Source organism: Diadema setosum, chromosome 15, assembly GCF_964275005.1.
Source record: "Diadema setosum chromosome 15, eeDiaSeto1, whole genome shotgun sequence".
Lineage (NCBI taxonomy): Eukaryota > Metazoa > Echinodermata > Echinoidea > Diadematoida > Diadematidae > Diadema > Diadema setosum.
Window position 1 is genome coordinate 17,091,304 of NC_092699.1, and position 144,179 is coordinate 17,235,482.

At 38.9% G+C, this 144,179-nt stretch overlaps 2 protein-coding genes across 2 annotated transcripts; one reads left to right on the forward strand and one right to left on the reverse strand.

Annotated features, from left to right (window-relative positions):
* Positions 1 to 8,922: 8,922 nt before the first annotated feature.
* Positions 8,923 to 64,367, forward strand: LOC140238481 (protein ELYS-like). Its single transcript, XM_072318385.1, has 38 exons — positions 8,923 to 8,966; positions 18,084 to 18,237; positions 19,537 to 19,790; positions 20,577 to 20,850; positions 24,245 to 24,425; positions 25,056 to 25,184; positions 26,037 to 26,127; positions 28,580 to 28,742; positions 30,319 to 30,460; positions 31,293 to 31,380; positions 32,570 to 32,725; positions 34,404 to 34,535; positions 36,183 to 36,273; positions 36,950 to 37,036; positions 38,999 to 39,139; positions 40,158 to 40,262; positions 41,564 to 41,663; positions 42,239 to 42,365; positions 43,259 to 43,372; positions 43,769 to 43,870; positions 44,817 to 45,007; positions 45,703 to 45,797; positions 46,276 to 46,460; positions 48,776 to 48,923; positions 49,547 to 49,694; positions 50,434 to 50,514; positions 51,161 to 51,319; positions 52,448 to 52,511; positions 53,077 to 53,209; positions 54,531 to 54,587; positions 55,802 to 55,904; positions 56,423 to 56,805; positions 57,361 to 57,633; positions 58,061 to 58,422; positions 58,949 to 59,234; positions 59,756 to 59,926; positions 60,442 to 60,787; positions 61,810 to 64,367. Exons 2-38 carry the CDS (start codon positions 18,117 to 18,119, stop codon positions 62,006 to 62,008), a joined length of 5,982 nt encoding a protein of 1,993 aa, XP_072174486.1. The 5' UTR covers positions 8,923 to 8,966; positions 18,084 to 18,116; the 3' UTR covers positions 62,009 to 64,367.
* An 11,112-nt stretch (positions 64,368 to 75,479) lies between these two features.
* LOC140238865 (NAD kinase-like) lies at positions 75,480 to 133,720 on the reverse strand. Its single transcript, XM_072318761.1, has 10 exons — positions 133,536 to 133,720; positions 93,650 to 93,736; positions 92,232 to 92,361; positions 90,515 to 90,626; positions 87,813 to 88,001; positions 87,181 to 87,329; positions 85,329 to 85,428; positions 84,041 to 84,198; positions 83,333 to 83,415; positions 75,480 to 75,696 (listed from the first exon to the last, which is right to left on the reverse strand). The coding sequence occupies exons 1-10, from the start codon at positions 133,718 to 133,720 to the stop codon at positions 75,492 to 75,494; spliced, it is 1,398 nt and encodes a 465-aa protein (XP_072174862.1). The 3' UTR covers positions 75,480 to 75,491.
* Between the last annotated feature and the right edge of the window lie 10,459 nt (positions 133,721 to 144,179).

The window sequence follows — 144,179 nt, forward strand, 5'->3', positions numbered from 1 at the left end:
CCAAATAAAAGTGTTCTTATAAAGGAAAAGTCAAAGGCAAACAGACCAGACTCTCGCCTATAATTCCGTTCGGTTGGGTAAATAAAGTTTTTTGAAGCCCTGTGCCAGCCTGTGGCGCGCAGTGAATTGCTTGAGGTCTAGTCTACCACCAGTGCAGGATTAGAGCGCCCGTACCCGCCCACCCCACTACCACCGGCCGGGCGCAGTCTCCCGACAGGTCTACGGGTACTGGCGGTAGATCGGCAGACTTGAAATGGTTGAAGTTTGCCACTTTACACTACAGGACTTACCCTCAATCTTGTCCATGTTCCTCGCTCTGAACTATTTGATCCGTAATATATAAAGTCCAAATGTGTCGCAGATCGGAGCTGTCACCGGTCGTCCACATAGAAAACAGACAGAAACATAACTTAGAACATCAGCTCGACCAGCTTGGCATGTCAACACAGACCATTACTACCACAGTCTGTGTGTATTCATTTCGAACAGGTGGTGGTGGTGATGCGCTGGATTGATAAGCGCCGATTGTACGTTAGTGCGGTACAGAGGGCGCGTCACTGTGTACAACCACAGATGAACCCACCCGTCTTTTCGAGTTCTGTGTGTACAACTTGTATTTTTGTGAAACTGTATCCGGGTTTTAATCCGCGGTGTCAAATCTGCTATTTCGCTAGTCAATGAATGAAATGACTAGAGTTGGCTCTCTAGAGAGACGCAGCGTCGGAATTGAAGCCCCTTGAAAAGCTCTAGGCCTATCCAAACAGCAGACGTATTCAGTGGGAGAGAAAAAAGGAGGAGGGGAAGAAGAGGGGAAAAAAGACAATAAGAAGGTTTGAAGAAGTGTGGGGGAAAAGGGACTCCCCCACATGCGCATTCAACTTCTCCGTAAAGGAATTCTTAGATCGATTTGAACAATACAATGATATTTATCGTCAGGTTTGGGTATCGCGCTCTTCTGTTCGCAACTTTTTTTTTTTTCACGTCTCACTTCAGTCGCTTTACACATGATGCTGAGTATAATGGTTGAAATTTTGGCAAACAGTTTGAATAGGAAAATTACAATGCAAGATTCTGAAAACATCCCAACTTCGTGGTTCTCTTTTGGGTATATGAGCAATTTGCAATTACTTCTCCTCATTTGCAGTTTCAGTGAATCTTATGTTATATTCCGAGTCTGAAACAATTTGCATTCGCCAGTTCTTGTTAAGGAAAGAAAAGGGTCTCACAAGCTTTCGGATCCGTTGCTGAGGGAAACCTAAACTAATGTTCTCAGGCTCTGTATATAACACTACGAAATTCCTATGGAGAGGTGAAACTGCCGCTTCTCCTTTTTCTGATTTCTGTAAATAGTGAAGTGACATGGTTCACGAATAGCGGAAAAGGGACACAAAACAAAGGGACATTCGAGCCTGTCATCTTGAAATCTGTGAAAATCAGAGTATATCGTATTTTTCAAAACAAGCTCTCGATTTTTCAATTTGAAATTTGACCACAGTGCAAATAAAACTCCCCATGCATAGAGTATTGATTTGCATCTTGGGATATCATAATACATAAGACACACACACACACACACACACACACACACACACACACACACACACACACACACACACACACACACACACACACACACACACACACACACATATATATATATATATATATATATATATATATATATATATATATATATATATTATATATGTAATCGTAGATTTATTTTGTCATATATCAATAACATATCATGAACATAGCTCATCTCCTTCACAACACACTGTGATTTCAAACTTATATACAAAATTATTTTACGACATAATATTTCGGACCAATGCTCACATCCCCTGGAAACAGAAAGGAACAAGCTGTCGTGGAAAACCTCGTTAGTGTTGTCTTTTCTTGATATTTATCCACCACGTTAACAATGACAGTCAGTGAACTTTATAGTTATCTTTAAAGTTTGTTGGTGCTTTTTCAACAAACATTGTACAATAATACCATTAAAGACTCTTTTGAGTGCCTGTATTTTCGTGTGAAAGTTTGTATGTTTGTAATCATGACTTTTATGTCCATCTCTAGTTTACAGTGCCTTTATATTGGTGCCTTCTCTTTTGTTATACATGGATACTTTGTGTGTCAATTATCACTGTGATTTTTTTTTATTTCTTCCTCTTGTTGCTTTTATGTGTACTTTGACAATAATAAAGCAGCAAAAATGGAATAATATTTTTTTCACACAGTGCATACGGTGCTAATTGACAATTATTTCACTTTCACTATACTTCAGCAACCATTGTAATGTATCCCTACTGTAAATTTTAAATTATTGTTTCCTTTGTACAAATTTATATGCCCTATTTTTGCCACTGAAGAAAGTGAGATTTGTGTTTATATAGTATTATTTTATCGTGAAAAAAAAAAAACCCGAAATAGATTTGAACTGAACTGAACTCAAGATTGGAAACACCCGTCTTCTTTGATCGAAGGTATGTTGTCAACGCTATCATGGTCTACCTTTGTCTTTAATGATCAGTCGTACACATTCTGAGTAGGCCTGGGTATAAAACTAGATGTTGAAACTGGTCTAATAGATACAGGAGATATAATATTGAGGAAAACTGATCCTCTTTGGCTTCCGTTCAAGGTGTTTTCGTGCTGGTATAGCTCTGACATCCGGCTGTAAAACTACTCCTAATAAAGTCCTTATAGTTTTTGTACAAGTAGCTATATTTTCGTTATGATAATTTTATCATCGGATGCGCGGGATTTGTAATCCAAGAACAGTGACCATTCAATGAGGTTTTTAGTCAAAACACTTGACATGCACACCATAAGCAGCATTTCCTGTTATCCTCCTGTAGTCGTTGTAGTCACTGTTGTTTGATTCAAAGAATAATTGATTCAAAATAAAATTAGATTAACTATTTTAATCTCGTCAGCAATATCATCATATTCACACATGTTGTTCATGTCATTTCAGGATCGCTATATTATGTTCATACTAGTTCAGCGAGAGTTGAATACATATACAGAGACTGGAAGAATGATTCTTATTACAATTCCCGACGTTTAACAGTGCACCACCGTGTTATCTTGTTCACTTGATTTGTAACAATAGCAGTAAGTTGAGTTTAGCAAAACCGTCAAAATTTCACACAGTCATATAGCTGCCCAGGTCTGTCATTAGCGAACTTTATAACATAAAAAAAAAAAACAAACAAACAAAAACCGAGAGGCAACACAGAAAGAGTTGATAGTAGTTTTGATATGCAGAGAGTAAAATCAGATAAACAGAATGATACAGCTTTCATCAAATTCGGACGTATTCTTTATAGGAAGAAAGTTGTGGTTTTACAAACTTCCAAGCGTTTTTACTAAACAGTAACATAAGGAACAACCACAGCATTTAATACTTTAATGTATAATAAGAGGTGCACATTATCACGTACCGAGCCTCCTATATACCGACTTGTCCATAGTGCATATTCATTTTCATAACCTTTGTACTTTTTAAGATGTGCAATTATGGTAGTTTAATTATGACCTTCTATGGGAAAGAGGTTTCGGTATCCCCAGCATCATGCTGCATTTTTACATAAAGGCCTAGTCTTTAATGTTTTTAAATTCCTTATGAATTGCATCCTGTAGGCATACAAAGTGTTAGTAAAAGGTACTTATATTCAGTAAAGTTTAAAGGGATTGTACAGTTTTGGTTGAGACCTAATTTCAAGTTTCTAACATTTTTTTGTGAGATAATGAGAAACCTCTTATGAAATATGAAAGAGCATGTAATTCTATGAGAAATTCAACGTTTATTTGATGAAAACTGGTTTTTGAAATGGCTGAGTTATCCAAAAAAGAGCGATTCTAATAAAGTGTGGGACCCACACTTTATTACGATCGCTTTGTTTTACTTTGTTTATGGATGTTTCAGTCATTCCAATCCCGATTTTCATCAAATGAATTTTGAATTTCTCTTAAAATGGTATACTCTGTACTTTATCATAACTGTTTTCTTGGTATCTCGCAAAAAGTTAAAAGCCCATTTCTCATCTCCACCAATTTTGTACTATCCCTTTAATATTTCTATGTTCTGTTCAGTTCGATTTATTTCTGCATATTCTCTCAATTTAATATATAACACAATTTAACAAAATGTCATTGTTTCGGGACCCAATAACAAGCTCTGAGTCTTAGTTGCTTGAAAGGGGTTCTGGCATTGATTTATTAAACATGTGCATGCGATACGCATTGCTTTTGTTTTTGTTGTGTACATGATATACTTTTTTTTTGCGCCAAATGAATTGAACTGAATTAAATTAGATTGAATTGAATCTAATATTTCCATGTTTCTGTTAGAGATTAAAAAAGAATGATTGAATGAATATAGTAGCTACATTATCGACCTAATTCATGGTTTTCATAATAGTTTTATGTATAGAAACAATCATTGGAAAAATCTATTGTTGGCTCGATAACATCTTTGCCTTTTCTATTATACTATGGGTGCTACTAATTTCGTTTTTCCATATAGAAAGCTCGTGAAAGATGATTTGATAAGCCACGACATTCTAATCTCATGTTTTATTCTAATTTCTGCCATTGCACTATGATGTTCGTATTAAATATACTCTATATACTACGATCAAGTTGAACATGATGCGGAATTGCACTTTCTCAAGAGTAAGATCATTTACTTTATGCACTTTTCAATATTTATTACAGTCTCTGGATGTCCTCAGAAATTTTGCTTGACAAAATTCTGAAATTCTAGTACATAATTATTAAAGATTATTTATGAGACGCATCAGTGTGAATTTGACCAAAAATGGACAATCCATTCAAAATTTTGGAAGTGTGAATAACATTATTTCCATATTCATGCTTTCTCTATAATAATAATGGGGACAATCAACAACTACAATTTTGCGACGTCACAATCATCGTATACCATAACGACATACAATTCAGAATTGACAGACACGTGAAATAATAGTAAAAATGCTTTCTAGCTTTCTAGGAAACCTTATCCTGGTTCCTTCTGGACAAGGGAAGAATGATTTTTACTTTCAAAACATGTAACATATATATATCATAGTCACAAAAATTTGAAATGTCATTATGTGAGATTCTTGATTACTTTCTTTGGGGCATCACAAAATGTTACATAGTTCCTATCCGGAGAGGGCGACACATTGTTCGTTTTCCACACACTTTGCAAATGAAAAACTTGTTACGGATTAGCCGAATTCCCACGAACTTTCTGTGAGTGTTAGCCTCCGTATGATGTCTGCATTTCCTCAGCCCAGGAGGTACTTGGCGAGCGTCTCACCTATATACCTCCTTGCTCAATCCACAAAAATGTAGGTACATGTATACACACTTCCGCGATCATTATCTAGTGAGGTAAGCCAATAATAAGGTATAGATGGTTTACATACACACAGTTCCAAACTCTTCACCAGCTTCTGGGTACGAAGTATCATTTCAGAACTGGACATTAATTTCTGACTTTATTTATATTATCTTTTACCGAATTCCTTTCAAAATAATAACACTTATATGACCCGTTTGTGTGTCCCTTTTGCAACACTGAAACTGAGATTTCATCCATAAGTAAATTGTAGAAGTAGGTAATCCAGACAATGTCATTTCCTCAGAATGATAAACTGAAAACTTCTTTATAATGGAGAGGGAAAAAATATTATAGATTTCATGTAAAATTATTAGGACCCCACAAAAAAAAATCCAACCATGATATTCTCGGTAAAAAAAGGGGAGAGTATTCTTGAGTGACATGGGGGTCGTTTTTTTTTTTAATATTATTATTTCTTATCTAAACACTCTGACGTATATTACTACAATATTTCATGTACGATGTTGTGAGACATTCTTCTTTAAAGGGGAAGGCTAGTAACTGATCGGTGGGAATCAGTGGAAATGCTGGGAGATGATTGTTCCAATCCTTATGGGATTCATTCTAGAGTTCATTGTATATCTATTGTTGTGTGAAAATGATTTGCTTCAGAACGGTCTCATATTCAAGTAATGTGCAGATTAATGCTCCGTCACTGACCAGGGACGCTAACCTGGAAGCATTAAACTGCGCATTACTTGAATATGAGACCATTCTGAAGCAAATCATTTTCACACAACAATAGATATACAATGAACTCTTGAATGAATCCCATAAGGATTTGAACAATCATCTCCCAGCATTTCCACTGATTCCCACTGATCAGTTACTAGCCTTCCCCTTTAACCATGCAATATCTTGTGACATTTGAAAAAGGATATACAGCCTTTAGATACTTAGTTGATAGATCAAGTAGGATTAATATCTGTTATACCATGACTAAATATGACTGAAATATTTCTCTGGTTATCTATCTCTCAGATATTTCTCTGGTTAGTTTCAACTGACTGATCTACACTAAATAATCCAAATAATAATCCAAATATCTTATCCCTAAGATAAATCCAACTGAATCTAATCAAAGGGTTTCTCGAAATTGCTGCCGACAATATGACACTATTCTGGCCTTTGACAATGATTTATGAGGAATCAGTGAAATCTGGCAAAAAGGTAATTGTAAGTCTCTCATCACGGTGTATTTGTTTCGACGACCAATTCAAGAAGGAATGAATCTTTATTACCTTGTAAACTGTGAATCAATATCAGAACATGCTAGACTTGGTTATGTGAACGCCGGCTGTATAGATTTTATTGCGATGAATTGGATATCGTTTTTCAGGGAGATGCAGTCTTCTCAAGAAATGCGTATAAGAACGGCACTAGGAAAGAATAAATTTAAAGTCGGCTGATGGCCAGGTGATCTGAAACCAAAAGAAACATCGCTTTTGCAACAGGCTTGGCACAGGTAAATTTGGAAAACGGTAATGCTTTGGAACATCGGTGGGAAATCAAAAGGGGGAAACCTCCATCCCGTGTTTAAGTCACGTCAATAAAACAAAATGATGAGACGGCCACTAAAATCTTATGTAAATTAAGTCAATTATGGAGTAACAATTCATAATAATTACCATGTCCGTCATCCGTGTACTATGTGATAAGAACACATCACTTGCGGTATTGTATAAAGTTTCATATGTCCATTTGGACGTCATCATAAAAATAATGGAGTTGCAATTATGCCGCAACTCTCCAATTGGTTTGGATATTAATATCATATAATCATTATTGCAATGATGTGTCAATTATAATTTCCCTATGTATTGGTCAGCCTTGCAAAATCCTATAATACTGAAGAAACTAGAAGAAATACCTGACAGAAACATTTTAGATTGCTTTCCCAAAACGTCATGTATAGAGATGTGTGGTCTCAAGCCAGTTTGAATGGTGTTTCGATCTAAATTTGAAGTTGCAAAATGAACGATTACTTTTTAAGCCTTTTGAGCAGTATATCAATAGAGAGCTTCCACTTCTGTTTTTTTTTTTCTTTATTACAAATCGCAAATCTCCCAATGTTCAAACTCACATTAAATGGTTATATACATAGTTTTGGTTGAGACGGGGCTTCAGGTTCCTATTGTGAGAAAATGAGAAACCTCTTATGAAATATGAAAGAGATTAATTCCAAGAGGAATCTTACTTGATGAAAATTGATTTTGAAATGGCTGAGATATCCAAAAACAAAGGGATTTTAATAGAAGGTGGAACCCACCTTTTATTTGGACCACTTTGTTTCGATATCTCAGCCATTTCAATGCCGATTTCCATCAAATACTTTGAACTCCTTTTAGAATTGTATGCTCTTTGATATTTTATACTGAAGTTTCTAATAATCTCGCAAAAAAGGGTTATAATCTGAATCCCCACCTCATCCAAACTATACAATTCCTTTAATCAATGGATGAAATAATAATGTGTTAATAAAAATACATGATTATATTACTGTTTCATGAAATTTGGGAATAGCTTCCTTTTCGTGTGTGTTTTCATTTTCCGTCTGTTCAAGACGGCTGGATAGCTAGAGCTGGTCCTTAAGCTCACCTGAGCCAAAGGCTCAATGAGTGAGCTGTGATATTATAATTGACATCACTGATCGTCCGGCGCCCGTCATGCGTCGTGCGTCGTGCGTCCGATGCCTAAACTTCTTGAAAACCCCTTGACGTATTTTCACCAAACTTGGCAGGTTAAGCATCCCTAGGGGGATAGGATCTCAATTTCTTCAAATGGGCACCATTCTTCCATTAGGGATTCCCAGGGGGCCCCAACTCAACCCTCTCCCATCCACAAAGGATGCAAAATCTTCTTTTGAACCAGAAGTGATAATGCTGTTACTGGCATTAAAGGTGGGACCCACCTTTTATCAGGACCCCTTTGTTTTGCTTTGTTTTTCGATATCTCAGTCATTCAAAACTGATTTTCATCTAATAAACTTATAATTCCTCTTAGAATTGTATGCTCTTTAATATTTCATCAATGTAAGTGGTTTCTACAATTATCTCGCAAAAGGCTAAAACCTGAATCCCCATCTCAACCCTCATTTTGAGTGGAGCGCGGATTTTGTGGATTTTGTCCACATCATCAAATATTTAGCGTTTTACAAATGGGAGAAGTGGGAAAGTAAATTGTCTCGTATAAGGGTAAGATGAGCTAGTAGGGGTTATGACGACGTCATGAAATATTTTAGGATAAGGATTCTTCGCACATGTATAACAATAACATTAGTTCTTCATGGATAGTTCTGTGTAAATTCTCAGGATGTGATACCCTCCTCATCATGTAAATCAGTATTTGTGATTGATCTCTGAGATTGGGATACTAGTAGGGCCTATTTATGTATTTTGGATTTGTAGGTTTCGTCTCAGCTAGTTTTGCGTACAGCGCGCTTCCTCTCTATATACCACGCGCATGCTCAGATTAGTTAATTTTATTTCCACTCGACCACACGGCGATCAATGCGTGCCGCGAAATTTGCGAGACACGGAGTTCTTTCCACGTAAGTAACATTATCACGCCATATTGATGAAGTTCAAACCCAATTTCCCCAACTAAAATTCTGTACTTGTTTAATTTACCTCTGATATGACTGTACATTAAATGAAACAGTTTTTCGGCGTACCTAAATAAGCTTCATGGGGAATCCCACTTGGAGAGATAAAGCTGTGGTCCCATACCTTCGTACATATGTTGGATAGACGAACTGCATAATACTCGGTAGACCTATCCGGCTTTTGTATGTAGGCTCCTACAATATGGTTAGAATTCTAAGTTGTGGAAAAGACCTTGTTATCCATGTTGTAAATTTACGTAAAACTAGTACTGATCCTCTAAACGTATGATCCCAAGTAAGTAAATTACATGCATGCACTTCGTGCACATGACAGTTTTTCAGGGAGATATCACATGCCTATTAAACCTTTAGAATGACTGTCGGCTAGCGCCAGCCGTGTTGCCATCCGTTCATTGGTCCGTTAAGGACGTGCGCAGCACGTGTGCGCGGTAGACTGAACGGAGATCATCAGCGTAGAGCCGTAGCAATCACTTCGTCTATCTAACGCAACGTCATTGGGGTCAACTTGATATGAAAACGATTATAATCATTGTATCATATCATATTAATCATTGTATCATATTAATTATATCACTGTATCATACCCAAGGAATCGATTTTCATCAATCTCTTCTTTCAACCACGGTCGCAATCACATGCTAACAGAATGTTAAAAGATAATTCGCAGCATGAAACCATCAGTCAGTCTCCGTACTTCGCCACACACACACCGCACCCGCACGCACACACGTACATAACACACACGAAGCTTAGATCTGTGAACCAGTCGTTTTCTTTAAATACTCACAGTGCATTTTTCTTTTTTCATGTCAGGCATACTGGGGTGGCAACGCGGCGGTCTCGTTATGTTCTATCTGTCAACGAGATGGCAACTCGGCTGTCTCTTAATCTTACGATCAGTAGAGTGCATTTCTGTCTGTCATTGTATAGTACGTTTTGATATGTCATTTTAGTACATTTTCATGGCTGTCTCTTATGAAGTACATTTCTATCTGACATTGTAGATGGCAACACGGCAGTCTCTTGAAGTAAAGTGTATTTCTATCTGACATTGTAGATGGCAACACGGCTGTCTCTTATGAAGTAAAGTGCATTTCTACCTGACATGTAGATGGCAACACGGCTGTCTCTTATGAAGTAAAGTAAATTTCTATCTGTCATATTGTAGATGGCAACACGGCTGTCTCTTATTGAGAACATTTCTATCTGACATTGTAGATGGCAACATGGCTGTCTCTTATGAAGTACATTTCTATCTGACATTGTAGATGGCAACACGGCTGTCTCTTGAAGTAAAGTGTATTTCTATCTGACATTGTAGATGGCAACACGGCTGTCTCTTATGAAGTAAAGTGCATTTCTATCTGACATGTAAGATGGCAACACGGCTGTCTCTTGTGACGTAAAGTAAATTTCTATCTGTCATTGTAGATGGCAACACGGCTGTCTCTTATGAAGTAAAGTGCATTTCTATCTGACATTGCAGATGGCAACACGGCTGTCTCTTATTGAGAACATTTCTATCTGACATTGTAGATGGCAACACGGCTGTCTCTTATGGAATAAAGTGCATTTCTATCTGACATTGAGATGGCAACACGGTTGTCTCTTATGGAATAAAGTGCATTTCTATAATTGTCATTGAGATGGCAACACGGCTGTACTTCGCCACACACACACCGCACCCGCACGCACACACGTACATAACACACACGAAGCTTAGATCTGTGAACCAGTCGTTTTCTTTAAATACTCACAGTGCATTTTTCTTTTTTCATGTCAGGCATACTGAGGTGGCAACGCGGCGGTCTCGTTATGTTCTATCTGTCAACGAGATGGCAACTCGGCTGTCTCTTAATCTTACGATCAGTAGAGTGCATTTCTGTCTGTCATTGTATAGTACGTTTTGATATGTCATTTTAGTACATTTTCATGGCTGTCTCTTATGAAGTACATTTCTATCTGACATTGTAGATGGCAACACGGCTGTCTCTTGAAGTAAAGTGTATTTCTATCTGACATTGTAGATGGCAACACGGCTGTCTCTTATGAAGTAAAGTGCATTTCTATCTGACATGTAGATGGCAACACGGCTGTCTCTTATGAAGTAAAGTGCATTTCTATCTGACATGTAGATGGCAACACGGCTGTCTCTTATGAAGTAAAGTAAATTTCTATCTGTCAGTGTAGATGGCAACACGGCTGTCTCTTATGAAGTAAAGTGCATTTCTATCTGACATTGTAGATGGCAACACGGCTGTCTCTTATTGAGAACATTTCTATCTGACATTGTAGATGGCAACACGGCTGTCTCTTATGAAGTAAAGTGCATTTCTATCTGACATTGTAGATGGCAACACGGCTGTCTCTTATGAAGTAAAGTAAATTTCTATCTGTCAGTGTAGATGGCAACACGGCTGTCTCTTATGAAGTAAAGTGCATTTCTATCTGACATTGTAGATGGCAACACGGCTGTCTCTTATTGAGAACATTTCTATCTGACATTGTAGATGGCAACACGGCTGTCTCTTATGAAGTAAAGTAAATTTCTATCTGTCAGTGTAGATGGCAACACGGCTGTCTCTTATGAAGTAAAGTGCATTTCTATCTGACATTGTAGATGGCAACACGGCTGTCTCTTATGAAGTAAAGTAAATTTCTGTCTGTCAGTGTAGATGGCAACACGGCTGTCTCTTATGAAGTAAAGTGCATTTCTATCTGACATTGTACTGTAGATGGCAACACGGCTGTCTCTTATGAAGTAAAGTGCATTTCTATCTGACATGTAGATGGCAACACGGGTGTCTCTTATGAAAAAAAGTAAATTTCTATCTGTCATTGAGATGGCAACGGCCGTCTCTTATGAGGCAAAGTGCATATGTGTCATTGAGATGGCAACACAGCCACATAGTTATGAAACAAAGGATGCCCCCGTTCTTTTGAGTTTGTGGGAGGAGGTAATCCCAGTGAGGCAGAAGAGGGATCCTTTAATGACTTGGACAATAGACATAGTACTTGTGGTAAGAAGAATAGGATCCTTATCATGAAGCCTCTCTAAATACTTTATAGAACCAAATCTAATAGTCTGTGAACAGATTGAACTGGGTTCCCCTAAAAATGTTGCACTTGGACACTCTAGAAAAGTGCACACCGTGAAAGGAGAAAAGAGGCTCTGAAGTTACAGGGTCTATTAAAGAACTTAATCTTTACCAAGCAGAGCTAGCTGTGCCATGAAAGGGACAACACACAGGATGTAAAACCACCAGACCAACTTAATAAAGGGATTATCAGATTAAAGGTGCAATTGAGCATGTTTCTTTAACACATTTTGCCCATGAATAATGCTAATTTTCAAAGCAGTAGCCTCATCCTTTCAATACTTATTAGACCCGAGTCCTCACATAAAATCAAGAGGTGCAGCTATTGTTTGTTTTACAATGCACGGTCAGATTTTGGTCGATTACATTCAAAAACTCATTGCGTTCAATATGCATTGCCTATAGTATATACTCGCATTTGCCAGTATAGACCTGTTGGTCTCTGGTGGTGATTTGCTCATGCTGTCAATGCTCCCAGGGCAATGGGAGATCGAACACACTTCCTGATGCAATCTCCTTGTTCAATAGCTGTAAGCTATGTTGAACCAGGAAAAGGCTGGTCAAAAAATACTTTCCCCAATCTCAAAAGAGCTAACAAAATGCAAAATCTATCAGATACAGTATCTTTTTTGTCATGGTGCTATCCCAATGCATTCAATGTATTTTCCATATGCATTCAAATACAAGATTATTCAACCCATTTGTAGTTTAGCAGGATTCGCAGTTTCATTTAGAAACTAACAGGGACCGCGACGAGAACGCTCCTGCTGTGGCCCCAGAAAAAAAAACTTGTTTCATTACAACAATGCTACATTAACTGTTGTATCTCCTTGCCTATATGAGGTTGTCTGCTATCAATACACCTGACCTCAATATAGGGAAGAAAGACAGAGAAACTCCATACCATTCTTGCCATGCATGCCTTGCACAGCAGAGTTGTTTCATTTCGACAATTGCTACACCAACTGTCACAGCTCCTTGCTATTCGAGGCTGTCTGCAATCACCTGGCCTCAAAAATAAGGAACACAGAGAAACCTTAACTATTCTTGGCTTGCTTAGCAGAGCAAGGCAAGAGAGCCTTCGGTCTAAGAGAGACAATAATGAAACGAATCAGCATGTAACAATAAATAATAAAAAAAGAATTAATAAAAAGCTGCATAACACAGCTGAAGGTTGGGGGTTAACATAATTAAGAAAGTAAGAAAACAAACAAAAGTTAGTGATGACAAAAGAATAATATCAAGAAACAATAAAAGTAAGAGCGGTAAAAACCTGCCTCTTACCCGGTTGGGGAACAACCAGCTCTAATCAGTCCCAAAATCGGGATGAGGCTACCAGCAATCGCAACTCCTTGCTTCTGAGAATTGGGAGGGAGGACTTTTCAAGACTTATGGTGTTCCGCACCAACCTAGTGTCAACATCGGTGTGAATAATAACAACTGTTGAGACTAAGTACCATAGCAAAACTGATTTAAGATAAACATTGGCCATGAGACAAAGTATATAACGCTGTATGGTTTCAAGTTCACATGCAGGATATTGAAATTACAATGAAAACATAATCGCAAGTCTTTCCCTTATCAAATAAACAGTGGAAAATAAATGACACTTGCATTCAAGTTTAAGATCTGATTAGATTTGATTCACAAGCCACAAGCACATTATGCAAATCAGAGTGATTTCATATAGCTGGATGTAACCACAAGCCATTTGTACGGAACATAGCCACTAACTTTAATAATTATAAAAGAAACATTCAAGTTAAAGATCTTTTGAATTTCATGGAGATATCTGCCACATGCCACAAGCATAATCATTCAAATCAGAGTTATTTGACATTGCTGAATGTAGCCACAAGCATACAAGCTCTTAGTATGAAACATAGCCATTAATGAAATATATAAACATATCCATTTGGAATAAATAGCATTTAAGATAAAAACTTGGAATAACATTAGTTGTTTTACAGGCTGCAAGCACATCAAGAAATTCAGTGCTTTCATATAGCTGAATGTAGCCACAAGCCTACAAGCTACTTATCAAGCATAGCCATTAACGAAGAATAGCAAAAAGCAACACATCTTAAAGCAAAATTATGTTTATAAATGTTTATAAATAAACGGATAAAATATGATGCTCTCAAATGTAAAATAAACGGAGGTACATGTATTATGTAAAGTCATCAATGTGCATATCATTTTTCAATTCATTGTCTAAATTGGCTTTGCTACAGCATAAGGTGGGGTCGTCCTGGGGTACTCCTTGCTCCATCAAGTCACCTGGCCTCGAAGTATGGGAGGGTTAAGGACTGATGAAGGCTTACAGTTTCCACTCTACCACCAAGCTGCTAACTACTCTATTCTACTCTACAACTATTCTACATCAAGCTACACATCTAAAAAAAAAAATGGGAAAATGCACTTCACTTTATAAGAGACATCCGTGTTGCCATCTCAATGACACACATGGAAATGCACTTTATTCCACAAGAGACAGCCCTGTTGCCATCTGAATGACACATACTAGTATAGAAATGCACTTTATTCCATAAGAGACAGCCGTGTTGCCATCTGAATGACACATACTAGTATAGAAATGCACTTTATTCCATAAGAGACAGCCGTGTTGCCATCTCAATGACAATTATAGAAATGCACTTTATTCCATAAGAGACAGCCGTGTTGCCATCTCAATGACAATTATAGAAATGCACTTTATTCCATAAGAGACAGCCGTGTTGCCATCTCAATGTCAGATAGAAATGCACTTTATTCCATAAGAGACAGCCGTGTTGCCATCTACAATGTCAGATAGAAATGTTCTCAATAAGAGACAGCCGTGTTGCCATCTGCAATGTCAGATAGAAATGCACTTTACTTCATAAGAGACAGCCGTGTTGCCATCTACAATGACAGATAGAAATTTACTTTACCTCATAAGAGACAGCCGTGTTGCCATCTTACATGTCAGATAGAAATGCACTTTACTTCATAAGAGACAGCCGTGTTGCCATCTACAATGTCAGATAGAAATACACTTTACTTCAAGAGACAGCCGTGTTGCCATCTACAATGTCAGATAGAAATGTACTTCATAAGGGACAGCCATGTTGCCATCTACAACTGTACAATGTCAGATAGAAATGTTCTCAATAAGAGACAGCCGTGTTGCCATCTACAATATGACAGATAGAAATTTACTTTACTTCATAAGAGACAGCCGTGTTGCCATCTACATGTCAGGTAGAAATGCACTTTACTTCATAAGAGACAGCCGTGTTGCCATCTACAATGTCAGATAGAAATACACTTTACTTCAAGAGACAGCCGTGTTGCCATCTACAATGTCAGATAGAAATGTACTTCATAAGAGACAGCCATGAAAATGTACTAAAATGACATATCAAAACGTACTATACAATGACAGACAGAAATGCACTCTACTGATCGTAAGATTAAGAGACAGCCGAGTTGCCATCTCGTTGACAGATAGAACATAACGAGACCGCCGCGTTGCCACCCCAGTATGCCTGACATGAAAAAAGAAAAATGCACTGTGAGTATTTAAAGAAAACGACTGGTTCACAGATCTAAGCTTCGTGTGTGTTATGTACGTGTGTGCGTGCGGGTGCGGTGTGTGTGTGGCGAAGTACGGAGACTGACTGATGGTTTCATGCTGCGAATTATCTTTTAACATTCTGTTAGCATGTGATTGCGACCGTGGTTGAAAGAAGAGATTGATGAAAATCGATTCCTTGGGTATGATACAGTGATATTTAGAATTTTATAATCGTTTTCATATCAAGTTGACCCCAATGACGTTGCGTTAGATAGACGAAGTGATTGCTACGGCTCTACGCTGATGATCTCCGTTCAGTCTACCGCGCACACGTGCTGCGCACGTCCTTAACGGACCAATGAACGGATGGCAACACGGCTGGCGCTAGCCGACAGTTTATTATGAGGTAGAATACTACAAAAGAGCTTCACTCTCATTTAATAAAGTCCGGTAAGTTTCGTATTAATGTCTAACAGGTTAACAGTTAGGTCTAGATAACAGAAATAAAATGATTATTATTGGCGAAGGAGTGAAGTAGAACTCTCTACAATCATGATAATTATCTAAAATAGATATACATGTACATGTATGGTTGAGGGGTCTAGACCCTAGATATCGCGCACGAAAATTTGTGATGCTCTTATAATAGAAATTATTCCCCAATCGTACCTGAATTTCTCAATAAATATCACGAAAATGCAGAAAAATCACCTCCCAGAATCTGATGATACGATGACGGAGTAGTGCGCTGTCGCCGTTTGTATGTCGGACTTAATTTTATGCGTTCAATTTCTCGGGGTATGTAAAGGTCACGCAGCTGCCCTGTGTAGTTTCATGCGTGAAAGTGTCTGCCCCTCTGCGGCTGTAACGTGCTTCGGCTTTCGTAGAATATCATAAACGATCGATCGAACAAATTACGAAATTCTATCGGCTACGAACGAGACAAGCGAGACAACACGTCTAGGCTACATGTACAACATCCTTAAAACAGATTTTAAGCTAAGGTAGGTAAATTACAAGGTAAAAAATTGGAAATTTAGTGAAAAATTTGTTCAAAATCAAAATTTCTTACCTGCTTCCTTCTCATGTTAGCGGTTGTCAGGTATGTTTATTCCATGGGCGTATCGGCAAATTCTGCACTTAGTTCCACGCGTAATATTGCTTGCCTGTATACGCAGTTTCGCTATGCGCCACCATTAAGTCCCTGCGCGAGATCTACTACCCTTACTATATATTGCACTAGCGGTTCTAAATCCACTCTGCAGAGCAGAGTGCTCAAATAAAGCGCATACCATAGTTATGGGTAAACTCGGTCTAGTGGGTAAAACTCGGCCCCCAGCGCGCACATTACAAGTGGCCAAGTTTACCAGCTAGGCCGAGTTAACCCATATCTGCGGTTCATACCAATTACCTGGACATTGTCTGGATACATTATAAATTCCTGCCAACACTGACAGTACTCACTCTCCACTCCCTGGAGAGCTGGAGCATTCCAGCCAGTTGCCAATTTACAGGTGCACACATGCTGATAAACCAACATTAACATTCTCATCCTAACGGGTACCCATTTAGCTTAGAGTACTCCTGACTGGAGAGCAGCAATGTGGACAGAGTGCCTTGCTAAAGGGAAAACGTGTCTGGCTTCATTGGGCTTGAAGCCACGAACCGAACCTAAATCACGCTCATGTGATTCAGAGACGTGTGCTCTTATCCATTCGGTCACGACACCTCCACAAATGACTCGGTGGGGCAGTTCATACGACTTGAAATGCAGATCGTAGGATCTGATGCATGGATTCTAGATAAGATAAATTTTAGTGTTGACAAACCTTAGCATCATAGGTTCGTATTGTCACATACTATAGCCAATATAGAAATTGTCTAGGGATAAAGTGTCATGCACAGATCTTGATTTACCAAAAGAAAGAAAAAAATTGAATGCAATAAATTGATGGAAAGACTAGCAATACAAACTTTCTTAGGCAAACTTACCCTCGTCTGAAAATGAAATTACTGGAGGAAAAACTTCTTCATCTACATTTAATTATAAGAGGGGGTTTAAATGCTAAGTACCAGTGATCAGAGTGATAAAAGTAAGAGAAGCTAATCTTCAACAAAAATAAAAAGGGATAAGCATGTGCAGCCTTAGAAAGAGAAATGAAAAAATGTTATCATTCATGCATACGGTACATACAAAAGGTGTTGTGTAAACAAGGTGTTTACAATAGAACACACAGCACATCTAGTTCTATTACATGTACCCCATGGTAGTTCTATAGTAGAAAGGTGTGATAGTTCATAATACAGACAGTAGAACAGTTTTACATGCCACTTGTAATATGTTTTATATGTTTTACCTGTGTTGTTGGTGCAATCCCACTGTAGATCGAATGTCCGTGTGAGCAGGTAGGACGGGCAATGGAGACCTGTATCATTGAACCCCACTCCTTGTCGGGACCACTGGGGATCGTCTCTTCCGAGCTGGGGACACTCTCGAACAAGGCTGGAGATGTCAGTATACTTGGCGGCTTCAACAAAGGTACAACTTCAATCCAGAACAATATATTGTATATATACCCTAAATTTGGCAAGGTTTTATTTTTGTGAATTTTCCAAGTGAATGCCTTTCGCAAATGTTACAACACGGGAAAGTTTTCACTCTGATCTTGACATGCACACTTCATGTCTCCCTTGAACATCACTAACAAATTTAACCACTTGTGAAATTGTTTGAAAGTCCCGACATGCAAAAGATTAAACTCACTGAATTTATGGTGTATACAACTACTGCTAAATCGTGAAGTACACATTTGAGGGAATGTGTGTGGAAAGAATGCGTGGTATGATGAATATTACCCAAGTGACATGAACATGGGGATATTGTAAAATGACTCCAGTTGTGCAACATCATTTGCTGAATCATGCGCGCAAAGTGCTTTACAATTTAAAGAAGGTTTTGATTCTTTGCGAAGCCAAGTATCTGTGCATCTTTTGTATATTATCTCTCTTGATAGGAGAGAGCAAATTAAAGTGCTGATTGAGAAATCCCTCTCTTGCAGAGATTCGGGGATGGGTACCTCATCATTGGTGATTAGGTCTTGGTGAAGTCAAGGTGTTTCACCTTCAATTCTGAAATGGGGTGAATGTATCTGACAAACATGTATCACAGCAGTTTTGTAGCGGCGCTCATAGGCATCAACTGTTAAACATGAAAGACATTAAGTACGGTTGTACGTTGTAGGTAAGATGGTTGAAGTGTCTGAATATTTGTTTAATTAGAGAACTGACTGCTTCAGAAGAAGCAAGAGCTTTCTTGATAAGATTTCAAGAAAGATACCCCCATGCTTAAAAAAACTAAACCAGCCAATTTCATTTTGAGCAGAATTGAAGTGGTGCACAGGCCTCGTACACATGTGTATGTCAGAAAAAGTACACAAACAAGTATCATGGTACAAATGAATGAGATACGGATTGCAGACCATCTACATTTGTCCCTTGAGTAAAAGAAAATTACAATGTATTTAGTACATGGCATATAGGTGTCAATTGCATGAGCAGAGCAATGTATAATTTGTCATGATTGCACGTGAATTGGCAGCATTATGTAAAGTCTTCTTTTTGACATGGTATTAGTATAAGGTGTGTGACTGTATTTGCATACTTTGTTTTTGTATGTTAAGCAAGGTGTAAACATGTGCAATTTGAGTATCATCTGTTCTCTTGTAACCTGACAGAGTACAGGAATTTCATGTACTGTATACATGTATGCACACTTATAGCACGATATATTTTGCTTCTTTGTATGTGTGTGTGTGTGTTTTACGTTGTCCCATGTCAGATGGCAGCTATGGATGGGTTGCAACGGACAGCGCCCTCGACATTGTCTGCACCAAGACGGGAAACCGTCTCTCGTCGTTCAACTTCAGCCAGGTCGGGGGCTCTTCATCCATCATCATGTGTGTCAAAGATTACGCATGCAAGGGCTCGTTTCAGCTGCTTGTCGGACTTCAGACGGCGTCAGACAAGGGCATGGTTTGCCGATTCCACCCCCACTCCTCCAAGCTCCTCACTGTAGCAACATTTCCACAAGCGGTAGGTACCCAAACTTCCTTGCAGATGACACCTATGATGTAATAAGTTTTGTACCAATCGTAGACTTTTTAGTGAATATATTATGAAGTTAAAGCATATTTTTTAAAGCATTGCTTTGTCGAATCTGGCAGTGTGAACTTGGCAGGTTTATTTGGCTTATGAGGTACAGCATCGGTAGAGTTGAATTGCACCGTTGCCTTCTCTACTCGTGATTAGAATATCATGGTTCAGTGCTTTGGCACTTCACCACTGATGAATTCTTTATTGAGGCATGTAGCTGCAATCCTTGAGGAAGCAGGTTTAGATCATACAGGGTGATGCTTTTATTTGTCAAGTGATGCTTACGTTGTAGGTATATCTCACAGTGAATGAGGCTGGTACGCAAAATGGAATGCTGAGAAACATATAATAGAGAAAGAATTTGTCATCTGTCACATCTGTAATATATGTGACACTTTCAAAAACTGTTACGTAAACTTAATGGGTAATTTTAATGTAATCATGAACCTTGAGGTTGATGGATAGAGTAGACACACACACACGCAAAATTGCTTTTTTATGTCCTGGGATGAAATCTGCAGGGATAGAACTACAATGTATATTGGTTAGTAATCTTATGCCACCTTTTAAAAAAGCTTTATGGAAAATTGCCCTTGGAAGCGATGGATCACATAATTTAATGTACTAAAATCAGTATAGATTATTGCAAAATTAAACTAAGAAGAAAGAAAAATATCAGATCCAGTTACATCTGATGTTTGGCAACCATTCTTCCTTCCACCCAAGGTAACCTCCATCGAGCCTGTCACCTCTGCGGGGGGCACGGAATCGCCCAATTTCGCCCTGAGTGAGGAGCTGCGAAAGTTCTTTGGCATCGTCGCCGTGGGAACCAGAGGGGGCCACATCTACCTCCTGGACATGAAGCTGGATGAGGGGGCGGAGTTTCTGGAACCTCCCCAGGCCCGCCACATTCAGACGGTGACAAGGGGCGAGCCTAACATGCGTCAGAGGCGTCTGAAAGCTGCAGCAAGGGGAGAACACCTCTGTCTGGACCTGAATGGTAATGCACCCAAATTTGTTAACTCTTTCTCTGCCATGGAATTTTGGACAGTCTCTACAATGCTATGGGCTTTTCGGAGCCAATCGGCACTCAAGACACATAAAGGGCTAAAGGGGAATCCCACCCCGTGTTCAACCTGATTTTGATTAAAAAAAAAAAATAAATAAAAAAAAAGAGTATAGTCAGTCAAACAGAATGGTGGAAGTTTCCGTAAACTTGGACAAAAGATGAGGAAGTTATGGAATATCAAAAAGTTTCACAAAACAGTCACAAATCTGTCACAGACATATATGCAAAGTAGATTTTTACCCAGTTGAATTGAAACAGTCTAACAGTTTAACTCCATTGACAACTCCACTTCAAGTTGGTTTAAGCAATCATGTGGTGTTTGAGTGATATACTTTGCTGATTAGTCATTTCAGCATAAGAACAAATATAAAAGTAGCCAAAAAAAAACAAACAACCAACAACCCCCCCCCACAATTCTTGATTTGCTAGTACCATAGACATTTATATAATTATGTATATCACAAAACACTTGGCAAATGAATATTCATTCTTTCTTAGCAGCACAATACAATTTCATTATGTATCATTCATGCATATACTGGGTGCTGACAATGTGTTTGTGGGCATTTCACTTCACACATGAATTTGCCTTTGTGTGGATCAGACGTGCGTTGCCAGTGCAGAAATTAATGATGATTAAGCCAGAGATTCATTGAGAAGTCGTTTATGTAAGAAGCAGAGTGCTGAAAATTGTGATGGTTTCTGAAATAATGGCTTGACTGTTATATTTTAGCACTTTTTGACCCGAGAACGATGTTTTGTTATCATGTGCATGTGTGCATGCTCCACAGAGGTCCCCCTGCCTGTGTATTCTGGTGAGTCAAGTCTTCCTGGTTGCTGTGGGTACTCTTTCTTTCTGTTGTGTTGTTGTTTTGTTTTGTTTTGTTTTTTCCTCATGTCTCTTTAATGCCTCTTTCCTGAAGGGTGCTAGAGGCATTATACATTTTGGTTGTCTGTCTATCTGTTTGTTCATCCCAGATGACATTCATATGGTTCAAAGAAGAAAAAAAAAATGGTGGATTTTTCATGATTGCTTGACTTCTAGAGTTTGGACGAAAACCCTTGGGGCGGAGCCCAACAAAAACTTTTTTCTCTGATTGCCCATTTTGGCCACTAAAAGCTTTGAATTTGACATTTTGGGGGCCCAATATAAAAGGAAACATAACAATCCACTTTGAATCTTAGTTGCCTGATCAGGGCCACCAAGAGGATCTATATCCTGTTGAGAAACTTGGTGGCCCGACATAAATTTTTAGCGGCCTCGGGCCACCAGGCCACTGGGCCACCGCTGATGTCGAGCCCTGTCTAAGGTCATTGAGCTTTGGCTAAAAGATGTCATTATTGAGCTCCATTGTATAACTACAGCTAGGAATGTCCAATGGAAGTGTTACTTTTAGTGTGAAGGCTACAAATGAGTATGAGAAAAAAAAGATTAATGGGTAAGAAGTGGAAGATTAAAGTTCACTGTATTCAGGTGTTAATTTTGTTTTCCAGCCTGAATATGCTTCCACCTGGAAAGACAATTTATAGTATCATTTGTGGTGATGCATTGAAATTGAAAATTATTCCTTCTTGCTAGGCGGGTTACAAGGTCATTCGTAAATATTAATGATCAAAGTCACTGATATTTAGTGAAAGACCATACATCATACCATGCCAAGTTGGCAGAATATAGAGATTACATGCAAAGACAGAGGTATCCTAGATGAGTGCATATTGCTGTTAAATTGCCCCTTTCTTCTTCTTTTTTTTTCTGTTAGTTTGTTTCTTTGAGTTTTCATTCCCTTGAATGGTTTGACCCATGAAGAGTTTTGTGTTTGTTCATTTTTTTTTCTATCTAACATTTGCAGTGTTGCGGTTGTTATCCTGCTGACTTTTTTTATTTTTTTTTCTGTGAAGAGAGTACACTAACTACAATGTATGTGTAACTCTCTGTGTTTATTACTTAATTTGTATTGCATTGTAGAATAGTTCCCCTCCCTCAGTTTCCCCTATTAATGTGTAATACTTTAAAGTTATACAGGTAAACTTACAGAATAGGAATTTCACAGTAGAGCTTCCATGACAAGTATGGTAAAAAGTAATGAACTGAAAGTCAGTATCAAGGAAAAACACGTTACTCCATTGTTTTCACTTGGCACATTGTCAGGGAAATACAGTGTAACCAGAGAAAACAAATGGTAGGGAAGAGGAAGCTGAAACATTTTTTTTCTTTCTTTTTTTTTTAAGTTCACTGACTACCATAATATTCACTTTGGCAATTACCTGCCTCCAATCACCTCACTGAGTCTCTCTGTCAGTTATTTCTTTAGAGAAAAATGCTTTAAAGTGTTCCTGCCAAGATAAAGTGCACTCTGTTCTGGGGAACGGAGCTCCTTGGTTTGGGTGAATTCAACCACAAGAAACTTTTATGGAATGATGGAAAGGAGAGAAGAATGAAAATCTGAATTTGATACCTCAGGGTTGTGAATATAAGCAGGTGTGTTCCCAATTTCTCTAAACTTCAATCAGAGCAGAGACCCATTAGAACCGAATTTTAAATTTCATCTTAGTACAGTTAGTGTGAGATGTGAGATTACTCAATGAAAACTTGTAACAGCAAAGCATTAAAGGGATTTGTCATGCTTTCAGGCTACTGCAAGATGAAAAACAAAACTTGTCAATCTTAATCATCACGTGATTTCCAGAATGGCATACTTCAATTTTTCATCTGCAGAATGAGCAATCTAATGAAATTTGAAATTCACACTAACCTGAGGCTGCACATACTCTATATGTTTGATCTTCTTGGCAGGGCATTAAAAAAAAATATTTCTCTCATTTGCACAAGTGGGCATTCCAGCAAGGGTCCCATACTTTAAATGGGCAAGTACCCTTTCCTTTTTCACTGGCCCACCAGTAAGTTTTAGTTGCGGTGAGCAAGTGAGTAAATGGACTTGTATGACCCTTCCTTTCCCCAACTGGATGAGAATAGTGTACTTTCCAACTTGGTCCTGGCAGTGAGTTTCATAAGGCCCTGGGGTAAATGGTGTGCTATGAATTGAGCACACACTAGCTTTGGGCGGAAGCTCCTCTGGGTGCTTGTATGAGAAAGAGAAAAAACATTTCTTTTTTGAAAAATAACAGGATTTTCATAAAAATCAGTTACTCCTGCAGTCAGGGAGTCTGAAGGTAAAAAAAAAAAAAAAAAAAAAATCCAGGAAAAGATTCAAGGAGAATCAGAAACACTGCAAGACAAGTTGAAAGAATGGGTCTTGATACAGTACGGAAATGCAGAGATTTTGACTTGCGTTGATGATTCTTCATGTCATCGCTACATTCACAGGTGACACATTCAGTTACTACTACTTCAACTACTGCAAGCCGGATGGCTCCGTCTTCAAATCGTTCCCCATTGGTGACGTCTCTGTGACCTCGCTGGCTTACATCCCCCAGATCGGCTCGTTGGCTGTCGGCTTCAGCTTTGGCTGTTTCCAGCTCTGGCGGCTGTGGGACGCCTCACTAGAGTAAGCCCCATTTACCTCACTCAGTGTTAGAACACGGCACTATAAACAGCATGCACACCACTGTACAATTATAACTGGATTGCTAGGAAAACCTAGGCAACACTGTTGTATAGTTGGAATGCTTTTAACCTGTGTATTAAAACAGAAAAAAAAAGAAGATATGGGGTTCGATTTCTGTCAGCGATAGAGTCTCATGCAAGGCAATTTACCCACATATGCCTTATGACTGAGGTGCATACAGCTTGTATATGGTTAAAAGTATATATATTTTTCATTTTATTTTATTTATTTATTTATTTATTTATTTATTTATTTATTTATTTATTATTATTATTATTTTTTTTTTTGGGGGGGGGGAATGGCAGAACCCTAGGGGTCAATGGTAAGCTTATCTGTAATTACAATGCTCAGTGTGTGGTTTTATGATCACATGGCTATAGTATCCATGACTTCAAGAAATGGTGTGGCTAGGAGCGTCAATTATGATTTGTGAAGTCATCTAACCTAGATAATGTTCAGACAGTCCCTATCTTGTGGTTCAAGTCCCCTTGGGACTCCAAGATTATCAAACTTAGCAAACTTGAAGTTGTGCCAGCTCAATGTGAACCCAACTTTCTGTCCCCTCCCCAGATTCAGCGGGCCCCTGAGCCGTGAGCCGTCCCCCATTGTCACCCACTTTGCTTACCAGGAGCCAGAGGATGACCCACAGAACTTCTGCTACCTTTGGGTGGCCCGATGCCCCCAGCCTGATGATGCTAGGTAAGAAAGAGAAGAGAGTTTTGACTTCTGTCAGATTAGTTTGTTTGTTTGTTTTGTTTGTTTGTTTGTTTTTTTTTTTTGGGGGGGGGGGGTTGTAAAGATTATCGGTATCACTGTAAATGAAAGAAACATGATGTTCACATTTTTGTTTTTATATGTGAAATTAGAATGTGCTATGTGCCTATGGATATATTTTGAATAATGTTTAGTTAGCATTCTGAGTCATAAGTAAATATTAGAAATGTAATAATAATGATGGTGTCAGTCAGTGATGGAGGTGAAGATCATCATTTTGATTGTAATTATTATTACTGCTGCTGCTACTATTACACTTGTTATTGTGCATTTTCTGTTAATGGGTTTCATATGCATGTACATGTATGTTGTGATATCACCTTGTGCCATCACTGCCATGACTACAGTATGGACTGAATACAAGCTATCTGTTCTCTGATTTATGAATTATTGTAAGAATAGTATCAAAATTATGTTCTTTTTATAATCTTGCTACAAGCATCATGGACTTCTCATAGTTCATCACCAGTAAATGCTGGTGACACCACAGTGTCATTGACAAGATTACATGTTATCTACTAATTACCATGTATGAAGTAGCGTCTGCTTGACTTGCATTTGGTTTCACAGGATTCTTTTCTGGAGAATGATTGTAAACAGATGTAGAACAGGTTCTGAGTTGAGCTCTGCGTTTCATTTCGTAAATGCTGTCCAAATTGTTATTGGCTTTGCCTTCACAGGTTCAAAGATCTTTTAAAAGACATTTGTCCTGTATGTGGTAAATGCTGGTATTGTCACATTTCTATTTTTCTGTGTATGCATTCTTGCCTTTTACAGGGGGGTAGAAGAAATCCTGACAGACATTCATCTCTTTCAGTTGGCCTACGATAGCAAGAAGCATCATCCAGGACACGGACATGTCTTCAGGGTAAGGCGTGATTGAGATGAAGCTCCATTGGCATCAAACTTAGGCCCATGTTACAACAATAAAGTTGCAGTGCTGAGGCTGGCCTCGATTTTTGTTGTTGTTGTTGTAAACTTGCGGGCCCAGTTGCGATACCAAATTTGGTCACCTTTTGAGGTAGTCTTGAACTGGCCTACCTTTTAATGTAAATGCATGTGAGCCCAGAAGTGGTACCAAATTCATCACAAGATGGCAGCGAGAGATGACACGTTATTATCACTTCGGTGCACGTTCCCACATCAGGCACAGCAAGCCAATTTTGCCCACCACATCCACAAAATTATTTTCGTACACAGAGAGCATCATTACGACAAAATATTGAAATGTTTTCATTGAAGCCAGCCCAAAATTGTTGGTGTAGATGCACCAATTGCTGTCCTGAGAACCGCAATGTGGACCAGGCTGGCAGTGTAAACAAGATCTTAGACTGTATGTGATGCTCAATTAACTGCATACTCAACATCCCTGCCAAATTAGATAATGGACTGACTGTATAAACTTGAATTGTCATGTCTTGTAAATTAACACTGTTTGCAGAGGTCTTTATGATGTTATTGTCATTAAACATGTTTTTTTTTTTCCCTGCTAAAATGAGAAGATATGTTTCAAGTGGTAAATATATCCTCCCCCCCCCAAAAAAAAAAAAAAATGTAACATGCTTTGTTGTGCAATTTGCCCATTTGTTCAACTGATATTTTGTTTTTATGCCTCCACCACGAAGTGGTGCTGGAGGCATTATGTTTTCGGGTTGTCCGTCCGTCCATCCGTCCATCCATCCTTCCGTCCGTAATGAATTTTGTGGACAGCATAACTAAAAAACCTTTTGAGGTATCGTGATGGAACTTGGCATGTATGTGTATTAGGGGAAGAAGTTGTGCCTATCAACTTTTGGGTGCACATGCTCAAGGTCAAAGGTCAAAAGTCAAGGTCAAATGCCAAAAATTTCACTGTTTTCCCATATCTATGCAATGCCCGGAGATATTTTCTTGAAACTTAGTGTATACATGTATTACTCAATTAAGATTCTCTGGTGAAAGTTTGGGGTCATGAGGTCAAAGGTCAAAAGGTCGAGTAAAATGTTAAAATTTCACTTTTTTCTCCATATCTTGGAAATGGTTCAAGGTATCTTCATGGAACATAGTATATGTATATGCATGTACTGACTGGCAGTGATCATCTAGGGAATTTGGGGTTCATGGGGTCAAATGTTGGGTCAAAGGTCAAGGGCAGCACTTCAAAATTTTACTATTTCCCTCATTTTTATGCAATGCCTGCATTATTATTATTTTTTTTTAACTTGGTGTATGCATGTATAAACCTATAGAGATTCTCTGGGAAGTTTTCTTTTTTTTTTTGCCAAAAAGGTCAAAGGTCAAAGATCAAGTGAAAGTGCTGAACTTTACTACTTCCTCCATATCTCGCAAGTGGCTCAAGTTATCTTGAAACTTAGTACATATTTATGCATGTTCTGCCTGACAGTGAGTCTCTTATGAATTTTAGGGTCAAAGGTCAAGGGTCAAAGGCCAGATGAAAATGGTAACAATATTCTATTCAATACAGAAATTGCACTTTTTCTCCATACCTTGAAAATTACTCGGTGCATAAACTTACAAAAGGGTCAAAGTCAAGTAAAAGTCCTTAAATCCCCAAATACATGCTCTCTCATTCATCCAATTAAACCTAGGTCAAGGAAGGTGAACATTGAACACATTTGTGACAAACATGTCATTTTAATATTTTGCCAATTTTATGAAAATGTAATCACACATTGTCCACATGTACTATAGACCTATTAGGAGAATCATGCATTATGGCAGAGGCATACCAGTCGCCATAGCGACATTTCTAGTTTGATTTTAATTTTTTGTGTGTGTATCAGAATGTTTTTTAGCTGCAAAGTTTGGCAGTCCTACATCTGCATATGTTGTGGTTAGATTTAATTTCCTGGATCATTTTTTTTTTTTTGGAAAATTTATTTCTCATTTTTCAATTATTATCATGTGGTGCCATTCAAGAAGAAGAAGTCTGTTGATATTCATCCGTTTTCTGCAGGATTTCTTACTACGTGATTCGGTAGTGGGAGAAATTGGACTCACATGCTATCAGATACCATCATCAGCTTCAGCAATGGTGGAATATTTTATTTCTACATCTTGCTGGTCCCAAGTCCATCGATACCCGTACTGTATTCACCTTCTGATTTGTAGTCCTTGTACTTCTTTTATCCAGAGGTTGATTTGTGTGAGTGCTTTTTGAAAGGCTCTCGCAAGCTCTTGAAATTGGATGAATCAATCATTGTAGTTTTGTGTGTGCATAAAATTTATGAGTGTATGAAACACTGAAGTGGTGTTCATAACATCTTGTTGACCTTTGAGTCTAGTCTGTTGCACTGCCCTCAATGTCCAATGTCACACAGGACCTTCTTGACTGCAGCTGTCGCTTTGAGCACTGCTTGACCTTTGACCCCCTGGATGGCAGCGACGAGAATTCGTGGGGTAGCCGGCTGCTGGCTTGCTACACACTGGAGAGGGCGCTTCTGGCTAGTAACAAGCTTTCAGACGACTCCACAGAAGAGGAAGGTGGGGCAGAATTCAAGTGAAGCAATACACAAATAATGCTTATTACACAGGGCTTTGGTAAGAATTGTCCACCAGATACTGTATAAGTTGTTATTTTCGCGAGGGTTTAATTTTTTGTGAATTTTGTGAATCACAGTTGGACCGCAAATTAAACAACACGCAAAAATGCCACTATGTGCTATTAGGTAATAGTGCGCTTATGAAGGCTTTGGTGTCAATTCGCGAAAACAACATCTCGCGAAAATGTCTGTGACTTTCTCATTCGCGAAAATATCTTTACGCGAGAATAACAGCGTATACAGTAGTAACTTTGGACTTGTTGGAAACACATGAGGCAAAGTCAAATGTGTTTTGGGCTGTACAAAAGTAATGTGCAGAATTCACAACTCATAAAAATGGATTCATTACAGATCATAAAGGTAAGTTACAATAATCCTATCATTCCTGCCAACAAGTCAATTGCATTTTATGGTGTGGGTCCTGAGAGGGTTACTGTGAATACTGTCACTTTTCAGTGTGTCAGATATTTCATTAAAAAGTGAAGTGTGTGACATATGAAAGGGGATGGCTAGTAGCTGATCAGTGGGAATCAGTGGGAATGCTGGGGGATGATTGTTCCAATCCTTGTGGGATTCATTTAAGAGTACATTATGTATCTACAGTTTGACCTCGATTATCCGGCCATGTCAGGACTGACGCTCTTCTGGATAAGCGAATTAGCTGGATATGGGAGACACAATATTAATGTACAAATGTATATAGCTGCCGTCCAAGCTGCCGTCCCAGTGCACTGGCAGCTAGGCAGGTAGCGTACCCCGCAACAGTGGTGTAATCTATGCTAGCCTGCGCAAAATTGTAGTCCCTTCTTCACAAAAATAAACTATATCTTTATGTGAAAATCATACATGTTTAACCTCATTAGATATTGAGAAACCTATCATGCACATCTTATGAAATTAGTGAAATAGATCCATGAAAAGATGTTAAAGTCACTGTTTTTCTCAGTTTTTGGATGGGAAAAAAAAAAGTCCTTCACTGCGTGAATGTGTCCAGATAATAAGAGATTTCCAGATAAAAGGAGGCCGGATAATCGAGGTCCAACTGTATTGTTGTGTGAAAATTATTTGCTTCAGAGTGGTCTCATATTCAAGTAATGTGCAGTTTAATGTTTCCAGGTTAGCATGCCTGTACAGTGATGGGGTGATTAAACTGCACATTACCTGAATATGAGACCATTCTGAAGCAAATGATTTTCAAACAACAATAGATATATAATGTACTCTTAAGTGAATCCCACAAGGATTGGAACAATCATCCCCCAAGGATTGGAACAATCATCCCCCAGCATTCCCACTGATTCCCACTGATCAGTTACTAGCCATCCCCTTTCAAGCAAGCATCCAAAGATTAGCATTGTTACAGGTAAGATCAACTGTAAATTTCACATATGACTATCATACTATTGGAGTAAATGATCTTTAGCAGAGCTTTTAATTCTAAATCAGAGAAAAAAAATACAATAAGATATATTGTTTCTCACGTTCTTATACTTATGATTTGATTTGCTGTTTGATAGACAAGCCGATGGATCTGAGTCTGGCAGTGTTCGTGTGGGAGGGGTGTCCGTCTGGTGCCGAGTCGCACACGTCTTCGTGCCACTATGTCGCCCTCTTTGATCTGGATCGGTATTACCAAGCACAGATGCCCCAATTCATCACGTAAGTTGATGAAGGGGTCAAGCCTTTGATTAAAAGTTAATGCTGAAAAATCTTAAACGGGCACCTCAAGGAACTTTCGCAAATTGGTGCCGATGGCCTTTTTTGCAGCATGAAACTCCATGAATTGCCAACCGTGAAAAAAATTACAAGTGTGCTACCTGTGTAGAAAAAAACCAACTTTCTCATGCATTTTATTTTCACAAATTTTAGCTCCTTACAAAATTCCTGAAAGTTTCATACATACAAACATTTCTGGATTTACGGTACATCTTTGATCACATGAGTAGTGGATTTGGATATAACTAATGCACTTTTTCTCATCATCCTGAATATAAACATTTTGTTATAAATATATCTTTTTATTTTTGTTTATTTCTAAAACTTTTCAAACCATGCTTGGTATGTGCAACTTTGTAATTCTTGAACCAAACAAATTTTTATGGGGGTTGGGATGGGGATGCAAAATATCTTTTTCTTTTTCTTTGTCTTTTTTGGCTGCATGTGTACATTTTTCATTCTGCATAGGTTAGCATCTGATCTGAATATATCAAACCCAAATCTGAAATAGGCCACTTGCCTTGTCTTTCTTGTATTTTGTGGAACAAGGAGAGTTACTGCTGATGAGATTTGCAATTGAATAAATCTCCCACAGAGTAACAAGCACACAGAGTTTGTATGGATTTGTAAGTTTTACAGTGAGCAAGTTCCTTGGTTTTTCTTTTTTAAACTCTTAGTCACAATGTGAGACTACCTCTCACAGTGTGAAGTGCGTTCCATGTGACCACTGTTCTTATGGTAAACCCGAGATGTGATGTTTCTCTGCATGTTCCAGGCCAGACGACATGCGAGAACAGACGCCGTACTTCTCCTTCTACAATCTGGAATCTGTGGTGGAGGCAGCCTCGCCGGACTTTGCACTGGTAGGTTGGGCAGAGAATTAAAGGACAAGTCTACCTTCATATACATGTGGATTGAGTGAATACAACAATATAAGTAGAACACATCAGTGAAAGTTTGAGAAAAATCTGACAATCCATTCAAAATTTATGAATTTTTAAAGTGTCTGCGCAGTCACTGCTGGATGAGAAGACTACTACAGTGTATGCTGTCATATGCGTACAACGATATAAAAAAAAAGATATAATAAGAGACTTTTATTACGAAACTTCACTATTTGAATAAAGTGTACATTTCTTTGACTTGTTACTGACACAAGGGGTAATATTATTCCCCCTGCCTTCTGAAAGAAAGAAATCAAGTGTTCTTTTGTTATGCCAGAATAGTGAAAATATGTTGAATCTTCTTTATTCTGTCTTTATATTGTTGTACTCATGTGAGAACACAAACTATAGTAGTCTTCTCATCCAGCCTTGAGTGAGCAGAAACTTCAAAAATTCATAACTTTTGAACGGATTGTCTGATTTTCCTCAAACTCTCACTAATGTGTTCTTCTAATATTGCTGCATTCACTCAACCCACATGTCTGTGAAGGTGAACTTGTCCTTTAAAGAGGAAGTCTGCCCTGAAAATTAGTTTCTGTGAATAGAAAGCAGAAAAATTAGAGGGAGGAGACAGTAAGAAGTTTGAGCAAATTCTGGTTAAAACTAAGAGAGTCATGATTTTTCTAAAGTTGTGATCAATCAAATACAAATTGGCCATTCCCTGATGTCACATGTGGGCTATGAGTCATGAGTAGAATGTTTAAACCTGTTGAGGACGAGTCCCGAGTATACTCAGGCAGGCGTCCTTGGGAAATGCGTGTTATAGCAAAATCAGTCCGTCCTCATCGGGTTAATAGAGTACATTGTATGCTCAATTTCAGCTTTATCTGATAATTCCTTCATTGTTGTTGCGAACGAGTTTTACATCCTGTTTTTGTCCTATTCATTGCAAAGAGCATAGCTTACCCCGTTGAGGACAAGTCCCGAGTATACTCTGGCAAGTCTATGTGGGAAATGCGTGTTGTAGCAAAATCAAACCGTCCTCAATGGGTTAATAAGATTGAGTGCTTAAATTTGAATAAGTAGATATCACACAAATATTAAAATTCATAAAGATTGTGTGTGTGTTATATCCCTTTAATTCATTTGTGTGTTTGTATTGATGTAGAATGTGTTCTTGGATAAGAGCAGCATCACCAAGTACCAGTCCACCTACCAGCCAGTGCCGGAGTACCACCTCCACCCGTCTGCCCTCAGCTTCCGTCTGGCGTGCCTGGCGGAGTCCAGTCTGGTCCATGCAGAGTTTCTCGGCATCCAGAGAAAGGTGGCAATATGTTTCAAACCGGATGCACATAATCTTTTCTGATACAGGAACCTTTATTGGTTGGGGGTGATAATATAACAGGAGGTTACAGCTTCTACCAACCTTCAACAGTTTTGTGGGTTAGCTTTCATCCACTCCTGTGGACTTTCTCGAGCCAAATGATTACACCATTTCTCTTTTCTGTCTGCTTGTCTTCCGATCGTTGAACAAAAGATTTGGAGACAAAGTGTTGCCAGAATCCCCAGTGAGCTTGCCCACAAAATTTGCTCAAAGTTGATGGAAGTTGTAACCTCCAGTTCTATGATCTACTCTGTTTTGCTTTACAGGTTTTTCCTTAGAGACAAAATTGGTGAAAACTGATAGGGTTCATGGTGGCATTGAATTACTGTATATTACTGTGTATGGAACATTATGTCCATATATCCACCTAGATCATATGGATATGTTCATACATCCAATATACAGTATATACAGTTCAGCCAGCGATCAAGTTCCCCCTAGATCGCGATCACGGGCGATCAGTGATCGCATACGCGATATGTCGCAAAATCAATTGATTGTATGCAATTCGGCATACAATCAATTGATTGCGACATATTGCGTATGCGATCACTGATCGCCCGTGATGGCGATCTAGGGGGAACTTGATCGCTAGCTGAACTGTAGTTTGCAAATTGGGGCTTGTAAGACAATATGGGAGGTAGTATGTTTGCAAATTTTGCAAATATCGGTGGACTCACAAAATCGGCAAATAGGAAGCTGTAGATTTTTGGGACGTGGACGTTCAGAGGAAAAAAAACTGTTCTGAGCATGTGCAAAATTGTGTATCAAAGTGATCTATTTATAGCTCGCGTTGTCTGAGTTTTTACTACATGTTCTGGGCTATTTTTACGTCCGCTCAATTCATGACGCAGAGAGCTACCTGATGCACTGATCATATGGGGCGCTGTTTTGTTTTTTAAAGGTTGCGTCTCGGCGTAATCTAAAGCTACTTTTTAAAATGATGCAGGGAGAGAGGGGAACGTCCAACGCAGTCATCGTCTCAAACGTCTGCATCGTAAATCGAAAGATTCCTATTATTAAAACGCTACAAAATACTCTGTTTATGCAGTAGCAGGATTTGTTCATTCTTGAAGGTTATTGTCAGTGAAATTCACTTACTTGAACATGAAAGCCCCCTCTTGTGTTGCAAAATAAAGTAGGAGCTTAAAAAGAGTGAGACATTCTTCTCGATTGTTCACTGCAGTCAGCTTGGTTCTGCTTAAGTTGACTCATGAGCTTCAAGGATGAAATATGACTCATTTCTGGAGGAATGAAAGCAATGGCTGTATATTTGCAGCTTTAAGATGAGCAGGGCCACAGTAACAACACAAAATATCATTAAAAAGCCTGTTGTGGTAAGACTACAAGGAGACTAACATGAATAAACACACAGATATAAATGTTATGGTGTATTTCATTTTTATGTATTTTGTGTGACAAAGTAGACTTGAAGGGTATTCATAGGAAAGATAGTAGTAGCAGGAATAATAACAATATGAATGATTTGTGAAAATATCTTCATCCATTTAAAAAAAAAAAACCAGCAACAAACATTAAAAAAAAATTTTTAGCAACACATTTTTTGGAAATGCATTGAATATTGTGAAAATATGTGTCATTCTGTTCACATGGACAGATTCTAGCTGACCTGTGTAGCCAGGGTCCAGTCGTCCTCAGAGAGCCCAGGGGTTTCTACCTGAGATGCTGGAATGCACACCTCATCCAGAGACGGAACTACATAGACCAGACACCAGCAAATCTCAACCAGGTCAGCAATTTTGCCACACTCCCCTTTTTCTCTCTCTTTATCTCCCTGTCCCTGTCTCTGTCTCTCTGTCTGTCTCTCTATTTCTATCTGCCCTTCTCTCTGTCTTTATCTCTTTATCTCTTCCTCTTTCTGTCTGTCTCTCTGTTTCTGTTTCTCTTTATTTCTGGCTCTGTCGAAATGCAAACCGCGTTATCAAGTCGAAGCAAATTTCCCCAAATGTGTGTATGGATGCAGCAAATGGGCAAAGTTAAGTGAAAACACTCGAGAAATTTTGAGCGAAATCAGGCTGTCCATTCAAAATATTCATCAAAATATGACACCATATGAATTTATATGTTTGTAAGGCTACTACCTTATTGTACATGCATAAAGCATAGCTCGACAACTTAACCCTAACTAACGTTTCGCGCAATGTATCGCTATCGTGAAAAGCTATCGCCGCGACGTTTCATGACTTTTTTCTTTCGAGTCTCCCGCATCTTTTGACACCAAATTTGTGACGCCCGGGCGCGCGGTTCCGAAGTTGCGCATAAATATGCACGTGCATGTCAGACCAAAAATTGCTCAAAAACGTGAATTCGTGTACAATTTCAATGCAAACTGTGTTTACAGGCAAATTTCATAAAAGCATGATTATTTTGGGGTTTTAGCGATTAAAATCAATCAATAACATATTTTCTTGTTCGGAACAATGTCGCGGACAAATTTCATCGAAAAAACAATGAAAAAGATAAAGTCGAAAAAACAAAGAAATACATAAGAAATTCAAAAAACAATAAAATACTTAGGAAATTTTTTCTGATTACGCAATTTTTTTCTCTTGCATTTGCTAAGGACACTAAAAAGAATATTTACACAAAAGATGTGCCTGTTTTGAGCTTTATTTAGTGATTTATACCAAATTGTCTGATTTCTTGCATCATTATGCATAAATTAGCATAATTTAGTGTAAATGATAATTTTTGAAAAAATGAACTTCATGGTACTTTAGATTACATCATAGGCAATGTGTGTGCCAATTTTCGTCGCGATCGCGCGGTCGACGGCCGAGATCTGGAGGGGGGGGGGCCTGGGAGGCCCCCCCCCCCCGGCTCTATCATTTACCTAAATAGCCCGGCCTAGTTAGGGTTAACTTGCTCTGTACTTTGATGTTTATTTCTGATGATCTGCTGAGTATGCATAGCCAAATACTAGTACTACTTCTACTACTACTACTACTACTACTACTACTACTACTACTACTACTACCACTACTACCACTACTACTACTACTACTACTACTACTACTACTACTACTACTACTACTACTACTACTACTACTACTACTTCTACTACTACTTTTACTACTACTTTTACTACTATTACTACTACTACTACTACTACTACTACTACTACTACTACTACTTCTACTACTTGTACTACTACAACTAATTCTACTACTCCCACCACCACCACCACCACTACTACTACCATTAATCATATTATCCCAAAAGATAAAGTCTGCATGCACATAAACTTTCACACATATTTGTGCATACGCAGACACACAGACACACACAAGTGCACACACACACACATGTAAACATGTTCAAAAGTTTCTGTACCAGTATATGAGTAGCCCCCGTGTGTTTTTTGTGGTTGCTGCAGGCCAGTCAGCGGGAGGCAATACTGTCTGTAGCACTGGAGCATAACCTACTGGGGTTCCTGGTGGCCTGCATCAGCAGCTGGAGCCAAGGAGGTGAGCTGTTCTTGCATCCCTCTGTTACCATGGTGATATCAGTGATGATGATGATGGTAGATGAAGTGATGTAGATGATTTTGGTGTTTATGAGTATAAGGGTGGCAATGAATGTGGTAGTAATTATTATGATGATAATAATGACTACTAAGACAGTGATTGTGGCAGTGGAATAGGAGGAAAATATTAGTAAGAGTGTTGTGAAGATTGGTAATGATTATGTTGCTACACACAGGGTTTGTGTGTGTGAATATTAAGGCAACAATATAGAAAATAGTGGTGGTATAGAAGATAGGATGGCTAGACAAGGTAAGTAGTGATGTTTATGATATTGATGTTTGTAAGATTGATAGTGATAGTTGTTACAGGGTTGATGGTGGTGTTGTAATAAGGGTGAAATAAGGGACTGTTGTTTGAACAAACTGATGGTGAAGAAAATTGGGACAGCAAAATTATCAGTGATCTACGAGGTAAAGTTGATCTAGATTGTTGTTGCTGTGATGAGGGAAATGATAATGGAAGAACTTATGCTTTGGATGATTCAAATGCCTCATATATTAGACATTACCCAAAGTCTGTAGAGAAAGTATTGCAAAGGGATGCGTCATGAGATAATCCTGAAGTGATGTTGTCCCTAGGTCCATATTAAAGTTTTATGCCTTGTACTACCATGCAGATTTCACTTCTGGCATGAATCTTCGATCCATCTTGGAGTGGGCCTGGGGCAAAGTGGCAAGCATCAAGCAGTCGGTGGATGACATGTGTAAGCTTTCTTCTCCTCGTATGCCTTGCAAGGGAGCCAAATATAGCAGCTTTGTACAGATTTTTATTTTGCAACTGGTTTTCATTCACATTTTCACATATTGTAGAAGTAATGTGCTGTAACTCTGTACACAATTTCACTTTGCAGAACAGTTTCTACAACCCTTTCATTCCCAGCTCTTTTGTAAACCCTTTCATTTGGCAGTACACTGTAGATAACCATTTAATTCTCAAATAATATGTGTACCCTTTCATATTGAAAAACAGTTTCTATAACCCTTTTGTTCCCAGCTCTTTTGTACACCCTTTCATTTGGCAGTACGCTGTAGATAACCATTTAATTCTCAAATACTCTGTGCACCCTTTCATTTTGCAGAACAGTTTCTATATCCCTTTCATTCCCATCTCTTTTGTATTCCCTTTCTTTTGGCAGTACACTGTAGATAACCCTTTTATTCTCAAATACTCTGTGCACCCTCTCATTTTGAAGAACGATTTCTATAATCCTTTCATTCCCAGCTTTTTTGTAGACCCTTTCTTTATGCAATATTCTTTAGATATGCCTTTCATTCTCTGTGCCTCAGTAGTGCCATTTGGATAAGTGTTTTTTGTCCCCGCCGAACGAGTTCGAGCAGGGGACTATGAAACGGGCTCCGTACCTGTGTGTGTCCGTGTGTCCGTCCGTCCGTGTGTCCGTCCGTGTGTGCGTCCGTCCGTGTGTGCGTCCGTGTGTGATCAAAATGTTCAAAATGCTACTCCTTCGCCATTTCTAACCCGATTTTGATTCTGTTTGCTTTATATGATAGCACTACATGGGAGCTTTGAAACTTCTATACAGAATTTCAGTTGTGACCTTTGACCTTGACCTTTGACCTATATTGTACATTTTGCTTCAAAATGCTACTCCTTCGCCATTTCTAACCCCATTTTGATTCCGTTTGCTTTATATGATGGCACTAGGTGAGGGCTTCAAAACTTCAACCCAGAATTTTGACCTTTGACTTCTTTGACCTTTGACCTTGATTTTTGACCTATATTGTACATTGCCTACAAAATGCTACTCCTTCGCCATTTCTAACCCGATTTTGATTCCGTTTGCTTTATGTGATGGCACTAGGTGAGGGCTTCAAAACTTCTACACAGAATTTTGACCTTTGACTTCTTTGACCTTTGACCTTGATTTTTTTACCTACATGTATATTGTACATTGGCTACAAAATGCTACTCCTTCGCCATTTCTAACCCGATTTCGATTCCGTTTGCTTTATGTGATGGCACTAGGTGAGGGCTTCAAAACTTCTACATAGAATTGTGACCTTTGACTTCTTTGACCTTTGACCTTCATCTTTTTACCTATATTGTACATTTTGCTACTAAATGCTACTTCCGGCGGGGACATATATTACGCACCGCGTAATTTCTACTTTTCCTTGTTTATGTCAGTACCTCTACCTGTACGCCTTTTCATTTTGTAGCAAGTTCTGATGACCCTTTCAATTTTAGTTCCTTTGTAGATCCTGTTATTTGCCAGAATTCTTTCCTTTTCAATACTCTGTACATCCATGTATTTTGTAGAACAGTCTCTTGTGTAAATAGACTTAGCAGATATTATTACTAGGGGTAACATGACATATATTTATATAAATGGGCACCATGCCCCACCCCTTCCCCTTAGACCTCTAGGAAATCCCAGAATCCCCAAATTATAAAATCTTAATACTTGGCAAGTATTTATGCAAATGGACACCGTACCTCCTGGAGACCCTCAAAACTGCCCCCCTCCAACCACGTTTTCTATGTTCTGAGTTACTGATCTGCAAGAATGCGTGGAAGGCGAACTTGCAATACTTGGATGAGCGTGAGACCCCAGGGTCTCTTGTTTCTGGAGTTTTGTTCCATTACTTTCGTCCCTTCCTCAGCTCGATCTGAATGTGGATTTTCTATCATTGCTTGTATCCTTTAGGCACGTCCTTCTATGATGGCTATGGGATGTCCATTGACTCACAGACATACAAGACCCTGGAGTCTTACTCCACCCAGCTGTGTCACATGGTCACTCTCTTCCAGGCCTTGCTCGACCAATCAGGAACGACGACAGAGCAAGGTAGGCGTGTCCTTTACTGAGCCACTGAAGGCCAGGAAGAATTCCTTGCATGTGAACTGTATTTCAGGTGTGCCTGCCCTAATCTTGTACATGTAGGTAATCAGAGGAATGTGCATTCACATATTACTGTAAAACGAGGAATGTGCACGTGCATTTTAATTTCGCGAATTTCGCGAGCGCGAAGATTCGCGAAATTAAGATGCACGCAAAAGTTCTTGTCTACACTATATGCATTGAATACCAGTGGCAGTTCACGAAAATTTCATGCCGCAAAAAAGGCCGTTGGCTCCAATTCCCGAAAAATTCATGCCGCGAATATATCATGTTTTACAGTAGTTCATTCCCAGCAAGGCTCTGAAATTCCCACAGATTTTTACACAGGACTCACCTGGGTTGGTAGGTATTGGGTTAAATAAAGTAAATCCTGGTAAGGAGCATTCTCTGTTCGTTTATTGACTCAACTCATTGTTATGAACACTATGAATACACGTTTCCTGAGACTGCTACGCAGAAAATGTGCGTGTCTGAGAACAACCCTGCTATTTTATTTATGCATACAAGTTAAGGTACAATATGTAATTACTATTTTGTAGCTAAAGCTAAGCTTTTCCATGAAGTACTGGTAAGTCAGTGTCTTGGTGTCTGACATAAAAGACCTACATTTGGTGGTGGTGTTGAAATTTGTTCCTGCTTGTATTTTATCATTACATGTATGTGTTATATTAAATGCTGAAATAAACACATAACTGTATATAAGGGGCATTATCAGACATATGGATTGAGACTAGGCTTGCTTTACTACTCAACTCTCCCCTAAGCATTGTTTGAAAGTTTCCATGGTGGTGGAATGTTTGGTAGTTGGTGGTTTTGCGGTACACCATGTCATCTTTGTCGGATATGATTGTGGCCCTTAAAATGACCTGCTCAATCCTGAAGTTTGTTGATGGCCATGGTATTGTTTGTTTGACTGTTTGACTGTTTTTTTTTTTTTTTTTTGTGTGTGTTTCTTTTCACATAGGGGTGAAGGATTTGGAGACAAAGTTGTGTGTGGTCACCCTCCTCTCCCAACACCTCAAGATGGTCCTCTGGTTTGCCCACAGCGGCCTTCTACCAGAAAGTGCAGGTGAATTTATTTCTGTGCTTGAGAGATTAGGTGTTAATCACCAAGCTGACATCTAGATTTCCCTTCTGACCCCCTGTAAATGCTGAGAAGCTGTCACTTGAATTAGAAAAGAGGTAGCAGAAGATAGAGGAACGAGAAAAAGAAGGGAGATGATTGAAGGTGGTGAAGAAATAGAAGCAGAAGGAATAGGAGAAGAAAAAATAAAGATTGATTAAACCTTGTTTGTGATAACTTGTGAAGAGGATCATAATGTTATATGAAGGCATGTCAGCTAGAATCATTTCTTTTTAAATTTTAAATCTTTTTAAATCACCAGGTGCTGTACTGATATGGATTTTGTGTGTGTTTTTTTTTTAATGAATTTTCATACCAATGCATGTTTAATGGTACTGTGGTTCATATGAAATGTAATTGTGACCGTGCACCTCAAAACGAACATAAAGTCGCACACACTGATTTTGCATGAGGACTGAAAATAAGTGAAATGGGTCAACTTAGCCGAACTTGACTTTTTCATATTTTCTGAAAGAGCGGGTCTTCTTTTAGATAATGCTGAAGTTTGGTATCATAAAACGGGCAGGAAAGTGTGTTGTTTTAGCAGTTTATCTGGAACATTTTTGGTAGAATAGTGTGATTAGGTGTGTCTTTAGAATCCCTTTTTCACTTCTGAAAAACCCTGTCCACACTCTTCACTTTCAACTCTAATAATTTTTGAAGGGATAGTGCTACTGATTTGAAAGTTGGCATTAATTATGGACAGAATGTGTTAATGAGGCATGCTTAATTTCAGTTTAATCTGATAATCCCTTCATTGTTGTTACTCTGGTGGTTCACTTCCTGTTTTTTGTCCCTTTCATCGCACAGCCAGCACGGTTTGGTAAAGATTAAGCGCTTGAATAGACGCTGTACTTCAGAGCCTCTTTTCTCAGTTCGCACTTTTCCTGAGTTTGTGCTTTCTTTCCAATATTTAGAAAGGTTGGGAGAGTCCATTTGATTTGAGTTATACATCATTTTAAAGCTTAAAGTCTGCCCTTTCAGAATATGGTCTTAACTAAAAATTCATGTCTGGCGACTTTTTGTTTGTTTTGAGGTGCAGTGTCACAATTGGAGCAGGATTGATCATAAGTATATCAGTAATGACCTATTCTCATGAGGGCTGAATGAGTTTGGACCACTTTAATTTGTAATAAAGGAAAGGCGTGCGGAAGTTCACAAATTTTACTGAACTGAAGCCAAATCGCAAGAATCTGTTTGAAAGACTCCTTGTCCTTCAACCACCCCTCTTTCTCTTTGTGTCGTAGACAACATGGGCTTTCCGCGGGACGGTCAGTTCTGCTACCCATCGTCCCTCCTGCGCATGACGTACGCACAGAGGCGGGCCGAGCTGACCAAGATGTGCAGGTAAGGGTCATTTCTCTGTTGCATCGTTGATACTCGCCCATCTGTTCGAGAGTAAAATGTGCTGCCAAATATTAAAGGATTTATTTACAGCATGATCTCACTGAATTCTTGCACCAGCACAATATGTGAATTGAATGAAGAAGTTGGTTAGTGGCTTTGGCTTGTCTGTCAATGTCGGTGAATTCATAAGAATGGCAGATCCCCTGAACCAGAAGATCAGATTTTGCTTACTTTATAATTTGTATGTGATTATTTTGTATTATAAAAATAAAAAAAAAAATGAACAAAATAGACAGATTTTGCTTATTATGAATGTAATCCAGTCCACTGTCTGTGAAATAGTACAAATAGAAGATATTAATTATCATCGAGTTTACTTAAAATATCAAAAATATCAATTCATTAGAAAATGCGTCAAGTGTGGAAGAAATTCTTATTTCACATTTAGCTGTGGCATGTGGCTATTGGGTATGCATGCATTGTCTACCTAATACTGCATGAATGCAGTTTTGCCACCAAAGATCTTTCCTGAAAGGGAGTGTCTCTTTCTTTGTCACCTTAATGGATATTGACAGGAATGACAAGATGGGTGACATCATGCTGATTGACGGACTGGTGGGAGAGGCGGGCGTGGCACTCACGTCCCTCTGGGACCGGAAGGAAGAAGGAGGAACCGGTACCTACCCTCCGCCCAGTCTCCATGTGAGTGAGGCATCCGAGCTTTGAGAGCTTTGGTTCTTTTGTGGCTTTGATGTAGTTTGTTTTGAATTGCCAAATGAGTACTCTGCGTAGTATCATCAAACAGGATGCACATTGTACATCCATGCATTTATGCACAGTTTTTACAAAGCTAAAACTGTAATTGATTTGGCTCTAATGCTGAATGTCAAGGTAGAGGTATTAAGCCTTCTACCCACATATATTTGTTTGTTTGTTTGTTTTTTAAAGGGGGAGGTGCTATAATATGAATTATTGACTTTGTTTTGATATTTGCTTCATACTAAATCATATTTGGAGGTTCAGCGACGTCGTTCTGTGACATAAAAAAAATGTGTTGCCTGGTAGGCAAAAGCAAATCATGTGTACATTTGAATAAGTGCATAGCTCTTGCGAGTGGTATGTGTATTGCATATGGACCTGCTTGGCTGGCCTGATAGAATGATAGGACGTGGGATGTAATGCTTCTGCACTTGCCTCCCATAAGCAGTTTTTTTCCCTCAGCAAATTGAGCCATGGCTTGATGACGTCATTGGAATCTCGACTTTTACCGATAGGCACAGAGCAATGCCTACTCTGAAGTTAGTTTGTATCTTGCAATTTTGTGAAAGTTGAAATTTTTGCTGTGTTGAAATTTTTGCGCATATCCCACAACCAGAAACTAGGGCAAAAATAAAAGCATGCAAATATTTTTGCTTGCCATATGTTCCAGTAGTTGAGGACTTGATTCCGTGGAATTAAAAACACGCGAAAATCTTCTTACCCGGTTAAGCGGGAAAAAAATTAGTCGCACAAAAATATCCACTTTTACAGTATATTTCTTCATGTGCCATTGCTATGCCTACAAAAATCATGACTCTATTCTTTGATTTACCCAGGCTCTACTAGACATGTATCTCCTGGAGCATGTTCCCTTGGCAACCAAACATTGCATCGTGGGATACCTCCTGCTGGATATCATTTCGGTCAGCAATGATGCCAAACATATGCGGGTACGTACATGAAAAAGATCAATCACAAGATTGCACTGCATATGTTCTTCGTTCGTACAATTTCGGTACGATTGTGGAATTTTCTTCTGTGAGTTTATCTTCAGTGCTTGTGTCCAGTGAAAGAAGTGAATGGTCAGATCACAGTTCAGGTCTAGAGCTGCAAGTAAAATGTAAGCAGCGAATATGATGAATGGTCTGTGTCATAGTTTTTCTAGGTGAAAAAAAAAAAATCATTTGAGAAAAATTTATGTACAGTTAATGCATCACTTAATGCCATAGTAAATGCTTATAAATCATTGCACGGATTTTGTCGTTTTTAACACTATCTGCAATATTTTCATGTGTGATATGCTATCTGATTTAATACTGCTTTTTGCGTTTGTTATCTTCCTTCAGATGATAAGCAAGCTTCAGCAATTCTATCAAGCGTTCAACCTCCCCTTGGGATTGACTAAGCTACTACAGGCATTTTGGCTTCTGGATCACAGGGACTATGAGGTATGGTTGTAGAAATGTATGTGTGTGTTTGTGTTTTTGCATTAGTCAGTATAGAAGGTTTTGTAATTTACTAGAAAATCTCTGTCTCCAAACTGACAATAGCATAGACCCTCCTGTTGTTAAATGTATTGTTAACCATTGGGAGCAGTGATTTAAAAAATGTTCTGAGTTACATATATCATATTCGATGCATATGTGTAGGTCAGTTGACTCACAAAACATCCTACCATATAAAAGTTTCGCAATAAAGCCTAAAATATATATAAGGAGATATCACTGTTTTTCCCATTAAACCATAAGTGTAGATAGTTTATTCTAGAAATAATATCATTATAGATGTTCACATTTTGTATATTAAACAATACTAATATGAAACATTGATTATACTGATTAACATTTTCACACTGGTTGTTTCTACCCCATCTCACATTTTAGAACTATTTTGAAGCACTAAAGCTGCATTTTTGTTTCATCTGCAAATGGTAAATAATGCCTTGAATAATGCTGATATTGATTGCTATTGCGATAATGCTGCAGATGAGGAACGTCTGTTTCGTGTATGCCTTATTACCTCTTTACATGTGTTGATGAACCAACTGACATCACGTCTGCACTGAAAATTACATGCATTTGGTATAGATTTCACAGAAATTTTTTACAGAATTTGTATGTTTTCGAAACCTTGAAATAAAAGGAGGTTGTTTTATTTTCTTGTCATAAGAAAGAAACATGTCTCTTAGCTGTGATTCAAGTGCTGTGATCAAACCATTGTAGTTTGTAATAGAGGAAATAACAGGATCCCAGAAATCCAGCACTTGCATGTGATTGTGAAGGCTACTGTAATTGTTGATGTTTGTAGTGTGGTACCTGTGTTGTAAGGAGATATTATATATGTTTTGATGCAGATTGTATCTTTGTTGATTCACATGATACCTTTCTGGAACAGGAGGCGTTGGCGATGCTGCTGGACCCCAACACGAACAATGACCTGTTGTCATGGCAACACACCCGCATCATCAAGCTCTTCCTCTACCACGGCCAGGCAAAGAGGGCGCTGCAGTATGTACGCTGTGTGAAGCCAGCGCTGGAAACCCCGGACGACGTCAGACTGCATCTCACCGTGCTGCTAGCCAATGGGTAAGAAATCAGAACTATAGCTGGTGACTGAATCTTAATCGTCCTACCCAGTGATGGATGAAGGGGACTTTCCTCATCTGTGGCATACTGTCAGTATCCCAGCTTACAACCGTAGATTATGCTATTAAAGACTGTAAATTCTGATAGCCACAAAGACCAACTTCTTTTCTTGGCTGAGATGAAGGCAATTCTTAATTGTATCTCAACATGGCAATATTGGCCCTCAGGTCTTTCCAGTGCGTAGACGCCAGCCATAGATATCACAAGGGTTCCATGACATTTGCTCCTGCGACAAATGCTCCCGTGAAATATCTGCACGCTGAGCCAAACATAGATTATACCCACAAGCGTAACCATAACCCTAATCGTAATCCTCACTTTAGAATAGACCTGAAACCCTATTACAACCCAAACCCTAACCCTAAGTCCTTGGAGAAAATAAGACTGGAGCGATTGTTGCAGGAGCAAATGTTGTGCCATCTTCACGAGGTGCCTTTGAATGTTCTTTACAGACAAATGGCACTGTATAAGTGCTGTTAATTATTATTATTATCATCAAGCTTTACAAGTGTTGTGATCTGATAGCATTATAAAAATTTCACGACTGCTGGGCCCAGCATCGATAACTCCTGTTTACTATCATCTTTTCATAATCTTGATGCTGTGACGTCAATCCATTCTCCTTAACGATGCAGACTGACTGCGGAAGCATTCCAATTCCAGCGAGAGTATAGGGACCCCTCCACCATGGACGACCTCCTCTACCACATCTTCCTCGGTTCTCAGCAAAGTGAGTGCTACCTCCCCAGCATCCTTGATGATGCCATCTTTTTCTTTTCTTTCTTATCTATTAAAAAGACATTTAGAGCATAAAATTTTGTCATTCCAGAAAGGAATTCTTGATGTGCAGATATCTTGTTTGCATTGATTTTAAAACAAGACATTATCTTAGAAAAAAATACATTCTCAACATGCATGCAGTCATCTTTCAAATGCATGTATTCACAACATCCCATCTTCTTTCCAAACTTCAACACCACATGCCATAAATATTCAAAATTAACATTACAGTGTGTTGACTGTTTCTTGTGTCTGTGCAAATGTTTTGCAAACATTATTATAGTGACTTTATGTTGTTAATCTAAAAAATATGTAGTGTAAAATAATTTGCAGTCTTCGAGATAATCCAACTGTGAAACTTTGCTTTCATCATGTAAAATCATGCCAAACTCATTGTGAAGCTTCTGTTGCACACTCTGCCATCTCAGCCAAGACGATGGACCAACTGCTGCGGCTGCCGTTCGACGACGTCGAGGAGTCGCTGCTGGAGCGCTACCTCCAAGAGACCACGGAGCCCAACTCTAAGGAGCTGCTGGTCATGCACTACCTCCAGCGCACCAGGTTTGTGGACGCCATCAGGCTCAACCAGACCCTCAGGCAGCAGGCAATGATGGTGAGTGGGGCTCCTGTTAGGGGCAGAGGTGCATGTTTGTGTTCTCCTTGTTCAGTAGCTTTTCACAGCCTGGATCAAAGAGTGAAGCAGTTCATACTTTCCAATGTTCACTGCTAAACTCAGTGTGTCAAACCACCTTGTTTGTTTGCTTGTTTGTTTATGGGGGATAGCTTTGTAAGAAAGGTTTGTCTCCTCTTGTCTTGAAATATTCAGTCTCTTACAGTATAAAACAGATATGCTCGCAGTAATGGATCAAGGTGTTATTGTTATAGAAAACTATCTCTTGGAATCGGGTAGAGCCAAACAACAGATTGCAACTGACTGACAAATTGCCCTGCATCGACGCAAATAAGTACTGAATTGATCAGTGTTTAAGTAGTAGCCATGATAAGTATGTACGCCCATGATTTTTTTATCATGGCTACTACTTAAACACTGATCAATTCAGTGCTTATTTGCGTCGATGCGGGGCAATTTGTCAGTCAGTTGCAATGAAAGCATCTCGACGGAAGAATGTCATGAATTTGAACAAACAACAGATGTTGCTGTATAATTATGTGTAGATGAAGGGAACCCAACAAGCAGATATGACATTCCTTCCTTTGCTGCCCTCTGTGGTACATTCTAAAACCACAACTAGCGCAACTGAATTATGGTGTGAGTCCTACGCATAGATTAGAAGGTTGGCCGAAAGAAGCCTGCAACTGCTTGATGATATTCTTCTCCATATGGCGCTGCTTGCAAGAGCCTTTTATGTTAGTATTTTCCAAAGCATTACAGGGATTCCCAAATATATTTTGAGTCAGGCCAAGTTTTGCAGTACAGTTGAATCTCTCGTATCCGGACAAGTCGGGACCGGGGCTCATCCGGATAAGGGATTTGGCCGGATACGGGAGACTCAATGCTTTATACATGTACATATACATACACATGTACTGATGTAGCTCATTGTAGTACCACATGTAGTAATGTGTATACTGCAACCTTTTCATTGTTACATTTGGGGATGTTTCGGGATGTTGAAATGTCTGAAGGTAAGCAATTTGGAAGGAAATTTGATGCAATGTATGTTAATCATATTGGAAGTAATATGTAATTCATGTGTGTTTGGGTAGGAGTTCTCAAGGAGTTGGGAATTCCCCTTTCTTCCCGTAATTATTTAAAAAAATCACGGCGAGATTGCGTCCGGATAATAGAGAGATCCGGATAAAGGGAGGCCGAATAATAGAGGTTCAACTGTACATACAGAGATGCCAACCAATAATTTTTGCAGTACTGTGTGCTGTTATTCCCAAAAAGTACTGCAGGTGTCATTGAAAATACTGTGTGTTTTGCAAAAGTCATAATAATGTGTAATGTATCATTACACATGTCTATTGCTGGAAAAGCAAAATTACGCCTTTTTAGCTCTCAGAAGACTGCAGTGCTGTTTACAAGGTTGCCATCCCTGTACACATAGACTTGTTATGATATAATTCCTTTAACCCTAATCAGGCTGGGCTTTTTTGGCTATGCTATATATGGGGGGGGGGGGGGGGGGGGGCGGATTCCGCCCCCCCCCTTCAGATCTCGCCTATGGAACGCACGATTGTGCCGAAAATCGGCACACGCGACGCCCGCGACGTATTCTATCAAAATGTATAGTTGCTTTCTCCGAAAAATTTTTCTTATATTTTATATTAATTAATTATTGTAATCTATGCGTGCAATCAGTTTTGGGCTCTAAATCACTTATTAATGCTCCAATTAAGCTAATTTCTTTTTAAAAATGTTTCTTGTATCATTCTTCTGAGACATAGGATAAAAAAAAATCTGTTACGAAATTAATTTCTTATGTATTTTATTGTTTTTTTGAATTTCTTATGTATTTCTTTGTTTTTTGACCTTTTGTTTTTGTTTGTTTTTTGGCCAAAATTTGTCACAGACATTTTTCGAAGCATTATTATGCTAAAATAAATTAATTTCGGCCATTCTAAGTGAAGATATGAATTTTTATGTGAATTAATTGAAAAAACACAATTTGCATTGGATTTGTACACAAAATCACGTTTTGGAGCAATTTTGGGGTTGACAAATTTTTTTCGAACGGGCGTTGCGTCAAAACAGCACGCGCGGGCGCAACAATTTGGGTCTCAAAAGTTGCGCGATACTTGAAAGAAAAAAGTCATGAAACATCGCGGCGGGAGCTTATCGCATTGCGAAGATATTGCGCGAAACGTCGGGGGGGGGGGGGGGCGGATTCCGCCCCCCCCCCAGCCTGATTAGGGTTAAAAGGCTTTTATTGTGAACGATGGTGGTTTGAATGATTGTTACAGGCGGACAATGATCCGCTGGCCAGAGAGAGGACGTCAGCAAGGAACATCATCACTGAGAGTTACGTCAACGTCCTGCCTCGGGTCCAACGGAGGCTGGCCTTTGACTCGGAGACCAGGCAGAGGAAACCAGTGGGAATACGCAGAGAAGGTGAGTTGCCTGTGACTTTAATAGACTCTTTAGACATAATCTACCTTCTGCAGACTCAGTAGTGCTGTAGTAGTACTGTATACGCCATATATTTAGCAAGTCTAAATTTTCTTGAATTCGGACTTCCCAATGATTTTGCGAGTGGTTGAATTCACGATTGTGAAGTACTGTACTGAACGGAGAAATGTATATGTGCACTTCTCATTCATGTCGCGATCAGAGTCAATATTTTTCCTTGTCTTTCAATTCGCGAATAGCACCTGACTCGCAAAATTCGCGAAAATAAAAACCTCGCGAAATGTTTGCCGTATACCATATTTTCTGTTTCCTGTGATTCTGGGATTCTAAAGACATGAAGATTTCACATAAATTTTGCATGATTTTGTATTGCTACTCCAGAGTTTAGGCCATACAAAAGTCTTGGTTTTAATGTAAAAGTAAGGCAAAACAAAGCAAACCAAACCAAACATAGTGAATGTTTAGCAAACTCCTTCATGATTCCAGTTGTTGGTACTGAAGGGGAAACAAAATTAAAAGAACAGATAAATGAATTGTACGAATTGGTGGCACGGAGCAACAATTCCTGCTGACTTGTTTATTTGACATCTCTCTCCCAAATCCAGTCCCTCGTCCCAAGCCCCTGTCGACCATAATCAACCCTGCCAAGTCGTCCAAGGTTATCTCCCATGCACTGCTCCTCAATGCCGTCCTGGACAGGATCGCCGAGGCGCGCGACGTCATGAAAGCGGACCAGTCTCCCACGATGCACCTGTAAGTCCCCATCGGACTCGATTCATTTGCAGATCAGAGAGCAATAATGACAGTTAGTGTACTTCCACACTATACTCAAGTTGGCCTCAACCTCTTGGGTAATGTGTGTGCTTTGATTGACACCAAAAAACCCATAGCGTTGTCCACACTGCCAAAAGTCCCTGTTGCAGGAACGGTTAGTGAAGAGATTGGAGTTTGAATGAACAGACTGGTAATCGTTTAATCAAAATTGGTCCAAGGATAAGGAAGTTATGGATTTTTTTAGCTTTCCATGTTTTTCGCATGTTAGTGATATTAATCAGGACCACATTCTTGCATTGGAAGAAGTGATGATGTCATACTTGTCCCCTCTTACCCTGCCCCACCCCCGAACCTATGGCTCTCAGAAAAACAACAACAAACAAACAGCAATACAAAGTCAGAAACAACTTTAAAAAAAGAATCGCAACAAAACCTATGACCGTTTGATGGTTTAGCTTGGAGATTTTTCCCATTGAAGGGGGTTGGGCATATTGTCAATAGTTACTCCCCCGTTGGCCCACAGCGCCCCCACCCCTAATGCTGAAAAATGTTCCGTGGCCCCTGTGCAAAACACCAGTACTAGTAGTATTACCTTGATTGAAATGATTGTTTGAAGTGGCAAGGACTGAGTGATATTGACATTGGTCTTGGGAGGTGTATTGCCTCATACTTTACAGTGGCATTTTTTCATTTGACAAGCATTATCCATCTATCACAGGGATGACACATTTGAGCACTCGCCTTGCGTGGAACCATTTGTGGGCACTCCGATGACCCCCAGGAATAGGACAATGAGAAAGTAAGATCACATGTTGTAGCATTTTGTGGCTGATTTTCAGCTAAGGAATAACTAAGATGAATGAAAAGGGTGAAAACAATTAGTGAGCTTGTGATGTAAACAATTAAAGACTCCCGGCCTAAATGCAGTTTGTGTTTACTTTGTGATGAATTCTTTGTGAAGAATTCTTTGTGAACAATTCTAGGCCGTTAAGTTGAGGAGGCTCAGTGCTTGCAGTGCTCTTATGACCTTTACCCCTTCAAGATTTATCTTTTGTCACTATTTGTAGTTCTCCATGTAAGCTGGTCAGGTGATTTTGCCAAAAGACACATGATTTGTTTTTTTTTTAAATCAAGTGAATATCATTAAAATGGCTCGGTATATAATTTCGGTTGATACATTTGCAATTTCATTGGACTTCATGACATGCTGATTAAAAAAAAAAAAAAAAATTGTCATATTTTGGAAGAGATGAGTATGGCAGATCAGAGGATGTAGTTGTCAAGTTTTGAAAGGAAGAATAGAAAATACTGTTAGTACAGTGTGATTACTACTAATGATAATTTGAATGAAAGTGACGAGAGTCAAACGTATAACTGCATTGACAAATTGTATGAAGCATGTCACCACAAGTAATTGCTAGTGTTTACCAACATTATGTGCACAGGGAAGACATCAGCGTGGTCTACCCAGAAACTCTGGAGGCAGAGGAGACGGCTCCATACGTCGTCCCACTCTCCTCCAGTCTCAATCTGAGTGTCAACCAATCACTGCGAAGCCTTGCTGCCATGGAAACGCCGAGGGCGTTGAAGGATCACTTCAAGAGGTTATGAGCAATGCTGAATCACGAATTTGCTGTTAACTCTTTATGTGCCATGTTCGCACAACCAACTCAAGTCGATGGTGTGCCAAGTTCGTATATTCTGCTCAAACCGCATTCCCTCCCAAACTGATCAATGAATCGCCAAATCCACAGTACAATGAAAGTGTTTCTCGCGATTCCATCCCTATCACATGTATCTTGCATTTTATGTGGTGATTGACTATCAATCGGTGTTCCTTAATGGATTTGCGAGTAAATTCTAAGCTTAAGTCACTGTTTTGTGTGCAATAGTCACGCCTCTTCAATAATGTAGTTCCTGGTCATTTGAAAGAAAAACGATTATACATTTTCTTGTCATATACTTTACATCAAAGTAAACTTGGCATTTTCTCTACAACTTTGTTCTTAATCTGTCCAGGGTACTTAAGTCTATAAAAGTTACATAGATTCGTAAAACAGAATGTTTTTCCCAAAGCATGACTACGTTGTTGTCTCAGAATAATGTGGAACACAGGGGGTTTACACCATGGCACATAAAGAGTTAATCTATGACTGACTTTCAAATATCAAGCTTCGATAGTTTTCACATCCAAAGGCCATAGAGCATCAGACAAGAATGTTTGAATGAGAGCATTTACTAGGAATGTGGCAGTACCATCACCTTCTGTGTTTCTTATCTGTTTGTGTGGCATGGAGCAAAGCCAGGATGGATTGCTCTGGGTATTTCTTGTCATCGTTGTTGAAGATATTAGGCCTGATTGTTTGTTTGCAACCCACAACAACAGTCTTTGAAGTCTTGTGGTTACAGAAGATACACAGAGCTGTGACAACAACATTTTTCCCCATTTAGCGCATATTTTTCTTTATCTAGAATTTAAAAATGCAGTCTTTAGATAAAAAGTTTGTTTTTCAAAATGTGATTTAGCAAAATAGTAACCGAAATATATTCTATTAAGCTGTTTGTTTTTCACTGTCAGAATAGATGTTTTGTTTGTTTGTTTGTTTGTTTTTTTTAAACTTTTCATTAATGCTTCTATTTTCTTCAGTATTTTTTTTTCTTTTCTTAGCATATGTCATCAGCCTGGATGCCATACATAACTTGAACTCTGTATCTCTTCTATGTTCTTTCAGACCCCCACTGGATTACTCAGGAGCCGAGGCACTGGCTCTCCTGCAGACACCACCTGTCAAACGGGTGGGGAGGGACAATTCCTTTGAGAGATCAAACAATTTTGTACAGACATGCGAGGACAAAATTAATGATAGAGAGATTTGGCACGTAATCCATGGCACTGCCGATATAGGTTTCTGCCAGCCAATGGCAACTTTGTTTTCGTTCTGTCTTTCTTTCTTTTTCACATAATCATTCATGAATTATCAAAAGTGCAAATACAGTGTTTTATGGTTCTTTATGTTTTACTGCATATTCTAATGATAAACTTCTTGATCTTTGTCTGTCCACTTTTTTGCAGATATGGGTGGACAAATACCATTTATGACTTCTTTTTGGCAAAGTGTAGCATACAGTCACCTTGTTTTTTCCCTCTTCCCCTTTTTTGTTCTCCTGTAAAATAAAGAGTGAAAGTGGATTTAAAAAAAAAATATATATCTATTTTTGGTTTACAAAAGTTGGAGACAAAAATCTGATATTTTTTCATAGTTTAGTTCAGTGATTTTTTTCAAAAAATATGTGTGAAAAAAGTTTCAGTCCTATAGAATATTTTAATGATGCAAACACATTAATTTTGTTTGAATTTCAGAAAACACCATCACTGAAGCCAGAGACCCAGGTGACCCTGCCCACCCCCCAGTCCATCCTGAAAGTGCGTAAGGCCATCCGACGTTCGCCCAGCCCTCCGAAGGGGGTCGCGGAGAGGGCCCATGGCAAGGGAGGTAAGCACGTACACCATGCCCTAGGAAGACATGGTCTCATGATTACTCTCAAACAGAATCATGTCATGCTTACAGCAGGCTCCACTAAAGCTCAACATAAGATTTGCTCTTTTTTTTTTCTTATCACCTACAAGCTGTGTGTTTGTTCCTTTCTATGTCAGTATTTGGAATTCCATTTTGCTGTTAAAAAAAAGAAAGAATGTGCTTGGGTGTAATTTTGTTCAAGTCTAGTAAAACTGTGTTATGAATGCTCTTCTGAATACATAAACCTGCATGTGACTGATTCATTTCTTGTCAAATGTGATGTCTCCCAGCAATAGCAAAGTCAAAGCTAAGTATTAGGTGCATTTTAAAGATGGGTGCATTACAGCGATTTCATCCCTTTAATGTCATAAACATCACGTAAAAGCCATTTTCCCCCACTGTTTCATGAATGTTTAAGATTGATTTATTAAAAATATATATATCTATATAGATATAGATATACTAATATAGTGCTGTAGATAGTTCTTATGTCACAGTGCTACGAATCAAACATCATCTCAAAATTTGTACAATTGTTCAAAAGCAATATCTTTGAGCTGTAGAGTTTGCCTAACGTTTGGAATAATGGCTTTTTATTTGGACACAGAGAAGTGAAGAGAGAAGAGAGATAAACGTATGTCACTTTCACCGCAACAAACGATGTAGTCTTTGTGTATGATGTTTCAAATGCCGTCAGTCTGTGCCTGTAGTAAATCATGGTCCAATTTTGTACGAGTGATTGTTTACATCTTGACTGTCCTTAATGTGAATTATTCGTGAAAAAATAGTGTTTCATCCATGTCTTCATTCTCCTCAAAAGAAGCAATATTTTTGGCACATCTAAAGAACACAAAGCATTAAAAACATTTCCCCAGGAGGGCATCTTTCATATAGCTTTGCAGCGTGTATAAATCTGCGGTATCGTTTATTTGTTTATATGTTTTTGTATGTTTTTTTATCTATGCATTTTTTGATTATCTCGCAATTATTGATTTATCTATCTATTTATTATCTATCTATCTATCTATCTATCTATCTAAATACCAATATCTGAATATCTATCTGTTTGTTTATCTATCTATCAATCAATCTATCTGTCTGCCTGTCTGTCTATCTATCCCTGTTTTGGACAGCTTGTTGGTATGCCAAGTGCAGTCAGTGTTAAAGTGCAAACCTCTGATTCCATGTAAATCATGCTCCTGTTTTTGCCTGTATCACATTACGTCACTGACTCTGTGAAATGGTTGAATGTTGCTGTCTCTCATGTTGCTGCCCCACTTACTGTTCTTGCCGTCAGCTCTCGACATCTCGATGCCCAGTCCCCCACCATTCCAGTCCAAAGCCCTCTCCTTCGGTAAGCATTCATACTTCCTGCAGAGATGCCGATTCGTTTGTTTTGATGACATTCACTGTATTTTTTTTCCCCCTCATGAAGGATAAGAAAATGTTTTTGAAATGAAAAGAAAAAAAAATCTCAAATTTGTTGTGGCATGCTTGGATTTGATGTTTGTGATAAATTTATGAATGTTACTTTCATTTTTTTCTTTTTTTTAAACTGTACTAGGTGTGTGTTTTGATATCTGAGGGTTTGCAGTCATGGTCACAATACAGCTTCTGTGTGTCCGAACTTGGGTGTTGTTGGTTCACTCTGTGTGCATTGCACTGTCATCTTGTGTGCCTGAGACTTTGTTCCTTCATTGTTTGCACATGCATTTTATGGTGTGTCACATCAGATTCATGAAGTCACTGTGGTGCAATTTCGGAACCCCGTGCACAATTTTAAACGTTATTGGCGCAAATGTGACAAATCATTGTGTTTACTTCAGTCACTGTTTTAAAGAATGGGCATCTGAACATTGACAAAGTTGCAACAATATTTCCATCATATGAAAAGTGATTTTTAAAAACTTGTTGTTTTGCTAACGTATATTGTAAAACTGGAAAGTTTTGTGTGCAGAAAACTTTCGCAAGTTTTGCAAAGAGCTAAGGTTCGCAAGAGTAAAATGAACGAAAAAGTGTTTGTCTACACAATGTATTGAATGGCAGTGGCGGTTTCTGAAAGTTTCATGCCACAAAGAAAGGCAGTTGGCTCCAATTTGCAAAAGTTTGATGCCATGAATGTTTCAGGTTTTACAGTAGTCCCACCTACCCTTATCCACGTGGATGGATTTGAGCAAACCTCATCTCCCGAAATTGTTATGAATTTAAATCGGGCCGTGCTGGTGGCACTGTCCTCAATGACAATATACAGGATTCTACAAAAGTCAGATGGTCAAGATGTAGACAGTTCCCTGTGTTCACCTATTGCTTCTATGGCACTTGTATTAAAGCAAAAGTGAAGTCACTATCTAACACTGCACTTATATTAAAGCAAAAAGTATAGTCACCATATAACACATCTTGGGGTAGTGACAAAGATGCGGGGTGAGTAGTAGGGAGCAAGTGTCAATATTTTACCTTGACCGTGATGTTAAGACAGTGCTTAAAAAAAAAAAGAGAGAAAAAGATGAATAGGTTTCTTAGTGGAAGTTGTTAGACCTTGCACGTTCTCTTGTTTCTGCATCTCAGCGGATGAAGATGCGGAGAAACCCAAGGAAACCACTCCGGGTCGTCACATCCGGTTCTCGGATGACACTGCCTCGGGTGACTCCTCACCTCCCGACATCAATGAGTGAGTAATGGTCTATTGTATGGGAAACTGATTTAGACTTGATGAGATGCCTTTGTTCTCAGTATCATGTCATGTGTAAAGATATGAGACCAATAAGATCATGTCATCGATTGCATATAATAGAGTGGTATATGCATTCTCAGCTGGATAGGATTTCCTGTTTGTGGTCATGGTTGTTTTAATCTCTCATTCTATGATATATATTTTACTAAGATGCAGGAGAGCATGAAAAATATCTCAAACTCATACTGTAAACATTAAATCTTTGTCTGCTGGAAGAAAATGTTGTTCAAATTCATGCTACATTTTGGCCCAGATTTTAGTATTCGGCAATGTATTGATAAGAAAAGTTAACAGTGAGATTATTACATATCATTGAGAAATTATCTCTTGAGATGAAATTTGAAGGAATACATATGCTTCATTCTTTATCTATATTATTTGTTTCTTTATGTTGCAAACTTCTATCTGGCATATCATTTCTTAAGCTCTTGCTTGTTTGTTTCTTTGTTTTTCAGATTACTTCCAGAGCCACCAAACTTTGGTGCCAGACAGGAAACCCCCTCCCCAAACCTTGATCCCCAGACCTGGAGCACCCCTCCAATCAGCCCCGAGGGGTCGCCCGTCAGGGAGCAGGCAGTGACCCCACCCTTCCAGTCACCACCCCAGGAGGTGCCACCAGCCCCCGAGGACCAGGTGCACGGGAGCCCCGCCCCATTCCAGTCGCAGCACCAGGACCTGGATCAAGTCCAAGAAGCACAGAGAGGAGGTTTGGGCCAGGACTATCTCATCCTGACCCCTAAGTCCAAGGCCCCCACCCCCAGGCAGTCCCTCATTCTCACACCAAAGATGAAACCCCCCTCACCGAGATTGCCCTCGCCTCAAGCAATGCAGGAGGGAGGTATGTGACTTGTTGATGAAGTCTATTTTCTGTATTGTCTAGTCATATTCCTGGGATTGTATCTTCTCTGATATTCAAGATTAAGATTGATTAATGGTTCCAAATTGGTATACTTCGTGAGCAATCGCAGCATATATGAAGCGACCCGTTACCTGACATACACATGTATCAAGTATCTTACCATATCTGACCTTAGTTGAGTGTAGTCAGATGCTAGTGTTCAGTCATGACCTAAGCCCTATGTCTTGATCAGATGGGATAGAGAGAGTTGAGTGTAGCCTACTTATAAATTGTTTACACTAGGACAACTTTGCTATAATGAGCTAAATTGGGACCCCTGAAACTTACTGGTTATGTTAGGTATCATGATATATCAGGAACAAACACAAAAGAATACAAAAGGAATATGACCTTCAAAATTACCTCTGAGTCATTATATCAGGTATCTTGCTATATCATACCTCATTTTAAAGAGGTTCCACTGTGTATGATTGTTAGGATTTTCTGCCTTTGCGCACAGTGTAATGTGGCATATCTTTCCTCATTTTTGAGCAGTGGAGAATGACGTCTTCCCAGTGCGGGTTGTGGATGAGGATACTCCGACCCCGCCCATTGGTGACGGGATACAGGTCGCTATCAGTGCGGGAGCAGCGCCTGCAGTAGAAGGAGCCTCCCTGGCCGTGGATGAGGCGATGGAGGAGGAGGACGAAGAAGTCACATTCAATTTCAGCCTGCGCCATGGGGCAAGCCCAGGTCACGATGACAGTCCCATCGCCATGGCAACAAATGATGCAGATGAAGATGTGGCTGAGGTGATGGACACAGGGGGTAAGTTTATTCTTTTTTTCTTTTACTTTTCTGAAACCCAACCCACCCCCCCACAAACAAAAAACTCTCATTGTATCACAGAAAATGAATGAGTAAAAAAAGGTTTTAATATGTGTAAATTTCGTCATCAGTTTCATTTTTGTCAAATAATTGGAACATTGCTTTTTATAGGGAAGTATAAAGATTTTTTTTTGTGCAATGTATAATACTCGAAGTGCTGCCTTGAATTAGATATTGATAAACTGTGTTGCTAGAGCAAGTAACCAAACATTTTGCAATAGACATGCTGTATGACCACTCATATCCTAGATGGTGGTTAGACCTTGCAGTGAGAGATCTCAACACACACAAAGGAGTGTTATATAAATCAATGAATAATGAAGGAGTGTTGTATAAATCAATGAATCATGCTTGCAAATATCAACAGAGAATGAAGATGTACCCAGTGAGCAGTCCACATCGCCGTCCCCCGGGCCACCTCTCAGCTTCCTCTTCCAGCTGTCGCCGCGGCAACCCATCCACCCTCTCAGTCCCTTCCAGTTCAGCTCCAAGGATGCGCCCGATCCCGCCAGTGCAGCGGAGGACTCCGCCGGCCCTTCGACTTCCCAGCCGACCCCGCCCAGAGCCTCCCAGGACCTCGACATCGAGCAGGCCTTCCTGGACAAGTCTTCCCCGACGGCGGGGGCGGACTGGCAGCTGACGTTCGACGAGGAGACAGAGGAGGAAGACGGACTGGATGTCGTCCGTGGTGCGGACAAACAGATGGATGCACACAGAATGGAAGTGAAGGTGAAACTGAGTAATATGCATCTCTCTTAAGTTTCTCCTATGTATTGCTGAGTTACAGGTGCACTTTCTGTGAATATGTGGCTGGAAGTGTATGCTTCATAATTAAAATCACAATAATCAGCTAGCAAAGGAGATAGCTGTGTATAAAGCAGGAAAATATTATGCCGTGAGCCTTTAGCTGAGATGTTTTCCTTGTTTTGTCATTGTTTGCTGTATGGGTTTGTGTATGTGAATTGAGTCATGAATAGAGTACTAGGTAGTTTATTATTTCTTTATTTGTTTATGCAGGGCTCCACACTAACTTTTATTTCTGGTGGCCCAAAGGCAAACATCCGACCAAATTCTCCATTTCTGAAATTTTGGTGGCCCGACGTGCATTTTTGGTGGCCGTGGGCCACCGGGCCACCGTTAGTGTTTTATGTTAGTGGTTTATGCATGTATTTTCTGTTCCACTATTCATTGATTTGTATATCACCCATTTATCTACGTTGAAATTAAACTCTTTGAAAATAACAACTATTTCCAGGTTCACTTTGGTGAAGATGCGGTCTTCGAGATACCCACAAGCGTGCCCAAGCACGTCCGAGAGAGCGTCCACATCCAGACCTCCCCGCTGTCAGGCCTGACCTCTGACCTCCGCGCCGCTGCGGCGGAGGCCACGGAGAGAGCCGAGATGTCGGTGCAGACCACGCCCGGCCTGGCGCTACGGCAACGGGAGGTGGAGAAGACTCCGCCCCGTGTCCCATTCGCCCAGTCTGTGGTGTCCAGGGACGAGGAAGAGCAAGCCACAGCTGTGGTGATTACTGCCGAAGGTAGACAAAAACTGCTGCTCAACTGTTCACAACTCTTTGAAATCTCTATACTGTTTTGTCAGGATTTGAGGAATGGCAGGCGTTGCACAGTATATCTGAAAGGAGTTTATGAGAATATATGAACAGTTATACTGCTCTGCAATGTAAGGCTGTTAATGTGACTAGATGAAAACATTTGGTGTTTTTTTTTTGAAAATCACATTTCAAATACTAAGAAAACAGATAAAAGGTGTGATTGGCCTCCAACTGCACGTATTTATTGTACAGATGTAGATGTAGGAGTCCATATTGTTTACCAGCATTAATGGTATAAATTATGATTTCAATAAAATAGTGAACAACCAAGCAAGAACTCAGATAAGAGCTCTTACCACAAAATGTTATAATACATCCCATTGTCATCACTGCGAGTCAGATCATTCAACGCATCTATTTTCTGTCCATATCAAGAGTCGTAACTGCGTTAGTGGGCAACAAATGTTTCAGCTCTAGGTGTCATTATCTTCCTGCTTACACCACAGAACCCAGCCCAGCGGAGGGGGAGGCGTTACCCGCTCAGGAGCCTGCACCGAAGACTCCGCCCAGATCTCCCCGCACCCCAAGGTCCAAGGCCCAAACACCAACTCGGTCCAGTCCGAGAATTAAGGCAAGACAGCAACAACAACAACGACAACAACAGCAGGAGGAGCAAGGTGAGTGTATGAGGAATGTGAGAGTTATCCAGGGATCAGGGATCTTGACCTTGGGATATTAGGCTTGACCACTAACTTTCTCTTTCTTCATATGTTTCATTTTGAAGAGAGTCGCATTTTGGGAGTGATGTCTTCCATAGTTTTGTTTATGTGCAGAAATGTTTTTCAAGAATTCTGCTCCACTCATAAGGTATTCTAAAAAGAATTCAAAATTATTGTTACACTTTCAGCTCTCCATAGAGTTAGGTAGTACAGGAAAGACTCGACATCAAATCCATCAGATACAAATTAAATACATATGAAGAGTTGGAATGCAAAAATGGATAAATGTCACTTTCTTCCTGTATGATGTGAGGGTAAATGTGTTGAGGTGCCAGAAACTTCTTCATGTCAAAACTATGATTTTTTAATTTGTCTAATTTCTCAGTAATTTGCATCACAACATAGTGCAGATACTATTGCTGAGCTGTGCAATGCTGTAACAGACACTAATTTACTCCTGATGGTTCCTCTAGATGCAGTAACCGAGCAACCAGCCACACCACCACCCAGCCAGCCCTCCTTCCTCTTCTCTCCACCCCTCACCCGGTCCAGAGGCCGGCGCTCCGCCCGCAAGATCATCACCCGCGAGACCGCCTCGCCCCTCCCGCCTCCGCTGGTGCCCGCAGATCTCCGCTCCCAGACCACCCTAACTGTCCCCTCCCCACTCCCGGGGGAGAACCTGACGCTAACCGGAGCCTCCGGAGGAAGGAGTGCTACGAGGAGCGGTAGAAGGGGGCGTCCCACGAGGGCAGCAGCAGCTGAGACGACCATGACCCAGATCAAAGAGAGACCCGCAGTGGGGCAGAGCAGGTCAACCAGGTGAGGAATGATTCCTTTGAAATATCATCATCTGATAATGATTTTCTTCTCTTTCCCTTTTCAAAATCCAGAGGACAGTTTAGTCATGTTTTCGTAAATATACTGACGTATATTTTCCATGAGGACCTGTTCCTATCAAATACATTCCAATGATTGTAATGCAGTTTGAGATTTTTGCTACATCAGGCAAGCCTCGGGCATGTGTGTATCAAATTTGAATGTGTGAGTGAATCAGTTTATTTTCTCTTTCTGCCCTTCCTTCAAAGGTCAATCATTAAATGTGAGGTCAATTATCAAATCAGAGATCAATTATCAAATGTAAGGTCAATCATCAAATGTGAGGTCAATCATCAAATGTAAAATCAATTATCAAATGTAAGGTCAATCATCAAATGTGAGGTCAATTATCAAATGTAAGATCAATTATCAAATGTAAGGTCAATTATCAAATGTAAGGTCAATTATCAAATGTAAGGTCAATCATCAAATCTGAGGTCAATTTACAAATGTAAGATCAATTATCAAATGTAAGGTCAATTATCAAATGTAAGGTCAATTATCAAATGTAAGGTCAAATATCAGTGTGAGGTCAATCATCAAATGTAATTTGATGCCTACTGATTTTTGCTGATTGGATTTACTTCTCAGTATTTTAGTTCGTTGAACTCGTCTGATTTGAAAGAATTGTGCTGTAATGATAAGAAATAGAATACTAATATCGCCATGGTTTCATATACACAGATGTTCGTTGACTTGAAATGCTCCATTATATTATATTGGCATGATGATAGGGTGTGGCCTGAATCTCCCTGCATTGAATCTGTTTTTGTTTAAATTTTCGTTCTTCGACAGTGATGGATTGGAATAGATTTGTCATTATAACAGAAGCATCCTGCGCAGTGTGTACCACTTAAATGAGATATTGTCCATCTTCACGCTACACTGTATATTTGAGTTTCACCTATTGCTTTATTTGTGTGTCTGCTTTTCATTCGTTTATGTTTCCTTGAACCTATCTTCAGAGGGTCATCTCACGCTCCTTCCCCATCGCTGGACGACCATGTGGTCCTCCTGTCCCCGGCCACGCCCGGCCCCGACTCTGAGACCAGCAAGTCCCAGGCAGTGCGGCGGAACCCGCGGCGCGCGGTGCGCCTCGCCCCACACTCCATGACACTGCGCACGCCACAGGAGAGGAAGGTGCGGAAGGTGAAGCCCTGGTAGGAACTGGGGGATACTGGTGTCCTGTTTGAGCCACACCCGCTAATATTCCCGGGTTTAGCCCCTCATTTCTTGATAGATTGCTGCTGACTTGAATGATGCATGTCTGTTCTGTGACCATCATTCTAAAGGGATAAACTGTAATTTGGCTATATTTTGAATTCTTTTGCTTTAGATGTTCCCGTAAGTCAAAGGCAAGGTGTTTCCATCAAGGAAATATCAAATTTGTGACAAGTCATATGCAGAGACATGTAATTGGTTGTGTTTGGGTCACATTACCTGGACAACTAAAAGCCATGTTCATCAACACACAGGCATTGAACTGTCTTTATCTGAGATGGAATATCTCTAGTTATGGTCAACCCTCTTCTAATATGTTATATTATTATTATAATATGTGTGATTACTTTCACTGCAAACTAAAGCTTGCAATGGCAAGAGATTCTCTTTCAAATTGGCCACAGCTACAATGTCATATTTTCATTCAGTCGGCTTCAGCAGTGATGAAGAATGTGAAGCTTGTGTAATGGGTGTATGACAGAAAAGGTGTACAAAATGTCATGAAAATTATAGAGTCTTGAAGTTCTGTAGAACTTCACCACCCAGGTGAAATGTGGCCTTGTAATTTAATCATTTTATTCAGCCATTTCATGACCAATGTAGGAACTCCAAACTGTATCATTTCAAAAGGATCCTAGGTTGGAATTGTCTGCCATGTATAAATTTCTTGTTTCATGTCAAGAGTCGTAAGATGTGGCAGATGAAAGTGGATGCAATTTAAAAAAAAATACAAACAAACAAGGAAATGCTGTACTTTGGACAGCGGTATTTAAGGCCAGTGCAAATGTATTGTAGAGGTGGGTCATGCTTATGTGTTATTCCTTTGTTTTCAAATTTGTACATCTGAGATAACTTGATTCTGTATCGCCATATTGGTGGACCATGCTTTTTCCTGTGAATGGGTGGGAGAACATAGCTCTCAGAGAGATGTATCAACAGGATTTTAAAGGGATTGGCTACAGTACGCCATCAGGGCACCGTTTCATGAAAGCTGTCAGCCTTGACAAGTTGTCAATCTCTGACAAGTTCAGTAAATCCTTGGTTTTGATTAGATGAGAAGCTCTGGTCACCGACTGTTACTATGGTAATTGTCAGAGCTGACAACTTTCTTGAAACGGTGCCCTGATGTTATATCCAACCTCTTTATAACTAGGTTCCACTGTACTTCCTACAGTGCGTAGAGATTGACATTACAAGAAACCTTGACAGGTGTCTGCTTAAAAGTGAAGAAGAATGTAAACTGCCTTGTGCCATGCACACTATGTGACAATGACTGTACTTGAGTGTCTGTGTAGTCTGAAATCCATGTCATTATATAGCACCACATTAAGTTTCCAATGTGTTCTTGTAATTACATGAATTTTGTCCATCTGACTACCATACTGGAGTATGCAACTAGTTCTGCACCCCATACATTCTGGGGGTTTGTTTGTTATTTCATTTTTATTTTATTTTATGTTTTATTTTTTTTGACAAGAATTGTAGATTTTCTTATTCTTGTAAAAGGCTGTATCTAAAACCAAGAAGTATGCTTTGCTTTGTTGAGATGGGATTCAGTCAAGTTCCAACAATGTACTGTAAAAGTGGGAATTTTCGCGGTGTTGAAATTTTTGTGCATTTCGTGCAACCCGAAACTAGCGCGAAAATAAAAGCATGCAAATATTTTTGCTTGCCATAGAGTCCAGTAGTTGATGTCTGGATTCTGCGGAATTAAAAACATGCGAAACTCTTCTTACCCGGCGGAGCGCAAAAGATTGGTCATGTGAAAATATCCACTTTTACAGTAAGTGGTATTGTGGCTAGGTGTTGGCTTTATTAAGCCATTCTGTGAAGTTCATTCTGACATAGGTATGCCTACCCCATTTCTTGACATTGAAGTGCTCTCATGCACTTTCATTTACAATTTATGGAAGAGGTACAAGAAAACTTAAAGACATAGAAATGGAAGATTATTTAGTGAGAATATAACCTATGTTACTAAGGATTATTCATCCCTAATTCAATGTTTAATTTGCATTTATTTCTTTACAATTTTGTTCTTGTGCACCTGAGTACAAATGATTAAATTTGTCATTGAATGCAAAGCTTTGTGTAAATACTTTCATGTTATTTGTTTCTTTCTTCTTGTTCCAGACTTGCGAGTATAAAAATGATGTTGTGCCTTTTTTCCCTAAAGGGATGTGTTGTGTAACATTCAAAAGATATCTATCCTGTGTTGAAGGCTTGTGGATGGATATTTTTACCAATGTAAAAGACATGTAAAATATATTAAGAATGAATTGAATAAAACAAGATGTAAATTGGCAAAGTGATCGTTGTCCAAATTGTGTTCTGTATTTACCCCTGTAGCCGTGGAATTAAATCTGGTTAAAGTGAGACTCTAGCCAACTGAACAGTTTGGTTGATAAAATGGGTCTCAGTATCTCTGCACTCTGCTTAGCTGATAGCAATGTGGAATAGTTTATTTACTGACTACATCTTACCAAGGAGGTTTAAGAGCTGGAGTACCAACTGGCTGTAATTATTCAAACAGTTGTCAGATTTCTATCTATGTACAAAAGAATTTCACAGGTGCATTTATGCCTTTGCTGATCGATGTTGGACACCGCCGTCTTGCTGAGCAATCTGAAGATTCATTTTGAACGTGAACAGAATACAAAGTATTGGCTGTATTGTGCTTATTTATCTATTAAATGAAATTAAATTTCACTTAATAATAAAGCATGTAAAACAAAAGTCAATCACGTGCAGAAATTTGTGCAAAAGTGTAAATCAGAGCTGTATCATGTGAAAATGTTTAATCCGTTGAGGACGGTTTGATTTTGCTACAACACAGATTTCCCATAGACGCTTGCCCGAGTATACTCGGGACTCGTCCTCAACAGGTTAAGACTGTACCATCCTGGAAAGCCAGTTTTATCACTTTTCCACTTAATTTCTACAAATAAAAGTAACAAGGAATAATCTTCAAGTATAATTCTTTATTGATAGATATATCAGATTAGTGCCCGGGTATGCCCAGTCAAGTAATTTTCATCTTATTTCTGCATTTTTTGCGCAATTTCTATTTGCGCATCCTCCTGTCTGTACCACCTATACCTTTTATAAGAAAGGATGGCGAAAAATAATTACCATCACAAAGACATATCTTCCTTAGAAAGTGGCTGGCGATTATGCAATGAGACATGAGTCAATTGTCTTCCTATCTGTGTGGCAGATCCTGTCTGGCACATGCTTCAAATATTTTTGAGCGGCGGCATCGAACATCTAGCAAAGGAAATAAAAAGACGGTTGTGACTCCATTCTCTTGAACCTTCTTGATCTTACTGAATACCCATATTCACTCACATTATTGACTGTCCAGTTAAATTGAGCTGTGCATTATCAAACTTCTTGGGCCAAGATTCTTCAGTACACTTTAGAACTGGATGTATGACTCAACATTTGCAGACACAGAATCAGAAAAAATAAAATTGGGTTCTAATTCAGCGTATTATTATTTCATTGTGCCCACTCTGTAAAGTATGTCCCCCCCCCCCCCAAAAAAAAAAAAAAAAAAAATACAACAGGATTCTCCTCAATGACCACTGTAAAAATAGTGAATCAATCCAAGTACAATTTCAGGGTATGAAACTATAACTTATTACCCAGATCTTGTTATAACAAGGGTTCCCTGTATCTTATTCCCATCAATCACCATGTGAGCCTGTGTATCATATTTATTCATTGTTAAGTCCAGCAGTCCTCAAAATGCTACTTTGATTAAGACTCCCTTTTGCAGCTCCCTGTGAACCTACTGGTCATTACTGTCCAGTTTGACCCCAACTGCGCTACCCAGTCTCACTGTAGGGAACGGGTCCGCTTACTCCACCAATCTTTTTCCTTCTCTGACCAAGTGATGGTCCTACCCATTACAGGACATAAAGACAAAGAAAAATGAATCCAGACAAAATACAAGCTGTGTTTCTATTATCTCTTTTTATTTGTATGTCTTTTAGAAAAAAGCTGTTACCCTTACTATATACATATATAAACAGGTGTTCTTCTATACATATGCATATTTGTCAATACAAAAATTACAAATAGGAAAGACTTTATATCCCATCATATCAACATACATTATATTATTTTTTTTTTTTTTGCAAAATCATTTTCAAGTCATCTCTCCATTTGCTTATTTTCCCTTTTTATCACATTGCAAATTGCATATCAAGATAACTCAACGTAGAATAAAAAAAAAAAAAAAAAAAAAGCAACCCAAGCCCGTAAACAAGATATTCTGGTCGAAACAATAACTTAGTACTGTGTGCCCCAAATATAATCTGAACAGATCTCTCATATTTGTCTCTCTTGGTAAAGTACATATACAATGTATTATAACATGTAACATAGAACATATATTTGTACCTACACATTTGTACCTACAAGGCAGTACATAACAGCTATATATGACACTCCACACCGCAATGGGCACACTTCAGTGTCGTGTGCATGCGTGCATTGCGTCTAATACCCCTTTCATAAACTTATCCTCCAATTATCTGCCTAAGAATTATGCGTTCACAAACTCTGAAAATTATCCGCATTATTTTTATGAGCGCCCATCCTGAAAAAGGCAGATAATCGTCATGGTGACTGCACATGTCCCTCCTGCGGGAAAGACAGGTGACGTTTTGACCGCACCCTAGCAATTATCCGCGTAACTTTGGATTTGCGTTCACAAACTCCAAATCTGGTCCCGATGCTGCTATTATGCGGATAATAGAAGGGTCGAAAAAAAGCGGATAATTCTTCCCCCGCTCCGATTTTACGACCAAATGATGCGGAATCTGCATAATTGAGTTTATGAAAGGGGTATTAGACAACAGAACAAAACATTAGTTTCAGATCTGTGCACTCCACTTGGCTTTATGAATGTACAGTCGAGTGCCATCCGTTGTTGTCAATGGCAAGACATACATATCAAACAAACAAAGGACTAAGACAACTTTTTGATTAATATAGTGCTACATGAACTTTCTGCCTTATTCATTGCATTCTATTTGACGTGTCAGTTATGGAGACTTACATGTGTACATGCTTCACAGGAAAATTCCAGACCAGTTAAAAGTTAGTCTCGTAAGAAGCAGTAACGTCAAAATTCTATGAGGACAACTGTAATCTTTTATCAAGATCCGACAAGAATTAAGGAAGTTATGAAAATGAATTTCACTAATTTTTTTTTTACAAACCATTTCTAGCACAGTCAATATGAATATGCAAATGAGTGAGATAATGAGAAAGAGAGAGGTTTGTGGTAAAACCATAAATGTATGTTCTCCTTGAAAGGGATGTTGTTCGGGGAAAGAAGACCCTACAAAGGAGGGTGAAGGAGGGAAGTGACATAGGAAGAGGGTAAGGAAGGCAAACGGTGATAATCGAGGGGCAGCAGGTTAATACTGTATACGCTATAATTTTCGCGTACATAAATTTTCGCGAATTGCCGATGTCACACATTTTCGCGAGTGGTTAAATTCGCGATTGGGGGACCAGGGAAAATATGAAGTGGCAAAGAAAGTGTGAATTTTCAACTTACTAGCAACGAATGCTACCACAGCGACTGGGCTGTGTATACTTCTTATTACTAGTAGTGAAACGTGGACATGCTATATGTACGTAAACAAGCTTAGCCAGTATGGTCTGTTCGGTAAGCCGTAAAATGTTCGTATCGTCAAGGCAAGGGATTCATTCTGGAAGGTAATATTTTCGCGTGTTGTTAATTTCGCGAATAGCTCCCGACTCACGAAATTCGCAAAAATAAAACCCACGCGAAATATATAGCGTATACAGTAGCTGGAAGTTGAGGTTGCACTAATGGAAACAGGAAATGGAAATGACTTGATGATGTCATCAACTCGCAAATTGCAATATCTTTTGTTCACCGCAAATTGAAATTTCAAGCATTTTAAGTTCAAAGGCAATCATGCCTCAGCTCAAATCCTCATATATCTGACTAATCATTAATTAAAGTCATTCCGCCAGGAATAGCATACTATTTTAACGGCAGAAAATAGACAATTTTCATTTTTATCAATTTCTTTGTAGTCAATCAATGGAATATTGTAAGGTGATAAACATCATCTGCTCACTCATTTTTCATATTCACATCAGCTCCTGAAAAACATAGCAAAACTTTATAATTTCAGAACTTCCCCAAATTCTAACACATTTTGATCCACATTTTACTCCTTTTCAGACTTCACTTTAAACAGGTTGAAATTCTCCTTTAAGAGCGGCAGAGGGGAAACATATAAAACTTAACATCATAACACACACACACTAAACCGTACTAATTTTAGGCGCAGTGCCATGTACTGCCTGCTAAATCAATATTTTCTCGTTGGTCTAGAAAATAAACTACATTGTGGCAAGAAACCACATTAATCAAAGTCTACTTCCTTGAACTGCTTGGGTGCTACTGAGGGGGACCCCCCTTTTAAAGTTGAAATAATATCTGACAATGTATGGAGGCCCATAAAATTATTCAAAAAGAGTTTGTAGAACATACTAACATAGTCCAATCCATTATTGTGGCTGTTACAAGCTTTGTTTGAAGGAGAAAACAAATTATATCAACAGACGAGCACATTCCAATTTACCTCTAATGTACCTCTCAGCATTGCATGCCTGTTGACTCTTGCGCATTTAACCCTGCTCTGCATGCACTTTGTAGACAATGCTTAAAGCCAAAATGTGACCTTCTCATCTTTTTTTTTTCTTCTTTTGATATGATTTTTTTTCTCCTTGGGTCAGAACATTCCTGTCAGTGATCATTGCATCATTATTATGTCATGCAAATGGTTATTTTTACACAAGAGGTTACCTATGAGGACACTAAACACTGTTTCAGAGCATTTTTTATCATCTCATGTTAGACCTATTGCATCACAGATTTTGCTTACTGTATGTTAAACTTTGATTCATTACTTCTTTACACAAACTTGTTATGAATTTTTGTAGATTATTTATGTCTTCTTTCTAAAGATGTTGACACTTGTGCATACATGCATTTCAGAAGATAAAACAAAAAACAATTCCAAATAAAGCGAACAAAACAAGCTACAGCTGTATGCAACAGTTGATAAATGGTAGGGCAAAAGATTGTTAGAATAAGACCTTAGTGTAGGATAAAAAACATCGATAAAAAAAGATTAAAGTTGAAGCAACGGATTCACATATTTCTACAGGTGATCACCCAAATCTAATACTGTACGGAGAAGTGCACGAACAGCATTCTCGGTAATTCAAATCGCACTGGAGACAATTTTTTCATAAGATAAACTGCATTCACAATACAAACACTATTCTGGCTTTTAAACGTCAACAAGACAGAACAAAACGAAGTAACAAAGCATCCCTGTAATTTTCCATTGTAGGATTATTAAGGACCTCGGTTTGACAGCATGAAGCATCACAAAAGCGTTTCCACAGTTTTAGTGACAAAAACACAATGATAGACAAACTGGAATGCTATCATCACGACCTTGGCGACATCTCTAATCCTGAAGATTTTTTTTTTCCTCCTTTATCTCCTTTTGCCATCAAATTGCACCAAATAGCAGACACATTTCATCACATAGTTCTTTTTTGTCTTCTTCTTCACAGTGCAACTAGTGTGAAACAAGTCGGATGACAAAGTCTGAACACATAGGCATTGACTGATACAGTGCCAATTTCACCACTAGCATATATCTGTGCGCATTTGAACTTGGAAAAAAAAAAGGTGAGGCAATTTTCAATCGGTAAATCTTCAATCATGTACAAATAGTACTGCTCTGTATGTATTGATTAAAACAAAAAGTCATCATCTCCAACTCATAGATACACTGCACTCTACTTACTGGAAATTGTTAGTTTTACTGTTAAATTCTTCCCCACACACACACACAAACACAGACACATACGCAAACACAATCACTCTAAGTGTTTACTCCTTTGTGTTTTCCTCAAGAGAAATGTTGGCAATTTCTTTGAACATTACGCTATTTGTGCTAAGCATTTTCATATCACAACATGGCAGCAAATAAGCTAAAGTTTATATAGATGGTGTTAATATCAAAAACCTTTTATACCCTCTATTATTGCTACTAGAAACAATAAATCAGAACAGTTTTCATCCCTTTGCTTCAGAGAGTGAATAGCTGGGTGAAGTTCTACAACAATCACTATAAAGATATTTCAACATTTACATGTTGATTGTTAAGTGTTAGAAGAATCCTGCCAGAGACACCCTATATCTTATCAGGTAAATACGATAATCAATAGACATATAGTTTAATTTGGTACCATCTTTAACTAAAAAAAATATATAAAAAAAAAAAAAAAAAAATAGAAAGGACTGCTCTACCCAAACACCATCACTCAAAAATGTTCAGATGCTTCTCAACGTTTAGGTATCACAGTTCACAATTCTGTTGAGTTACAGTCAACATGATCAACTCCTGAAAGTGAATCCAAATACAGGATATAAATGAGTATCATGAGATCCGGCGGTCACGGATCTTCTCTCCATCCATCAAAGTTTCGACTTACATAATAATGTAAAAACTGGGGAGTGACAAACTCAGTGTGCCGCTCAATGGCAGAGCATACTTGTGCATAAAAATATAATTACTTTTTCATGGTCCCATAGAAGTGTCGGCAGAACATACATACATACATACATACATACATACATGTGCAGGCACAATCAATGTGACAGAAAAATACATAAATAAGAGCAAGTGATCACAGTACATCAGAAAATAATTATGAACTTGAATTATTAAAAGTGCCAATGGGAACACATTTGCACACCTGAGCTGAGGAATTTAGTGTCCCTTCGAATTTCACAAACATCTCTTTGGCACGCGCGGCCCGGGTCTCCGCGAGCCCGAGCTCCTGCACCGGTACAGAGTCAAGATTTGGTTGCTGCAACATTGCTTGCCGCTTGTGGCATACCATGCAAATGGTTTGTGTCTTACTGTTTGCACACAGTTTACATGTCCTGCAGGTTGGCCCCAATGCACGGCAAAAGCAATAGAATTACCACTGGGGGGAAAATATATTTCTATATGCACTGATCATCATACATGTATGTGCGGTAATCTTTGATCTCTTGCTATTGCACCTCCTGTTGTACTTAAGTATGCACTGAAGCACATGGGCCCTGTGTGTAGGAAAGAAAACTCACATAGAAGAAAGATGCTTTCAATACACCCCAGCCACAACATGACAAGATAGCAGTGAAAAATTTGACCAAACAATCCATTAATATGCAATTAAATTGGATAGGAATACATGTCTGCTGATGCAATGAGATTCCTTTCAGTTCATGCTGTTATTGTTCTTTTTTTTGGGGGGGGAGGGGCAGTTTGCTGGACATAAAATAAAAGTCATTTTCAATTTCAACACTGCATACTTTGCTTTGGAAAGACACTAGATGGAACTTATTAAAATTTCATCAAAATCTGCTGAAAATCAGAAAGAATATGACAAACTGCCAATAAGAAAGAGAAAAAGGAATATTTGTCTTCTTAAATGCTTTGCCAATTTTATAAGAATAAATCATACAGTTTGCTAATAAGAAGCTTGTGATAATTCCACAATTGAAATAATTGTATGTAACACTAGAGCTCAAAATGAAAGAGAATTTCTTGTTCTACCAATGGAAGCACTGCATTATACGATAGATATCAAAATGAAAAGATACACCAAAATGTGTTTTCTTGGAGCTGATGGGAAATAGACCAAACCTTGTCATCTTAAGCTGTGCTTCTTCTTCAGGACTCACTTGCAAGAAGACCTAGGAATTTAATACCTCAAGTGTACAACTTTTATCACGTGAACACCTGGGTCCCATTTCATAAAACGTGTTAGTAACAACTGCCACATTTCTATGACAAATTTGCTCTCAGCCAATCAGATGCAAGGATTTCAGTAGCTCACAACAACTATGGCAACTTGTTATTGATAACAAGTCTTATGAAATGGGCCCAGATTTGATAAAAAAAATCAAATTCTACGCTTATTATCACTCTACTAATCTCAAAGCATGTAGCAAAATTTGTGCGATCGCAGTATGACATACATAAAATGGCCATTGATTCAAATTGATTCAAATATCAAAACTTAAAACAAGCACAAAACAAGAATAAAAGTTACATGACAATCACAACCCTCTCTCACAGCCTGTCAGGTAGACAGGAGTTGGTATCCAAAACAGACCAGACAGGGTTACCTCCTTTAACCTATCAATTACCCCGTTCAGTTCAACTCCAAGAAGACAAGTGGGTCACGTTTCATAAAACTAATCAGTAACAATTGCCACATTTCTGTGATAAATTTGCTCTCGGCCAATCATATGAAAAGATTTCAGTAGCTTATAACAACTATCATAACCTGGTATTGATGACAAGTTTTATGAAACGGGAGGCCCTGGAGTCAATCTTCAAGTTTCTTGTGGACGAACATTCCAAAAGTCCCACAGGCTGAAAGCCTGGAATCTTGAGTTTATGAAGTGGCAGCCTTCTCTACACTTCCAACATTCCTTGAGCTCAATCCACATCCAAGCCCCCTCAGCCCCTCACTACGGAGGAATGCAGGCTGCTCATCTTCAGTGGACAACTTCAAGATGATGTTACATGTACATACATTCTGGCTGGCCAGCAGAGCAGAGTTTACAGGAACACTTGTCAGTCGTAACGGAGTCTGTGCCAAAGCATATCTCTTGCATATTCCCTCCACTGTAGATGCTCCCAACAAAGGAGAAGGTACATTGTACAGTACAGGGGCTATGGGACAGTGCTGCCCCCCCACGGAAGAAAGCAGTAACTGCAAAGCTGCTGAGCTGAGATAAATGCGATTTTGTGTTTTTTGCAGATTCTTTAAAAACACAGAAACATTCAAAAATAATTTTGTGGTATGATTATGCACCATACCTAGTTGTCTAACAATACCTAGGAAAAAATTATGTTTCCGTTATTTTTAAATGTTATTTAGGAAAACGCAGTTACTGCGGTGGCTCACCCTTGATTCTGGGTAGTTTCCCCACGGAAAAAAGCAGTAACTGCAGACGGCCAGGAGTCTGCTGTTTTCCCCATGGAAAAAAGCAGTAACTGCACATGTCACATGACCATAGGAGGAGAATTGTTACCACCACCAGGTTATAAAGTTCTTCTACTTTCTGGTTAGTCTAGATCTATAAGATCTAGGACCTATCGCTAGACCTAGACTAGGTCTTGTCGATTGAATGGCATTCTGTGTAAAAATAAGGTAGACACCTATGTACCCTAATTGAACTTTGGAGTGCCCGGCCTGGCCCCTGACACATGACCCTGGACTAGACAATAAAGTCAAGTCTCTTCGTCTTAGATCCTAGTCGAACTCTGACGTTACACTTAAGCTAGACTACAGATCTATGCCCAATGTTAGTGCTAGACCTAGATCTATTACGTTAGATTAGGCCTACTGACATTTTGTCTAACACTAAACAGTTAACAATAGATTAGAATCTAGATCTACTCTGTAACGTTAGATCTGGTAGACCTATTTTAAACTTTAGGGCCTACATCTAACCTTAGACTAACGTTAGTGCATTAATACTAGTGCTCATCTCCCTTCAATATATTTTCAGCTCACCTAGATTTTCTGGTTCTGGCCAAAGCCATGGCTACCATGACTTTTCCTCTGCAATTCATGATAGATTTGCAGGCATGCCTGGACCGCAGAAACTGTGTGACAGCATGGTTAGCACTGGCATGATCACTCAGACTGTACCAGGCCTGCAATACTGTGCATGCAAGTGATGACTGTGATGTGATGCAATGTTTAGCTAGTTACTGTATGCTGCAGAATTTATGCGCATGCAGCTGCTGCACGCGTATTCTGCACTCTGAGCGCGCTGAGTCTGCCAGGTTTGCTAGTCTCCAGAAAGAAGCTTTTTCTACAACTTGTCATATGATTCCCTGCGGGCAGAGTCAAGTTACTGGTGAAACAATCTTTTTATATCTACTCTCCTAAATTATGGGAGAAACTGCTGTTTACATTGTTTAAAAAAAAATAGTAGAAAAAATAAATGGTATTAGGGAAAAAAATATACAGGAAGGACTATACAGAGTCTGAATGATAAAGACTAAATTGTTAGTTACTGCTTTCTTCCGTGGGCTTTGTTAGTTACTGCTTTTTTCCGTGGGGAAACTTGCAAAGTTGAATCAACTGGATGCAGTTACTGCTTTTTGCAAAAGTGAAAAATTGTATTTTTGGTCACTTTCATTTTTCTTTTTGCAAAACTGACCTATTAACATTGGAGAGCATTGGGTAAACTATTCATTTTTGCAAAAAAGTAAACATTCATAAAAATGTCAGTTACTGCTTTTTTCCGTGGGGGGGGGGGGGGGGGGGGGGCAAGTGCCAGTGGTGTATGTAGTAGTCTTGATGCAGACTCCTTTACGACAGACAAGAGTTTGTGCCTTCCAAACTAAGCAGAGCATACCCATCATAATACATACATATCTATACATTTGTATCTACCTTCACATTAGGACTGCTCCCATATCCATGGACACAAAATTTCAAGCTTTTGGGGGGACAGTAGACGGTAGACGTGTCAACATTCACCTTTGACCCCGTAGCACCTGCTCTAACTGCACAAGTTATGTAATATGCACTACATCCTTCATTAATACAGAAACATACAGAAACTGGCCAAAACATTATCTGCTCTATGTTTTTTTTTTCATTGTTGGTCACTTCGGTTACAACAAAATTTGGATATACAGCATGTAATGAAAGCAAACAGCCAGTCCCGAGGACTTTGTTGTAATGGGAGTCCACTGTACCCTATCAATAAATCATGCAAGCCATCAGATGTGTTATTTGGCAAAGCAAGCATGCAATGGCTTAATAATCCATATGCACACTCCACCATCAGATCCTGGAACAACATCTTTTCCTTCCCCACTCCCAACCGTGCCTCTATCATTTAAATGGACCCATTTTACAGGGACTACAATCTGATCCAGAGGCCTTCCATATAGCTATATGATACCAAAGGACTACAGTGTGTTACTGAAAGTACCATAGTTGAAATACAATGTTTTACCCCTGCACAAGCTTGCATACTCAATACAAAAATAACAAACAAACAAACAAACGAGCTACGAGCTGAGGACAAAATGACATTCAGAGGTTGCTTGAGAGTTTGTGTGTAAATGGTCTTGGAACACGGAATGTGTTGGAGAAATCAAAGCCAAAAAAACACACACATACCCACCCACACAGATACACTGACTCTATCACTCTCTCTCGCATACACACACACACACACACACATTATCTTTCGTTGTCAAATTCCTTTTGTTGTAAAGCTTCACGATGACAGTGGTGGTAGGCATAAGTTGGGAGGTTGTCACTTTGGGCTGACGTTGCCGTTTCCGTTGCCGTTGCCATTCTCCTTGTTGCTGAGAGCCCTCTCCTTGTCCTTCTGCCGGAAAGTCTTCTGGTGCTGGCGTTCGTTCCAGTGCAAACACTCCACCAGGCTGTCAAACCAGTCGCAGATCTGGTCAATGCTGCACACCGACGCCACGGGGTACACAGACGTGGTTATCCTCAGGCTGCAGTGGAGAAGAGGGGGCGGAGGGGTGCGTGGTGTGGGGGCGTGGTGTGGTAAGTGTGAAGGGGAGGGATAGGGGTGGGGAAGAAGAGAAGGGGAGGGGTGAAGGAGTTGCAATAGGAGGGGGGAGGGGCATGCAAGAGGACAGGGAGGGGTAGGGGAGAGGAAGAAGAGAAGGGGGAGAGGTGAGGGAGTTGTAAAGGGGGAGGGGAGGGGCATGGAGGGGGACAGGGAGGGGTAGGGAGATGAAGAGAAGGAGGAGGGGTTCGGGAAAGAGATGCAGTAGGGGAGGGAGGGGAAAGGATGTTAACGAGGAGGAAGGGTAGAAAGGGTACGGAGAGAAGAATACAAATTTAGATAATGGTGATAATATGAAAAGGAAATTTATATTGCACAGCTACTATGACCATACTCTACTGTGCATTACAAAATAGAAGTCACAACATGCATAATTGAAACCCAAGTAGCATTTTTCAGAAGATGAGTTTTTAACCTGGTCTCAAAACTTGTGAACTGTAACTGCCTGTTGTGTAAAGATATGTGAATGTGGCTCAGCTCTTCACAACTGACTAAAAAGTCATACGCATGAGTTAAAAGGTGAAACAAATGAAAACAACTCAATATTTTACTGTTTTTCTTTTTCAGAAAGAGTGCGAACATACATTTCACTGATTTCAAGGAAAACTCTGACAAGATTACAAAACCATACTGTATCTACTGAACACCTCGCATATATCATGCTTGGGCTATTACAAATTTTTTCTCTTTTTTTCTAATTCTTTTTTTCAAACCCGTTGAGGATGGACTGACTTGGCTACAACACGCATTTCCCATAGACACCTGGTTGAGTATACTCAGGACTCGTCCTCAACAGGTTAACATCTTTCATCAGATATGAAATATAGGTACAGAGACAGACAGACAGATAGACGGTTGAACAGACAACCCCAAACCCATGCAGCAACCTCTGAAGGATACCAGACTGGTCTTTTGTGTTTGCCCTTCAGCAGGGAGGGAAGGAAACACGCCCGGCCAATTTGCCCTGTCATGTTTACCTTGACTAAAGATAGAACATTGGCGACGAGGCCCGACAGAACAAAGAGTGTTTCAATCATGACAGAATTCATGGCATTCATTTCTATTGAGTCGAGTCATCTGAAATCAACCGACATTGTTCAGAATTACACAGCATTCAGGAACATCTCTGAAGCATGTGTTATTGTAACAAAGAATAATACACATGCTTGGCTGATAGTGATCACGCAATTACTTCTGGTCCCCTTCTCTAGATACGTAACATGGAATTACCGGAAAGCTCTAATGTTTTGTCAACAAACAGACTGAGATAAGAATTTCTAATGATGTGCTCCAAGGGTCAATTTCTTTTGACTTAGACAATCGGTTAGAGATAAAATCTTACTACATCTACAGATGAGTCCTGTAACTGCTACATCTACAGACGGTTATGAAATCTTTCATAAACTATGGAAATGTTGACATGTCACATGCCAAAATATGACAAATATTACATACAGGTTTAATACCATAGGTAAGTGATTGAAATCAAAATTCTTATAGGCATTCCTTGAATGCTATATTACACAACTTTATCAACGTTGAAGTGTTCCCAATTTTCCTACCGCAGGTCATAAAAGTTCACTTAACATTTCCTTTTGTCCTGTAGGCACACAGAACATAATGCCTTTGATTTGTTTATAGTTGGGTACATTCCCTTCCTTTGCATGCATGGTTGGGGAAGATGATACATCTAATGATTATTAGATCACAAACAATTGATTCCCCTTCATAGGGGATAAAAAACCCACAAACAACTGCTATGACAGAAGCATGCAAGACTTCAACTCCCTTGTACCAGTTTGATATTTTGTATGGCACCCAGTGCACAGCTGCCAACACTCCTGTCAACATCAGGAAAGTTCCATGGAAATGTGAGGATGATTTTTTTTTTTTTTTTTTTTTTTAGTTTATATGTATGCATTTCAAGAGGCAAATATACAGTGTGATTCCCAAATTGGAAGGCTGCTGCAATGCTCCTGTCCATGAAGAAATTAATCCAAGTTTTCACGGACTCTCTGCTGGAACTGGGGAGATTTGGATACTCAGGCATTGTGTGCATGTAGAAACCTGTGCAAGTTGGGCAACATCATCGACTGGGTAAATAATTAAATTCAAAGTCACTAGTTTCTTTCCAGCCTAAAGCAATTGGGCTGAATTTGGTATTTCAAATGTGCCTTGTCATTCTACCTTTTAATATCAAACCACTGTTCTGGTGCAAAGTTCAAGTGCTAGCTTCAAGCATGCTGACAGGATACATTCCACATGACAATGGATCTCTTTTGTAGAGGATTTAAAGAATACAACAATATCTGGCTTGCATTTGATGATACATTAGAAAATGCTTTTAATAGCACAATAAGTCAATGTGATCAATTCTTGCAGGAAAAAAAAAAAATCTATTTACTGCATGCAAAGGTACCGGTATTCAATATTGGTGCTTTGCTAATGTATGAGTTGCCTTTTAGCTACTTGTGGCTCAGTTCCAAGAATGGATGAATGGAAGTTTGTATTCATTGTAATTTGGTATTTATATACATTTGTGGCATTGTAACATACCATATATGCCTATGGGAGCCTAGTGTGTTTACTGTGAACCTTAGGCAAAGCTAGGGGGATGCTGTGGCCAAGTGGATATGACCACAGACGATTAATATTGAGGTCCCTGGTTTGAGTCCTACGGCTGTAAGGCATTTTATCCTTACTGTTGAGTGTGGGGGGGGGGGGGAACCTAAAGTCACAACCCCCATTGCTTTCTTACAACTATTTCCTGCTTCTTTAGCAGCCATGTTAAGCAAATTATGATTCAACTTCAAAGCTTACAGCTGGAAATTTTGTAACCTTTCAGAGAACAGGCTGAAAAGTTTTGCATAAATCAGGAGGTTGTTTGACCAACAAAATGCCATGAGTGGTAACCACAAGAAGGAAAAAAACAAACAAACTTAAGGTTGTGACACTACAGAAATATCGCCTGAGAAGTTTGAGAAGATATGAATAATAGAAGATGCCAAATGTGAAGAATACACGTATCTCGGTTTTCAAGACCATGTACCTAAAAAGCCGGAAGCGCTGACAAGGTCACCTATTCTTGTATCCTGTTTGATTTGTTTCACATCCACTGACCGGAACAACAATGTCAGATAATGAGTGAAACAAGACTGAAGGGAGAGAGGAAGGTGTTACAACCCTTCTCCCTTAACAAAGGTAAAGGGCACCATGGTAGAACTACAATTGTACCTTGTTTGAAAAGTAAACATGCTGTCTCTTTTTCATGAATTTTCCCACACCAGTCCTATTTAAAGAATTGTCTTTTTCTTTTTTTTATTCATCATACACTTCTTGACAGTCTCGATTCCATAACTGTGCAATGCACATACCTACATCCCCCTACACACAGACAGACAGACAAAAGAGGCAAAGTTCCTAAGAAGTATGTCACATATCAACTCTAATTGATACACTGACTTTCTATGATAAATGTTGTCCAAGCTGACATTGAGCTACTGTATTGTACAGCAGCACTGGCAACAACATTCACACATCAAACACAGTGGTATTCCTAACAGCTCTACGGGAGGTGCCTGTGTGACACATACATCTTGGTAGACAATAGTAATGCCAAAATCGGGGTGGGGGGGGGGGGGTAGTGGCTATAATCCTTTGTGTGCATTGAGTGCAGATTGGCACAGAAAACCCCATTATAGCATTATACACACTGTCCAAAGTCCCTGGCCCAGGAAGGGTTAATATTTTCCTCCCTTTTTTTTTTTCTTTTGGTATATGAAGTAATAATTAATTTGTAAAGGGAGTCTTGTGCTGAATCACAAAGTATAGTAAACTCTGCTCAAGTATTGGCTCAAGAAGGATATATCTTCTTTTAGCTATTACTATTATCTTTTTTCTTTCACAATGACAGTTACATACAGAAGTGTATTGAAGGAATTCTTGGCGATTAAACTAGTTGTTTAGTCAAGTTCAAGTAAGTATTATTTGTATATATACCTGCACTTTCTGTTTTCCTATACATAATATCATACAAGGATGCATCCCCATATCAAAAACTCATGAAGTACGTTTCAGTTACGAGTGCTCCTCTGGGGTTTTGACAGAGCAATCACTCAGATCAATACCAAGGGATTCCTCTGACCTTTCCTGTCATTCTTCAACCTACTGTGGGTGAAAGAGCATGACTTTAGGGATGAACAGAAATCTGTGTGAGAGCCAAGGGTGCAAGGACCAGTGTCAAACAAAAACACCAATATTTTCCCTATACGGTTTCTTTATTAGCCAATGTCCATTAGAGATGGAAGGAAAAAACAATAAAACCAAACCATTCATATGTCTGGAGAAAAAGAAACTGTCAGACAATGAGGCTACTGAAGTAAAGGGCATAAAGGAAAACGTGCTGGTTACAACTTGACATACAAGTTTCTGGTTTCAAGCTACAATTAGCAGGTATTCACAGAGGTGATATCTGGATGCTGTCTGTGACATGTTCTGCGGAAAAAAAACAGTTCATCATGCAGCGAGTAAACAAACTACAAAACGTTTGACAACCTAGTTTTAGTTGAAGCAGCGTGATTGATTTGAAATTGTGTGGATAGTTTGGGTGGTAACTGCATGAGTGTTTTGTTTTGTTTTTCTTTTTAATACTAACCCCCCCCCCCAAAAAAAAAAAAAAAAAAAGGAGGCAAGAACAAAGACTGCCCTAGATTCAAATCTGTCTACTCATTGTTTGACATAATAATACATCTGCAAAATAGGAAAGAAGGGTATTAAAAACGAAATAAAAACCTCTGTCGAACACAATGGTTTGATAGGCAGTATACTGTATAACGGCATATATTTTGTGAGCATAATATTTTACAAATTGGTACTCGGAGGACAAGTCCAAAGTGACTAGTAAAATTTGCAAAAAGATATTAATATTAAAAAAATCAGGGGAAATATATGGTGCATAGAATATCTGAAGATGTCAAAGTCTGAAATCTACCACTTTAAAATCATGCCACAAATGTTTTTCAAAGATCACATTCAAAATGTTCAACAACAACAACAAAATACAATATCCCTGATGTCATTAGATTTCCTGATATGATCTGATACATGCCTTCTTTCCTGGCAATATACATAGATATCTAAATTAAATTTGTGTACGTCTGTAGTATTGTTCAAGTGTGTGATACACATACGAACATACACAAAGGTATGTCACTTTCAATACTTTTGCAGTGGAACAGGTTTAGCTCATCGATATTGATTAATTTTGTATCTAAAATATTATTCCGCAGTCCAAATTACCATCATGTAATCTAAACATTTTGTCAATAAAGTTTCTCGTACATGGTCAATTTTCTGTATGATGTAAGTCAATCATGACTGGTTTGTGGCTGTGAAACGTACAGGAGGCATTGCCAGGCTCCATGCACTATGAAAACTGACAAGACTTAATGGGCTGGGTAGGGCATGCATGACTGCCCAAAAGCAATATTGTTTTGAAATCCCCGATGTGAAAAGGTGACCTTCTGCATATCTATTGTGCATATTTCAGATCTCTCCTATTCTCTGTGCTGTGGCAATGAGGAATAAAGAAAACAATCTGTGTGTATCCCAGTGGAAACCGTCAACAGCACAGGATATGGGCAAAACTGGGGCATCAGAATCCATCGGATGGAACCATATGAGCGCATGGAGCAAGATCAAATATGATTGGATGAAAGGAGTGTTCCCTCACAAAGAGAAGTTAAATGGTGATTTGATAGCGGACAACAAATAAGATTCCAAGATTTTTACCAAAAGGGTTTGTGGACAATACTGAGAAGGAAAATGGGGTACTATATGTGCCAGTTCTCATTCTGTTTAAGAGCAAGTCATAAAAACTGCGACCCGACAACAATTTCAACTACCACAGCAAGCAACCAAACAGCTGTGATTATTCTCAATATTGCTAAAGTTAGTGCACTTATCACAGATTAGATTGGATGGAAATTTCTTGTTGAAATGAGGCCTCGACCTCTGCAAACTGGTTGTCATATTTCTCTGATTCAAGCTATGGGTAGTTGGCAAAGGACACTGTCTCATTCTTGTATGCTGACAACACCACAAACCTCTTGTTTGGTATTTAGTTCACGTCATCACAGGGGCAACAAGACCTCGTATGTCTACAAAATGTCAAATGTTCAGGAGAGCATGAAAAACATGGCAGCCAAAACACTATATAAAATGGGATAGACTTTTCTTTGACATGCGGTGGTGGCTTCATGTTTAGGGTATGACAGCTTTGATTTGGACAGGACACCACTTAACTGATTATCTGACCATTAATAAAAAAAAAAGTCATTTTCGCCAAAATTTCATGTACAAGGTCTTGTCACCCAAGCGATGATATGCTTGTCTGTCAGACAAATGATGACCACTGAGTCATCCCAGTGAAAGAGACAAAGTTTGTGGGTACAAAGATGACCAATTACAGGACAAGTTCACCTTCATAGATATGTGGGTTGAGTGAATGCAGCAATATTAGTAGAGCACATCACTGAGAGTTTGAGGAAAATCGGACAATCCGTTCAAAAGTTATGAATTTTTGAAGTTTCTGCTCAGTCAAGGGTGGATGAGAAGACCACTATAGCTTGTGATGTCACATGAGTACAACGATATAAAGAAAGTATAAAGAAAATTCAACATATTTTCACTTTTCTGGCATAACAAAAGAACACTTGACTTCTCTCTTTCAGAAGGCAAGGGGAATAATATTTCCCTTAACATAAATTATGTCAGTAACGAGTCGAAGAAATACACTTTATTCAAAAAACAAACTTTTGTAAAATTCTCTTTTTATTTTCCTTATACCGTTGTACGCATGTGACATCATACACTGTAGTAGTCTCCTCATTCAGCAGTGATTGCACAGATGCTTTAAAAATTCATAACTTCTGAACGGATTGTCGGATTTTCCCCAAACTTTCACTGATGTGTTCTACTAATATTGCTACATTCTCTCAATCCTTATGTTTATGAAGGTGGACTTGTCCTTTAAGCTGATTTGTGCTCAGTATCAATGCTTCTATGACATTAAAATTTGGGAGAACACACATACACACACATGCACTTGCACACAGATGGTACAACAAATAGGGCTGTAAGCAGAGCCACCCTTGTCAGATGACTCTTTAATCATGTGATCTGGCCTTCTCATGTGACATGGAAGCCATTAATGTCTGTGTCAGGTGATACTGTCCTTCTAGGTGTCACATGACATTGGTTGGCTCCAGCAGTCTGGAGGCGACACATTTACATGGCATAGAATGGCAAGGGCAGGACCACTGCACGTCAGAGCTCTTAAGCACAGGAAGACCAATGAATATGAGAGGAGTGTCTTTGCTTCTTTTTTTTTTATAGTCATACAACTAGAAGATAGCTAGCCATCAGATTGCTTCAGACTCAGGAACTTCTACAATGTGAGTTCCATTGCTGATGATTGAAATGACAACAGCATATTTTGTCATGGCAATGCAATAATTAGAGATTACATGAGTAAAAATAAGGAAAGAGCCACAACTCACCACCATCCTTTCTTGAGTTCCTGCCGATTCCTTCCATCTAGTGATGCCCACGCTGTGTGCCTGGCATCGGGTGAGACAGCAACCTTTTCAGAGACAAAAGAAGATTAAAGAGTGAAGTCTCTTTCATGTTAACATCGCAACTGATAAAATATTAATCCTTGGAAATGTATTAAAAGCAGGTAGATGTGGTTATACACTGGTCAATGACCTGAAGGTAAATGACTTTTGGAGTGTTGACCATTCCTACAAATAGCAGTCATACATATAAGTGTTCTCTTGGAGTATATCTCTATTCTTGTATTTTTATCTTATTTTTTTTTTTACTTTTCTTTAAACAGAGCGTTACACCCATACAAGATTTTCACATAACACAGTATGGAAACTTTGAATGGCAGGGATATTGCATTTTAATGATTAATTGTGCTATAAATCAGATTTCATTGACTTGTATCTTTAGTTGCAATTGACAGCAAAGTCTCCCTCTCTTGATATGTCTGTTTCATTCTTATTCCATTGCATTGTATTGACTTGCACTGTATCAAACTTGATTCTACTGCATTTTAATGTATCTCATTGGATAAATTTTCACACGACAGAAACAAGACAAATTCATTCATACGTTCCAATTGAATTCATAATTTCTGAAGGTGCTCTTCCTCTAATATACCCCATCACAGCACACCCCTATTTGACAAAAATGGAGCATACCTTGAGCTCCACACCAGCAGGCACCACAATGGGCCTGAAGGAGAGTGTATGTGGGCAGATGGGGGTGATGAGGATGGCGGGCACATTGGGATGGACCATAGCTGCCCCGGCAGCTGCTGCGTAGGCTGTACTTCCAGTAGGGGTGGAGATGATCAGACCTAGAGAGTCAGTAGCACAGAGTTTACACAAAATGATAAGTGATAGATCTCTAAAAAGCATATACATTGTTTCAAAAAACCTTTTCATTGCATGTTTATTCCATAGTGCAAAAATATGAATTTGTTTGCAGAAATGCAAGCCAAACACAAAAGACTACAGGATGTTCTCATTATTCCAAGATGAACACTGCACTAGGCTTTCCATAACTCAGACCCCGTTTACAGTGCGAGGCTCGGCCGCGGCCGAGCCCTGCCTCTTCTTGGTGTAAACGCAAACTGGGCCAAATGCGCGGCCAATTGCGCGGCCAATTTTAGTCTGGCTTCCAAACCCTCTGCCTGTATCTTTCGCTATTCAGGATATTAACCCCCTCAACGTCGAAAACTAGTATAGTTTACGGTGGTTTTGTCCTGCAAAGGATTTTTTCCTTCGGCAAAGGCCTTTGCCCGAACGGCGAATTCGTCGCCACGGAATTCATTTGGCAAAGGGTCTGAAAACCAGACAATACCAAATTGCATTTGTTTACAAGCAGAGCGCCACTACGACAAAATATTGAAAGGTTTGAATCAAAAGCGCGGCCGAGCCCAGCAGTGTAAACGGACAAAATTGCAAGGCTCGGCCGCGCAATTGTGGCCGGACTCGGCCGCGGCTCAGCCGCGGCCGAGCCCGGCCCCGCACTGTAAACGGGGTCTCAGTTGGTAAAAGCATCGGTCTGGCAATCCAGGGGTCTCAGGTTTGAATCCTGATAGGATCCCATTTCCTTTGTTCATTTTTCATTTAGATTACAAGAGAACAAATTTCACAAGTCCTTGTGGATATTTCGCAAGGTACACCTACTATAGTAGTTGCAACAAGCTCCAACACAAAGATGTATCCCAGTGCAGAGGAAATCACTTTTAGAGCACTCAGTTGAGGTACCACATTGGCAGGTAGGGGTGGGATAGGGGTGGGGGCAGGGTAGGGGTAGGGGGTGGGATAGGGGTAGGCTAGGAGGTGGGTAGGGTAGGAGGTGGGGTAGGTTAGGGTAGGGGTGAGGAAGGGGACAGGGTAAGAGGTGGGGCAGGAGGTAGGGTAGAGGGTGGGATAGGGGGTATGTAAGGGGGTGGGGTAGGAATTGGCTAGTCCCACTCACCGTCTCCTTGCACCGTAGTGACATGTCTGCCATCCAGGAATAGATCCAGGTTAGACAGGTAGGGTGAAGGGCCCCGGTCTATCACAACATCATTTAGCACCTGTGATGGGAACAGGACAACGGAATCCATGCATGCTGAATCACACAAAGCCAATAGAACACTGTCATGCATTAAACTTCATTATTACCACTAGTACCGTAAAACCACTAACGTTTGCAGCATGAAACCTTTGTAAATTGGAGCCGACAGCCTTTTTCACGGCATGAAACTTTCACGAACTGCCACTGGCATTCAAAATGCATTGTGTAGATAAAAAAAGCTTTTATGCGTATTTTACTTAAGCAAATCTTGCACGCAAGCAAAAATTTCTGGTTTTACATTTATCTGTTTCTACAAAAAATGTTGATGCCGATTTGTGGCAGTTGGTGTGAGCGGTTTACATCTCCAGAGTGTAAACCAAGGCATCACAATATCACTATTATAAGTAAAAAAATTGCCTGTAAGAAAACAGCAAGGTTTGACCAAGTTAGGAAAAATGCACTCACTAGTGTATCAACTTCTCAATTACTATTAGCTGTAAAATCCATCCATCATTAATTCACCTTCTACCTAATCTTCACACTTCTCACTGAAAGGACTCTTTGCTCCATACAATACTCTTACAGATCCATGTATTGTCAAGGCTTCATAAAGTTCTTAAATACAATACATGTGAATTCCAAAACCATCAAGACCACCTCTGTTCCACTACCCAACTAAACTCACTGCTTACAATACGCAAGTCTGCCATGGATTAACCATACAGGGAGTTGTAATATCTGGGAGTGAAAAGGTTAGACAGTATCAAATCATCCATCTCCCCCTATAGCCATCATCAACCCATCTATCTGTGTGGTCTGTCCATCTGTGATATCAATATTTAGCAGGCAATAAAGCACTCAGCCATCTAGTCAAATTGTTCATCAATCAAGTCATCCAATAAAAGCAAATATCAATCTGTTGACCAGCTCCTATTCATCTTTCATCTACAAAGTGTTATAATTGTTCCATCGCCTGCATCCATTTCTCAATTAATCCGAAAGGTCATATTCTCGGAACCGACTCAAACCCCTCACTGAATTCTGTAGCCTCAGATATGTCAACCATTCCATCCTCACCCTCATCAACTTTTCTTTCAATCTGTCCATCCATCCATCTATCTATCTATGCATCCAGCTGCTGACCCAACAACCTATCTGAAATAGGTCACTGCACTTTTCACATGGCACATCCACCTGGTATTGATCAGAGGTTGTTTGGGACCACATTCTTTGCATTACAGCTGTTTTTTTTTTTTTTTTTTTTTTTTTTGGTTTTTTGTTTTGTGTGTGTATGTGTGTGTTTCTATTTCAGCACATGAAAACTGTTATAACCCCCCCCAAAAAAAAAACACAACAACCCTGAATCAAGACTAGTGCTTGTTCACCCCAAAGTGACAAATGTGTTGCTCATTCCTTCCCTTTGTCAATTATTTCATTAATCCATTAAACAGTCCATCCATCAACTCATCCATAAACCAGCCTTTCTGGCAGTAATACCCTCCCCTGCCTCTCTCCTTCCTCACACACTTAGGACATGACAGCAGTGGTGGCCCAGCGACCCAGGGCCACTAAAAATGGACTTCTGGACACCAAATTTGCAAACTCTGGTGACCCAGCCGGGCACTTAAAATTCAAAATGGGTTGCTACGTTTCTTTCTATTTTGAGGCACTATGTTTCTTTTTCTATCACCAAAGTTTTACATTTAAAGACCTTAGTGGCTTGAATAGGCCACCCAAGAAAGATGTTCAGTATCCAGCCCTGCACACCTACCTGGAATTTGAACTTGAGGTTGGGAGGGTCGGGCTTCTTTGAGGCAGGCTTGAGGGCGTTGGAGTCCTCCTCTTCCAGACCGGCTGGAATTTCAGAGTTCTCAAAGATGAGGCATTTTAGCCGACTCCTCAGAGTGACGGCTGCATTACCTGCAGGAACCAGGGAGGGCCATGAAAATATGTGACATCTTACGGACACTTTTTAACATTGGGAGCAGTGATTTTAAAAAATGTTTAACTTATCACATTTCATGCATATGTATAATTCATTTATGGCACAAAATACCCGACCAAACAAAACTTTCACAATAAAGCTGCAAATATATTAAGAGATATAACTCAAATTTTCTCAAACTGCCATGGTGATGGTTTATTGTAAAAACAACTTTGCTTGAGAAAAAATTCCACAGGAGTGGGTGAAAACTTGCCTACAAACAGCTAAAGATTGGTGGAAACCTAATTTTGTTTGTATAACCACAAATGTCTTACACCATCAAAGTAGTAATGACATCAACTTTTGCGACTTTGATGAAGCTAAAGCCATGCTGAGTGCAATATCAATTTAACACTATGAACTTCTACTTTGCAACAATCTGTTATTACTGAGATTAACATGTACCACCTTGAACGTACCTTCAAGGAAGACATTGACGGATTCTTTGAAGTCCTCAAACTCGAACGGCGTGAGGAAACCTAGGGAGCCGAGGTGGTAGGCCATCACGGGGGGTACGCTCCCTTCCTGGAAGAGCGAGGACGCCCATAGCAATGTCCCATCTCCACCTAGACAGATGATGAAGTCTATCCTATCGCTCAGGTCATCACCTGGTGACAAGAAATATGAGGGACAAATATAAAGAGAAAAAGAGAATGAATGTGTATTGAGTCTATGGGGATTTCAGAATTCAGCATGGAATGATTTAACAAGGGTAGAGATGAAGGAATGATAAATGTAGAAGGAAGACTACAAACATGAGGAAAAATAAGGAGAGAGAGAGAGATGTTGATGTGATTAACCCATTATTGAGGACAGACTGATTTTACTACAACACACATTTTCCATACATACCTGCCCGAGTATACTCGGGACTCGTCCTCAACGGGTTAAACAAGGGTAGAGATAAAGGAATGATAAATGAGTGTTATCATCCTGTCCCCTCTAGTAGGAAGCCTTGTCCCTCAAATAGGACATAAAATAGAGGTCCTGTGTGTGAGAGAGTCACAACTCATGCACATAAAAGATTTTTTTTCCCCCTGCAGTTGAAGTGTCTTCTGCCTTATTTGAAGGTTAAGAGGAAAGGATTAAAACAAGAGCAATGACAAGTGAAGAAGATCATGAGTGCGATTAGGTGGAACAAGAAGGAAATGCGTGACGGGGGATGGAAAATGGGAGTATGCAAGAGCTACAGGTGACTGATAAGGCTGGACAAATTCATCTGCATATGACAGCTCCCTGCAGTGTAGTCCTGCTAGGTTTTGTCCATTTGTTTTTGTATGTTTCTGTGCTTGTTTGTTTGTTTGTTTTGGGTAGGTTTTTATTTTGAGGGAGAGAGAGAGAGAGAGAGAGAGAGAGAGATGTTGGAATAAGACAGTAAAGTGCAAAATACAGCCAGATGATTGTAATAAATGCAACCTCACAGTCATTTGAACAAGTTCTTCAGACAGCATTATTTTTACTGACTGGCTGGAAGTCTGGTTCCGCTATGTTTGTCTCATTCTACCCCCCCCCCCCCTATTCTTTGCTTTTATTAGTAATGGTGTGTTGATTTTATCCATTCAATGGCCTTTTAATACATGTATGTGAAACTTGTAGTGAAGAATGATATCAGATTAAAGGTGGTCTGTCACACTAACTGTGGTGTGCATGCTGGAAAATTGACATTTCCCTTGACTGTACGATTCTCACTGCAGGTTGAATGGTGTGAAGCATTTAAAGTCGTATCAGACACTTTTCACAGTGTATGACTCAATCTCTTTAGTGTCAATCATTTCCTCATTAAGACACTACCACCACAGACATGAGCTCATCGGGTTTGTCCCCGTTTGACGAGCTCGATGTGTCCTAACACAGATCAACATTTTCTCAATTCCCTTGCGGCATGCGTTTGCCTGTGTGTGCGTGTAAGTAATGATAAATTCCACGTTTTACCCCTGCATGGCTTGACAACATTCAAGTGGATACCAACGTAAAGTCTGATTTTAACCCGCTGAGGGCGGGATGATTTTGCTACAACACACATTTCCCATAGACACTTGCCTGAGTATACTCGGGACTCATTCTCAACAAAGGTTAACAGGACCTTTAGTTATACCCAAGCATCCAGCCTTTTTAATGCAGTTCTATAGGGGCATATAAGTCAGCGATAATGCCAAAGGTGCATATTAAGACAGCTGAAATGTCACTAGTTTGAACGACCTACTGCATCTGAACAGACAAAATGCTCAGTGACCCTGAGAGCACACGATGCCATAATGGACAAGTACAGTGAAATGACAATAGTGTGACCACAGTCTTTTGGGGAAAAAACAAAACACCAGCTATTCAAAGTGTGGATTGGGTTCAAAGTTCACTGCGTATGTCTCTGTCAAGCTTTGGCTGGAAAAAAAAAAATGAAAAGAAAGCAGGCCCGAGTACGAAAACAAAATTACAACAGGTAGGAGCCACTCTTTCCCCAGTGGTCTATACAGGGCCAACTTTATTTAGCATCCATATTTTGTGTGCAAAGGTTTATGACAGGTAGGGTAGAACATGTCAAAGCCTGGCACAGTTCTGAGGGGGGATATCATACATGAAAAATGTTGTAAACTTTTGTCATTGTTTAGGCATTATATGCAGTTCAGAGATTTCAGCCATATGATTTTTTTTTTCCAATGCGTTAATGGTGGCAAACGAAATTGCTTTTTTCCAGGTAATGAAAAGACCAATAACTTTTGTGTGGGAATGGTCCTTCTGGAAAGCTTATGCAACGATTTGAGTTATCTTTGTTATAAATTGTATGTAGAGGTTTTTGATATTTTTAGTTATCCACAAAAAGAGACATTTTTTTTTTACTCACTATGAATAGGCACATAATACATCCATGACCTGTATTGGCTAAAGCTGGTACAGACCTGTTGCGTAAACACAAAACTGCCTTGAATCATGAATACATGTAGCTAGTTATCAATTAAAACAATCCAAACAAACAAACAAACAATAATCTCTACTGCTTGGGCTCAGTGTGAAATGGTCTCGTAACACCACTGGGAGTCAGAAATAATAGCACCTGAAGCATCTACAAAACAAAAACAAGAGGACACATTCACAGCTGTCAATTAGTCTTGGGCCAAGAGATTACCTTCTTTAAACTGCTTGAATTTCTTCATGAGGGTGGAAAACTCGGGATCCGCTGCGAGGTCTTCATCCTCTTCGATAACTTTACTCTCCACGTAGATTACTAGGTTCTTCTCCTTCAGTCACAAAGAACGAGGAAAAGAGAAGTGGCCTTACGTTATTAATGCAAATCTCCTGACCTGTGATGGTAGCACAATCCTCTCAGTTTGGGGGAAAAAATGACAACAACCCCAAACAACTGAGTGTCTTTGCTAGCAAAAGATTTTCCTACGTGGGACAATTGTCGAAGTTTGAAGAACTAAGAAAATTTCTGATACGATCCTTGAAGAGGTTTAAAGGGAACGTAAACCCCAAGAACAGTGTGGATTGAGTGAAAGCAGTAACATTAGTAGAACACATTAGTGAAAGTTTGAGGAAAATCGGACAATCGATGCAAAAGTTATGAATTCTTAAAGTTTTGGTGTTGGAACTGCTGGGTAAGGAGACTACTAGAGGTTATGACGTACGAGTGGACTAAAATTTAAAGAAAATATAAAGGGAAAACAGTAAAGTTTCATTTTTCATGAAAATTACACATTCCATCAACTTGATGCTGACATATGTGAGGGGTAGCACTTATTCCCCCTGGTATCTGAAATTGGTTAGTCGAGAGCTCTTTCATTTTGGTAGAAAAATGAATTTGTGTAAAATTCCTTTTATATTTTCTTTATATTGTTGTCCACTAATACGTCATAACCTCTAGTAGTCTCCTCATCCAGCGGTTCCAACACCAAAACATTAAAAATTCATCACATTTGCATCGATAGTCCGATTTTCCTCAAATTTAACTGATGTGTTCTACTAATGCTAAAGCTTTTACTCAATCCACATTGCTCTTTGGGTTAGCCTTCCCTTTAAGTACAAGAGTATAATGAAGTGATCTAATGCACTGTCCCTTTGTTTTAGAGGCCGTCATATCAGCTGCTGTACCTTTCTGATTTTGGGTGGTCAAGTTTGATAACTTAATTTGTCTGTCTGAGCAATCAGAAAAAAAAAAAAGAATTTGCTTAAAAGAGCAGAAATTTGAAGTATGGTTGTAGTCACGGATCCACAGAAACTTTTTTTTTTTTCACATGGCCCATTCAGACCAATTTTAGAGGTCCGGAAAAGGTCTATAGAGGTCCAAAATTAATGAAACATACGAATCCATTTTGTCTCTTATGTTGTGTGCAGACCTATTTTACAACTATATTGCATATATGTTTACCTCCCTCTATTTCATTCTGAATTATGACCGTATAATACATGTGCCAGTCTAATAAACTTCCACAAATCATCATCCAACTATCAAGTATATAATGATACCACATCACTCTCATTTATAATCATCTTGATGATTAATGTATTAATAAATGACACTAATTTGATACAAATGTAGATTTGTACCATTTGCAATCAAGACTTAATTAAATTTTCAACTATATTGAGACTAAAAAAAAATGCATACAGTATATTCTTGAAGAAGTGCTGATATTCTAGTTGATTTTAAGGGCCCCAAAGTGACATGTTATTTTATCATGGTTTTGTTCATTGAAAACAGGTAAAATTATAAAACTTATCTTTTTAGGATGTCTGGTGGAATGACATCAATATTTAGTGGCCCCAGGCCAATGCAAATGTCTAGCCCTGGTATAGGCACTAATTACAGCAAATAGCGATGTCGAGCCATGTGGGTCACTCACCTGCGATAGCCAAGTGGTCATCTGCTTGAAGGGCTCAATGACAGAGGTGTCATAAATCTTCTTAATGATGAGGACTGACAGGGGTGTGGATTTCCATACTAGGCGCTGGCTGGACGGGTCTGTCACATGCCTGGCAGTTTGGTAAAAGCAGTAAATTGACCGTTTTACTAACACACTACAAAAGTGGGGATTTTCAGCGCAAGTGTGTGTTTGTTTGTTTGTTTGTTTTTTTACTAGGCCAGGTAAAATGAATTTCATGTGATTTTAATCCCGCAGAATGAAACATATAAAGTAGTAGTACTAATGACAAACAAAACATTTGTGTGTTTTTATCTTATGACGAGTTTCGTGTTTTGCAAATAATGTTCGCTTTTACAGAACTTGTAGTTCATGCATATAGTGTACCTCTTTGACAAAAACTTTTATGGAGAACCGAGAATATTATCTGTGGCTTACCTAACACAGAAATAACTAATCCCTGCTAAGTGTATTCCTTGTATTAAAATACAGTGATTATGTTTAGATGGATGAAATAGGTTGTTGCGAAGTCCTTAAAGAAAAATGTCACCAAATATGAAAAATATTCTTTTAGCAACTGGTCTACTGCAGGTACATGTCACAGAACCTTACTCTCCTAAACTCCAAAATCATTTTTGAAAATATACTAAAACAAAAACATACTAAAAATAATGCCACATTTTTATATTTGAAGTTTGTGTACATTGCAATGTTTTGGACAACAACTTTGATAATCCATATTTACAATGAGCGGGCGAATTTTTTTTTTCTACCACACACAAGGGTTTGCTGACAAATAAGTAAACAACTATCCACAAACTTAATCTAGGTTGGTTTTAGTGGTGTCAGTACACAAGGTCTCCTGCTCAGCTTTTGTTTCACTCAAACTCTCGCAGGTTTATAATTCTGATGAGTTTGTGTTTAAATAAGAAGCAACATTCTTTTCATCAGAGAAAATACCCCCTATTTATTCCAATTCCATAAAATAATATCTAGTTGGACAGAAAAAAAAGGATATTGGCAAAAAAGACCCCCCCCAACAAAAGGAAAAAAGTATTGACTTCTAAACATTTGGAGGTGTTATACACAAAGGAAAGATCCTTTCTGATCTCTTTGTTTGAATAATTAATGTCTAAAATGATTAGACTGTGTATGCCAATACCCCAAGCACAAAAAGTCATTTGATATCACATGATCTGATATTGCTAAAGAAGCATAAATTCTACTTTTTTGGGAACAAAAAGCAAAGTTTCATTATGTTTCATTTTAGGATGTTAAAAACAGCATTACACCAGGGGCAAACTTGACTTATTCATTTATTCACACATGGGTAAAGACCAGATGATTTTTTTTTTGAGAAAAAAAAGAAGACAAAATCAGATACTGACAAGCATACTTACATAATCTGAGAGACAGGCACCCGTTTCAGCATGGCCTTGGGCCCAAAGGAGGGGGACGGGACCGGCGCATTGATGGACCGCGTTCTCCTGTAAGCAGGAAGAAAAGGGAAACAGAAAACAAAATTATCATACAGGGGAAAGAAGAAGTCAAAATCATTATATGGTTGTAATCAGACATAACTGGCTGTTGAAGTACAGTTGCAGACGTATACATACATTTTCAAATTCAAGAATTGTATTTGCTCCGAAAGTGCTCAATAATGGCCAGTTTTTGAGCTGTTGGAAACCTAACCGTCTCCACTTGGAAGTAAAAAAGTGTGCACCAGTTCCTTCGGATATACATGTACCTGTACCAGTGCACAATGCTCTTGGGAATAAAACAATATTAGAGTGCACAAGTATGTACATTCACATTAAAAGAAATCATCATGACATCAAATGCCACAGTACTAGATACTGCAGCAATTTTGTGTGTGTGTAAATGCACACGGGCCCAATTGCCGTACCAAAAGTGGGGCCGGCCTGAGACTACCTCTAGGTGGAAGTCACGGACCGCCTTTCGTTGATGTAAATGCAAGCGTACCCGAATACACAGCCAAATCCACACGGTGGTACTCTAGAGATCGCTGGAAGAAAAAAAAAATTGATGTATATGTATGTAGAGTGCCACTATGACACACACAAAAAAAAAAGATTGCCAAAGGAAACTGCACTCCCCAGGCGCGACACGACAAGGCAGTGTAAATGCACGAAAATTCCAGGCTAAGTACCACAACGTAGACGGGCCTTGGGCCCCGCCACAGTAAATGAGGTCTAGGTGAAGTTTGGATGAATTACTGAATGCAGATCGATACAAAAGCCTGGCAAGAAAGGCTATAAAGTGCCTAGGCACATAACAGGTTAAACTCCCTTTGTGTATTTCGGCTGATATGTTTGGCATGTTTTGTAAAAAAATCAGCTGATCTTCTGAAATGGTTTTTCTCCCTTTCTCTCAATCAAAATGTACATCACTATAGTGTCTATCACAGCGATAACTGAGGACTAAAGGTTACAAAAACCGTCACACTATATTATAATCAATGGGCAACAGCACCAAAAGCAACCAAACACACACGGCCAAATCATAAGAGCAAACAAATGCACAAATAAACAAAATCACACTCCAGGGCCCTGTTGCATAAAACCCTTACCGCTGGACTTACCGCTCCTTTTTAGTGGTAAGTCTTCAAATTAGCGGTAAATTTTATAATCCTTGATGCTGATTGGCTGTGATGCCTAATTTTGACGGTAGTTACCACTGAAAATCAATGGTAAGTATTATGCAATGGGCCCCGGAATTCCAATTTTCTAAACTTAGCAACTTGCATTCAAAACCCTCACCATCGAAAATTTGTATTGTATGTGACATCCATCTGTAACTGTGCACTACAACCCATTGTTGCACACAATATGTACAGTTTGAGTTTTTCCTGCTGGCCAGTCGGGTTATTGTATATTTTTCCATACCAGTACTTCTTTTCTTTTTCTGTTTTTTAACAAGCAGACTGCCCAAACAATTCATCTGTTGAAAATTAGTGGGGTACCTACATGGGTAAGCTAAAATACATGCACTACATGTACTCTGCATTGCTGCTTACCAGAAAGAATATTACTGTTTAATATAAAAGAAAAAATAGACAATATTCACCTTGGGTTGGAATAGCAATTCACAGGATATTTTCTATGCAGGTGAGTTGTCCTTGCTACCTGTTCTTCCAACCTCCCACCCCATATTTTCTTTACACAAAGAAAACAGAAAGATTAATCCACCACACACTACCAGAGTATTATGATATATGAAAGATATCATTCAGAGGGGTGAAGGTTCAGGTGTGAGTTTCTTAAGTTTGTCTCCCTCTACAAATTAAATTTGTTAAGATCGGAACTGCTGATCTGTAAATTAACAAACATGTATGTGTTGTGTGTTTCTGTGTGTGAGGGGAAGGAGTATTTTTTTTTTTATATCTATTCATCTTCATTCAATTCTTTAAATTTCTTTTTCATTTTTACTTCTACCATGCGAAAAAATCCAAACAGGCATAGGAAGGATATATTTTGTTGTGATCAAGATTACGCGAACATGTTGTTATAAATAAACAAAAATTACATTATGCATTGATAGCTGTAATCCATGAACTCTACATACTTTTGCAGGGTGGCCCAAAATTTGAGATTTGAGCACGTTGCAAGCTCTAAACGTGAGAACATTGTGGGAATTGTACGCGAACGTATTGCACATCGTGAGAGCGTAGAGCACAATTTGCGACTTATTTCCCCTTGTCCTGCCTTACATTAAATGATCTGTCCCACGTTTTGCGCATAGACTTTCTGAGTACAATAATTGTAGTCTGATGTTTCTCAAGATTTACACAGGTTTTTCACATGCTGATTACATTTCATTTTGAGCTTGTTGCCAATAATCGAGGATGTTGCATGGCATGTTGCAGGCTTTTGAGGACTGAGGATGTTACACAAGAACCCCTTGTAGACTCTCTTGCTTCTGCCATTTACTATGGTTCAGATATTACCCTTGAGTGTGGAGTGCATTAGTATACAAATAGTGAATGGTCATGAGCACAATGGCACAAGATTTCGTACGAGGTGAAAGATAGAGACGCTCTATTCAATGAGGCGAAGCCGAGTTGAATAGTGCACCTCATCTTTCACCGAGTGTGAAATCTTGTTCCATTGCACGAGCAAAGACCATACACTACTTGTTTTAATACAACACCTCAAACGTCATCAGATGTGGTCCACACAGATTCTTGAATTTAGCACAGAAATGGCAATCAAAGATGAGTGTGTAGCCACACAGTCATCGTGTACGTATGTATGTACACGAAACTGATCGGTTGAAGTACGCACTTGTAAGCGCGCTTGTAATTGTTGAGTGCGCGCGGCAAATGTTTGTTTATTGTGACATCAGAGCCATGCAATGGAACAAAAACTTTCGAGTCAATCGTGAGTTTAACACGGGAGTCAATGGAAATGGGTGACGTCAGCCATGCGCCATCCATTTTTGCTCAAACAAAATTGCACGGCTGACAGCCACAACGTGCGGTGGAACTTTTAACTAAATGTCACGTGATGGGCAATCAATCGGATAGCTACATTCTTTTTAGGTGTTGTATAAAACTCAGAGTCAGCTCCTTGAAACTCGTCCAAGCCCAAGAATCCACATTTCTGTTATTTGTAGAACTGCATAGTCTATATTCCATATGAGAGAATGATAAAGAAAACCCAACCCTATTTCTCACTTGAATGCTTTACTGATCATGTTTTTTTTTTTGTTTCAGTTGCATGAGTCCAAGGAGGCTTTTGACTGCTAACTTCATAACAGATTCTTAAAACTGATGATGCAATTAAAGAAGAATGACATTCCTGTTACTCTCACACTGCAATTTTTTTTGATAGAATTCTTTATGCTTTTGTGCAAATTTGATGAATTTACAACCAGTTCTGTCTAATATCTCTCAAACTATAGGATATACAGGAAAATTCAGATGTTCCAATTTAATGGTATTTTTTTTTTTTTCTGCAGCAAAATAATCCTAGAACTTGATGGGTTCAGCAGTGCTAAGCATTCTGGAATGTTCCATGACACCACCGAATACCAGCACACATGATGCTACTCGTTGGGAGCAAGAAAAAATAAGGGTACCTTTCAGTGACCAGGGTTGAAAGCATTTTTACCTGACTATTAAACTACTACAGACCATACCTGCAGAGACTACCAGTGACTTGCCAGGGTGGAGCCCCCAAATGCTACTCGCAGATCAGGCAACACTCCAGACTAGCATCCACAATCAAAGATATGAATATATCTGATAGATTTATAATACCATTGCCAAAGTTATGGTCTCAAAGAATTCTCTAACAAGCTTGACCTCACCAGCACATTTTATTATATTTACTTCGAGACCAGCATAAAAGAAAGGGGACCTTCAAATTTGCTGGTTACTATTACATTCCAACTCGAGTACGATTCATATGACTGGAAAACAAATACATTGTATGTAAGCACGAATACCAACAAATACCAACTTTAAGAATTCATGTTACATACTCGGGAGTGTGTGGATACAAGGGTAGCGCGACTGAATCAATCCTCATTCACTGCCCACTGGGGTGCATTTGAAAACCATGACCAGTGCAGGGCTACCAGAATAGAACGGCCTGTAAGTGAACACCTTTTTATGTCTGTTATTAACCAATTGAGGATGGGCTGATTTTGCTCCAACACGCATTTCCCATAGACACCTGCCCAAGTGTAATCAGGACTCGTCCTCAACGGGTTAAAGCTTAGATTGTATACTTCATGGTAATGTTCGACTCTAGCAAAGATTCTTTGGTTGTGTGTGTACATGTAGAGATCAGTGATAAAGCTTTACAGAGTTCATTACAAGGATTCTCAAATATATATCCGAGTCCCACTAGCTTCTCCACCCCACGGTGGGGTAATGCCTAATGATGATCGAAGCATTCCTTTACGACACTCCTTTGGGTCGAATTCACTGGTCCAAATGCTTTTCACAATAATGGTACGTAGAGACCTTGGACAAGTTTTGGGAATGCTTTCGGTAACATTGTTGGCATTCACTCTAAAATGACAACACACAAAACAGTCAAAAGTTTGCTTTGGAAATATTGCCTTTGATTTTAGTAAACAAATTGTGTGTAGGGGGGGGGGGCACTGCTTGAGGCTGATAAGGAAAGATACACAAATGATGCCTGAACAATCCCGAATATCAGTCTACCAGCATTTTTTTATTCATTTTTTATTCCTCGCACCTTTCTGTTTCTAAGCTCGCCATAAACTTAACATAGGACTAACCAGGGGCCCAGAAACTATGGGTTAAAGGGATGGTACAGTATTGGTAGAGATGAGAATTGGGCTTTAACTTATTTGCAAGATACCAAGAAAACACTTATGAAATAGTTCAGAGCATACCATTTTAAGAGGAATTCAAAGTTTATTTGATGAAAATCGGGTTTGGAATGGCTGAAACATCAAAAAACAAGGTGAAATAAAGCGATCGCAATAAAAGATGGGTCCCACATTTTATCAGGATCTCTCTATTTTGGATATCTCAGCCACTTCAAAACCAATTTTCATCAAATAAACATTGAATTCCTCATGGAATTACATGCTCTTTCATATTTCATAAGAGGTTTCTCATTATCTCACAAAAAATGTTAGAAACTTGATGTTACATTGTAGGTCTCAACCAAAACTATACCATCCCTTTAATGGGAAATTAAGAGGGTGGTCTAGGGTGGGGTCACACCTCTACATGTATGTCTTGTTTCTTTGTACATTTCATTCTTAGCTTTTCTCCTAGATATCAAATCTTTCAACAGACAAATGCTGACATTTTCAGCTGCAAGTGGAGAGTAAAGAGAATGCGAAGGAGAGATTTTTTTGCACCACTGACATTTAACGACATATGGGAGTGTCATCTAATACATCACACTGTCCTATTCTCATCTGTAGTGAGCTCCAACCCATCCTCATCTTCACATAGAAATGCAGGAGGACAAAATCTGATGGACAAGTGGTGGGGGGGGGGGGGAGGACCAGCATAAAAAAAAACTTCCATGTAACACCCTTCAGCCCAACTCATCTGCATTGCCATCAGTGGCTAATGAGAATGAAAGTGAGAGGGAGAGATAGTTCGTGAGAGATAGAGATGGTTTGTGAGAGAGGGAGAGAGATATAGTTCATGAGAGATAGAGAGGTGGTTTGTGAGAGAGGGAGAGATAGTTCGTGAGAGATAGAGATGGTTTGTGAGAGAGGGAGGGATATAGTTCATGAGAGAGAGAGAGATGGTTTGTGAGAGAGGGAGAGATAGTTCGTGAGAGATAGACATGGTTTATGAGAGATAGAGATAGTTTGAGAGAGAGATGGTTTGTGAGAGAGAGAGAGAGGGAAAGGGGAGGGGAGGAAAAGGGGGGGGGGGATATACAGACTGTAGAAGGATGGTGCTACCAATTTGGCGAGTAATTTGAGGGCGAGACAATCTGTCGTTACCATATGCTCTGGAAGTGGCCGGGAAAAGATTGACGAGGCTGCGCGGATATATAATCCTGCCGAACAATACCTCAACACAGCTCTGCATTTTAATTTGTCCCCTCTACAATAGATTCCATGCTGAATACTTGATGCAGCTCACAGGGTAGGCTTTCTCTATCTCTCTCTCTCATTTTTTAATCAAACCTTATGAAACATGGATTGTGAATAATTACACAAAGATGTCCATGCCTTTTATCATTAAAAGTTGATGGCACCAGATTGCACAGTGAGATATTAAATCATTGACGGAAAGCTGATTTAGTAAAAAAACAAAAAACAAAAACAAACCAAAAAACAAAACAAAACATGCATTTCTTATAGACAACTGCCTGGATATGTTCAGGACTAGTTTTCAATGGGTTAACTTATCAGTGCTATAGCACAATTTCACACTCCTTTCAATTCTTGCATGTAATCTTTCACTTCTATTCCTGGAAACTGGACACAACTAATTACCACTTTCATATGATTTTTTTTTTAAAGCCAGCAATCACTCTCTCACACACACAGACAAGCAGACAGACACACAGAAACACACACTCACTTATACACTACACTATCACAACTATGTACATACATGCACATGAATCAACAATGACTTCTGCTCTGAGGGTGCATTGTGAATCAATTCTTCTCTCCTCAACCAGCCTGGCAGGTTATGTAAAATTAAGCAAAACCTGGCTTTTAATTAATTAGCGCTGGTCTTGATGAGAAATTGGCTCTGTAAGTTTATTATTCTCTGTCCATGAAATATAAATGTCCATCCTACAGTGGTTGAAGTAGTTTAGTTAAATTTCCCTGAAAACCTTTACCCTATAGCTGGTGTCTTCCTCTTTCTTTTTTTTTTTTAACTGTTTCCTTGCTTCCTTCTCCTTCTCTCTCTTTACATCCATGACATGTATCTGTTACTAAAATTGTTCCATATCTACAGCAGACAAAGTGCTGTCATATGAACTGGTTATCGCCATTAAATATTCATTTCCAATTAGGCCAAGGAGTGTGGAAAACTTCACGCAAATGGCTTCACAATGAGAGAAAAATCCATAACTCAAACAGCCGGGCACTATATGGTCCAGCATAATGGGCTCATCAATAATTAAAGCTGATTAGATGCAAAATCCCACTATGCATAACCAATAGCAGGGACACCTACTTTTCCAATTTCATGACACAGCCTTGTTGTGAGCCTAATGAAAATCAAGGATTCAATATTTACAATTTGTAGTTGCCTACATGCAATAAACTTTCTGTTGTATTTACTCAAATAATATGATAGCCTACTGTATGAACACAACAAAACACAATTAAGTCATCTATAGATATGTAACATGAATGAAAACTCATAATAATACCCATACATGTATACAAGATTGTTGCACTAGAGATCTAGGTTAATTCTCATTGCATACTTTGTGAATGTGTAAAGATGGAAGTAATTGTGAAAGCAAATTTAGTTGCTGATTTATTAGTAACACAAAGTACCAATGTTTTACCTGTTTGCAACAAAATGTAATGAAACATATGCTGCAGTAGACTATCAACAAGAAAATAAAAATCCATACATCTGCAGAAATGTTGATTTTTTTCAACATGATTCCTTTCTGACAGCGAATTCTAACTTGTCTTGTGCAAAAAAAAAGCACAAAAAACAAAACAACCCCCACAGAGTAACGACCTCATGGAACAAGTTTTAATACTTTGAACAAGTTTTCAAAAAAGTGTATTGACTTCCTGTATCTTTGAAGATGAGTTGGTAAGAATACAAAATTTTGCCTATTTTGAAGACAGAAAACAGAAAGAATTGACAATTGAATTGACAAAGTGAAAGTAAAAACTCTAGTTTCACCTTATGTATTGAAAAATGAAAAATGACCAGCTTTGCCCAAGCAGTGCCCACGTTGGGTGACAAAAGCTCTACACATAACTCTATCCTTATCAATTTTGTCTGATTATGCAAGTTTTGTTACTGAATTGTCGCTTGCGTTCACTACTGGATCTATTACACCAAACATTCTATAGATTTATAGGGACATTCTGGTTTGACTGGCATAACAACATTCATAAAGTCAGAAACAAAGACATTTCAGTATCTGGAAATGGAAACAAAGAGTGCAATGGTAAATAGTCAGGGTCGATATGTATGACGTCATATGGTCAGGGCTTTATTGCACCTGTTGGATATTATGTAACCATGTGTAAAGTGCCAGTAAGTGCCATGATTTGCCAATAGGTAGTGTGGCAGAGTGATATCTTGACCTACAGTGTATAAAGTCTTAGGAGGTAGATTTGCTCCAAAAATTATCATCTTGACCTCATTCTAAACTATGTGTGCAATTCTGAATTTTATTGTATATATACTATACCAAAGAAATATGAGATAAAACTGGTAAAATTTAGTAAATCTTCATAAAATCTACAAGAAAAAAAAATTACAAAAATTTGCCAATTTTGGACAGAAAAAAAGTAGTCTTAACCTTATGACTTGTCTTGCCAATTTAAGATTCACTTATAAATCTAGTTGTAAAGTTGGCTCTTGATAATTCTGCAAATTAAACAAACCAGTGGTATACCACCAAAATAGGGTTCTGATAATGAAAAGAAAACCTTTAATTTTTCCTAAATGAAATTAGCAATGAATCATAAGAATTATCATGATAAAAATTTGGATCAAACCACAGATACCGGTAAGTGGTTAAATTTGGATCAAACCACAGATACCGGTAAGTGGTTTCTTGGTCTTGACAAGGTTAACGTGTGTGTACCTACCAGTAGTCATCTGTCCAAAGGCTGGATGGGGGACTCGATGGGGAGTCCTGGGGGACAGATATGCGCCGCTGACATCTCGACATCAGCAGGTCGTCTTCCCCGAGAGGGAACAAGGTATAATCTATCTTCAGCATGGCCACAAACTCTACTGGGCACCCTTTCGTTATTAGCTAGCCTCTCAGTTTAACACTGTCGCGCTCGCAAGCTCTGCAAGATAGTCCATGGTGGTGATGGTTGGTCTCGCCTGATTTCTGGTCCTCCAATTCAACTAGCAAGTTAACTCCGTATGCATGCGACCCTGTTTGTGTGCAGTCTGAAAACGAGCAATGTCACTGTTCATTTGCACACCTCGTGTTGTCAAAAGTCTCCTCCTACAGAGCCAACGATCATGTTTAAAGGTGTGCTCCGCAAATGCGGTGAAAATGTATGAAATGCTGATAAGAGTTCAGACAATCTTGAAGACTGCTCCGCAAATGCGGTGAAACTGTATGAAATGCTGATAAGAGTTCAGACAATCTTGAAGACTGCTCCGCAAATGCGGTGAAACTGTATGAAATGCTGATAAGAGTTCAGACAATCTTGAAGACTATCACCTCAGGCTTGCGACTGGAAAATGACAAAGCAGATTTTTTTTTTTTAAACAATATGACTCTTCGCTGCACCTCGCAATGCTTAGTCAAACAATGTTAAGCACATATTAATGCTTGAACACACAAAAAAACAGAGAGTATTGGAGAGCTAGAGAAAGACATAATCCAAAGTCATGGACAGCAGGAACGTTTGATAGCTGTGAAAATGGTTAAACCCATCCAGGCTTTCTGGCTGTGCAAGGGAAAAAACAATGAAAAGACAAAAGAAAAAAAAAATTGTGCATGTTGCGGTGTGCACCAAAATCTCTCTTTCCAACAATTCTCCAACCTCTAATTCCCAATCCATCAACACAGGAAATTAAAATGCAAAAGACCAGAATACTACTTCCAGTTGGAATACAGTATGTGTCTGCAGAATAACTCCATGGTGGTAGAGGTGCCGGACTCAAAATTAAGCCATTTTTTTCCCCCATTGATTGGAGAAGTCCATCACACTCTGTCAAAATGAGGACCTCATAAAATTGGTTCGGTGGCGGACACAACGACTACGCAGTTGACACTTCTTAAACTCAGCACAGGCTTTTCATACAATGTAGTTCCTCCTAAGAATGCTCAACAGCATGTAGACATTCAGACTGCCAGCAAGCCTTGGCGTAAAATCAAAACACAGAAGAACTTTAAACCTTCTGCCAACTCCACTCTACAAACTTCTCAGGATGAACATGAACTCTTTGTTTTTCAGACAAATTAGTGACATCCAATGCCAAGACATATAATGTGCAGTCAGAGAGAAGTACAAACATAAAGACATCCACATAAGAGAGAAGTACAAACATACAAATATCCACATAAACACACAGACACAGAGAAGTACAAACATAAAAATATCCACTTGACACAGACAGAAAGATGTACAAACATAAAAATATCCACACATACACACAGACACAAACACACACATTATACACAATCATACCACCTCCCTGATCATACACAGGAGTTTGCTTCATCAGATCGACAAAGGTTCATTGTGCGTGATCTACTCATACAATGCACATTGATATGGCTTTGCAATGAAGATCACAATATTTCGTCAACAATTCCCACCCCTCAATCTGGAATCAGTGAATAGGTATTTTGTACTTGCAGAATACACTTACAACCATCAAGAAAGGTAATCTGAGTGCTAAAGTTTACCTTTTTTTTAAAGAAATTTTACCCTGCCACCACTATAATGTCAAATGAGGCATGACCAACAAGTTTTGATTAAAATATAGCTGCTGATTCCCTAACCCAAGAAAAAAATACTATCTCTGGCATAAAGATACCTGAATTGCTTGATAAAAAGAACACAAGATTGGGGTGGGGAGCAGAAGAAAAGAAAGTCTTATGTCAATGAGTCAAGTTTGTTTTCCCCACTTTTGAGGTTAGCATTTATTTACCATTTTCAGAGAAAGAGGAAAGAATAAAAAAACAACCTGAAGCAAGCACTCACACTTTTGATGGATGTTCATGCAAAGTGCTAACGACAGATAATTCGTTCTAAATCATTCGTCATTAGGGACAATTAATGCATCTTTTCCATCACTGTACAATCTTTTGCACACACACAAAAAAGAAATGATTTCTACACTGCAACAAGCCAGATTAATTACTCATGTACTCAAGAACAACAAGGTCTATCAATTCTCTAAAGCTATCAAGCTGATCATCAAAAACAAAACACATCCACACTTTATCATATTTAAAAAGACAAAGATGGGTCTCATACAAATTTCTGCATGAGATTCAAGGTAAAAATTGGCATGCAGCAACCTATTGTCCCATCTGCTAAAAATAACTTTTGTGTTCAAATGAATGTAGTTCACAGAGAGATAATTGTGTGCCTATGTACCTCCTCTCTCCCTCTGCCTCCTCCTCTTCCCCCCCCCCCCCCCCCCCCGTGATTTCAACCCCTTGCACCTATTTCATCCCATTCATACAAATACACCTTCAACACAAACACATACCTGCATTGTCTGTTGAACCAAAGAATGAGGAAATAGAGGATTCAACACCATGGACTGAGCAACAATATCGTGAGCCACAGGATACCCCCCCCCCCCTTCCTTAATACACATTTGCCAAGCATTACAAGGAAGATGTGACCAAATTTAGCTATGAAGAAGGTGACAGGGTTTTCTCATTCTGCAAATTCATTGTCGAAGCAAACACGGATACTGGTGCCATAAAGTAAAGAATGAATACACAATGCTATCTCCACTTACCAAGCCATCAATACAAAGATATTACCCATGACGAACAAATTTTCCTGTTTGATGCTCCCGTAAAAAATGCAATACTCCACATAAGTATTGCCGGTGACATTAAAGATGATAAGCAAATTCTTCTAATGGAGTTCAGTCCAAAAGGGAAAACTGAATCGTGTCTTTTTCAGCTACTGTTGCTAGACTCTCGGTGAAAACTAGAGTTGGCACAAATTCTGCTTGGTTTTGTAGTCCACAGAATTGCTGCTCGCAAGAACGAAAAAATGTAAACCAGTGATGAGCAGCACTGAAATGTAGATTATCACTGGACCTCCTCTTCAAACAAGTGGAGGCAACATTTACTTTTTCAGTGACAAAAGTGGAAAAAGAGGTATCATCACAAAAACTTTGCCGTTTCTCAACTTCCTGTAAAAACTGGAAGGATTACGAAAGTCATGAAGCAATCTTTGAAAGTGTCGACTATGTACCAGCTACAGTCATTCACCATCAAATCTCTGTAAACAAACAGAAGATAGGGAAATTTTATATCAGTCATACTGGCATACCTGCCAACATTTCAAGATGAAATATCTTACTTGTGGATTGCAAAAATCTTATTTTATATGCAAACTGAAGTTAAAAATCTTACTTTCGGTCAAATCTTCAGAAAATAGACAAGAAAGGTATATCTAAATATTTTTTAAAAATTTGATTTCTCTGACAGAAAATCTGATTTTGCTATTTTTAACGTAAAAAATCTTACTGAATCTGATAAAATCTTACTAGTTGGCAAGTATGTACTGGTGGGCTTCTCTTTTAAAATCACTTCTGTTTTGTACACTGCGATTTTTGAGCACTCAAAAGACCAACACTATAATGGATCCCGCTGTAACTCTACAGATAGTTTTCTATCATGAACTATTATTGATAATCGTAACAAACAAGTATGAGTTTGGATGCTGCTTTGGTATGATGATGATGAAAATTTGCACAAAATCTCTATGGAAGCAGACATACAAAGGGATGTGGTAAGTATTAAGTAAAACAAAAAAAAAATGCTTTAAACGCTTCATGTGATATGTGTACCTTTCACACTAAGGCATTAACATGCTACTTTAGAGCTAAATGCTAGCTGATTTTTTATTCTTAATATTTATTACTATGCTGATTACAACTAAAGAAAAAAAAAGTTTATGCTATTGCATCAATAAATGCAGCTAGTTTGGAACAGGACAAACTTGTGATACTAGCATTTATGCTTTAAATGGCTATTCTAGACTTTGAAATCATTCCAGACAGGGACAGAAATTTCCAACCCAACTTATCTCTGCAGCAGCCACACATAAGGTTTGCTAAATGAAAAACATTCATCAGCCTGCTGCAGACTAGAATCTAATTGGGAGCTTGACACAGATCCAGGGACACTCTTGACAATTGTGACACAATTTACTTGGCAGGTGAAAGTCCTATCTGTCAAACCTCAAACGTTTAGAATTTCCCCCTCTCACATTGTTAAAGGACAAGTCCACCTTCATATACAAGTGGATTGAGAGAATGCAGCAATGTTAGTAGAACACATTACTGAAAGTTTGAGGAAAATCAGACAAACCATTCAAAAGTTATGAATTTTCAAAGTTTTTGTGAAGTCACTGCTGGATGAGAAGACTACTACAGTGTACGATGTCACATGCGTCGAACATTATATGGAAAATATAAGAAGAATTTCACAAAATTCTATTTTTTGAAAAAGTATATATTCCCTCAACTTGTAACTAACATACATGTATGTTAAGGGTAATATTACTCACCCTGCCTTCTGAAAGAGGCAAGTCAAGTGCTCTTTTATTATGTGAGCAAAGTGAAAATATATTGAATTTTCCTTTATATTTTCTTTATACCATTTTACGCATGTGGCAACACAAGCTTTAGTAGTCTTCTCATCCAGCGATGGTGGCATTGAAACTTCAAAAATTCATAACTTTTGAACAGATTGTCTGATTTTCCTCAAACTTTCACTGACGTGTTCTATTAATATTGTCAAAATAAATGTGTCAAAACACAATAGTCCAATGCCTTAATCTGTAAAACTGTGTAGATTTGTATAGTATACACAAATATTTGATTTATCTGGGACCTTTTTTTTTTTCAAAATGTAAGTGGGGGACTGCAAGAGGTTTTATATGTTTTTCAAGCCATGTTTTAGTATCATAAGTAACTCACACAGAAGGTATCTTCCTGAAATATTTACAATGCTGGCTACGCTTGCACATGTAGCATACACTGTGTTTTTGGTTGTTACAATTTCACAGCTTTAGGAAAATGCCATTACAAACCCGACATTCTGCAAAACGCTTCAAAATGTTTTGTCATGGGCAGAAGGATAGAGATAAATGATACGGTTCAGAGAACTTTAGTGTGCAAGTATTCTCTGCAGTGGTTTTTGCACAATACATAACACTGCTATAAAGCACAGAGCAAAAACACATTCCTTGTGGAATGCATGCCTCAGTCAACCCAAAGAATGCAAGAAAAGCACTCATCTAACAAAGCAGAGAACTGGAATCAAACAGGTTGGTTTCAATAGGCCGCCAGAAAAACTCCAAATCGGTAGCTACTATCCCACTGAAATAAGAACCAATGATGCCCAAGCAATCAATAGACATAAATCACCATTACAAGAGTAGTGCCCTGTTTACGTTGAAGGTTGGACTATTTCAAGCAATGTTAAGGTGGGTCTCCTTAGAAGCCAGGTAGTGCCTCCAGAAAATGAGCCAGAAATCAGGGGTTTCCAAGAATGCAAATGGCTGTCAAGTACTGTAGTAATCAACTGCAACTCTTTGAACACACACACAAATCACCATTAACTGCAGGACGAGACCCCACAGACAACAGCACCACAGCAACGGGGAAATAGTTTGCTCCAACTGAAGAAGGCATGCCCAAGAAAAATTAATGATATTTGGAAGAGTTGAAGCAGCTTCTTTTCTTTTTATACCTGCTCTGGACGGCAAAAACACATTTGGCCTGTGCGCAAACAGAAGTCAAGACATGCTCTGCCACAGCTACGTCAAGCTGGACTGCGCTAGAGGTGAGCGATAACCGTGTCAGCTCTGGGGCCTCCAATCTTTGGGCTCTCTATCTCTTTCTCGCTATGGTGTATATCGCTGCAGACGAGTGGGAATGAACGAACTGCGTCTGCTCCAAACAGAGCCACCAAACTGACTCACACACCCGACTAACCCAAAACAAAGTGGGTCTGAAGGACGTCACCTATCTTGCGGCTCATGGACAGTGAAATTCACTCTGAGCTGACACACTTCGGTGAGTCTGCTCAAAAGACAACTAACCCTCAGCCGTTCACTCACACACTCACACAGCAAAGGAGCATGTTCAGGAAATGACTTGTGTATAACTCCATAATACACAAAAGCTTGATTTGATCCTCAAAATTTGGTGTCATTTCCCTGTAACCTATATAATGTAGAGCCAAAGAAAAGCAAAGAAGGTATTTTGTGGGTGTGTGTGTGTGTGTGTGTGTGTATGTGTGTGCGTGATTTGTTTTATACTGGTTTATAGAAGTTGATACATCACATTTGCAATTGGTGGTAACTGAAACTTTGACAGCACATCTCTGAACCTGTCAATCAATAATCAGATATCAACACTGGATCAATGTTGCAATAGATTGTTATCATACATAATATCACAGTGTTTTGTTTCCCACATGACTGATCATCGCAGAGATATGAGCTACCACCAGTTTTAATGTATCATTATACCACATACATGTACCTGTATTTTTGTAGTGCTCAATAGAAAAAAAAAAGCAAACAAAAAATTTAGTGCAATTAAAATTAGTATGCATAGTTATCAATCTTAACTTGATCTGGAACATCTATCATTTCTCTACGGGAAGTGAGTGTGGTGCTGAGACTGGATGCGTGGTGTAGGGAAGGCAGTGTAGTATGGGGAAGGTGTGGTTTAGGGAAAGAGGTGTGGTGTACAAGTAGGAAATGAGGTGTGGTGTAGGGAAAGAGGTGTGGTGTAGGGAAAGAAGTGTGGAGTAGGGAAAAGAGGTGTGGAGTAGGAAAAGAGGTGTGGTGTAGGAAAAAGGTGAGGTGTAGGGAAAGAGGTGTGGTGTAGGGAAAGAGGTGTGGTGTAGGAAAAGAGGTGTGGTGTAGGGAAAGAGGTGTGGTGTAGGGAAAGAGGTGTGGTGTAGGAAAAGAGGTGTGGTGTAGGGAAAGAGGTGTGGTGAAGGGAAAGAAGTGTGGTGTAGGGAAAGAGGTGTGGTGTAGGGAAAGAGGTGTGGTGTAGGGAAAGAGGCGTGGTGTTGGGAAAGAGGTGTGGTGTAGGGAAAGAGGTGTGGTGAAGGGAAAGAAGTGTGGTGTAGGGAAAGAGGTGTGGTGTAGGGAAAGAGGGGTGGTGTTGGGAAAGAGTGGTGGTGTAAGAAAAGAGGTATAGTGAAGGAAAGGGGTGTGATGGAGGGAAGGGTGTGGTAAAGGAAAGGTGTGGTATAAAGAAGGGATTGTGGTGTAGGCTAGGGAGGTGTGGTGAAGGAAAGGAGGTATGGAGGAAAGGAGGTATGGTGGAGGAAAAGAGGTGTTGTAAAGGAAAGGTGTGGTGTGTATGAGGTGCGGTATAAGGAAGGAAATATGGTGTAGGCTAGGAGGTGTGGTGTAGGGAAAGAGGTGTGGTGAAGGAAAGGAGGTATGGTGGAGGGAAAAAATGTGTTGTGGAGGAAAGATGTGGTGTGTAGGAGGTGAGATATAAGGAAATGTGGTGTAGGCTAGGAGGTGTGGTTTACAGTGTAGGAAAGGAGGTGTGGTTTAGGAAAGGAGGTGTAGTATAGGAAAGGAGGTGTGGTGAAGGGAAGGTGAGGTGTAAGGAAGATGATATGGTGCAGGGAAGGAAGATGATATGGTGCAGGGTAGGAAGTGTGACCTGGAGAAGGAGGGAAAGTATGCAGAAACAGGGATGTGAAAGGAGGAGGTGTGGTCAGTGGGAAATAGGGAGTGGCCTTGCAGAAGAGCCATTCATCCTTTGTACAGTGGAAGAGTCATGGCCCAGGGGTTCACAACCTTGACTGGCTTTTACAGAACACGGAACTGTGTGAGTTCTCACAATGGTGAGTGCCAAAGTGGGACGCCTTTCTGAACTGCTTTTCTTTTCCGCCCCAGGTCTGAAATTTGGTGGCTGCGTGAGAATTCATGAAAGATTTGTGTAAAAACTACAGTGAAGTCATCTTTACCCATCCCACTTCAGCAAGTAAACACACATTACCTATGGCCACAGACCTGGCAGACAGCATTTAAGAGCTCACTTTAAAAAGGCATCAACATCAAGGGCGCTGTATTTATTCACATGTAATTGTGACTAGCTGGTTTCAAGACTATGCAGCCACCAGAAAAAAAAATAACAGCAAACAAACAAAACACATAGAAAAATAGAAGGAACTGCAGCTTTGACAGCTGACAATTTTCCACACAACACACATGCGCTTTAAATTTCACTTTTAAGGAAGTAGATACAAAGCAAATCATGGTTAAACTATGATACACTAGGCTACAACCTGTGTAGTTATTTTCAAAAGGAATGCTATACTCTTTTTATGTTTCTAAATCATCCCCCCACAACCCCCCCCCCACAAAAAAAAACAACAAAACAAAACAAAGAGAGAGAGAGAGAGAGAGAGAGAGAGAAAAAAAAAGGTATGCTTCAATTTACATCGCAGCACTGGTATAATTCTTTAATCAAGGTAGCTTCAAACCAATACTTTTGTGACAGGACTATATGCCATGATTAATTGACACCTTCTTGCAATGCTCATACGTATCCCATGAGGTGGAGCAAATGGCATCTCATATAGTCATATTTTGGTCATGTATGAAATACAAACAATCAGCACAGGGAGACTTTTTTCTCTCTTTCGGTTCCTGTCTATTTTCTTTGATGTGAACCGACAGATACATTCAAAGGAACAAGCAAACAAAAGCAAACTGTTTTGACATGAAAGCAAATGATGCGTCTATTCTGTGGATGACCCTGGTATTTTTTTATCGCTGTTCGCTTGAAAAGGCACTCAGTTAACAGGGTGAAAGAGATTGAACGGCAATTTGTGTTCCCTCTTATAGTGTTTGCTGCCCTCGTGTGTTGAACCACACATCATTCAAATAGATTCTGGAAAAATGAGGGATGATTTTCCTGAATAAACAATATGTATCATGAATCTATATAGCTTTACATTGATTATACCATATATTTACAATCAATTAACCGTGGATGACTTCAAGGCTTTTTATCTCTAGTCAAAGTGAATTGTGTACATACAGTGACTGTAACACTATTGCCCGTGAGGGCATACTGTACATTCATACCACCACAACAGCATAAAACCAAGGTGCATTACTGAAGTTGCCCTTATCCATCAAATACATGTCTTGTCGTGCCAAGTTGGGAAGTTCCTGGTGCCATCACCCAATGACTGGAAAATACAAACCCAGACAAATAATAAATGGTGCCTGTGGGCAATTGCAAATGATGCATGGAAATTTAATCTTAAAAATGAAAAAAAAAAAAATCACACTTAAGAAATTATATGACAACTGAAACATTTGAATGTGGCAAGTACATGATAAAAAAAACCACACACACCAAATACCACAAATACATGTATGGCAATCTGAAAATACTTGAAATTTGTCATCTTGAAGGACCTTTGTCAAAAGGAGATGAAAACATTTGAATGCCTTTAGTATGAATGTTTTGACTTCATAAAGTAATATGAACAATCTTTATCTCTTCCATAATGTATTCATCAATACGAAAAAAAAAAAATCCATAACATATCTCTACACTCTTCTTCTGAAGTGCTGTATTATTCAGATTCTTCAGAGAGTATCCTTTTGTAGAGTATATTTTCATGAAAGAGCATATTCTCACAACCAGCTATATATGCACAATTTGTGACTATTTGGAGGATGCTGAAGAAATACCACACTTTTGTGATATTACAGGAGCCAACCAACATGCCCTATTTCCAACTCTGCAAAATGAATCTACGCGGCAAATAAATATGTGGTATGACATTAAACTGTATTGCAAAACTGTCCTCATATGGTCGCAAATTAAGGAAATCCCGACGATCTGTCCGTAACCAGTTATCACACCCAAGGCTGTGCGAACGCAAATTACACTCTCCGGCTGCTTTCAAAAGGCACCTCCTATCGACGAATGACGCCAACTTGGATGGTGGTGGGGGTAAACCGATACAGGAAACCGTGAGGTTGTGATCCAGTCGATCGCTCGGGACTAACAAAATCGGTGCATATGAAACTCTGGTGTGCAATCAAACTTTGTGATTGGAATTTTGGGGTCTGCGACTCTAACCAATCATTTCTTCATTAAGTTTTTCTGCTTGTTGCAGCTGCCTCTCCACACCAAAATGATGCTCACAAAAATCCATATTGCATTTGAACCTCGCCTCTCAAGCTATGAATATTGTGCACGAAATATCACTGATCTGACTGAATGGATTTGAATTCCTGTACAGATGCCACTCTAGTTCAGAATATGAATCGAGGAGGGAGAATTTCCAAAAAAAAAAAAAATCAAAATGAAGAAATTTTCTGATGCTGTTATGGTAAAAATTGTAGCAAACAAATCCACTGCTTTGAGTGAAAACCCAATATACCCTCGACGATCTCCCTGTACCACACATCTGTTATATGCTCTACGTCCCTATTGTTAAAGGGTGTGTACAGTTCTGGTTGAGGTGAGGATTTAACTAGCTTTTAACGTTTTGCGAGATATTCAGAAACCACTCTATGTGATGTCAAAGAACATGCAATTCTAAGGGGTATCAAAAGTTTATTTGATGAAAATCGGTTTTGAAATGGCCGAGATATCCCAAAACAAGGTGAAACAAAGAGATCCTAATAAAAGGCGTGGCCTGTCGCCTTTTATTAAAATCACTTTTTTGGATATCTCAGCCGTTTGAAAACCAATTTTCATCAAATAAATGTTGAATCCTTCTTAGAATTACATGCTCTTTAATATTTCATAAGAGGTTTCTCATTATCTCACTTACGAATGTTCAAAACATGAATCCCCACCTCAACCAATACTGTAAAGTCCCTTTAACGTCCATACAAACGTTGTACTTGCGTCTCTGTCAGTTTCAATGTCTGAATGAAAGTCGTTGCCTTGGTCTCTATCTTCATCTGTCTCTGTCTACAATGTATGTCCCTCCCTATGTTTTGTATGTCCATTTATTCTGATATTGCACATTATTGCATATCATATTCATTTACATATTTTGTTTTGCTTTGTTTTTCACTTTCGATCTCATCATTATCTGTACTTTAATAAGTATATTAAGCTTTGCTGGAAATAAATGTCATTGAACTGAACTGAACCTTCAGAGTGAATCACCTCACAATGGTTTTGCATTGCTCAATTCCTGTGACAGTTGATCACATTTATGTATTGTATGTAATTTTTCAGTGAAAATAAAATTCATTCACAGCAGATGGGCATACATAGTCACATATATGTGCAAGACATGAGACCATTGCTCAAAATTTGTCTAGCAATGCTGCCGTCAACCCTTAGCTCCCATAAACGTGTGATGTACACGTGCAATGCGCCTGAATATCAAGTGGTTAAAATATGACATAATGTATACGAGAAAGATCTTTGAAACATAATTATCTTCCCTTGGAGATATCACACAGGATACTAATAGTGATAGACCTAATAAACTACTCACCTTACATGTAAATACTTTTGCAAATTAGAAGGCCCCTCTTGGCAACTCTATTTTCATTATTGATTTTCAGTTTTCTGAAAACTCACAGCTCCAAATACAGTTAAAATCAGGGTACAACTGTTTGAAGAGATTCAGTTGTTTCCTTTTTTAATTTTATGATTTATTAATACCAGAACAAAACAAGATCTGCATAATCTCTTGGGTTCCTTGGAAATGAAAATCGGTTTACTTACAGTGCAAAATGAAGACCGTAACTTGCAAAATTTATGTGCACAGCATTACACAGATTTCCTGCTACAGCCACGCTTCATGTATCATGTGTGCTGGAGCAAGGCACACTGCAGGTAAACAAACGTAGTGCCGACGACACTACCACGAAAGATGACTCAGCATTTTTGAGGAATGCTGGTGATATTGACCCAGCCACAATTCATTTTGTACATTTTTGTTTACTTGGCAGTGGGTATTAAGAAATTATACATGATGACACTATACTAATGGCATTTGAGCCATAGATACAAACCTTCTAGCCATGAACAGGCAAAGAAGACCAAACCATATTTGGGTTCCAACATAAAAATTTCTAGTAAAAAAACAAACAAACATACTTTTCATTCAAGACATCTTTTCTCAATATTTGATGAGAAAAAAAAAATTGTATACTATACAGCCAGAAATGATTACTGTAAAACAAGGAATGTTCACATGCATTTTTCATGAATTTTGCGAGAGCCAAGATTCGTGAAATTAAAATGGACACAAAAGTTCTTGTCTACACTATATGCATTGAAAGCCAGTGGCAATTCACAAAAATTTCATGAAGCAAAAGAGTGTCATCGGCTTCTATTCGCAAAAAAAAAAAAAAAAAAAAAAAAAAAAAATTCAAGCCGTGAATACAAAATGTTCTACAATACACATAGAAAAGACAACTAGGGAAAAGAAAGATAACAGTGCAATAGTTTCAGCACCCCTATGTGGCTTGTATGAGAACATCAATGTGCACGTTATTATCTCTCCAAGTGTTTCTATTCTGCAAAGTCATTCAGCCAGTGAGAGCTCATGAGGGCAAATATTGAATTACCATACTGCGCTGGTTGCACTCACAAGTGAAGCCTAGCATTATGCTCGATAATTTCCATACTTAATCTTTGGTCAGAAATACACCTGTATTCCTTGTCTACACATACGAAGACAGAATTATGCACTCACCTCAGTGTACATGTAGGTCTACAGATGATTTTTTTTTTTCTACGAAGAGAAGCATTTTTATTCACCGTACTGGGCTACTTGCAAATAAAATGCACATCCATTCTATTCATTATTTACAAATGCAGTCGCTGACACTTGACATATTGCACACAGAGAGCTAAGATGCGACTACTGTAAGTGCTTCTTGATGGATGTGACACAGAAGAAGCTGTAATGTTCCCAAAAAACTGGAAACCTGACGGAGATCTCGTTTCCATGATTCATTGGAGCATGATAGCACCAGGCCAGAGTATAACCCTATACCAAGGAGGTTACCTCCATGTCCATGGATACACAATCAGGCACTTCACACTGTCCATAAATGTGACCCCCCCCCCCCCCCTTAACAATCAGTAAATCCGTACAAACTTAACCTTATAGAAAGGAAGACAGTCTGTTCAGGTACATTACAAAGCCTAGTCCAAGAGGATGGCCATGACGACACAATAGGGGTTAGGATCAGGCAGTCTCTATTAACTGGCCACCACTGACAATTGGCAAAGAAAGTACTCCAGGGGGGCGTTTCATCAACGAGTTCGTCGGAGGTTTTCACCGACTAAATTGCTATCAGCCAATCAGACGCAAGGATTTACACTGACAACTGTTAAAAGCTAATGAAATCCTTGGTCTGATTGGCTGATAGCAAATTTGTTGGTGAAATCTCCGACGAACTCGTTGATGAAATGCCCCCCAGAAGCTGAGCCAATCAGCTAATTAAGCATGGACAGGACTTAAGAATCATAACCACAAAGATTTCCTGGTGATAGTAGTGGGAGATGCTGAGTTGGCAGGCAAGCATGTCACATGACATTCAAACCACTCATACTCGGGCCTACATCGCAATGTCAAAACCTGCAATCGCAAAAAGCTCTGGATGCATAGGGATAAATACAACAGTGAAGAAAAAGAAGTGTACACAAATCAACAATCTTCTGTCCAAGTCACGTTGTCACATCTAAACCTAGTACAGGTACTGTGACTCTCTTATTTTGCAAATCACTAGTTGTCGGTAAATCCACACGTATACTGAACAACAAAACAGAGGGGTGAAAGAAGTTAATTGCTTTGCAACTACATTCATACAGCAATAGCATCTGCCCTTGAGACAGAGAAGTTCACCAGAAAGAGAGATGGCAGAGCTATAAAATAATATACAAATAGTGAACGGTCATGAGTGCGAAATCTTGTTCCATTGCACAAGTAAAGACCACACTATTTGTTTTATAAAACACCTCGAACGTCAACAGATTTGGTACTCACGGATTCTTGAATTTAGCACAGAAATGGCAACCATTTTCCGTGAAAGACGAATGAGTAGCCTCACAGTTGCAGTCACTGTGTACGTACATAAGCGAAACGAAGTTGTTTACAAAAATGGGTGACAAAAGTATGCGCTTGTCAGCGTGCTTGTAATTGTTGAGTGCACGCGGCACATGTTTGTCTATTTGTATGTCATCAGAGCTGTGCAATGGAACTTTTTGCTCTAAAACACAATTGCATGGCTGACAGCCAGAGCGTGCAATGGAACTTTTCACTAAATGTCACGTGATGGGCAATCGACCAATCGGATAGCTACATTCTAAATAGGTGTTATATAATACTTAACATTTCACAAACTAAGATGTCACGTGTCATATGGAAAATATTAGAATGCTGGCTTTTTGTTTGTCATCTGGACCTGTAATCACCTATTATTTACATTTATAATTTGTAAGGTTAGAAACAGCATTCTAGTACTGAAGTCATTGCATAGACTCAGCAATGTCAGTCTTCATAATGACAACGGCCACTGAAACTTTTGACGCAGAAAAAAATGAGAGAAAACCTGTGGTACAGTTGAACCTCTCTTATCCGGCCTCCCTTTATCCGGATCTCTCTAATATACGGACGCAATCTCGCCGTGATTTTTGTTTTAATAATTACGGGAGGAAAGGGGGATTCCTAACTCCTTGAGAACTCCTACACAAACACACATGAATTATATATTACTTCGAACATGATTAACATACATTACATCAAATTTCCTTCCAAACTGCTTACCTTCAGACATTTTAACATCCCCAAGCATCCCCAAATGTAACAACGAAAGGTTGCAGTATACACATTACTACAGCGCATTGTGGTACTACAATTCGCTACATCAGTACATGTGTATGTATACGTGTATAAAGCATTGAGTCTCCCATATCCGGCCAAATCCCTTATCCGGATGAGCCCCGGTCCCGACATGTCCGGATACGAGAGGTTCAACTGTATTTTGTAGCATGCACATTTGTGCATACCTAATTCACTGTACACTGTATCTTGTTTATATGAAGTTGTAAACATATGTATGCAACACAGTAAGCAAAATGAAATCCACACACTTATTCCGGTGATAGCATATTTTGAAATAGCGGTACCAGAATTACCCCTTTTGGAGCTCCTACAGAGGTTGCAGGATCTATTAAAAGCCCAGAAGAAAGAAGGTTGGCCAATAGAATCAATCTTAATTTGCTGCTCATTGGGGTACATTCGAAAATAATACAATTGCCCATCAACAAATATGTGCACTGTTCAAGCATTATGCTTGTCAGTAACATTTGACTCCAGTCAAGATTCTGTAGTGTGTGTACTTACACTGTATGGGATCAGTCATAAAGCTGTACAGAAGTCATAGCAGATATAGGGATTGCGAATACACTAATATCTCAAGTCGGGCCTGCCTTCCTATTGCATGTATCGCCACACTACAGGACGATTCTCTCCGTTCCATAAGAGTACAGTACCTGTTGCTAATGTGAGGGCATCTAATGTGAAGTCTTTTTGTCATGCTAACACATGGGAGAAAATAGAATGAATAAGAATAATCATCGTTCTATTTTGACCTCATTACTGAAGTTGATTTCCCATTGAGAAGGGGCGGCACAGGGAATTCCCCCAAATTTGAGGGGTCATAGCTTTTGAAAGGATTATCAGATTTTTCTTCAATTTTTTGTCACGTTTGCATTCACTGAACTCACATGTATGATATATCATGTGAATGCTTTTCCTTTGTTGCAGAAAATCAGTGACACAGCATGAAAAAAGAAATTAAATATCTCCTACTTGATTCCACTGGCTTGTTAGTAGCATTGGCTTTTCTGTAACACTGACTTCAAAAACTGTACCGTATTTGATTCAACATCTTTAGCCCATGCCTGGAACAATGCCCATAAAAATGGAATATTTTGATGTGAAGAAATGTTTACCAACTGTGCAAAATTGGATAAGGTGTAAAACCAAGAACATACCGCATACACCATATTTGTGGGAAAACTCAGCCTAATGAGTATAAAGGGGCCGAGTTTACTCATAAATACTACACTTACTACTTGCCAAGTTTTTTCATGTGAAGCATTCAGTAATCCACCCACACTTGATCTAGTTGTAGATTAGTTACAGGTTACATTCACTTGGGTGTAGCCATGATACCTCAGTTCAGCCTTAAAGGACAAGTTCAACTTCATATACATGTGGATTGAGATAATGCAGCAATATAAGTGGAACACATCAGTGAAAGTTTGAGGAAAATTGGACAATCCATTCAAAAGTTATGATTTTTTAAAGTTTCTGTGCAGTCACTGCTGGATGAGAACACTACTGCATGATGATGTCACATGCATACAATGATATAAGGAAAATATAAAGAGAATTCCACAAAATTTCATTTTTTGAAAAAAGTACACATTCCCTCAAATTGTAACTGATAAATGCTAACAGTAATATTACTCCCCCTGCCCTCTGAAAGAGGCAAGTCATGTGCTCTTCTATTATGCGAGAAAAGTGAAAATATGTTGAATTTTCTTTATAGTTTCTTTATATGGTTGTACTCATATGACATCACAAACTGTAGCAGTCTTCACATCCAGCGATCGTGGAACTGAAACTTCCAAAATGCATAACTTTTGAACGGATTGTCCAACATTTTCTCAAACTTTCACCTATGTGTTCTACTAATATTGCTGCATTCTCTCAATCGTCATGTTTATGAAGGTGGATTTGTCCCGTAAGGGCGTGGCAACACAATAAGGATCAGGGAGATTAAGTAATCTCTATTCATTGACAATGGGTTTCTAGACATCCATGCCAACCCGAAGAAGCGAGAACTCCAGGGTGCATGCCTGGTGGTGAACAAAGCACAGTAAGGCTTATTAACCCGTTGAGGACGGACTGATTTTGCTGCAACATGCATTTCCCATAGACGTCTGCCCGAGTATACATGGGACTCGTCCTCAACGGGTTAATCCAATAAAGTAAGGTGTAATATGGGCCTTTACAGGGTGTCCAGATGCAATTCTTTTTTTACTAAAACAGTAAATAGAGCCTACAGTATATAATGATGAATTTATATGTCTGAATGCTGACTAACTATATAACGTATAACGAAATGACGCACGTAACGAAATGACGGTCAGAGTATCATTTCAACTAGAACTTGATAACGAATCAGCATTCCATCATGTCCATATGCATCTGGTAACATACATGGCGACCATGGACTGATATAACTGGGCGGGGCTTAATGTGAGCGCGCATGAAAGGTGACCCTATTCCTCTCACTAGCGGCAACGTCATGATCATAGTAGTGGGAAACTGCATATCCATACAACATTTTCCAGAACAGTCAAGGTTAGCATCTGAACGGACTGTCGGATATACAATAATTTTTGTTGTTTCTCTATCAGGTTTTGGTATAAACTGCCTTGCATCTGAACAGAGGGTCTGTTTTAGTATTACTATTAGCATCTTGGTTGGGTGATCATGACACCTCATACATTTCTTCTCATTTACACATCTGTTGTTAAATCATCATACTTGGGAAAAACATCACTCCACAGACAAAATGTGCATGGCAATATATGAATTGAGCAAATTTTAAATAATAAACTCAACTCAATGTAAACAGATAAAACTCATTACTGTACATGGTATAAGTCATTAATTTTTTGTGTGTCTGCTAGCTGACCAATGATTATTGGCTGTGAAACATTGTGTAGTTTCCTTTCGAGTATTTGAAAAGGCAACATGCCAGCTAGTGTACTACATAAGGAGTGTAATACACAGTATTTTTTCGTGGCATGAAATTTTTGTGAAGGGGAGCCAACAGCCCTTTTTTTTTTTTTTGCGGGTTGCCTCTACCATTAAATGCATTATAGTGTAAACAAGATCTTTAGCGTGCATTTTAATTTCACGACACTCGACTCTTGCAAAATTTGTGGAATTAAAATGCACGCGAACATTCCTCGTTTTACAGAAGTAAAAGAGAATGTGACATTGCAAGGAGGTTCAGACATTTTCTTTCACTCTATATTCCATTAATTGTAGGCCGGTGACTCATTTTCTCTGCATGCAGTCCACATTCTCCATGTATCACATCATGAATACCTACCCAGCCCCAGATTGTTGTTGGCAAGCAGTCAGCAGGCCGTTGCACAAACTCGATTTCTCCTCTGCCGCGCCACCGCTGCACACGTCTTTGTGACAGCCCAGTTTCTTCAACATGCTTCTTGGGTTTATTTCTCACCACAGCGATAAACCGACAAGATCTCAGCACGCGGTCATTTTTCCTACCAGCAGAAGTTTCTGAACATCTCCTGAGTTGAAAGCGTCACAAACTTTAGAGAACAAAGTCTGCACTCTTGAGTGTCAGCAAACCGGGTTCCCTTCAAATGTTCCCCTGAAATGTGTGTAATGGTGTATCCACAGCTCTCCTAGACTGCAAAAGAATAACACTACGCGCTGTCATGTGCACAAACTAGGAGGCAGATTTTTCTTGGCTAAATTATTCCCTCTTCTCCTCTTCCCTCTGCTGAGAACAAACACACGCAAATACTCATGAAGTCCAAAAGCCATGCACGTTCCCTTGCTGATCTTCAAACTTTGTTGATGTACATTAGGGGACTGTGCAGGTGCACGGAGTGCCGGTAAGCAAGCTACGGCAAGAGCTCTGCCAATAAAGGAACACAAGATGCTAAATGGAAGGAATAGGCAGGTAGAGAGTGCACTGCCCTCCCCAGCTTTTCACCATGTGTGCACAGGAGGCTTCTGTACCGAGTGCGCCGAAGCTGCCATAGGGACAGACTGTAGTACCAGCTGATGTTAGCCTGGATGAATGGTGACCTTTAAACTGGTAGCTAGTCTTGGCTTCAGGCAAAAGGGTTATTCTTTTTAGGGGTTGGTGGCTCTGTATGAGTGTGCATGTGTGTGTGTGTTTGTGTGTGTGTTTGTATGGCGGGCATTTGACTGTGCCAGTAATAATACAGACATTTCAATGTTGTTGAAGTTGGTACCTAAAAGATTGACATTCTTGTGCATTCTGCCAGAATTCCCTGCATGTTCTGTACTCTAGTCATTGATTACTTACAATGTACCATGTAGAACAATAATAAAGTGTCTCACACTTTAGTAACCAAAACCCTTTGGGTTCCACTGCACTTTGTTTATCAAAGTATATCATGACAGAAAATTTTGCTTATCTAGTGAGATACACTGGGCTGAATACAAGAACAGTGATACGGCACACGTAACATTCACATAATGATCAAACAAGGGTGCTACAATGTATTGAGGTTTGTTGATGGAAGACTAATGCAATGTGAGTCACAGTCACTGTCGATTCCCACACCTGTAAATAATTCACCACAGACACATGCTAAAAACTGAAGAGTAAAAGAAAAAAAAATAACAAAACACTCTCTGTGATACACAAAGATTTAAAGATATTTCATGATCAAAAATCTACTAAAACCAACTGACTTCACTTTGGTCCTGAAATTTGCATGAGTTTTTTGTTTTTTTTTTTCAAATTTTGTCTGCCAAGACTTACATCTAAAAGAGGTACCTAACAGATGATTGTGCTTCACAACTAAAAAAAAAAAAAGGGAAAAAAAATGCATTTGCTAAATCTACCAAAAAACACCAGTGTCCCTCTTATCTAAAAAGAGAAAGCATGTGTGCAGGTGCAGATCCACGAATTCTGTAAAAGGGAGCACCTTTATGAAATAAAAGGGGGTGCATGTCCCCATTTTTTCTTTTCATTTCTTTTGTTTTAACAAAAATAAATGGGGGTGCAGCCACCCGGTGCACCCCCACCTGGATCCACCACTGTGTGTAGCCTCCAACACAAGTGCATTTGACAGAGATATTTGACCTCATTATTCAGCAAATTAGTTCAATCTGGTATTGCTTTAATATTTTTGTATTTTACAACTAGGTACAATGAAGTGATGGCACACAAAAACACAGATCCAGCAAAACAAAGCAAACAATTAAATAAACAAATGAATAAACATGTGCAAAATAAAGTAAACATATTAGTAATCAGAAAAGCACTCCGAGAGCGCAGACCTCCGCCAAGCAGTTACCGATACTTTCCACTAATGATCGTGCTCTTCCACAGAGATAACTGATTTTCACCCACTGAAAAATTGCCCGATTTCCCAATATAGAAGCCTTTGTTACGTCATAAGCCCTCAGATGCGCGGCACGCCTCTCCCCAGCAGAAACTAGAGCACGAACTTTGGTGCGCGCATGCAAACCTCAAATACGCGCAGCCTGAACTCCCAAGTTCATTGACCCTACCTGCCAAAATATCAAAATCCTTCATAAATTCCCCCAAAATTCTCGGATCACTACCAAAAGTTAATCGTTTGTTACTCGTGTCATTCTCAACCTTTCCTGCAAGTTTCATCCCAATCCATTCACTACTTTTTGAATTATTTTGCACACGGACAAACGAACGAACGAACGAAAAAAGAAACCAACGGTAACGAAAACATAACCTCCTCCCTTGGCGGAGGTAATAAGATACAAATTGAATAGTTATGGAACATACCTACTATCAGAATAGATTAGCAAAGAAATAAAAAAAAAAAAGAGCACAGGGTTTTACTGAAACATAATATTATGAGCAAATGTAAGTATTCTACACAAGTTCGAGTACTCCTTCCTTCGAGTCATGCTCTACAATTGTATTTCACATTTTCAAAGTGTCTTATCAAAGCTAAAAACATCCTATCTTACTGTACAATGAATTTGTTTGTGGTTTGTTTGTTTTTTCATTGTGATATCATTTCATGTTCCCAGATTTGGGCACTGATTTGATGATAGAGGGCGCCATTCATCTTCATTTCCTGATGAGAGATAAAATGCTGTGACTATTGGATGGACTATTAAATTACCTGCATAATTCCATAATTATATTCTTATTTGTTGATCATATCATTGCTGGACAGACCAACATCACCAGCAGCACCAAAAATGAAACAAATCATAGGAAAAAAAAAACAACAACCCACCACCAATAAAATCCATTTCCAAATTAAATCAATTTTGAAAAGCAGCTTTTGATGAAATCTGGCCTTGCAGGATACACTTAGTTACAATTAAGCTCATGAGAAGCAGATAAATCTCATTTTCAGAATTGATGGTCTATATTTCCAGGCTCAGCTAAAATTAAACAAAATGGAAAAAAAAAAATAAGAGACCCAATAGGTCTGCAGAAAATTTAATGTGTTTTAAAAAAGAAGATCAAAATGCAAAAACTGGTACCCAATTTGTCCCAGCTACAATGGGGTCATCATAACACACTTGCTAAAAATTAAGGAGTAAAAAAAAAAATGCACACCAAAAAAAACCCCACACACATTATTTATGATACACAAAATATTCAACATCTTTCCTGATCAGCATCTACTATTAAACCCATCTGACTTTACTTTGGTCTTGAAATTTGCATGGGAGTTTTTTCCCCTTTCTACCAAAACTTGGGATGTAAAGAGGTTCCTAATGGATGATTGTGAGAAAAAAAGTATTTTCTGAATTTACACAAATACCAATAGTCCCTCTGATCTAGATATTTAGAAGAAAGCATACCCAGCCCCCAACAGAGGTGCATTCCCTAGAGGAATTCATCCTCATTAGTCAGCTAATTAGCTCTTATTAAACTGGTATTATTTATTTGTTGCTAAATCTCATATCCTGAGCACCTGTCAATTGCTGTTCACTACAGGTTAAAATATACAGTCGAACGTTGTTGCATGAATTTCATATATTTTTATGCAAAGCCTACTTAGGTAATAGATACAATTTTATACAAATCAAACTGTCAGAATTTAACCACTTAACTTTTTTAAAAGGCACATTACATACATTTCAATGAGCACCTACCATTTAAATGCTGGCATAAAGAAATAAGATGCACAAGCTCTTCATCTTCTCAGCAACATTTCAAAACGGTAACTCGCTCATTTTAATTTTCAAAATGATATCTGAGCCATAAATTCAAATGAAATGTACTGTTTTTGGATGCCACTTGCAAAATGTGCTCTGTAGTAAGATATCTTGATTTTTTTTTTAATCATTTTTTTTAACTGAGTTACACTGACATTTTGGCAACTCTAAGCAATAAGCTCTAAGCTCTGAGCAATATTTCATTTAATGGATGAAATGTAACTCTCCTGTTATAATACATACAATCTTCATACATTGTAAATGGGGCTCTGAGGAAGAAGATGAGCGTACAGTATACTTCCGTGTGCACCCATGCATGAAACTCCCCCCATTTGTGCGCTGTAACAATGTACAGATACTGACAATGACTGTGTGCAACTTCTGGAGGTTCTCTTAGTGTCCCTGCTACACGGTTTAGAATTAATTTTTTTGTTTGTTCCGTGTTTGTGCTTTGTGCCCTGTCTGGCGATCGCTTTATACTATTCTACAAGGGAGGAGGGGAGACATACATTTGTAGCACCACCTCAGAGGTTAGATTGTACCTCACGTTCATGCTGTGCCTTTGCTCAGACAGGAAACTACAAAAGCTCAAGTTTGCCTACTTGTATTGCTGACTTCCCCAGCGATAGATACTTATATTATGATTTAAATCACATTCATGTCAGACATTTTAATTTCAGTTAAAATTACTTTTGTACCAATGCTTTTCAGTGTTTTCATCCTGGTCTAGCCATGCTAAAAATAATCTGGCATTCATTGTAGCCAGGTGGGTATGGCTTGAACCAATGCTTTTCTGCCTGTAGATCATATTGATTAAAAGATTAATGTCTTCCAACTGATTGAAAATTGCCCTTCATCAACTTAAAGAAACACTGATTATTCAGTGTTTTCACCCTGGTCTAGCCATGATAAAAATAATCTGGCATTTATTGTCAGGTGGGTATGGCTAGTACTCAAAACAATGTATAATCGATGTTTATCAACATCACTGAAGGGAAAGTTGACAATAAGTTGCAATGAAAACAATTTGATGCAAGAATGATTAATTTCAAGGATGGAAATGAGGAAGTGTGATCGAAACTACTGCACACAATTGTAAATCCATGGAATGTTTTGATATCAAATGTGTCCACCATATCTGACACATCTACCCCACAAAAGATGGTTAAAAAAAAAAAAATGTAGGCCTATATTGAATGTGAGCTGAATTTGAATACATACCACATTTAATACAACATGTTTTCTCCTTATCTATTCCTTTGAAATTATAGCTCATACCATGCTTGACCTTTTTTAACATGCATTTGTCCTCAAACTATCTCTGAAGGGCAATGCACACTTTAACACCTGACTTAACTGTCGCTGGCAATCTCATTAACAATTCCAAAGTGACCGAGGCATTGCATTCATTCGTAGTCCAATTGGCGTAGGTGTCCCAAAGGGCTGTGATGGATTTGCTGTGAAGCATAAGGTCAATTACTTGGTAAAAGCCAATATCTGTAATCATCCTAATGGACAACTGGAAGCCCACTTTTATCCTTCCACGGATGCCCAAGGTTTAATAACACCAATGTGCCTTGAGAAAGCTCTATCTGGAAGTCAACAGGGCAGACAATTTGACCTCCATTCTGAGCGATATGATAGCCGCATTCATGCACTGGAGCTACCAACGGTATCTGGTTCTTTTCCTCCTTTTTTTTTTTTTTTTTTTCATTGCATTGTGATGCCAAAATAAATTTTACTTGACACCGTTTTAACACATGGCAAAAAAACAAAACAAAACAACAACAACAAAAAAATCATTCTGCAGCAAAATGATGCTCTCTGAATGTATGGACTGCACATACCCAAACAGTGACCAAAGTGTGACCTCATACACCCCGAGTGTGCAGTCCTAGGACAGGTGATTTTAATTGTGGGATTAAAAAAAAAAAAAAAATTATAGTTTCTTTGCATGCTGTTCAGACATGCCATCCAAGCAAATTATTGTAATCTTGAGTTTCCAAATAAAAATAAAAAAATCAAACTGAACCAATTATTGTGAGAGTTCACAACTTTTCTCTGTGTGTGTCCACAATCCCGAATGAATGGTTTTTGCATCATGTCAAAAAACACAAACAAACAAACAAAAACAAACCTGATTTTCAAAACTGTTAATATTTGGGCAATGTGTGAACAGACTGTTGAGTCTAGATAGAGAGAGATACCTTCTGCAGTAATGAGGTAATGATTGCTTGATATGTCTCAGGGACAAATGCACCATTCAGCAACTATGTCTCATTTCCATGAAAATTTAATATGCACATACATACATAGGTGCGGATTCATATCTGGCAATGTGCATCTGAACTGCCAATGGCAATTTTATCTTCTTTTTTTTCTGTTTTCTTATGTGGCACAGACATGTGGCAATGTTGAGTATCAAATTCTATAAACTCTCTTTGTGTACTGAGATCACTTCGCACTTGACTGACAACCTGAGCTTGTTCGTCTCTCATCCAGCTCCACTAAACTGGTATATTGTCACACCCATCATTTCCGAGCCATGGTGTATTAGTGATAATACCTGTTCTTTGAACAGTCTGTGCAGGTCTTGACTAAAGCCAGACTGCTAGATCCCTTACACTCTGGCTCACTTGGATGAGCAAGAATTTAAGACAAACACCAGCACCAACATCCCATGCAGTGGAACTTCCAAGTACGCAAACAGTATTAATGTCTTTAATGTATAAAACATGACATTACTACAACATGGCTGAAATATAAGATGTTATTCAGACATTTCAAATATCGTGAAGCCTGACTTATGGGGAAAATCAATATAACAATTCATGAAATTTGAAGCAATATTACCATTTTTAAAATGCACCCCCCTCCTCCCCCTCCCCCTACATGTATTATGGATCATATAGTTTTGGTTGAGACCCAACCTCAGGTTTCCAACATTTTTGGGTGAAATAATGAAAAACCTCTTATAAAATGTGAAAAACCATTTAATTCCAAGAGGAATTCAACATTAGATGAAAATTGGTTTTGAAATGGCTGAGATACCCAAAACAGAGCAATTCTAATTACGATCACTTTGTTTTCTTTTTGGATGTCTCGGCCATTCCAAAACTGATTTTCAAAATTTTGAATTCCTCTTAGAGTCGTATGCTCTGTACTATTTTACAAGTGGTTTCTTGATATCTTGCAAAAAAGTTTAAGGGGCATTCCAGACGATTTTCATAATTTCACACCGAGTAATTGCTGTACATAAATCGACTGCTCCATGTACAACCGGTATTATAGACTTGTGGAATTCATTGTTGTTCTAGATTGGAGAAACCAATACTCTGAAAAATCCAAAACAAATTGAGTCCTTACATTTTAGGCTTTATTGCAAAAATTTTACATGGCAGGATGTTTTGTGATACAACAGACTTATACCTATATGCATCAAATGTGATATCTTGAAAATTGTTTAGATCACTGCTCCCAAAGGTAAACAGGACCTTTAAAAGCCCAATCCTCATCTCTACCAATAGTAGCAGTACCATACATTTAACCCTTTGTGTGCTAGGAACTTTGGACAGTGTGTACAAACCTGTGGGGTATTCTGTGCCAATCAGCACTCAAAGCACAAAGGGATACATATTTCCACACAGATGAGAACTATACATGTACAAGACTTATCATGGTCATGTGACCAGAAAGAGAAAGTAATTTAGAGCAGCCCACAGGATGTCAACTACCATGATATACTGACATCAACAAGCCATACCTCTGCCATTACTGTCCAGCAATGCTCAAATCTTCAGTGATTGATAACGCTGCTTTCGTTTAAACAAATAATCTTCCAAAAAAAAAATTGTCTCACAGGTGAAATGTCCTCTGGCTTCTGCTCTGACTGAATTTTTAATGTCTTCACACACTGAATTTATCCAAAGGGAAATGATTATAAAATCTGCGAAATAAATACACGGACATCCTCAAAAATAAAGTTTACAGGGAGCGTGGATCTGACATAAAACTTTTGTTTCCTCTTGTCTCCCCAACCATATCCTCCCAAATAAAATAAAAAAATGTATAGTATATCAATTACAGACCACAAAATTTGAATTCCAAACATACAATGTTTTTATTCTGAAAAACCAAAGAAAACAGCAACTAAATGTTCTGATATGTTGCCAACACTAAGTTTATATTTCAGCTTAGAAATCAAAGACATTGTTTTTTTTTTCCCTCATAATGCTCTGCAAACATGGGCATTTCCTCCTCAGTGTTTATAGTTGAGATTTTCAACTTTGTAGTTTCCATCTTTATACCATGAAGGGCACATGCTGCCAAAACACTATTTAGTTAGACTCTTGTGTCTGTATTTCATTACGAATTGCTAATTACCACTTTGAGAAGAGCAAAACATTTGCAACTATTCATGTGACTTGAAGGCAAACAAAGTTCTGTATACATGTTTTCCTGATCAAAAGTTAAGTAAGCATTTTACTAAAAATTGCATGATTTATGATATTAGTTGTAACTAATATACATTTTCCCATTGATAAAATTATCGTATTAAAACACATCAGCATGATTTTTTTTTTAAAAATGGTACATGAGCATTTATAAGGAAAGTATACTATATGTACTTTTTTATTTGTATAAAAATATTTATGTGCTCTCATGAACTTTGAAAAAAAAAGGTATATTTACTAAGATTTCAGGCACTTGAATATCTACAAATATCGGAAATAACTGAACTTGTGGCACTTGAAGTATTTGCTGTAATGCATTTTTCCATCACTGTGAAATCGCATGTAAACTTTTGTTTCTGTTGTGTTTTTTTTTTTTTTTTGGGGGGGGGGGCAGAAGAATGTGCACTCTTCTAAATCAAATACACATGAAACTCTCAGCATCTCATGAAGGATCCTGACAACATCTAGATTTCAAGGAGTCATCCTTGCTTTCTTAAAGTCAAGAAATTAACTCATGCACATGACAGATTAATTGCATATGTACTGATATGTAGCAATCATTTTCTGGATATTACAGCAGCTGTTGTCCTTGTGACTAATTTATGATGAAACTCCAGACACTCGTTATCAGAAGGCTGACATGTTTCCAATCATCTGCTACCCTTGGATTCCCAACTTTATTCCATGCAGCCTTCTACCTCTGACTGCATCTTGTGTACGGATGTAGATGTGTGTGTGTGTGTGTGAGTGTGTGTGTGTAGCCTCTTTCACTCATTTTTTGCTTTCAAAGTATCACTGTACACAAACGGAATATTGCCTATCCCAGTACAAATAAAAAAGATAAGGAAAAATAAATCTTCTATTGAATGTGTACCTTATGTATAACTTGGGTACATCATGTTCATCATGTTGTCAGTTCAGCATCATTAGAAGCCCAACTTGATAGTGTTCAAATTTCATTTGATAGCCTACTAGACATCTAAATGCAGCCTTACATACTTCATGACATCATTTTACCTTCACGACCTCACTCCTGCGAGCAAAAAGAAAGTACTTTTGATTGTTGTTGTTGTTAATGTGTATGTTGAAATAAAATTCTCAAAAATAATAAGAACATATAATTTCCAATTGTTCTTCCCCATGATAGCTCTTCTGTGCATTTCTTTTGCAATGGCTTGAAATGTTGTAGTTGACTGATAATGGTGCATCAATAAGAATTTTTAAAAAGATTACATTTGAGATAATACACGTTTGAATAGCTGACACACTCTGGGCTAAGCACTTTCACTTAGGAAGTTGTAAACCCTCAGTTGTATAATCTGAGAATTCCACTAGTCTTGTTACATTAATGGTAATTGCTTCCCGTATGCCAAGAGTCCTATCACTTGACACTGTAAGTGTTACCTGACATACTGATGACTCTAAACAGCAGAAATGACAACAGGGAGTTAGATTTCCTGTAAAGTGTATTTTGGGAAGAAGAAGGAATAATGTTGGAAATAATCATTTCATCAGCTCCATGTAAAAAGACAACATCATTTCCTCTTCTCAGTCAAACTAAATTTGAACTATATTGGCAGTGGTGTAAAATAACAATAGCAGTCATCAAAGTGATTTTCAACCCCCTCAACCCCCCATCCCCCAGCTTCTGGCACTTTTTATAAAGTTTCCGCACTGGAATGATAAAGCATTCCACGAATCCAACATTCTGCAAACAGCTGGTAACCTACATGAACTTAACAGAAAAGCTAAGTACTATGTAGAGCAACACACACAGAGTGAGACATAATGAAACACACACTGGATTTGACTATAGACTACAGTGTACTTTAGTTCATTGTTGCAATGAACTGACATTGTGAAGTACACTAGACATTGTGTATAATTGATCTCCAGTACACCTAATTCTGCCCCTGTGAAACTCACCAACACAAATGAATACACACTACAACACACAACTGCACAAACAAAGACCTCTTCCCCTATTATGATCCATCTACTGAGGTCAGTGAGAAACAGTGCATCCTTTGTTGTGTCAACCTGGTACTGAAGATAACATTGTAATTAGCTTTTATCTCAATGCCAGCCACTAAAAAATATAAGAGAATGAAATCAGAAGAAAAAAAAAACTAATGAAAACAAGTGTACGCTAAATAGTAATATTGATGAAATAAGTGAAAAAAAAAAAGCAAAATCACAATCGGAGTGTGATTAAAACCTTTTTACAAAGTCTTTCAGCAAAGTTTGCTCAAAGTTTCAGTACTTGCAGGCAACAGGCTTCTTTGGTTTCAATGCCTGCATTACAAGCAGACTTTCTCTTCAGAAATAAAAGAGATCATTAAATACAAATTGGGACATATTTTCTTCAAAAGGGATAAATGAATTACACTTGGCATTGCATAAAAGACAAGTGGAAGAGACAAACTTAAAGGTAGGGAATCCCATTTGCATGCCTCAAATGAAGAGTTGTATAAATACAGATTGGTATGTTGAAGAGAGTATCATTTTAGAAACTCCCATAAAGTATTGAAAGTGGAAGGTAACATTTAGTACATTTTTATTGACCGTTAAATTTTGAATTGAATTTTTTTCGCGGCTCACCGTAAATTCCAGTACATTACTAGGCTACCTTTGCAGACCCATGCACTGCATGTGTGTCCATAATGTATATTTTGTGAAGAAAGTTCATCAAAACTTACTAAAAATTTCTATATACATTCTTGCCACACACTCCATACATGTATGTTATTGCATCAGCTCTTATACTTTTAGATTTGTGTTTATAGATAAAAAATACAGAAGACTGCAACAAAAAGGCTTAGGCTTCCTAAGTGTGGCTGACACACAGAACTACTGAGTAGTTGAGTTTTGTGCATTATTCAAATTGTACGTCTATAACTGTTGACTTCCAAATTTCTCAGCAGTGGCCTAAACAAGTCCCCTGAGGTTCATATTTAATGTTTTGCTGCATTTTGGGAGGTCTGTAAAAGGTCTCCCCTACCTTTAATGTGTGAATGACTGGAATATGAAGTTGTCTGAAAGTGAAGAGAGCAAATGCCTGATTGTAATTGTACAATGTATGTAAAGACTATATTCAAAGTTACTAGCAGACTATTATGCATTAAACTAGCAGACTATAAAGCATTAAACTAGCAGACTATAAAGCATTAAGCATCATGTTTCTGGAAAATGTTTTTCGCCATTTATTTTCAACAAGTTATGTACCGATGATAAATATACAACTAGAAAAGTTGTGGTTGCAATGAAAACTTGAAAGACCTCATCAATCTTGCTTCTAGATGACAAGCAAATGACAAGTAGTATAACTTTTATGGGAAACTCTTTTCTTCTACAGGCCACTGTACACGTTAAGGGTATATTCTTGTACTGTTTTGCTATGCAGATGTAGATGTACAGTGTCTCAGTAAAAAGCTACAAGATTAAAGAGTAAGAGTATTACAGTAAGAGCTACAAGTGGAATAACTATACACAGCCCAGTCGCTGTATAAATAGCAATGCTTCACACAGCGTCTGGTCGGGCCACAAGTAGAACTACAGGATGTACACCTTGTAGACCATATGTAATGTGATTTAAAAAAAAAAAAAAAAGACACGGAGCTGGATCTTGAGTTGACCCAAAGATCAGTGTGTATTTTATCATCGGGGATATGTCCTGCTGATATCGTGTCTGGCTTCACAGAATCCCCTCCACTGCATGAGAACTGTTAAAGTCAAAAAGTTATAAAATTCCTCTGGATGGATGGATTTTTCTGTCTAGATCTCGAGTCTGGTACCTCTCTCTTCAAGAGACAGTGGCCCATGGCTAGGGGGCAGCTTGCACTCACGTATAGCTCTATAGTATTAAAGATTACGTTGTATGTTTAAATTCTACTTGGGCGAAACTAAAAGGACGAGGACCTCATTTCATAAAAAGTTGAAACAATGGCAACTCTTGCTGGAATAGCAATTGCTATAGTAACGAGAATCAAGCTTCCTGATTGGCTGTTGCTATTGGAAGTTGCCATTCCAGCAAGAGTTGCTATCCTAAAATCTTTTATGTATAAACGGGGCCCAGATTTTCAGGTGTATGCTCTTCTACCACTGCACTCGTGGTAGACCAGAACTGTCCTTCATCATTTTAATTATTAAAGCATTCCAGCATCCTGCTGCAAAAGAATAAATTAATAAACAAATAAATAGATAAATAATTATAAGTAAATACATAAATAAATAAATAAATACAGCTGTAACTCGGTAAATAAATTAATAAAGAAATAATTCTCACAATATTTGTCTACAGTATGAACTTATTGTTCATCACTTGTTATGTAAGTTCATCATCATCAAATATTTGGCATATCTTGCAGTGGAAAAGGACTACCGGTTATCACCATCAAGATGAATGTGTTTATACCATTTGCAGCCGAAAACGAGACCGCCGAGCGACTTACCGCATTCCGCCAAGCTGCCTGGCCCGAGTGATGTACGGCCTGTCGATCACCGTTCTTCGACGGCTCGGTATGGCAGAAACATTTTCGGTCTCGGCTAGAGGAGCTGAGGCGATGTCGTCAACTTCATCCACGCTCCTCATCATCATTGCTCCTTTCTCCATCATGGCTCGACGACGTTCTCCCATCTTCCAATGTCAAACAGATTTTCTCACGCAGAATGTGGAACTGGTAGGGGTAGTACCACCCGCAAAGTTATATGAGAAGTCGTAGTGTCGTGGCGTCAGGAGCAACTTTTCTCCCTGTGCGCGTGGGAATGGGATACTGGACTAGTGGATGTGTGCTGGAGGAGTTCCGGATGAGAGCTGCAGCTGGGAGATCGTTCGGGATAACAGCTATACAAGGAACAAACTGCCAAAAGAATGTCCTTCGATATGGCGTAGAAACAGTAAGTGGTCTGTTACAAGTAGTTTGTAGCCCACGTATCACTACTTTCATCTACTTGTGATACTTCCAAGAGGTTGAAGGGATCCTAGGACTCAGGAGAGTTGCTGTTTGCTAAGCTTGCCTGGCGCGCGGTGGGCGAAAGCCGAGGACAGGTGTATTTGCGTATATGGAATAACGAGCCCACAACCGTGTATTTGGCCCACTTCTTGGTTCTTCTCGCGCTGCTGTGCACAACAGTTAGCACGCACCCACACCGTACCATTTGACTTGCCGCTTGTCAGCTGAGGTCGTCGTGTCGCGCGGGGCCTTGAGGCGAGCCACAATTACCACACTCTCGGCTGGTTGGTTCACAAGGGGGCTTACCATTGCGCTGTGATCAATAGCGCGTAAATTGAATACACCGTCCCTGGTAACAAGCCATGTGATTGAAGCTTGAAGAAGAAAGACGTCATCTCTGGGGCCCGTTGCATAAAAGTTACAATTATGATAACTTTGCCATCCAATGGTAACTACCATGGCAACAATACTCAACAGCCAATCAAAATCAAGAATTCCATGGAAGTTACCATTGGATGGCAACGGGCAACGGGCCCCAGTGCAGGTCCCTAAACTCTTAGGTAAACAAGACAGGGGATCCCCCTTCTCAGGCACTCGGAAAACTTGTCCGTTATGTAAACTTTGCATCACCAAAACACTTCACAGCTGAAAGGATGTGAAGAAAATGTTACATCACGGAAGAATAATCTAACGGTGAATTTACTTTCTGTTTTGTCTCAATAATGAACTCCACAGCAACGACCGCAAAATCTATTTCCTCTTTACAGACAATTTCTCACTTTGGCCCCTTTTAATCAAAAGATATGAACGCATCATCTGGCTGAACCATGATTATTGTAGTCCAATTTCACTTGTAATCGCGTTTGCAAGTCTTTTCAATTAACTAATAGAAAATCTGTTTCCGAATAGTACGCTGTCATCGTACGAAAGACCGTCAGAAATGAAACATATTATTATGTGACTGAAAAGTTGAAGAGGGTAAAGATAAAAGTCTGGTTTGAAGAACTACGTTGACTTCACACACCATCACAACTACCTCATAAATCATTTCCTTTCGAACGGAGCAAAGTTTGTATTAGATGAGTTTAACGATGTTGTTCCAGAAATCTGCTCCATTGAGGAAGTGACAGGCATAATAAACAGAAGGAGCTATACATGAGTGTGATGAAAAGAAGTGGATTTAGTAATAAAGAGAGTGCAGCCCATGAAGCTTAGGAAAAGAAAAAAGTATCGCAGACCTTTGACCATATAGAAAGTTTGATTATATTGCTTTAAAAAAAAAGTAATTGTAAATGATGCCATATACAGAGAATAAATAAATAAAATCAAATCAAATCATGTCAAGTCAAATTAACAACCTTATTCTAAAACTACACTCTAAAAACACAAATGTTGAATTAGCATTTAAAAGGGCCGAGGAGTGACAACATTTTCAAAGTGTTGGTTTTCCTGCTAGATTCAACATTTAAAATGTTATCTTAAAAGTTGGATGCAACACTTCAAAAAATGCTGTCACTCCTCGGCCCTTTTAAATGTTGATTCAACATTTGCGTTTTTAGAGTGTAAACTCTTCTCTCTCTCTCTCTTTTGTTGTTGTTGTTCTCGATATGCGTGAAGTCCCAACTTTCTTGATTTTGAATAGTTTGTTATCATAAAGCTTGATGAAGAGACATGCTTGATATCATATTATCATGAACAAAATCGATCTTTGTAAAACAGTTAATGTGGAGAGTGACGATCAGATAAGCAACGTCACAACCATCTTAAACCAACACATTTTCAGAGAAATTCAGAAATCATCAACATTCGTCTCTTTTCAGTGGTCTGATTTTCTCTCCCGCTATATCACGATTAATTCCGTTTGTTTGTGAGCATGTTCACAGAATAATCATTTTAAGTCCTTTCTCATTAATCTCCCTGCATTCTATCTGAATTATGAATAAAATACATTCTTGAAACATCCGAGTCAGAACTGACCCGGAACTGGGTCCGTTGGGGTCACACAACGTTCCGGGTCAGAAATGACAAGGAATGGAGTCAGATATGACCCATTCAGAGTCATGAATTGGGTCAGGGTGACCCCATTCGGGGTCTTCACGACCAAATTCCAAGTCATTTTGACCCGGAACGGTGTGTGACCCCAACGGTCCCAGTTCCGGGTCAGTTCTGACTCGGATGTTTTAAGAGTGTAGAACAATAAAAAATCTGCCGAAAGAGGTGATATACAATTAGCCTTGATTTACCTACGGAATTACATTCCTCCTTGCGATACCTTTAATGTGCTTTCTGAAGAAGGAGAAATAATGAATTAAAATGGACTTCAAAATATGAATTCGCAGACTAACACACAACTTAAAAGTTAAATTCTTTTTGATTTGATTCTTGCATTTCTATATTGTTCAATCAACATAGAATAGATGTGCGCGTGCTTTGTCGCAAAAGGTTATTGGATTATTTTATTGCGCACTTTTCCTGTATCATCATCTTTCTTCGTATCATGTATGCTGAAACAAGAAATATTACCATGCTTTTATTTCAGGTTGTGAACTTCATATCATTACACACCGCGAGAGAACAGTAAACACTGGCACGTTATGAGAGACACGAGCCGGAATGCCCGAGGGTTGGGGTATGAGGGGTATACATTATGGTCATGGAGTCTATTCGCTCCCAGCATGCGAAAGGCGAAGGTCAAGGTGGTGATTCGTATACACAGAGTTATGATCCTATATAGGTAAATCTCGTATATGGGGTGAGTCAAAACCTGCACATAGCTCAAACACAGGGACATTGTATTATACGTGTACTCCATAGCTTGGGTTTGAGTCAGTATTGATTCTATATTGATTCTGAAAACAACAACTAATGCTCTAACTGACTATGACAAGTGAAGTAAATAAAATTGAACAAACATAAAAGTTTCTTTGAATTCTTTGAAATATAATGAGTAGGGGGTTTACCAATTCGTGTGTTTGAAAAGAAAATTAGCCGTGGTAATTATCTTTAGCAACCACGCGTGTAAATACAGTGAGGTAATGTAGTCATCGCTCGAGAAATCACCTGTGCTTCAGACGTTAAACGGGGTGACATCAACAAACGCGGATAAAAAAGGCAAACACACACACATACATACACACACACACACGCAAATAAAAAACACATCTTCAAACCAATATCAAACAGAGACCGCATCGTAATAAAGGTTTACGGTAAATTGCATGTATTGAAGCCCTTTTCAAATTTGCAAAGCAAAGACCCCGGGGGTGGGGGGGGGGGGGGGGGGGGAGCTCGACCAGAAAGTGCAGAGCGCTGCGGGCACGATGGGATCGTAAAGGGACACTCCAGACGAGTTGTATAATTTCATATTGTGTAGTACATAAATCGATAGTGTCATGTATAAATTTGAGGAATTTGTTGTGGTCCTAGAGCAGAAAAACCGACACTCTAGAAACCCAAAACATAACGCACTGAACGAGGATGGTGACACAGAGGCTCACATTATTACGTTGCAGTAAATAGCAACGTACTCCTCATTCTCTCCCCAAACTCCTCTCTTCTTGATCCCGCTCCTCCTTCAAATGCATTCCATCTCCCAACAACCCTGTTCCTCTCCCAATCCTCCTATTCATTCCCCTTCTTCCTCTTCCCTCCCTTCTCCTCTGGTGGCTCCCTGTTCCCACCCTTGATGTCAATCGGTCGAGGTCCCGTGATCGAATCCCATCAAGTGCCATACGTCCTTGGACAAGTTGATTTTTACCAACCATGTCCCTCTCAACCCAGGCATGACAGGTGTATAAAATGGGTACCTGCTGCTGGCAATGCTAAGTTATAGTTACATTGCATAGCTCTATGGTAGAGTGACATAGTAAAGTGCCAACATTGAAAAGGCTATTATACCCTTAATGAAGAAGACTATGCATGTTATTATTTCCTTTCTCTTTACGTATTCCCCTCCCCCCCCCCTTTCCCCTCTCGTTACCCCTCTCTCGAATTCCCTTTACACCTGCTTTCCCATCCTCAGTCTACCATCTACCACCCCTCCAATCCTTGGTATTGACCCTATCGGGCTTTACTCTCCATCCTCCATTCCCCATCCCCCATCCAACTCCCACCTCATCAGCCCCTCGGCCTCGTGTGATGAGTTATGGGCCCGGCTCTGCCAATTCCGCGTCGGGCGGAGTGAAACCTGTTTAAATGTTAATATTGGCACATTCAGGAGGAAAGAAAGTCAATCAATATTAAATACATCCAAAGAGTTCGCGCGCTTTTGCTCGTTGGCGTGCCAGTAATGACTGTGTACCAGACGTACGGTATAATGAATAGACAGCAGAGTCCCGAGATGGCGACGTTTTGTGTGCCCGTCGTAAATTATCAGCAGCAGCGCGCGGCTTCCACGTGGCTTCGCCAGCAAATCACCCACTCATTAAAATTCCACAACAGTAACATTCCATATCACGCTTAATCGTGTAATCCTTGCAGTATAACTACGCTGAGCTCTCGCTGCCTTATACGCCGGCGATCAGGACTTATGAATGCATTTACGTAACATCATAATTAACCGGTATTTCCAAGTATTCGTATTGTGGTGAAAGTCATTTACAGATTCACGGATTATATCAGTTCAGTTCAGTTCAGTTCAGTTTTTATTTCTGCATTTCAAAATCAATACAAATCAACAAGTCAACAAAATACTTATATGGTCATTTACACAGCTAATATTCGTAACGTTTGGATCTTACATACATTTTCTTTTTTTTTTCAAGAACGAATATCATATATGAAAGGAAGCAATAGGAAATGATAAAAATGAAATGCAGGGGACCATCATCATAAGCTAAGCTTGACGAGGAAGATGGCCCCAGGTAAAGAGATACATAAAGAAAATCTTGCCACTCACTGAGTGGGGGGTAATTGTGCAAAGGGCACAATAAAGAGATACACAAAGAAAATCTTGCCACTCACTGAGTGGGAAGTAATTGTGCGAAGGACGTGCGGTGCAGTGCGGTGTGCATTGTGTTGGGATGAATCTTGGTTTGCACGTTGAGTGTTATTTTGTGTATCAGTGTGATGAGGTGAATGTTACTTCAGTTATGGCCGTGAACTCATTGTTTAGGGTGTTTGTTGACCAGGTGGTATGAATATTTTATATGTCAGAAGTATACTGGATTATGAGGGTGTTTTTTAGTTCTCGTTTGAAAATGTTCAACGACGTACATTATTTTAAATGAGGGGGTAAAGAATTCCAAATATCTGGTCCATTATGTTTTAATGATTTTTGAGCTAAAATGATTCTGGGGTTTTCGAGATGGTAATCGGACGACTGACGTGTTGGATATGAATGAACGGTGGAATTTGGAGTGAAGAAGCCATCAAAAATTTTTGGAAGACAATTAAATGTATATTTATACATAAAAACAGCAGTTTGAAAGGTGTGAAGATCCTCAGTTTTCAATGTTTTTAGTTGACGAAATAGGGGATTGGATGGGGATAAGACTCGGTAACGGGAATTGGTGGTAATCAAACGTACAGCACGTTTTTGGAGGGTAAAAATTGGATTAATTTTAGTTGAGCCACAGTTTCCCCAAACGATATTGCAGCATGTGATATGTGGAAAGATCAGTGCATTGTATAGAATAGTCAGGGAATTTTGAGAAATGAAGTATATATACAGGCAAATGCTTTTGAACGTTTAACTCCTTTCACCGAGATTAAAATTTCATTCCATATAAGGTACAAAATTGTGCATTTTGTTATGAAAAGGATCAATAAAAATGCACCGATCTCCCGTGGACGTAGGCCTATTATTATGATCATTGTGACGGTCTAAAGAACAAAAGGGAGAGAAAGAGAGCGAGAAGGGGGGGGGGGGGGAAGAAACAGATGAGCAGGTAAGGGGCTCATCGGCTTACCTGCTGGCAATGCTAAGGTAGTTATATTGTTATATTGCAAGATATATTTGAGAAGAATAATACCATGCCAGATTGCAGAAAGTGCTGAAATGTAATAATACCCATTAGATTGCTATATCTGACCAGAATATGCATTCGAGATGATGAAACAAAATTTAGCCCTACTTATTACATTGTATCGAATACACAAAATGCTATATATGCTATAGCTTTCTTTGTTTTTCATGATATTTACGCTGCAAAATCATTTACGACTTTTTAAAAGGCGATTTGGGCACACCTTCGACAGCATAGTGAATACGCGTGCCTATGCACTATAATTGAGTATTATGTCTGGCTTCCAGATCCGCTGCTTGTACTATATTGCTTTGTAACAGAAAATATTATGACGCCCTCTATAACGTCGAAAGGCGCGACCTCGTCGCCGCGGAGGGCCCATTTTGGGGAAGGGACTACTTAGGGCATGCAAAGGGTCTGGAAACCAGACTAATAACTGCGTGATGACTAGAGTTATTACATAGCGTAAATATTCAGTCAATCATAGTTTTGGTTGAGACCTAATATCAGGTTTCTAACATTTTTTTTGGTGAGATAATGAGAAACCTCTTATGAAATATGAACGAGCATGTAATTTTATGAGGAATTCAACATTTATTTGATGAAAATTGGTTTTGAAATGGCTGAGATATCCAAAAAAGAGCGAGTCTAATAAATAAAGTGTGGGACCCACACTTTATTACAATCGCTTTGTTTTACTTTGTTTTTGGATGTTTCAGTCATTCCAAACCCGATTTTCATAAAAATAAATTTTGAATTCCTCTTAAAATCGTATGTTCTGTACTATATCATAAGTGTTTTCTTGGTATCTCGCAAAAAGTTAAGAGCCCAATTCTCATCTCCACCAATACTGTACCATCCCTTTAAACCAACAAACAACAACAACAACCATCAAGGAAATGACTTTCATCTCTTTCTTTTTCTTTCTCATCATGTAAATAAATATAATATCATTATGTGCAAAAGATTATTACGTGCACTGGTAAACGCGAGTAGCTAACACTATGCAATCTCTCATGGTAAGCAATGTCATGTATTATTATTGTACTAGTGTATGCAATCTCATGGACTTCGAACAGTTCAAATCGAATATTACAAATATTTTGATACTACTGACTCTCTTGCAACTACTACCTCTATCGTAACTTCATCTAAAAAAAATCTAACTACTCTGACGACTCCTGTCCCTGTTACTGATATATTATTCAAAATTGTTGTGTCGTGTAATACAACTCTGCAAGAGCATAATGGTGGAATATGTGTCTTTTACGAACAATATTATTCTTGTAGGGCCAATCACAATGATGAGTGTGGTAAGTGTGGGCAAGTGTTACCTGTGGCTTTTATGAGCTTAATAAGAATCCATAGTCATCTGTGCATAATGCAGACCTAACACCGACCGTCGGTTTGGAATTGCCGGATATTTTGGCAGAAAAGAAAGGTCAACAGGATTTGGGTTTTTGTCAAATAACACATCAATAATATTGCGTTCTAACTTTCAATACCCTACTGCACAATACCCAGATACCCTGGTTCTTTTTCTCGGTAAAGCCGTGCATGCACTGAATGTGAATTTGCACATTTTGTGTTTACACGGACAGACCGCGGAACCGGTGACCGGGGGGGGGGGGGGATATTAGGGGGTTGCAGTCCCCCCCCCCGCCCCCCACGCAAAACAATACTTAACAATACTTAACATTGATTATTATTGTTTAACTTCTTTACACTGGTTGTTTCTATCCCTAACTCAGATTTCAGAACTATTTTGAAGCACTTAAGCTGAAGCACTAAAAAGCAAATGGTATAATGCCTTTAAAACAAAACGGATGAAAATGACTTTCCGAGGATTCGCTCGAGATTGCTCCCTTCAAAGAAGGGGAGGGGAGCATTGACCCTTAACCCTACCACGAACACGACACTTGACCGAACCCCCCCCCCCTTACACACAAGCATATACACACACAAATATGATAATCTTGTCTTTGAGTTTAAACCAGAGTAGAAGCCAAATGGGTTCATACAATTTACCACGCAGTTGAATACCTTATTACTTACCATTACCATTTGCAGATGAAACAAAAACCCAGCATTAGTGCTTCAAAATGATTTAAACTGTGAGTTAGGGATAGAAACAACCAATGTAAAAATTTGAATCAGTATAATCGATGTTAAGTATTGTTAAATATACAAAATGTGAACAATAGTTACAATAAAAATTTTTCCAGACTAAACCGTCTACAGTTATGGTTTAATGAGAAAAACAGTGGTACAATGTATCTCCTTATATTTTAGGCTTTATTGCAAAATTTTTATATGGTATGATGTTTTGTGATACAACTGACCCACACATATGCATCAAAAGTGATGTCTTGAACATTTTTTAAATCACTGCTCCCAAAGGTAGACAGGACCTTTAAGCTGAAATACATGACCTTGCACATACTATGGGGTGGAGGGATGATGCATTATTGCATTATATAAATGGATGATTTTAATAGCTACAGTTACTTGTCTGGAAAATCCAAACACATATCACTGTGCATAATACAGTATCCATCCGCATGACATTCATCGGCTCGACATAGAGCTTCTCTCCCCCAAAATTGTTCATTTCGGCGCCAATATGCGATGCGTTGGTCCAATAATCCACCAGAGACGGTGTCAAAGCCAGATTTATTCCATAGGGTGCTTCCAATTTAACCGCGACTGTGTAGCCTATACCTTGGAGGGACAAATTTTGTCGCGCAATTCATACAACATAAATCAAGATATGAAAATATAAGGAAATTAATACGCACATGAAATTGCAAATCTAAGGGAAACGAGTGTATAAAATAAAATGCCAAAATTCCAGTAGAGCTCTACGTGTATATGCAAAGATAATAATGCGTTTAGAAAAACAGTGGACATTTTTTTTTTCCTGCAGGTACATTGATGGCATACATTGAATATAACACGGTGGTATATTGCCTTAATGGTGTGTGATTTCAGGCAGAGAGACCATTTACTTTTGATTATGTCATTCTTTAGTTCGACGAACACATCTTTTGAGAACCTCTCATTAATAATACCAAGGAGGTATACCGTATGTCCCCCAAAAAAATTACAACGGGACCCTCCGCAATGATTTTTTTTTTAAAAATATTATAGTGAATCAATCTAAATACAAATTTAGGGTATAAAACTATAACTCATTGCCCACATCTTACAGAAAACCCACTTCGATTTGCTTCAGCGGTCAAAGAGAAATAAGGAATTTTGTAGAGGATGTCAGGAATCTCTTCCCCCAAGTTCTGTGTATTGTATTCACACACAAGAGCATCGAAGTGCTAAACTTGGAAGAATCAGACTCATGACATGCTTTATACAATCCACATTTCTCTGTGACCGCTTAACCAACTTGAATGAGGTTTTCTGCAAAATAGAGCTAAGATGTTATATTTTAAGACCCTGAAGTAGCATTTAGACAGTTCAATCATATTGGGTGTTATCAATGCGAAAATGTGCTTGTAATTTTTTTGGGGGGAGACATACTGTACTAGGCGAGCTCGCCTGTTCAGTACCTAGTCGATTTATACTGCTCCAAGGTAAGTCTTTCAATTTTCCATTTCGTACGCTGAAATGCGACAAATTTTGACTTGATTGTTGTCTCTACACAGAACGCGGAATTTTGACCCCCCCCCCCCCAAAAAAAAAAAAAAAAATGCCCCTGCAAAGCCTAAAAAAGTTGATAGTTATGTCGCCTATGGTTTCGGTTGTTTTGATATGCCTTTCTACGATTCTTGAGTAGATCATTTCCACAGTTTCAATAACGCAATAACTCTTGTTTTGCATGATACTTTTCATAATCGAGACCAGACCTTACTTGTGCACTGCCTCTTTAAGAAAATACCTCCCATTGAAAGCCCGCTTGTAAAACCATTGGAAAGCCTTGAAGTGAACCTAGCATTATCATGGAGCCTATATACTGCATGCTGCGTGTTGAACCCTTCGGCGGTATGATTAGCCAAACAGTCGTTGCTTAATGTCATATCTCAATTTTGCTATGTATGTGCTTTGTTATCGCTTGCCACTTAGAAAATCCATTTGCTTTCGGGTGCCGCGTTAATGTAATTACGGCAATGGAAAATATCGTTGGCCCACTACCAGGATTTCTCTTTATTCACTTTTGAAGGGG

Coding starts and splice junctions, on each gene's coding strand:
- LOC140238481 (XM_072318385.1), top strand. CDS start 18,117: ATGGAGACCTGTATCATTGAACCCCACTCCTTGTCGGGACCACTGGGG. Junction 32,726..34,403: donor TTCTCGGCATCCAGAGAAAG/GTGGCAATATGT, acceptor TCACATGGACAG/ATTCTAGCTGACCTGTGTAG. Junction 41,664..42,238: donor GAGCTGACCAAGATGTGCAG/GTAAGGGTCATT, acceptor GGATATTGACAG/GAATGACAAGATGGGTGACA.
- LOC140238865 (XM_072318761.1), bottom strand. CDS start 133,720: ATGGGAGAACGTCGTCGAGCCATGATGGAGAAAGGAGCAATGATGATG. Junction 93,737..133,535: donor AGGCAGCTTGGCGGAATGCG/GTAAGTCGCTCG, acceptor TCCTGCTTACAG/GAGAACGCGGTCCATCAATG. Junction 92,362..93,649: donor GTGCCTGTCTCTCAGATTAT/GTAAGTATGCTT, acceptor CCAAACTGCCAG/GCATGTGACAGACCCGTCCA.